Genomic DNA, 131,676 nt, shown 5'->3' with positions numbered 1-131,676 from the left:
GGGGCCACTATGGGACATAATACTGTGTGCAGGGGGTCACTATGGGGCATAATACTGTGTGCAGGAGTCACTACGGGGGATAATACTGTGTGCAGGGGCCACTATGGGACATAATACTGTGTGCAGGGGCCACTATGGGACATAATACTGTGTGCAGGGGCCACTATGGGACATAATACTGTGTGCAGGGGCCACTATGGGACATAATACTGTGTGCAGGAGTCACTATGGGGGATAATACTGTGTGCAGGGGTCACTATGGGACATAATACTGTGTGCAGGGACCACTATGGGACATAATACTGTGTGCAGGAGTCACTATGGGGGATAATACTGTGTGCAGGGGCCACTATGGGACATAATACTGTGTGCAGGGGCCACTATGGGACATAATACTGTGTGCAGGAGTCACTATGGGACATAATACTGTGTGCAGGGACCACTATGGGACATAATACTGTGTGCAGGGACCACTATGGGACATAATACGGTGTGCAGGGGCCACTAGGGGACATAATACGGTGTGCAGGGGCCACTAGGGGACATAATACTGTGTGCAGGGGCCACTATGGGACATAATACTGTGTGCAGGGGCCACTATGGGACATAATACTGTGTGCAGGGGCCACTATGGGGACATAATACTGTGTGCAGGGGCCACTATGGGACAAAATACTGTGTGCAGGGGCCACTATGGGACATAATACTGTGTGCAGGGGCCACTATGGGACATAATACTGTGTGCAGGGGCCACTATGGGACATAATACTGTGTGCAGGGGCCACTATGGGACATAATACTGTGTGCAGGGGCCACTATGGGACATAATACTGTGTGCAGGGGCCACTAGGGGACATAATACGGTGTGCAGGGGCCACTATGGGACATAATACTGTGTGCAGGGACCACTATGGGGGATAATACTGTGTGCAGGGGCCACTATGGGACATAATACTGTGTGCAGGGACCACTATGGGACATAATACTGTGTGCAGGGGCCACTATGGGACATAATACTGTGTGCAGGGGGTCACTATGGGGCATAATACTGTGTGCAGGAGTCACTACGGGGGATAATACTGTGTGCAGGGGCCACTATGGGACATAATACTGTGTGCAGGGGCCACTATGGGACATAATACTGTGTGCAGGGGCCACTATGGGACATAATACTGTGTGCAGGAGTCACTATGGGGGATAATACTGTGTGCAGGGGCCACTATGGGACATAATACTGTGTGCAGGGGCCACTATGGGACATAATACTGTGTGCAGGGGGTCACTATGGGGCATAATACTGTGTGCAGGAGTCACTACGGGGGATAATACTGTGTGCAGGGGCCACTATGGGACATAATACTGTGTGCAGGGGCCACTATGGGACATAATACTGTGTGCAGGGGCCACTATGGGACATAATACTGTGTGCAGGGGGTCACTATGGGGCATAATACTGTGTGCAGGAGTCACTACGGGGGATAATACTGTGTGCAGGGGCCACTATGGGACATAATACGGTGTGCAGGGGCCACTATGGGACATAATACTGTGTGCAGGGGCCACTATGGGACATAATACTGTGTGCAGGGGTCACTATGGGACATAATACTGTGTGCAGGAGTCACTATGGGACATAATACTGTGTGCAGGGGCCACTATGGGACATAATACTGTGTGCAGGGACCACTATGGGACATAAGACTGTGTGCAGGGGCCACTATGGGACATAATACTGTGTGCAGGGGCCACTATGGGACATAATACGGTGTGCAGGGGCCACTAGGGGACATAATACGGTGTGCAGGGGCCACTAGGGGACATAATACTGTGTGCAGGGGCCACTATGGGACATAATACTGTGTGCAGGGGCCACTATGGGACATAATACTGTGTGCAGGGGCCACTATGGGGACATAATACTGTGTGCAGGGGCCACTATGGGACAAAATACTGTGTGCAGGGGCCACTATGGGACATAATACTGTGTGCAGGGGCCACTATGGGACATAATACTGTGTGCAGGGGCCACTATGGGACATAATACTGTGTGCAGGGGCCACTAGGGGACATAATACGGTGTGCAGGGGCCACTATGGGACATAATACTGTGTGCAGGGACCACTATGGGGGATAATACTGTGTGCAGGGACCACTATGGGACATAATACTGTGTGCAGGGGCCACTATGGGACATAATACTGTGTGCAGGGGGTCACTATGGGGCATAATACTGTGTGCAGGAGTCACTACGGGGGATAATACTGTGTGCAGGGGCCACTATGGGACATAATACTGTGTGCAGAGGCCACTATGGGACATAATACTGTGTGCAGAGGCCACTATGGGACATAATACTGTGTGCAGGGGCCACTATGGGACATAATACTGTGTGCAGGAGTCACTATGGGGGATAATACTGTGTGCAGGGGTCACTATGGGACATAATACTGTGTGCAGGGGCCACTATGGGACATAATACTGTGTGCAGGGGTCACTATGGGGCATAATACTGTGTGCAGGGGTCACTATGGGACATAATACTGTGTGCAGGGGCCACTATGGGACATAATACTGTGTGCAGGGGTCACTATGGGACATAATACTGTGTGCAGGGGCCACTATGGGACATAATACTGTGTGCAGGGGCCACTATGGGACATAATACTGTGTGCAGGGGTCACTATGGGACATAATACTGTGTGCAGGGGTCACTATGGGGGATAATACTGTGTGCAGGGGCCACTATGGGACATAACACTGTGTGCAGGGGCCACTATGGGACATAATACTGTGTGCAGGGGCCACTATGGGGACATAATACTGTGTGCAGGGGCCACTATGGGGGATAATACTGTGTGCAGGGGCCACTATGGGGACATAATACTGTGTGCAGGGGCCACTATGGGACATAATACTGTGTGCAGGGGTCACTATGGGGGATAATACTGTGTGCAGGGGCCACTATGGGACATAACACTGTGTGCAGGGGCCACTATGGGACATAATACTGTGTGCAGGGGCCACTATGGGGACATAATACTGTGTGCAGGGGCCACTATGGGGGATAATACTGTGTGCAGGGGCCACTATGGGACATAATACTGTGTGCAGGGGCCACTATGGGGCATAATACTGTGTGCAGGAGCCACTATGGGGTATAATACTGTGTGCAGGGGCCACTATGGGGCATAATACTGTGTGCAGGGGCCACTATGGGACATAATACTGTGTGCAGGGGCCACTATGGGACATAATACTGTGTGCAGGGGCCACTATGGGGGATAATACTGTGTGCAGGGGTCACTCTGGGGGACAATACTGTGTGCAGGGGCCACTATGGGACATAATACTGTGTGCAGGGGCCACTATGGGACATAATACTGTGTGCAGGGGCCACTATGGTACATAATACTGTGTGCAGGGGCCACTATGGGACATAATACTGTGTGCAGGGGCCACTATGGGGTATAATACTGTGTGCAGGGGCCACTATGGGACATAATACTGTGTGCAGGGGCCACTATGGGACATAATACTGTGTGCAGGGGCCACTATGGGACATAATACTGTGTGCAGGGGCCACTATGGGACATAATACTGTGTGCAGGGGCCACTATGGGACATAATACTGTGTGCAGGGGCCACTATGGGACATAATACTGTGTGCAGGGGCCACTATGGTACATAATACTGTGTGCAGGGGCCACTATGGGACATAATACTGTGTGCAGGAGCCACTATGGGGTATAATACTGTGTGCAGGGGCCACTATGGGACATAATACTGTGTGCAGGGGCCACTATGGGACATAATACTGTGTGCAGGGGCCACTATGGGTAATAATACTGTGTGCAGGGGCCACTATGGGGGATAATACTGTGTGCAGGGGCCACTATGGGACATAATACTGTGTGCAGGGGCCACTATGGGACATAATACTGTGTGCAGGGGCCACTATGGGACATAATACTGTGTGCAGGGGCCACTATGGGACATAATACTGTGTGCAGGGGCCACTATGGGGCATAATACTGTGTGCAGGAGCCACTATGGGGTATAATACTGTGTGCAGGGGCCACTATGGGGTATAATACTGTGTGCAGGGGCCACTATGGGGACATAATACTGTGTGCAGGGGCCACTATGGGACATAATACTGTGTGCAGGGGCCACTATGGGACATAATACTGTGTACAGGGGCCACTATGGGACATAATACTGTGTGCAGGGGCCACTATGGGACATAATACTGTGTGCAGGGGCCACTATGGGGACATAATACTGTGTACAGGGGCCACTATGGGACATAATACTGTGTGCAGGGGCCACTATGGGGGATAATACTGTGTGCAGGGGCCACTATGGGACATAATACTGTGTACAGGGGCCACTATGGGACATAATACTGTGTGCAGGGGCCACTATGGGACATAATACTGTGTGCAGGGGCCACTATGGGACATAATACTGTGTACAGGGACCACTATGGGACATAATACTGTGTACAGGGGCCACTATGGGACATAATACTGTGTACAGGGGCCACTATGGGGCATAATACTGTGTGCAGGGGCCACTATGGGACATAATACTGTGTGCAGGGGCCACTAGGGGACATAATACTGTGTACAGGGGCCACTATAGGGCATAATACTGTGTACAGGGGCCACTATGGGGCATAATACTGTGTGCAGGGGCCACTATGGGACATAATACTGTGTGCAGGGGCCACTAGGGGACATAATACTGTGTGCAGGGGCCACTATGGGGTATAATACTGTGTACAGGGGCCACTATGGGGCATAATACTGTGTACAGGGGCCACTATGGGGCATAATACTGTGTACAGGGGCCACTTTGGGGTATAATACTGTGTGCAGGGGCCACTATGGGGGATAATACTGTGTACAGGTGCCACTATGGGGCATAATACTGTGTGCAGGGGCCACTATGGGGCATAATACTGTGTGCAGGGGCCACTATGGGACATAATACTTTGTACAGGGGCCACTATGGGACATAATACTGTGTGCAGGGACCACTAGGGGTCATAATACTGTGTGCAGGGGTCACTATGGGACATAATACTGTGTGCAGGGGCCACTATGGGGTATAATACTGTGTGCAGGGGCCACTATGGGGGATAATACTGTGTGCAGGGGCCACTATGGGACATAATACTGTGTGCAGGGGCCACTATGGGATATAATACTTTGTGCAGGGGCCACTATGGGACATAATACTGTGTGCAGGGGCCACTATGGGACATAGTACTGTGTGCAGGGGCCACTATGGGGCATATTACTGTGTACAGGGGCCACTATGGGGTATAATACTGTGTGCAGGGGCCACTATGGGGCATATTACTGTGTACAGGGGCCACTATGGGGACATAATACTGTGTGCAGGGGCCACTATGGGACATAATACTGTGTGCAGGGGCCACTATGGGACATAATACTGTGTACAGGGGCCACTATGGGACATAATACTGTGTGCAGGGGCCACTATGGGACATAATACTGTGTGCAGGGGCCACTATGGGGACATAATACTGTGTGCAGGGGCCACTATGGGACATAATACTGTGTGCAGGGGCCACTATGGGACATAATATTGTGTGCAGGAGCCACTATGGGGGATAATACTGTGTGCAGGGGCCACTATGGGACATAATACTGTGTGCAGGAGCCACTATGGGGGATAATACTGTGTACAGGGGCCACTATGGGACATAATACTGTGTGCAGGAGCCACTATGGGACATAATACTGTGTGCAGGGACCACTATGGGACATAATACTGTGTGCAGGGGCCACTATGGGACATAATACTGTGTGCAGGGGCCACTATGGGGGATAATACTGTGTGCAGGAGCCACTATGGGACATAATACTGTGTGCAGGGGCCACTATGGGGGATAATACTGTGTGCAGGAGCCACTATGGGACATAATACTGTGTGCAGGGGCCACTATGGGACATAATACTGTGTGCAGGGGCCACTATGGGGGATAATACTGTGTGCAGGAGCCACTATGGGACATAATACTGTGTGCAGGAGCCACTATGGGACATAATACTGTGTGCAGGGGCCACTATGGGGATAATACTGTGTGCAGGAGCCACTATGGGACATAATACTGTGTGCAGGGGCCACTATGGGACATAATACTGTGTGCAGGGGCCACTATGGGGGATAATACTGTGTGCAGGGGCCACTATGGGACATAATACTGTGTGCAGGGGCCACTATGGGACATAATACTGTGTGCAGGAGCCACTATGGGACATAATACTGTGTGCAGGGGCCACTATGGGACATAATACTGTGTGCAGGGGCCACTATGGGGGATAATACTGTGTGCAGGGGCCACTATGGGACATAATACTGTGTACAGGGGCCACTATGGGACATAATACTGTGTGCAGGAGCCACTATTGGACATAATACTGTGTGCAGGGGCCACTATGGGGGGATACTACTGTGTGCAGGGGCCACTATGGGACATAATACTGTGTGTAAATAGGGTATTACACCTTGTCGGAGCCAGGAAAGATGACTCTATACTTTGTAGACGGGCCCAAGTCAAAAGTTTGCTATGGGGTCATCTTTGCTAGTTACGTCTCTGATGTGATCAGTATAAGACCTGTGGGGGGCGACACTCAGACCCTGCACAGATCAGCTGATTGTGACCTTTGCCTTCCGTCACTTAGGACATTTGTAGAGAATTATAAATCTTTCACTTGTTTATTATCATCCGTCTTTATCTTCCTATCTCTGACTGGATGTGTCTGCACCACTGCTTCTACCGAGCTACCTTCCCCACGTATGGTGGAAGATGCGGGCAAACCCAACGGTCTTAAAGAGATATACACCCTTTTTCTCCTCTCCTATGTCCTGGGTGAAAGCTGCAGGAGAGATTAAAAAGGAGACCGCCATGGAGGACTTTGTAACACAGTTTGGGCAGGTCGTCCTACAGCAGCAGCAAGCTCAGGCACAGCAGCAAGAAGCCCAGATGAAAGCCAAGAGGCAACAGCAGTATGGAGACGCTGACGCAGCTCAGCAAGGCTCTGGTCGACCAGAGGATGGCAGTATAGAGTACTGGGGTAAGAGAGACCCAGAGGGTACAGGCCTCTACCCGAGCTGCAGTTCAGAGCACCCTGCAAAAGATGACGTCCACAGATGACACGGAGACATATCTTTGGGGCTTTGAATGAGTTGCCAAGCGAGAGAAGCTGCTGAGAGATTATTCGCTGTTCTGTTCCAAGTGTAAAATTACAGCCATTTTCCGCTGTAAAAATTTCCTGTATTCACTACCAGCATGTCAGACAGAGAGGCAGCAGGCCCTGCACGGGGGAGGAGGGTCACAGGCCTAAATGTTTCTGGCGCAGGCACGGGTCGCAGCAGAGTAACGGAATGCCTTGGCAGCAGCGGTCATTCATAGAAGTCTGAGCTCCTAGTGCAAGTAGCAGTCGTGTCTTAACAAGCAATAAAAGGTTGGAGACTGGTTGACTCATCCACTTCATCCCAAGTCACATCAGACACCTCCAGCCAGGAGTCAGTGAGTTCGTCAGACACAACCCTTAGTTGGTATGGCCCAGGAGCAGACCCGGTACCCTCACGTGTCCTCAACCTGCCTCTGTCGTTTTTTGTTCCCTCAGCTAGGGAATTAGTTTATGCTGTGACTCGGAGCAACTATACAGTGAGGAAGAGCTACTACAGGACAGTCCGCAGCTAGTGCCCAGCCAAGATGTGGAGGAGACATTCGCCGCTTTCTCCAGTAGCGATGAGGAGAGTGGGGAGGCAGCTGGTGTTGCCTCAGAGACCAATATGGAGGACATCAGTGACCTGCAGACATTAGAGGATGACGATGTAGCCGATCGCAATTGGGAGTCAGATAGTGAAGCATCTTCATCATCATCGGGAGAAGAGGGTGGCAGCATAAACATAAGGCAGCAGTGGGAGGTCGGGAGCCAAATGGGCCTGGGGTAGACCACTCACTTTGCAGCAGCCTACCTGCCCTGAAAGCAGTGGTGCAGGGGTTCGCGGAGGCAGTAGCGTGTTGAGGCTAAAATCACCTACTCGTTACACCCCGACTACTCGGCAGTGTGACAGGTTTTTGTTAAGCCACTGGGGAAGGTGAATATGGTCAATCTGTGGGCAGAAGGTGTAGCGTGGCCAGGGTGTCAATGTTGGCACCACAGTCCTGCGAGAACATATGCAGAGGTACCATAAAGTGGCCTGGGAGAGCCGTGGCTCCAATGCAGTGGTCCAGACTGCCTCAGGAACCGTTGCATCACTCAGTAGCACGCACCCTATTTCAGGCAGTCAAGGCTCCACCACCTCATGTTAAGGAAGTTGTGTGTCCTTACCCTCATCTGCTGGTCGTGATGGTCCTGCTCCTCCTAGTCAGTCATTGTATCAGCAATCGATCAGAGAATCTATATCTAAGAGACATCCGTATGTGTGCACTCATCCAATGGTGCAGAAGCTAAGCGTGCTCCTGTCCATGTTGCTGGTGCTGCAGTCCCTCCCTTTCCAATTGGGGGACTCTGCACCTTTCAGAGAACTGATGGCTTGTGCTGAGATGGAAAGTCCCAAGCCGTCATTTCTTTGCCAAGGAGGCAGTACCAGGTCTGCACAAATATGCAGAACAGAAGGTGGGCCAGTCCTTGAGCCTGTCGGTGTCTGCCAAAGTGCCCGGCAGCGCCGATGTGTGGAGCTGTGACTACAGTTAAGGACAATATATGTTATTTATGGCCCAGTGGGTAATATGACACACCAGCAACTTGGACAGGTGACGCAGCTTCCGCTCCACGTTCTCACACCATTGGTCCTGCAATGTCTGCCTCATCCTCCACCATGTCCTCAGCCACCAGTGCAGGGACAACTCCCAGTGCTCCTCCAGCATATCACATGTGCAGGGCACAGCGGTGTCATGTTATTAGTCACACAGGGGAGGAACTCCTCCATTGTCTCAATCAAGGAATCAAATACTGGCTTTCTCCAAGAGAACTTAAAGACGACCTTTCATGTCCTCAGGCACATGTGGTTTTATTTAATGATTACAATCCAGGAGGTCCCCCAGTCCTCCACAGGTTTTTCCCCATTTCAGTTGGTGTATGGTAGACACCCACGTGGTCTCCTAGACATGGCCAAGGAAACCTGGGAACAAGAGCAAACTCCTTACAGGGGTGTAATAGAACATATTACCCTGATGCAGGGCAGAATCGCAGCAGTATTGCCTATTGTGAAGGAACATATGGAGCAGCCCAAATGGCCCAGAGCCGGGACTATAACAGAACAGCGAAACTTAGGACCTTTAGTTCAGGTGATCAGGATGTCGGTAAAGTCAATTTCTGGCCAAATGACAAGGCCCATATGAGATTATTGAAAGAGTGCGGGAAGTAAACTATAAGGTACCAGCCGGGCAGGAGGAAGCCCGAACAAATATACCATATACGAAATATACATATTTTTGGCTGTTACAGCTGGAAGATTTGCCAATACTGACACAAGATTGTGAATATGAGCGCTGTTGCAGTAGTGCCGCTGACTACCTTGTTCTTTGCAATATATGAAATATACCATATAAATTTACTGAAGGACAGGGAAGTGTTGGCGTCAGTAGGTGCCCCAATAAGTAGGGGTAGGGCGTCACCTGAGGGGCACATAGCAGAGACCCCTGTCTAAGGTCCAGAAACAGGAGGTAAAAGAGTTGGTACAGAAAAATATCCCCTGGACGCACCCGTGTGATAGAACATGACATTGTCACCGAGCCCCAGGTACGGGTTAATTTAAAACCGCAAAGGATACCTGAAGCTCACAGACAAGCCATATCTGAGGAGGTAAAAATATGTTGGCTTTTAGGGTAATTGAGAAATCTAAGAGTGACTGGTCCAATCCCATTGTTCTGATTTCTAAGTCAAATGGTTCCATAAGGTTCTGTAATGATTTCTGTAAACTAAATGAAGTGTCAGGTTTGAAGCCTACCTGATGCAAAGAGTCGATGATTCAATATGTTGTTCCAATATGTGACTATACCACTTGGGTTACATGGAGCTCCAGCAACGTTCCAGAGGATGATGGACAGAATCCTTAACCCTGCTGTTCTGATAGGAGGTTCCTAGGAGTCCTAAGAGTATTCTACACTATGTATTATAGATAGGTTCCTAGGAGTCCTAAGAGTATTCTACACTATGTATTATAGATAGGTTCCTAGGAGTCCTAAGAGTATTCTACACTATGTATTATAGATAGGTTCCTAGGAGTCCTAAGAGTATTCTACACTATGTATTATAGATAGGTTCCTAGGAGTCCTAAGAGTATTCTACACTATGTATTATAGATAGGTTCCTAGGAGTCCTAAGAGTATTCTACACTATGTATTATAGATAGGTTCCTAGGAGTCCTAACAGTATTCTACACTATGTATTATAGATAGGTTCCTAGGAGTCCTAAGAGTGTTCTACACTATGTATTATAGATAGGTTCCTAGGAGTCCTAAGATAATTCTACACTATGTTTTATAGATAGGTTCCTAGGAGTCCTAAGAGTATTCTATACTATATATTATAGATAGGTTCCAAGGAGCCCTAAGAGTATTCTACACTATGTATTATAGATAGGTTCCTAGGAGTCCTAAGAGTGTTCTACACTATGTATTATAGATAGGTTCCTAGGAGTCCTAAGAGTATTCTACACTATGTATTATAGATAGGTTCCTAGGAGTCCTAAGAGTGTTCTACACTATGTATTATAGATAGGTTCCTAGGAGTCCTAAGATAATTCTACACTATGTTTTATAGATAGGTTCCTAGGAGTCCTAAGAGTATTCTACACTATGTTTTATAGATAGGTTCCTAGGAGTCCTAAGAGTATTCTACACTATGTATTATAGATAGGTTCCTAGGAGTCCTAAGAGTATTCTACACTATGTTTTATAGATAGGTTCCTAGGAGCCCTAAGAGTATTCTACACTATGTATTATAGATAGGTTCCTAGGAGTCCTAAGAGTATTCTACACTATGTATTATAGATAGGTTCCTAGGAGTCCTAAGAGTATTCTACACTATGTTTTATAGATAGGTTCCTAGGAGCCCTAAGAGTATTCTACACTATGTATTATAGATAGGTTCCTAGGAGCCCTAAGAGTATTCTACACTATGTATTATAGATAGGTTCCTAGGAGCCCTAAGAGTATTCTACACTATGTTTTATAGATAGGTTCCTAGGAGTCCTAAGAGTATTCTACACTATGTTTTATAGATAGGTTCCTAGAAGCCCTAAGAGTATTCTACACTATGTTTTATAGATAGGTTCCTAGGAGCCCTAAGAGTGTTCTACACTATGTATTATAGATAGGTTCCTAGGAGTCCTAAGAGTATTCTACACTATGTATTATAGATAGGTTCTTAGGAGCCCTAAGAGTATTCTACACTATGTATTATAGATAGGTTCCTAGGAGTCCTAAGAGTATTCTACACTATGTATTATAGATAGGTTCCTAGGAGTCCTAAGAGTATTCTACACTATGTATTATAGATAGGTTCCTAGGAGTCCTAAGAGTATTCTACACTATGTATTATAGATAGGTTCCTAGGAGTCCTAAGAGTGTTCTACACTATGTATTATAGATAGGTTCTTAGGAGCCCTAAGAGTATTCTACACTATGTTTTATAGATAGGTTCCTAGGAGCCCTAAGACTGTTCTACACTATGTATTATAGATAGGTTCTTAGGAGCCCTAAGAGTATTCTACACTATGTTTTATAGATAGGTTCCTAGGAGCCCTAAGACTGTTCTACACTATGTATTATAGATAGGTTCTTAGGAGTCCTAAGAGTATTCTACACTATGTTTTATAGATAGGTTCCAAGGAGCCCTTAGAGTATTCTACACTATGTTTTATAGATAGGTTCCTAGGAGCTCTAAGAGTGTTCTACACTATGTATTATAGATAGGTTCCTAGGAGCCCTAATAGTATTCTACACTATGTTTTATAGATAGGTTCCTAGGGGCCCTAAGAGTATTCTACACTATGTATTATAGATAGGTTCCTAGGGGCCCTAAGAGTATTCTACACTATGTATTATAGATAGGTTCCTAGGAGCCCTGAGAGTATTCTACACTATGTATTATAGATAGGTTCTTAGGAGCCCTAAGAGTATTCTACACTATGTTTTACAGATAGGTTCCTAGAACTTCTATACACTAGTTCTGTTTCAGGTCAATATGACCCGACCAATTAAAATGTTGATTTTAGCTACTGTGTTTTTTTGAATACCCATCTCATTATTAAACTGTACGTGAACATGGTTGATCATAAACAAATGAAAAATTAAATTAAAACTTAAAAAGTTCCAAGGGCTGTTTGCGATTCTCTTCGCTTTCTAGCATTCTGCACACAAATAACTAACAGGCATTAGGTTTCTATTACTATAACATGCAATCTCAGTAAACACAACTTTATTTTATAAAACAAATGAACAATAATGAAAACGTCAGCGTTTCTTTTCTCTCTCTATAAAGGTTTCTGCATTTGTACATTGGACGCAATAATAAAACTCGTGTCCTTTCCAGAGATATTTTGCACCCCCAGCACATGTCAGATGTGTTTTATTGTCACAAGATGGACAGAAGCTCCATGTCTTCCTTGTTTGGCCGCTCGCTGTGTGGAGGAGGCCGCGGCTCTGGACACTCCTCACAATGGCGGCCGCTCCTTCACGTCTGGGGTTTACATCTCTGGCATCGATATTCGGCCTAACTAGGGATTTTCTTAATTCTTCAATAAGCATTCTTATTTCCGTTCCAATTGGGGTCGATTTCTCTCCGTAACACAAATGCGTTGTATGCCGAAACATCCAGAATGTTGTAACATATTATCAGTGGCCAAGGACTAGTTTTGCGTTTGCAGGTGTATGTTGATATTGCTTGATGGAGTGGCATTATAATTAGAGATGAGCGAACACTAAAATGTTCGAGGTTTGAAATTCGATTCGAACAGCCGCTCAATGTTCGTGTGTTCGAATGGGTTTCGAACCCCATTATAGTCTATGGGGAACATAAACTCGTTAAGGGGGAAACCCAAATTCGTGTCTGGAGGGTCACCAAGTCCACTATGACACCCCAGGAAATGATACCAACACCCTGGAATGACACTGGGACAGCAGGGGAAGCATGTCTGGGGGCATAAAAGTCACTTTATTTCATGGAAATCCCTGTCAGTTTGCGATTTTCGCAAGCTAACTTTTCCCCATAGAAATGCATTGGCTAGTGCTGATTGGCCAGAGTACGGAACTCGACCAATCAGCGCTGGCTCTGCTGGAGGAGGCGGAGTCTAAGATCGCTCCACACCAGTCTCCATTCAGGTCCGACCTTAGACTCCGCCTCCTCCGGCAGAGCCAGCGCTGATTGGCCGAAGGCTGGCCAATGCATTCCTATGCGAATGCAGAGACTTAGCAGTGCTGAGTCAGTTTTGCTCAACTACACATCTGATGCACACTCGGCACTGCTACATCAGATGTAGCAATCTGATGTAGCAGAGCCGAGGGTGCACTAGAACCCCTGTGAAAACTCAGTTCACGCTAATAGAATGCATTGGCCAGCGCTGATTGGCCAATGCATTCTATTAGCCCGATGAAGTAGAGCTGAATGTGTGTGCTAAGCACACACATTCAGCACTGCTTCATCACGCCAATACAATGCATTAGCCAGTGCTGATTGGCCAGAGTACGGAATTCGGCCAATCAGCGCTGGCTCTGCTGGAGGAGGCGGAGTCTAAGGTCGGACCTGAATGGAGACTGGTGTGGAGCGATCTTAGACTCCGCCTCCTCCAGCAGAGCCAGCGCTGATTGGTCGAGTTCCGTACTCTGGCCAATCAGCGCTGGCCAATGCATCCCTATGGGAAAAAGTTTATCTCACAAAAATCACAATTACACACCCGATAGAGCCCCAAAAAGTTATTTTTAATAACATTCCCCCCTAAATAAAGGTTATCCCTAGCTATCCCTGCCTGTACAGCTATCCCTGTCTCATAGTCACAAAGTTCACATTCTCATATGACCCGGATTTGAAATCCACTATTCGTCTAAAATGGAGGTCACCTGATTTCGGCAGCCAATGACTTTTTCCAATTTTTTTCAATGCCCCCGGTGTCGTAGTTCCTGTCCCACCTCCCCTGCGCTGTTATTGGTGCAAAAAAGGCGCCAGGGAAGGTGGAAGGGGAATCGAATTTTGGCGCACTTTACCACGCGGTGTTCAATTCGATTCGAACATGGCGAACACCCTGATATCCGATTGAACATGTGTTGGATAGAACACTGTTCGCTCATCTCTAATTATAATGTAATATCACATCCGGCCTTCTGTCTTCTCCGTTGCTTATTGTCACGGTGCGTTGTGCTCATTACAATTACCGTATTTTTCGGACTATAAGACGCACCTTAGGTTTTAGAGGAGGAAAATAGGGAAAAAAAATTTTGAAGCAAAAACTGGTAAAATATTTAATATATGGGAGTTGTAGTTTTGCAACAGCTGCAAGGCCACATTGACAGGTGACCCTGCAGCTGTACGGGGATGTATAGGGCGTTTTTTTTGCGGGGCCAGCTGTACTTTTTAGTTATACCATTTTGGGGGATATCTATTGCTTAGATCACCTTGTATTGAAAAAAAAACAGGAGGTGATTTAGAACTTTTATTTATTATATATTTTTAAAGCTTTTTTTTTTTTTTACTATTTTATTCCCCCCCCCCGGGGCTTGAGCCTGCGGTCACTTGATTGCAAGTCCCATAGACAGCAATACAACTGTATTGCCGTCTATGGGACATTCTGTCTATTAGTATTACGGCTGGTCATAGACCCAGCCGCAATACTAATACAGCAGTGACAGGCCGGGGAGCCTCATTAGGCTCCCGGCTGTCACCCGAACAGGTCGGCTCCTGCGATATCGCCGCGCAGGAGCCGGCCTGCAACCTCACAGGTACGGGGCCGGTGGGGACCGGCCCCGGGGGAGAAGGGGCCACGGATACTGACCCGGCATCCGCTGTACTAGAGAGGCGGATGCCGGGGAGGGATAGACGCCGGGGCCTGAGAAATCGCTGCCCTGCCCTGCCTGAAGCCAGCGGCGGGGGGACGGAGGAGCGGAATAGCAGCATCATTCCTCCCGCTGCTGGCTTCATGCAGGGCAGAGGAGTGCAGCGATGTCTCAGGCCCCGGCACCTGTAATGGCGTCTATCACTTGCCGGCTTCCGCCTCTCTATTACAGCGTGTGCCAGGCGCCACCTTCAGACTATAAGACGCACCCTTATTTTCCCCAAAAATTTTATAGTCTTATAGTCCGAAAAATACGGTACATGGATATTTTGGGGGGGGAACGTAAGACACGACTGTTGTATCTCCAATAAAGTAACGAGTAGAACTCTACACATCTCTTACTGAGGATACCTTGTGGCAGTTCTGGCTTGTTTCTCCTTATAGTACCCAGCATGGTAAGTTGACAACCTCTGGCCCAGTTGGTAGGATGTGAAATAGTTGTCACAGGTGACATTTTGTCCTTTCAGTCCATGAGTCTAATTGAGAACAACTCGCATACCCGGATTTTTTCCAGCTCTTTCTCCGGGGTTTCTTCCTGTATACACTTCAGCATTTACAACATATGACCTTTCGCTGTCACAGTGTCCATACCTTGATGGCGTACTTTGCTGGCATACTCGGTATGTATTGTCTGAACGGGCACCTACCTCGGAATGCCACCAGTTGTTTATCATTAGTTACAGCTTCACCAATATTGTATTAATTTGGTAGAATCTCCACCCATTTATGCCAAACACTTCTAATAGGGGCTCGTTTAGCTTTAGCTCTTCTCTCTTTATTATCAAACCTCAGGGCTCTAGAAATCTCATGAAACCTTTCAAGAGACATTGTAGCTCAAAGTGGGGAGGTAGGTGAGAAAGTGACAGGCAGAGTGCTGGAGTCTCGCTATATCAGCCCCAGATTCCTGACCTATGTGTGGTCCAGGGCAGGTCTTGAGTAGGTCTCAGCCCCAGGTTTGGGTCCTTGGCTCATTACTGGGCGAGAAAAGGCTGCAGATCCTGCACTCCCGGGAGTGAGAGGAGGCATCGGGGTCTGTGCTGTAACCCTAAGTTCGGTGAGACTGTATCGTGCTTGTTGGTTTGTTCATGTGGCTGCTAGTAAGCCACCCCAATAGTTAGTTTATTACTACTGTTTAGCTAGTTACTCAGACGAGCAGGATTTTGCTTCTTATTGTTTTGGCTGTATTTTATTTTGCTCATTTTGTCCCTGAAGTGAAAGTTTATTTATTTTCCTGTTTTTTCTAAATAAACCTATTTCCTGCATATTTTGTGTCCCTGTCTCTGACTGGAGGGTCCGCACCACTGCTGCTACCATGCTACTGTGAAGGGCTAAAATATTGTTTGAAAATTATATATGATAAATTATGTATAGAGGTAGGGGCCGAGATTGCTCTATCTGTCTATCTCTTTCTTGGCCTCAAGAGATGAGCAGTCTGGAGCCTGTTAGTCTGGTCATGGGCTGTGTACTATTGTGACAGTACACAAAAGAACAAAGAAGAGAAACCCTTTTTTTAGGTTATAGGGAAATGGAATGATAACGAATCCTTATCTATCTGATCGACTTCAGGGCTGCACCTTTGTGTCAATGTAGACTGTGTAAACACAGAATTTCTATAGTCCATTGAATGTTAGCTCCAAGACTGGCACCAAACCTTTTGATCTCTAATTATCTTCCAAACCATGAGATATACATCTACAGTGACTGTGGGGTGTTAGTTTCTTGTTGGAATGTAATAATTAGATGTAGATTACATTAGGCCTTAGCCAATAAGCAGGTGCCAGGTTATGTTATCAATCTACAACCAATCCTGTCAGGCCAGCTATGTCATGATATTAGAATAACCCAACCTGCTCTCGTCTGTATAAAAACTACCTCTCTGTAACAATAAATAAGAACTCATTTTGATACACCACCAGCTGTGTCTTTGTGATTTCTCCAGGCCTCAAGGATGGGTGTAGCTTATCCAGGCCTGTTATTTAATTTGGAACTACAGACAACATAGCTCTGGGAGTCTTGTGCCCCCAACACTACCTTTCCCACAGTATGTACATTGTTTGTTTGTCACTAGGATTGAGGGATGCGGTTGTCCTTTCAGGACCCTCCAGAGGTCTAGGTGGAGGAGATGTATGGTCATTAGGTTCCCTCCACCCCGTTACCGAGCCCACCTATGCTTTTGTCGGTACACCTGGTATTACACTGGGGTGAGAGCCCACGTGGAGGTCAGGAGCAAGAAGGGCCTTCCTTGCTTTGGCATGGAGAGACCATTTTTCCCTGACCCTTTTGGCTCAGAGGGATGGGGTGGCCCTTCTCTTTTTAGAGTTAGATTGCTTCCTTGTCCATACTTTTAGTGTGGCACAGCTCACTGTTTCGGCACATCGGTAAGAAACAGCACAATCTCGGATAGAGCTGACCAGCGGGGCTACAGGGCAGTCTGTGGGAATACTCCCTGCATTAGTGGGCCTAGTGTACAGCGCTCATAAGTGGCCCCTCAACCTCGTAACATTCAGGGGACACAAAAATGGACAACTCTGTGGCTGTGTACAGGAAGCCATTAATATGGCCCATTCTCACCCTGTCCCTTTGTGCCCCGACACAGTGGTGAAGCCTCCTCTTTGACCTCACACAGTATAATGACTCCTTAGTGGATCCCACACAAGATAATGCCCCCTCATTGACCCCCACATTGTATAACGTCCCCTTAATGACCCCACACAGTATAATTTTCCCTTAGTGGCACCTGTAAGGATAAGAGACTCCCAGCTATGTATTTTACAATTATGTATTTGGCCTTGGCAATTACCTGGCCAGACTTTTCATACACAGGGTGGCGTTGGTGCTAATTGCAGGAAGGTAGTTTGTTGGTTCTGTAATCACAGCCTTTTGTTGTTTCCTGCCCAGCACCATTAGCATACCTGTGCTAACCTCATTATCCCAACAGGGGGCATCCTGGAGTTGTATTCTGAAGTACCTCTGAATACACATGACCCACACAGGTCCTCTTCAAGGCCAACCTCGAAGGGAATATGGTTTTCTGATAATATTTGCCTAGGAGGACATGCCACAGTTTCACCGTTAAATTCCTCGGGAGTGCCAGGCCGACTCGAATGCTCAAAGTCTAAGCTCGCTAGTGTTGAAAGCAGGGGAAAGGTCCAGACACTGAACTCATTATCCAAAGGGGATTAGGGTGTCATCCTTGGTGTATGCACGATGGAGACCTCACCATGAACCCCAACATACCCCTTGCTTGACACTATGATCATCTGGCAAGGGATTATGACTATTCTTAGTTATTTGGTTTCAAGGATGTTGGGCTGGACTTCTATCCCTAATGACATCATTCTGGGAGGAGACTGGGGAGAGTTATATTATCTCACATCTGGAGACAGGGTAGTTCTATTTCTGGAAGGCATGCGAGCAGTTTGAAGCTCCTTACTGACCAAAGCATGTGCCCTGAGTACTGGATGCAAGGCCCCAGAGAACCAACTACACTCTTGTTGGTATTGCTTCTTTTTTTAACTTTTATTCCCATTTTATGTATTGTATTATGCTTTTTAAGTGTATTTGCTTGTCATCCACTGATATGTATTTCTGTATAAGTTATGTGGCTAGTACCGACCCACTCGGGTTAATAAATAAATATATAATTTATAAAGCCTGTTTCATATTATCCTATAAGACAAATCACAGGGTGCGAGTGGAAAGTAAGGAAGAAAAGGTGATCGCCAGGTGTGTCAAGGCGGCTTTGGTAGGGCAGTATCCTTCACATCGGTGGCAGTGTGGTTGGATATAGGACAACAGCGTTTTGGGTTCGGTATCACTCAAAAGCTGAGGGTTGCGGCAACCCTATGAATCAAGCTCAGGACTAGATCAAGCTTTAAAATACAGTGAATGTTTGATATGGTGCGGTCCCCTTCCGGTTTCATTTTTTTCTATTTTATCTTTTATTTGGCAACCACCTCCAGTGGATGGCTGGTGGTCTGAGAAGCAGAACCAGAGAACTGCACCAACTTGCTTCTAGAGACACTGATCAGATGGCTGATGTGGAAGACGCAACAGCTGCTGGGGAACACAGGAACCCCTGCTTCCCCCATGAATCCTTCAAATGGCAGTACATCAAGGCTATGAAGGAGGGAGACCAGGATCCAGGTGCAGTCTTCCTCCAATTGTGGCGGGAGTAACGAGAGCAGGAGGCCGGTGCCCATGAATGGCAAGCAGAATGGGAGGTTCGTGCCTCTGAACGGCAAGCAGAATGGGAGTCCCGCGAACGGCAGGTGGAGCGGCAGCATCAGCTTGAGCTAAAAAAGCTGGGTGACAGCAGGCGCAATCTCGCAGCCCAAAAACCAAAGCTCCGATGCGAGGACTTTCCAGTCTTAGCCTCAAACGCTGACTCGGACTCGTTCTTGTGGGGATTTGAAAAGATGTGCAAACAGCACCACCTGCCAAAGACAAACTGGGTCCATTACCTCTCTCTCCGGATACATGTGCAAATTTGCCAGCTGACTAGGACCAGGACTATGAGTCCATCAAAGCGGTGCTGATCCGGAGATGCCAGCTCACGCGTGAGGACTATCACCTGAAGTTCCAGGACCTGCAGAAAAACCTATGGAAGCCATGAGGTTTTGGTGGCCCAGCTGTGCACGTTGTTCCAACAGTGGACGGAAGGAAAGTCTGTCACCACCAAAGAAGACCTCGCATACCTTGTTCTTCAGGAACAATTCTTGAATATCTGTGCAGAGGAGGTGCAGCGGTACATGCTGGATCAGGTTTCCAAGAAAGTTTATGCTGGTGCATAGACAGTGGATCATTACGTGGCCAACGGATGTTGGGGAAGCCTCCCAAAAATGACTGCAGAATGGGTAACACCAACTCTGTCCCGGAGGGTCCCTTCTACTTCCCCTGTCCCAAGAACTCTGTGCGCCCCAGCAAACTCATCCCAGCCCCAAGGAGAGGTCCGGCAGTGTCACGCCTGTTACCAGCCAGGACAAGGCGAAGTACCCTAAACGCCATAAGACCCTTCTACTTCCCAAGCCCCAGCAGCGGTTTCATCTGTGTATTGGGTTGCGAGGTTGAGAGCTTCATTCAAGGCCAACCGGTCACTGTGGGGGATAAAGTGGTCACAGAATTTCGGGACACTGGGGAGGGTGTTATTCAGGTGCAACCTGATTTGGTCCTTACGGACGTGATTATCCCTGGGAAAACTCTGACCAAGAGATGTATTGGACAAGAACACGTGACATGGCTTGTGTTCATCTAGACTGGGGTGTGGGAAGAGGAATGCTCCTAGCCCCCAGACAATAGACGATCCTCTTAGTGACTCCCCCACTATAATGTTCCCTTATTGGCCCACAAACAATATACTGCCCTCTTAGTGACCCCCACACAGTATAATGTCCACTTACTGGCCCCACACAATATACTGCCCTTTTAGTGACTCCCAAACACATACATGGAGGGAGGACAGTGGGCCGCTACATTTCAGACTGTTCTTATACCATTTTGCACAGTGGTACCCCCTTCTGTATTAAGACCCCCTTCAGTTTGCCAACTGTCCGGGCATTGGGGTAGATGCCGCCATCATCCACCTTCTTCATAGAGCTCTCTCTCACCTGGAGAATCCCGGGAACACTGTGAGAATAATGTTCTGTGACTTCTCCACCATCAGCCAGGACTACTGAGGGAGAAGCTGGACCTTGGTGGAGGGACCATCATCTGTCCTACTGGATCCTAGACTACCTGACACCCCGCCCCCAGTATGTGAGAGCCCGGGACTGTGTGTCTGACACTGTGATCTGTAGTACGGGGCCACCACAAGCTCCAGCTCTTGCCCCTGCTCACACTGTACACTGCTGACTTTAGGCACAACTCCTCCAGCTGTTACTTACAGAAGTCCTCCGATGTCTCTGCTATAGTCGGCCTTATCACTGATGGGGGCGACAGCGAGTACAGAGACTTATACTGGGACTTTGTGGACTGGGGTCAGCGGAACCAGCTCAGGATTAATGCTGGGAAGACCAAGGAGATGGTGGTGGACTTTAGTAAGCGGAGAAGTGCTCCGACTCCGGTGAAGAAATAGACTTGACAGGCTGATCAGGAGGGCCAGCTCTGTCCTGGGGGGCCCCCTGGACCCAGTACAGGTGGTGGGTGACAGAAGGATACTGTCTGTGGTGACCTCCATGCAGGAGAACAAATCCCACCCCATGTATGAGACGTGATAGCACCGGGCAGTCCTGTCAGTGACCGTCTGCTTCACCCCAAGTGTGAGAAGGAGCTATCGGAGACCCCCCCGCGGTCAGGCTGTATAATCTACATCAGGCCGAGGGGAGACACTCCGCACAGAGAACTAAGTGACCCTGACGTCTTCCTTCTTCTCCTCCTTAGCTGCTATGGCCTCCTCGTATCTTCTCTCCTCAGTCCTGTAATATATTCCTGTGTATTATCCTGCATCTGTATTACTAGGCTGCTGTAACATACTGAATATCCGCACTAGGCCACTATTACAGGATTATCTTATCTTATCTTCATTTACCGATCAGGCGTCTCAGAAGTTACGTGACGGCCGCTCGGCCGCTATAGGAGGTGGCCCTGAGAGACGCGTGTATAACGCCTGCCCTAATGACGTATTCACACACGGCAGCGGCGGGGGGTTATAGCTGAAGAATAACACGTACCCAGTGATGCGGTAATCAGATAAATTCTAATACCTGCGTGTGTGAATACGCCCTGACCTGACTCCGACCCACAAGAACACCAATGATAGCGTCATCTCTCACCACAGAAGAATAAGGCAGCCCTGCCCCCCAATACCCTGACCTGTCCTATGGGGGCGCCATTACAAGTCCCGGCATACACCTAGCTCCCGGTATACAGGTGGCAGCAATGACGTGGCAGAGACCCCAGCCTCGGACCCCTGCCCTGACCCCTCACAACACGGAGCTCTCTCAGTCCCTCCCGCTGATTGGACGCCCTCTAGGCCCGCTAGGCCGGGATTGGCTGACGGTGACAAGCGCAGCATCCTGATTGGACAGATAATGACCAGGCAGCCTCCGCTGTCTGAGGAAACTTAAGGAATTCCCCGAGGGCTGTGATTGGCTGCCGGAGCAGGTCCTGACTTCCTATTGGCTAGAGTTACTTAGAGTGGGCGGGCCCTGGCGCTCCGGTCTGTCCCGGAGGTAGAGGCCGTCTTCTTGTAGAGTGTTCCGGTTAGAGTAGGATGGAGGGTCCGGGGCTCGGAGGACTGCTGGTCCTGCTGCTGTGCGGAGCTGTGGCGGGGGAGAGCCGGAGCAGAGATGCCGTGAGACCCGGTGAGTGGGCCCGCAGAAGAGGGGGCACATACTTTACTGGGGGACTGGACCTGTACAAGGGGGCAAGAGGTGGGGAACCAGGGGGTAATAAGGGGGAGAGGTTTGGAACCAAGGGGTAATAAGGGGGAGAGGTGAGGAACCAGGGGGTAATAAGGGGGAGAGGTGAGGAACCAAGGGGTAATGAGGAGGAGAGGTGAGGAACCAGGGGGTAATGAGGAGGAGAGGTGAGGAACCAGGGGGTAATAAGGGGGAGAGGTGAGGAACCAGGGGGTAATGAGGGGGAGAGGTGAGGAACCGGGGGGTAATGAGGGGGAGAGGTGAGGAACCAAGGGGTAATAAGGGGGAGAGGTGAGGAACCAAGGGGTAATAAGGGGGAGAGGTGAGGAACCAAGGGGTAATAAGGGGGAGAGGTGAGGAACCAAGGGGTAATGAGGAGGAGAGGTGAGGAACCAGGGGGTAATAAGGGGGAGAGGTGAGGAACCAAGGGGTAATGAGGAGGAGAGGTGAGGAACCAGGGGGTAATGAGGAGGAGAGGTGAGGAACCAGGGGGTAATAAGGGGGAGAGGTGAGGAACCAAGGGGTAATGAGGGGGAGAGGTGAGGAACCAGGGGGTAATGAGGGGGAGAGGTGAGGAACCAAGGGGTAATGAGGGGGAGAGGTGAGGAACCAGGGGGTAATGAGGGGGAGAGGTGAGGAACCAGGGGGTAATGAGGGGGAGAGGTGAGGAACCAGGGGGTAATGAGGGGGAGAGGTGAGGAACCAAGGGGTAATGAGGGGGAGAGGTGAGGAACCAGGGGGTAATGAGGGGGAGAGGTGAGGAACCAAGGGGTAATGAGGGGGAGAGGTGAGGAACCAGGGGGTAATGAGGGGGAGAGGTGAGGAACCAGGGGGTAATGAGGGGGAGAGGTGAGGAACCAGGGGGTAATGAGGGGGAGAGGTGAGGAACCAGGGGGTAATGAGGGGGAGAGGTGAGGAACCAGGGGGTAATGAGGGGGAGAGGTGAGGAACCAGGGGGTAATGAGGAGGAGAGGTGAGGAACCAAGGGGTAATGAGGAGGAGAGGTGAGGAACCAGGGGGTAATGAGGGGGAGAGGTGAGGAACCAGGGGGTAATGAGGGGGAGAGGTGAGGAACCAAGGGGTAATGAGGAGGAGAGGTGAGGAACCAGGGGGTAATGAGGGGGAGAGGTGAGGAACCAGGGGGTAATGAGGGGGAGAGGTGAGGAACCAGGGGGTAATGAGGGGGAGAGGTGAGGAACCAGGGGGTAATGAGGGGGAGAGGTGAGGAACCAGGGGGTAATGAGGGGGAGAGGTGAGGAACCAGGGGGTAATGAGGGGGAGAGGTGAGGAACCAGGGGGTAATGAGGGGGAGAGGTGAGGAACCAGGGGGTAATGAGGGGGAGAGGTGAGGAACCAGGGGGTAATGAGGGGGAGAGGTGAGGAACCAGGGGGTAATGAGGGGGAGAGGTGAGGAACCAAGGGGTAATGAGGAGGAGAGGTGAGGAACCAAGGGGTAATAAGGGGGAGAGGTGAGGAACCAGGGGGTAATGAGGGGGAGAGGTGAGGAACCAGGGGGTAATGAGGGGGAGAGGTGAGGAACCAGGGGGTAATGAGGGGGAGAGGTGAGGAACCAAGGGGTAATGAGGAGGAGAGGTGAGGAACCAGGGGGTAATGAGGAGGAGAGGTGAGGAACCAGGGGGTAATGAGGGGGAGAGGTGAGGAACCAGGGGGTAATGAGGGGGAGAGGTGAGGAACCAGGGGGTAATAAGGAGGAGAGGTGAGGAACCAGGGGGTAATGAGGGGGAGAGGTGAGGAACCGGGGGGTAATGAGGGGGAGAGGTGAGGAACCGGGGGGTAATAAGGAGGAGAGGTGAGGAACCGGGGGGTAATGAGGAGGAGAGGTGAGGAACCGGGGGGTAATGAGGGGGAGAGGTGAGGAACCGGGGGGTAATGAGGGGGAGAGGTGAGGAACCGGGGGGTAATGAGGGGGAGAGGTGAGGAACCGGGGGGTAATGAGGGGGAGAGGTGAGGAACTGGGGGGTAATGAGGGGGAGAGGTGAGGAACCAGGGGGTAATGAGGGGGAGAGGTGAGGAACCAGGGGGTAATGAGGGGGAGAGGTGAGGAACCAGGGGGTAATGAGGAGGAGAGGTGAGGAACCAGGGGGTAATGAGGAGGAGAGGTGAGGAACCAGGGGGTAATAAGGGGGAGAGGTGAGGAACCAAGGGGTAATGAGGAGGAGAGGTGAGGAACCAGGGGGTAATGAGGGGGAGAGGTGAGGAACCAAGGGGTAATAAGGGGGAGAGGTAAGGAACCAGGGGGTAATAAGGGGGAGAGGTGAGGAACCAGGGGGGGTAATAAGGAGGAGAGGTGAGGAACCAGGGGGTAATAAGGAGGAGAGGTGAGGAACCAGGGGGTAATAAGGAGGAGAGGTGAGGAACCAGGGGGGGTAATAAGGGGGAGAGGTGAGGAACCGGGGGGGTAATAAGGGGGAGAGGTGAGGAACCAGGGGGTAATAAGGGGGAGAGGTGAGGAACCGGGGGGGTAATAAGGGGGAGAGGTGAGGAACCAGGGGGTAATGAGGGGGAGAGGTGAGGAACCAGGGGGTAATAAGGGGGAGAGGTGAGGAACCGGGGGGGGTAATAAGGGGGAGAGGTGAGGAACCAGGGGGTAATGAGGGGGAGAGGTGAGGAACCAGGGGGGGTAATAAGGGGGAGAGGTGAGGAACCGGGGGGGTAATAAGGGGGAGAGGTGAGGAACCAGGGGGTAATGAGGGGGAGAGGTGAGGAACCAGGGGGTAATGAGGGGGAGAGGTGGGGAACCAGGGGGTAATAAGGGGGAGAGGTGAGGAACCAGGGGGTAATGAGGGGGAGAGGTGAGGAACCAGGGGGTAATAAGGGGGAGAGGTGAGGAACCGGGGGGGTAATAAGGGGGAGAGGTGAGGAACCAGGGGGTAATGAGGGGGAGAGGTGAGGAACCAGGGGGGGTAATAAGGGGGAGAGGTGAGGAACCAGGGGGTAATGAGGGGGAGAGGTGAGGAACCAGGGGGTAATGAGGGGGAGAGGTGAGGAACCAGGGGGGGTAATAAGGGGGAGAGGTGAGGAACCAGGGGGGTAATAAGGGGGAGAGGTGAGGAACCAGGGGGTAATGAGGGGGAGAGGTGAGGAACCAGGGGGTAATAAGGGGGAGAGGTGAGGAACCGGGGGGGTAATAAGGAGGAGAGGTGAGGAACCAGGGGGTAATAAGGGGGAGAGGTGAGGAACCAGGGGGTAATAAGGAGGAGAGGTGAGGAACCAGGGGGTAATAAGGGGGAGAGGTGAGGAACCAGGGGGTTATGAGGAGGAGAGGTGAGGAACCAGGGGGTAATAAGGAGGAGAGGTGAGGAACCAGGGGGTAATAAGGGGGAGAGGTGAGGAACCAGGGGGTTATGAGGAGGAGAGGTGAGGAACCAGGGGGTAATAAGGAGGAGAGGTGAGGAACCAGGGGGTAATAAGGGGGAGAGGTGAGGAACCAGGGGGTTATGAGGAGGAGAGGTGAGGAACCACAGCAGAATAAGGGGATAGAGAGGGAGGAGGGGGTGACGTGGGGAGAGAGAACAGAGAGGGGCGAGAGTCAGACGAGGGGAGTGAACGGAGAGGGGCGAGGGTCAGACGAGGGGAGAGAACGGAGAGGGGGGAGGGGCAGACGAGGGGAGAGAACGGAGAGGGGCGAGGGGCAGACGAGGGGAGAGAACGGAGAGGGGCGAGGGGCAGACGTGAGGAGAGAACGGAGAGGGGCGAGGGTCAGACGTGAGGAGAGAACGGAGAGGGACGAGGGTCAGACGTGGGGAGAGAACGGAGAGGGACGAGGGTCAGACGTGGGGAGAGAACGGAGAGGGACGAGGGTCAGACGTGGGGAGAGAACGGAGAGGGACGAGGGTCAGACGTGGGGAGAGAACGGAGAGGGACGAGGGTCAGACGTGGGGAGAGAACGGAGAGGGGCGAGGGGCAGACGAGGGGAGAGAACGGAGAGGGGGGAGGGGCAGACGAGGGGAGAGAACGGAGAGGGGCGAGGGGCAGACGAGGGGAGAGAACGGAGAGGGGCGAGGGGCAGACGAGGGGAGAGAACGGAGAGGGGCGAGGGGCAGACGTGAGGAGAGAACGGAGAGGGACGAGGGTCAGACGTGGGGAGAGAACGGAGAGGGGCGAGGGTCAGACGTGGGGAGAGAACGGAGAGGGACGAGGGTCAGACGTGGGGAGAGAACGGAGAGGGACGAGGGTCAGACGTGGGGAGAGAACGGAGAGGGACGAGGGTCAGACGTGGGGAGAGAACGGAGAGGGACGAGGGTCAGACGTGAGGAGAGAACGGAGAGGGTCAGACGTGAGGAGAGAACGGAGAGGGACGAGGGTCAGACGTGAGGAGAGAGAACGGAGAGGGGCGAGGGTCAGACGTGAGGAGAGAGAACGGAGAGGGGCGAGGGTCAGACGTGAGGAGAGAACGGAGAGGGGCGAGGGTCAGACATGGGGAGAGAACGGAGAGGGGCGAGGGTCAGACGTGGGGAGAGAACGGAGAGGGACGAGGGTCAGACGTGGGGAGAGAACGGAGAGGGACGAGGGTCAGACGTGAGGAGAGAACGGAGAGGGGAGAGGGTCAGACGTGAGGAGAGAACGGAGAGGGACGAGGGTCAGACGTGAGGAGAGAACGGAGAGGGGCGAGGGTCAGACGTGGGGAGAGAACGGAGAGGGGCGAGGGTCAGACGTGGGGAGAGAACGGAGAGGGGAGAGAACGGAGAGGGGCGAGGGTCAGACGTGGGGAGAGAACGGAGAGGGACGAGGGTCAGACGTGGGGAGAGAACGGAGAGAGGCGAGGGTCAGACGTGGGGAGAGAACGGAGAGGGGCGAGGGTCAGACGTGAGGAGAGAACGGAGAGGGGCGAGGGGAGAGAACGGAGAGGGGCGAGGGTCAGACGTGGGGAGAGAACGGAGAGGGTCGAGGGTCAGACGGTGGAGAACGGAGAGGGACGAGGGGAGAGAACGGAGAGGGGTGAGGGTCAGACGTGGGGAGAGAACGGAGAGGGGCGAGGGGAGAGAACGGAGAGGGGCGAGGGGAGAGAACGGAGAGGGGCGAGGGGAGAGAACGGAGAGGGGCGAGGGTCAGACGTGAGGAGAGAGAACGGAGAGGGGCGACGGGAGAGAATGGAGAGGGGCGAGAACGGAGAGGGGCGAGGGGAGAGAATGGAGAGGGGCGAGGGGAGAGAATGGAGAGGGGCGAGGGTCAGACGTGGGGAGAGAACGGAGAGGGGCGAGGGGAGAGAACGGAGAGGGGCGAGGGGAGAGAACGGAGAGGGGCGAGGGTCAGACGTGAGGAGGAGAGATTTTGATGGCGGCCATGTTAGTTGTCACCCAGCTTTCCCGGTAGCAGATATGATTGGGATGTATAGACTGTCAGCTCTTGGGCCCAGTCTGCGGCCTGTGTGAGACCTCAGAGCTGCGCTCCACGTGTATGGAGGTGTGTAAGGTGTTCCAGCACTTTCCGCGCCTGGAGGGTTAGAATATTTGTGACATAGCAGGCGCTCCTCCTCCCCGCTCCTCCCCGCCGCCGCCTGGGGCGCTACATGCCGAAACTCATAAAATCACCGGCAAGACAGTGAGAGGATGGCAGCCTGCCTGCAGAGCATCGCTCCTCTGTGCCTGTAGTCAGAGGGGAGGGGGCGGCTCAGCGGTGACATCATCTGCAGGGCCCCCCCATAGGAAACAGAAGCGACCAATCACACGGCAGATTTCATTGTATAACCTGCCAACCAGAAGTTTTGCTATGAGCTGTCAGGGTGTGTATCATGTGACCTCTCAGAGCTCTGCTGATTGGCCCAGGTTTGTTCAGCTAATTGGTTTAGATTTCTGGGAGGGGAGGGGCCTATTATTGGCGGAAAAGTCTGGAAAATAAAGAAAGTTCTGTCTGTGTGGGGGGGCGGGGGTCCAGCTGTGTCCTGGGGAGGGGGTGATGCGGGGGTGGAGGGGAGTCCTAGTAATGACACTGGTAGGTATGAGCGCAGCAGCCGCGCACCCCCCCTCCCCCTCCTCCTCATCTTCTCCATTTCTCCTGGAATGTTTTTATTTCCCCAGAAAGTTCCTTGGAGGAATTCCAGCGGTCTGAAGTATCCGGCAGCTGCTCGAGCCCCCTCCTCCTAATATTACAGGCCCCCTCCTCGATTATAGGCTTATTACCCCCTCCCCCAATATCACAGGCTATGTCCTACTCCCGGCCCCCACTTCTGTTATATGACTACTAGTTACCCCCGGCCCCCTCCTCCTAATATTACAGGTCCCCTCCTGTATTATATGCTTATTACCCCCTTCCCCAAATATTGCAGGCTCTTACACCCCCCCGGCCCCCTCCTCTATTATATGACTATTACCTACCCCCCCGGCCCCCTCCTCGATTATACAGCCCCCCCCCTTCCCCCAATATTACAGACCCCCTCCTCTATTATACAGCTATTACCCCCCCGGCCCCCTCCTCGATTATACAGCCCCCCCTTCCCCCAATATCACAGGCTCTTACACCCCCCCGGCCCCCACTTCTGTTATATGACTACTAGTGACCCCCCGGCCCCCCAATCACATAGACTGAGGCCTCTTTGTCCCGCTGCCACGTGTGTCAGTCTTGATGCCCAGGAGGATTGTGGGCCGTGCAGAGTTAATGAGGATTATTCGGAGACCCCCTCCACCTCGCGCCCCCTCCCCCTCCTCATGTATCTTGTATGCAGTGGGCCATGGTGACCTCTAATATGGCGGGGCGGGGGCCGGAGCTCGCACCTTCATAGGTTGCTGTTTCTTGTGTCTTCCAGAGAAGCTTGTGGTGATCACGGTGGCCACGGACACCACAGAGGGCTACCAGCGCTTTCTCCGCACCGCCCGCCACTTCAACTACACGGTGAAGGTGAGGCCTTCATCCTAGACACGTCCGCCATATTTGAAGGCGGTCCCTCTCTATAACCCCTTCCTCCTCTTATTCTCACAGACCCTGGGCCTGGGACAGGAATGGAAAGGTGGTGATGTGGCCCGTACAGTGGGTGGTGGCCAGAAGGTGCGCTGGCTGAAGGAGGCGCTGGAGGACTACCGGGAGCAGGAGGACATGATCATCATGTTTGTGGACAGGTGGGTAAGGCCGGATCGGTGGGGGAGGGGCCGGGACCTCACATTATCTTCTGACCCTCCCCTGGCCGCCATCTTTTTTGCAGTTATGATGTCATCCTGGCTGGGAGCCCCATCGAGCTGCTCTGGAAGTTCCATCAGTTTGACCAGAAGGTGGTCTTCTCAGCGGAGGGCTTCTGCTGGCCCGACTGGTCCCTGGCCGAGAAGTATCCGCCTGTAGGCAATGGCAAACGGTTCCTGAACTCAGGAGGTAAGAGCGCGGCAGCCTCCACCATGTCTAGTGTTGTCAGCAGTGTCATGTGACTGTAGTGACCCTACCGCCCTCTCTCGCCCCTACAGGTTTCATCGGTTACGCCCCTCAGCTCTATCGCATCGTCCAGCTCTGGAAGTTCAAGGACGACGATGACGACCAATTATTCTACACCAAAGTCTACCTGGACGAGGAGTTGAGGGTGAGAGGGCACAAACTTAGCGCGTGTCCCGCCCCCTGCTGAGCGCGTGTCCCGCCCCCTGCTGAGCGCGTGTCCCGCCCCCTGCTGAGCGCGTGTCCCGCCCCCTGCTGAGCGCGTGTCCCGCCCCCTGCTGAGCGCGTGTCCCGCCCCCTGCTGAGCGCGTGTCCCGCCCCCTGCTGAGCGCGTGTCCCGCCCCCTGCTGAGCGCGTGTCCCGCCTTCTGCTTAACGCGTGTCCTGCCCCCTGCTTAGTGTGTCCCGCCCCCTGCTTAGTGTGTCCCGCCCCCTGCTTAGCACGTGTCCCGCCCCCTACTTAGCGCGTGTCCCGCCCCTGCTGAGCACATGTCCCGCCCCTACCTATCACGCACCCAGGAGCCTGCTCTCTATATCTGACTTGTCTATTCTCATTGTACAGGAGAAGTTCAACATCGGCCTCGACCACAAGTCCAAGATTTTTCAGAACCTGAATGGCGCCATTGGTAAGTAGAGCGGCGCGGTTGTGGGCGGGGTTATGGCGGCATTCAGTGTCGCTAACAAGGCGTCTCTTCTGACAGATGAGGTTGTCATGAAGTTTGACAAGAACAAGGTCCGGGCACGAAACGTCGCCTTTGATACCATCCCAGTCGTCATCCACGGCAATGGACCCACCAAGGTAATGCCCGTTGCTGCCCCCGCTGCTGCCCCCCGCTGTCACCCAGCAGCCTCCTGACCTCTGCATCTGCTTTATCTCTAGCTGCAGCTGAACTATCTGGGGAACTACGTGCCGAACGCCTGGACCCATGAAGGCGGCTGCGAAGTCTGCGACGACGACCTGCTAGACATCTCGGAGGTGGAGGTGAATGTGGCGCCCCCTACTGGCAGGGCAGAGATGTACTTGCGCACAGTTGTTTTCTTCTCTGCTGTTCTCTTGTATCTGAAGATTACAGCGGAAATACACACATGAGAAGCTAGAGCCATATCCTGTACTCCAGTCACACCCAGAGCTGCAGCAACTATTCTGCTGTTAGGTGTAGTCTTATACTCCAGTCACACCCAGAGCTGCAGCAACTATTCTGCTGTTAGGTGTAGTCTTATACTCCGGTCACACCCAGAGCTGCAGCCACTATTCTGCTGTTAGGTGTAGTCTTATACTCCGGTCACCTCCAGAGCTGCAGCCACTATTCTGCTGTTAGGTGTAGTCTTATACTCCGGTCACCTCCAGAGCTGCAGCCACTATTCTGCTGTTAGGTGTAGTCTTATACTCCGGTCACCTCCAGAGCTGCAGCCACTATTCTGCTGTTAGGTGTAGTCTTATACTCCAGTCACACCCAGAGCTGCAGCCACTATTCTGCTGTTAGGTGTAGTCTTATACTCCAGTCACACCCAGAGCTGCAGCCACTATTCTGCTGTTAGGTGTAGTCTTATACTCCAGTCACACCCAGAGCTGCAGTCACTATTCTGCTGTTAGGTGTAGTCTTATACTCCAGTCACACCCAGAGCTGCAGCCACTATTCTGCTGTTATATCAGGTCTTATACTCCAGTCACACCCAGAGCTGCAGCCACTATTCTGCTGTTAGGTGTAGTCTTATACTCCGGTCACACCCAGAGCTGCAGCCACTATTCTGCTGTTATATCAGGTCTTATACTCCAGTCACACCCAGAGCTGCAGCCACTATTCTGCTGTTATATCAGGTCTTATACTCCAGTCACACCCAGAGCTGCAGTCACTATTCTGCTGTTAGGTGTAGTCTTATACTCCGGTCACACCCAGAGCTGCAGCCACTATTCTGCTGTTAGGTGTAGTCTTATACTCCGGTCACACCCAGAGCTGCAGCCACTATTCTGCTGTTATATCAGGTCTTATACTCCGGTCACACCCAGAGCTGCAGCCACTATTCTGCTGTTAGGTGTAGTCTTATACTCCAGTCACACCCAGAGCTGCAGCCACTATTCTGCTGGTAGGTGTAGTCTTATACTCCAGTCACACCCAGAGCTGCAGCCACTATTCTGCTGTTAGGTGTAGTCTTATACTCCGGTCACACCCAGAGCTGCAGCCACTATTCTGCTGTTATATCAGGTCTTATACTCCGGTCACTTCCAGAGCTGCAGCCACTATTCTGCTGTTAGGTGTAGTCTTATACTCCAGTCACACCCAGAGCTGCAGCCACTATTCTGCTGTTAGGTGTAGTCTTATACTCCAGTCACACCCAGAGCTGCAGTCACTATTCTGCCCGGACTCAGCAGCGCCCCCGTCTTGTCTCGCGCAGGATGACGATCTGCCGCGGCTCTTGCTGGGCGTGTTCATCGAGCAGCCGACGCCGTTCCTGCCGCAGTTCCTGGAGAGACTGGTGGGGCTGAGCTACCCGCGGAGCCGCCTGTCCCTGTACATCCACAACAGTGTAAGAGCCCAGCCCCCTATTATACTCCGCCCCCATGACCAGACTGGTGCTGACTCCGCCCCATTGACTATCCCCAGGAGGTCTACCATGAGCGGCACATGCAGGACTTCTATAACAAGCACAAGGAGGAGTTCCCCAGCCTGAAGATAGTGGGGCCGGAGGAGGCGCTGAGCCAGGGCGAGGCCAGGGACATGGGCATGTAAGTAGAGGGGCGGGGCCTGTCTGCTGTATGGGCGGGGCCTGTCTGCTGTATGGGCGGGGCCTTCTGATATATGGGCGGGGCCTGTCTGATATATGGGCGAGGCCAGGGACATGGGCATGTAAGTAGAGGGGCGGGCCTGTCTGCTATATGGGCGGGGCCTGTCTGCTATATGGGCGAGGCCAGGGACATGGGCATGTAAGTAGAGGGGCGGGGCCTGTCTGCTATATGGGCGGGGCCTGTCTGCTATATGGGCGGGGCCTGTCTGCTATATGGGCGAGGCCAGGGACATGGGCATGTAAGTAGAGGGGCGGGGCCTGTCTGCTATATGGGCGGGGCCTGTCTGCTATATGGGCGGGGCCTGTCTGCTATATGGGCGGGGCCTGCCATCAGTCCGCACTGACGCACTGTGTGTACAGGGACCTGTGCCGGCAGGACGACTCCTGTGACTATTACTTCAGCCTGGACGCCGACGTGGTGCTCACCAACCCCGACACCCTGTACATCCTGATCCAGGAGAATCGGTGAGTCCGGGCGGTGTCCTCTCTGGGGGAGGGGCTCTCTGTGACACCCATATCTGACACCCTAAATCCCCTCCCTGCAGGAAAATCATCGCCCCCATGGTGTCCCGCAGTGGCAAACTCTGGTCCAACTTCTGGGGGGCGCTCAGCCCTGAGGGGTACTACGCCCGATCCGAGGACTACGTGGACATTGTGCAGGGGAAGAGGATGTGAGTCACACCCGGGAGTGGGCGGGGCCAGCCTGTAGCTCCCCCTAGAGGGCGCCCAGCATTTCATACCTGGTGTCTGTGTCTTGTAGTGGGGTGTGGAACGTCCCGTACATCGCCCACACCTACCTGGTCAAGGGGGAGACTCTGCGGCAGGAGCTGTCACACAGGAACGTCTTCACCTTGTCAGGAGTGGACCCCGACATGTCCTTCTGCAAGAGTGCCAGGGACAAGGTAGGTGGCCGCATGATGGGGGGTGTCCCCTCCCCCAGTAGTGGTGATATCGGGGTGCAGTGTGGTCCTGGGCGGTAGTGGTGGTGATATTGGGGTGCAGTGTGGTCCTGGGCGGTAGTGGTGGTGATATTGGGGTGCAGTGTGGTCCTGGGCGGTAGTGGTGGTGATATTGGGGTGCAGTGTGGTCCTGGGCGGTAGTGGTGGTGATATCGGGGTGCAGTGTGGTCCTGGGCGGTAGTGGTGGTGATATTGGGGTGCAGTGCGGTCCTGGTCAGTAGTGCTGGTGATATTGGGGTGCAGTGTGGTCCTGGGCGGTAGTGGTGGTGATATCGGGGTGCAGTGTGGTCCTGGGCGGTAGTGGTGGTGATATCGGGGTGCAGTGTGGTCCTGGGCGGTAGTGGTGGTGATATTGGGGTGCAGTGTGGTCCTGGGCGGTAGTGGTGGTGATATTGGGGTGCAGTGTGGTCCTGGGCGGTAGTGGTGGTGATATTGGGGTGCAGTGTGGTCCTGGGCGGTAGTGGTGGTGATATTGGGGTGCAGTGTGGTCCTGGGCGGTAGTGGTGGTGATATCGGGGTGCAGTGTGGTCCTGGGCGGTAGTGGTGGTGATATTGGGGTGCAGTGCGGTCCTGGTCAGTAGTGCTGGTGATATTGGGGTGCAGTGTGGTCCTGGGCGGTAGTGGTGGTGATATCGGGGTGCAGTGTGGTCCTGGGCGGTAGTGGTGGTGATATCGGGGTGCAGTGTGGTCCTGGGCGGTAGTGGTGGTGATATTGGGGTGCAGTGCGGTCCTGGGCGGTACTGGTGGTGATATTGGGGTGCAGTGCAGTCCTGGGCGGTAGTGGTGGTGATATTGGGGTGCAGTGTGGTCCTGGGCAGTAGTGGTGGTGATATTGGGGTGCAGTGTGGTCCTGGGCGGTAGTGGTGGTGATATTGGGGTGCAGTGTGGTCCTGGGCGGTAGTGGTGGTGATATCGGGGTGCAGTGTGGTCCTGGGCGGTAGTGGTGGTGATATTGGGGTGCAGTGCGGTCCTGGTCAGTAGTGCTGGTGATATTGGGGTGCAGTGTGGTCCTGGGCGGTAGTGGTGGTGATATCGGGGTGCAGTGTGGTCCTGGGCGGTAGTGGTGGTGATATCGGGGTGCAGTGTGGTCCTGGGCGGTAGTGGTGGTGATATTGGGGTGCAGTGCGGTCCTGGGCGGTACTGGTGGTGATATTGGGGTGCAGTGCAGTCCTGGGCGGTAGTGGTGGTGATATTAGGGAGCAGTGTGGTCCTGGGCAGTAGTGGTGGTATTGGGGTGCAGTGCGGTCCTGGGCGGTAGTGGTGGTGATATCGGGGTGCAGTGTGGTCCTGGGCGGTAGTGGTGGTGATATCGGGGTGCAGTGTGGTCCTGGGCAGTAGTGGTGGTGATATTGGGGTGCAGTGTGGTCCTGGGCGGTAGTGGTGGTGATATTGGGGAGCAGTGTGGTCCTGGGCAGTAGTGGTGGTATTGGGGTGCAGTGCGGTCCTGGGCAGTAGTGCTGGTGATATTGGGGTGCAGTGTGGTCCTGGGCAGTAGTGGTGATGATATTGGGGTGCAGTGTGGTCCTGGGCAGTAGTGGTGGTGATATTGGGGTGCAGTGTGGTCCTGGGCAGTAGTGGTGGTATTGGGGTGCAGTGCGGTCCTGGGCAGTAGTGGTGGTGATATTGGGGTGCAGTGAGGTCCTGGGCAGTAGTGGTGGTATTGGGGTGCAGTGAGGTCCTGGGCAGTAGTGGTGGTATTGGGGTGCAGTGCGGTCCTGGTCAGTAGTGCTGGTGATATCGGGGTGCAGTGTGGTCCTGGGCAGTAGTGCTGGTGATATTGGGGTGCAGTGCGGTCCTGGGCGGTAGTGGTGGTGATATTGGGGTGCAGTGCGGTCCTGGGCGGTAGTGGTGGTGATATTGGGGTGCAATGCGGTCCTGGGCGGTAGTGGTGGTGATATTGGGGTGCAGTGTGGTCCTGGGCAGTAGTGGTGGTATTGGGGTGCAGTGTGGTCCTGGGCAGTAGTGGTGGTGATATCGGGGTGCAGTGTGGTCCTGGGCAGTAGTGGTGGTGATATCGGGGTGCAGTGTGGTCCTGGGCAGTAGTGGTGGTGATATTGGGGTGCAGTGTGGTCCTGGGCAGTAGTGGTGGTGATATTGGGGTGCAGTGCGGTCCTGGGCAGTAGTGCTGGTGATATTGGGGTGCAGTGTGGTCCTGGGCAGTAGTGGTGGTGATATCGGGGTGCAGTGTGGTCCTGGGCAGTAGTGGTGGTGATATCGGGGTGCAGTGTGGTCCTGGGCAGTAGTGGTGGTATTGGGGTGCAGTGTGGTCCTGGGCAGTAGTGGTGGTGATATTGGGGTGCAGTGCGGTCCTGGTCAGTAGTGCTGGTGATATTGGGGTGCAGTGTGGTCCTGGGCAGTAGTGGTGGTGATATTGGGGTGCAGTGTGGTCCTGGGCGGTAGTGGTGGTGATATTGGGGTGCAGTGCGGTCCTGGGCAGTAGTGCTGGTGATATTGGGGTGCAGTGTGGTCCTGGGCAGTAGTGGTGGTATTGGGGTGCAGTGTGGTCCTGGGCGGTAGTGGTGGTGATATTGGGGTGCAGTGTGGTCCTGGGCGGTAGTGGTGGTGATATTGGGGTGCAGTGTGGTCCTGGGCGGTAGTGCTGGTGATATTGGGGTGCAGTGTGGTCCTGGGCGGTAGTGGTGATGATATTGGGGTGCAGTGTGGTCCTGGGCAGTAGTGGTGGTGATATTGGGGTGCAGTGTGGTCCTGGGCGGTAGTGCTGGTGATATTGGGGTGCAGTGTGGTCCTGGGCGGTAGTGGTGATGATATTGGGGTGCAGTGTGATCCTGGGCAGTAGTGGTGGTGATATTGGGGTGCAGTGAGGTCCTGGGCAGTAGTGGTGGTGGTATTGGGGTGCAGTGTGGTCCTGGGCAGTAGTGGTGGTGATATTGGGGTGCAGTGTGGTCCTGGTCAGTAGTGCTGGTGATATTGGGGTGCAGTGTGGTCCTGGGCAGTAGTGGTGGTATTGGGGTGCAGTGTGGTCCTGGGCGGTAGTGGTGGTGATATCGGGGTGCAGTGCGGTCCTGGGCGGTAGTGGTGGTGATATTGGGGTGCAGTGCGGTCCTGGTCAGTAGTGCTGGTGATATTGGGGTGCAGTGTGGTCCTGGGCAGTAGTGGTGGTGATATTGGGGTGCAGTGCGGTCCTGGGCGGTAGTGGTGGTGATATTAGGGAGCAGTGTGGTCCTGGGCAGTAGTGGTGGTATTGGGGTGCAGTGCGGTCCTGGGCGGTAGTGGTGGTGATATTGGGGTGCAGTGTGGTCCTGGGCGGTAGTGGTGGTGATATTGGGGTGCAGTGTGGTCCTGGGCAGTAGTGGTGATGATATTGGGGTGCAGTGTGGTCCTGGGCAGTAGTGGTGGTGATATTGGGGTGCAGTGTGGTCCTGGGCAGTAGTGGTGGTATTGGGGTGCAGTGCGGTCCTGGGCAGTAGTGGTGGTGATATTGGGGTGCAGTGTGGTCCTGGGCAGTAGTGGTGGTGATATTGGGGTGCAGTGTGGTCCTGGGCGGTAGTGCTGGTGATATTGGGGTGCAGTGTGGTCCTGGGCGGTAGTGGTGATGATATTGGGGTGCAGTGTGGTCCTGGGCGGTAGTGGTGGTGATATTGGGGTGCAGTGTGGTCCTGGGCAGTAGTGGTGGTGATATTGGGGTGCAGTGTGGTCCTGGGCGGTAGTGGTGGTGATATTGGGGTGCAGTGTGGTCCTGGGCGGTAGTGCTGGTGATATTGGGGTGCAGTGTGGTCCTGGGCGGTAGTGGTGATGATATTGGGGTGCAGTGTGGTCCTGGGCAGTAGTGCTGGTGATATTGGGGAGCAGTGTGATCCTGGGCAGTAGTGGTGGTGATATTGGGGTGCAGTGAGGTCCTGGGCAGTAGTGGTGGTGGTATTGGGGTGCAGTGCGGTCCTGGGCAGTAGTGCTGGTGATATTGGGGAGCAGTGTGATCCTGGGCAGTAGTGGTGGTGGTATTGGGGTGCAGTGCGGTCCTGGGCAGTAGTGGTGGTGATATTGGGGTGCAGTGCGGTCCTGGGCAGTAGTGGTGGTGATATTGGGGTGCAGTGTGGTGGACGTCCTTACTTGTATATACTGTGAGTGTTTGCTGCACATGTGTGATGATCTGCCCCCCTCTGTATTTGTTGCCCCCCTCTGAAGTATCACAAGACATGGGGGGGTTGTAAATCCGCCAGACACAGGAACTTCTTCTCCTGGTAAGGGATAAACATGTCTGCCATTAAGGGAGGGGAGGGGGGCGCCCTGACAGAGGCCGCTCACATAGATGGGACATAGTTGGGGGGCTGAACATGGGCCGGGGCTGATAATTGCAAATACACTCAATACCAAGATAACTTAGTGACATCTCTGTGGAGAAGCCATGCGGGGTCTGTGGGAGCCGAGTGTGCAGGGCTCTGAGCCTCCACTCAGACTGGGGAGGGTATTGGTGAGCCTGGAGGGAGAAGTTCAGGTACCGGGGGGGGGGGGGAGAGGGGGAGACCAGACCCGCGTCACTGCAGGTTTCCTGAGGGGCCATAACCGGAGCATCATTGGTCTCGGCTCTTCAGGGGAGTGGTCTATTAGGGAGGCGTCAGTTACCCCCCGCACCTCTCAGGAGGGTCAGGCCCAGGGACTAGAGGTGACCACACACAGGAGGGTCCACCACCACCAGAGGGGGCTGCACCATTGTACCAGGTCACAGTAGTCCTACCCATCTGTGCAGCTATGTAAGGGTTAACCATTGTCCTCCTTATCTGCTCCTCATTGAAGTAACACAAAAGAGACACCGGGAACAATCCTCTCCCCCCCTGATGGGCCGGGGTGCCCTGACCCTGCCGCCGCCGCTGCACTAGATGAATAGATGGGGCGTGGTCTGACCAGGAGGTGGATCCTGTACCTGCTGCAGCGCCCCCCTCAGCTCTGACCCTCTGGGTGGTCCCCGAATGCTCCGCCCATACTGCGCCCTGTAAGGTGTCTGATAGGCCCAGTTCACATCTCTGTTCAGGAAGTCCGCTTGGGGTGAACGCAGGTGTGAACCAGGCCTTAGAGAGACGTGTGAGTGGCGGCAGCAGCAGCGAAAATCTGGGGTGTGAGAGAGAAGGGCGAAGGCAACATAGAGTGCAGTGATTTAACCCCTGATGACGATGATGTCGGGGTGCAGTGTGATGACTCCTCCCCCAGTAGTGACGATATCGGGGTGCAGTGTGATGACTCCTCCCCCAGTAGTGACGATGTCGGGGTGCAGTGTGATGACTCCTCCCCCACTAGTGACGATGTCGGGGTGCAGTGTGATGACTCCTCCCCCACTAGTGACGATGTCGGGGTGCAGTGTGATGACTCCTCCCCCAGTAGTGACGATGTCGGGGTGCAGTGTGATGACTCCTCCCCCAGTAGTGACGATGTCGGGGTGCAGTGTGATGACTCCTCCCCCAGTAGTGACGATGTCGGGGTGCAGTGTGATGACTCCTCCCCCAGTAGTGACGATGTCGGGGTGCAGTGTGATGACTCCTCCCCCAGTAGTGACGATGTCGGGGTGCAGTGTGATGACTCCTCCCCCAGTAGTGATGATATCGGGGTGCAGTGTGATGACTCCTCCCCCAGTAGTGATGATGTCGGGGTGCAGTGTGATGACTCCTCCCCCAGTAGTGATGATGTCGGGGTGCAGTGTGCTGACTCCGCCCTCTTTCTTCCCTCAGGGCGTCTTCCTGCACATCAGTAATCGGGATGAGTTTGGCCGTTTAATCTCCACCTCCAACTATAACACCTCCCGGCTACACAGCGACCTGTGGCAGATCTTCGAGAACCCTGTGGTAAGAAGCCCCTCCCCCTTATATAGCCCCTCCCTCAGACTCTGCCCCTCCCCTTATATAGCTCCTCCCTCAGACTCTGCCCCTCCCTCAGACTATGCCCCTCCCCCTTATATAGCCCCTCCCTCAGACTCTGCCCCTCCCCCTTATATAGCTCCTCCCTCAGACTCTGCCCCTCCCCCTTATATAGCCCCTCCCTCAGACTCTGCCCCTCCCCCTTATATAGCCCCTCACTCAGACTATGCCCCTCCCCCTTATATAGCCCCTCCCTCACTCTGTCCCTCCCCCTTACATAGCCCCTCCCTCAGACTCTGCCCCTCCCCCTTATATAGCCCCTCCCCCAGTATATGACCTTGTCTTCTGTCTGCAGGACTGGAGGGAGAAATACATCCATGAGAATTACTCGCGGATCTTCGAGGAGGATTACTATGAGCAGGTAACCTGATGGCGCCCCCTAGGGGAGGAGGATTGGGGTAATGTGTGACCCCTGGGTGACCCCTCTAACCTCAGGCCTCGCTCTCCTCAGCCTTGTCCAGACGTCTTCTGGTTCCCCATCTTCACGGAAGTCATGTGCGACGAGTTTGTGGAGGAGATGGAGAACTTTGGGCAGTGGTCTGGGGGCCGGAACGAAGTAAGTAGTGACCCGTGTAGAACAGTGCGCCCCCCGCTGGATATTGGGGGTCCTCACCCACACCCTCGACCAGATCTAAAGCCAGGACTAGACCCCAGACCCCAAAAGTCATCCGGACCAAACCCCTAAACTAATCCAGACTCGTATATGAACTTAGTCTCACCCCACCCAGAGCCCTTCAGACCACACCCCTCTATTCCTGACTCCTCCCACCGCTGCCCGTTTTGGTCTTTTCCTCCAGGATAAGCGGCTGGCGGGCGGCTACGAGAACGTTCCCACCGTGGACATCCACATGACGCAGGTGGGCTACCAGGAGGAGTGGCTGAAGTTCCTGAGGGACTACGTCGCCCCCCGTCACTGAGAAGCTGTTCCCTGGATATTACACCAAGGTAACGCCCGCTGCCCCCACCCCCTACTGTCCCCACCCCCTACTGTCCCCACCCCCTACTGCCTCCACCCTCTACTGTCCCCACCCCCTACTGCCTCCACCCTCTACTGCCTCCACCCTCTACTGCCTCCACCCTCTACTGTCTCCACCCCCCACTGCCTCCACCCCCTTCTCCCCCCACCCCCTTCTCCCCCCACCCCCTTCTCCCCCACCCCCTTCTCCCCCACCCTTCTCCCCCACCCCCTTTCTCCCCCACCCCCTTTCTCCCCCACCCCCTTCTCCCCCCACCCCTTCTTCCCCCCCCACCCCTTCTTCCCCCCCCACCCCTTCTTCCCCCCCCCCTTCTCCCCCCCCCTTCTCCCCCCCTTCTTCCCCCCCCACCCCCTTCTTCCCCCCCACCCCCTTCTCCCCCCCCCACCCCTTTCTCCCCCCCCCTTCCCCCCCCTTCCGCCCCCACCTCCCCCCCCCTTCCGCCCCCACCCCCTTCCTCCCCCACCCCCTTCCTCCCCCACCCCCTTCCTCCCCCACCCCCTTCCGTCCCCACCCCCTTCCGTCCCTCGTCCCCTTCCGTCCCCCACCCCCTTCCGTCCCTCTGCCCCGCACTGACCGCCATCTTCTCTTCAGGCCAAGGCGTTGCTGAACTTCATTGTGCGTTACCGCCCCGATGAGCAGCCGTCCCTGCGCCCGCACCACGACTCCTCCACCTTCACCATCAACATCGCCCTCAACAACAAGGACATTGACTATGAGGTGAGTGGCGCCATCTGTGGTTAGTCCTGTAACCACGCCCTCCCCCCATCGCTAACTCTGACTCCTCCCCTCAGGGCGGCGGCTGCCGATTCATCCGCTATAACTGCCGCGTGGAGTCACCACGTAAAGGCTGGTCCTTCATCCACCCGGGCCGCCTGACCCATTACCACGAGGGGCTGCCCACCACCAGGGGGACGCGCTACATCATGGTGTCGTTTGTGGACCCTTGATCCAAGGAATACCCCTCCCCCGATTCTAGGAGGACACTGAAGGGGGCGCCGTCTGACAAGTAACATGGCGTCTCCGGCCGCACTGTCTAATGATTCGCCAGCACTCACCGCTATCACACCGGGTGGCGCCCAGCACTACGGCAACGGCGCTGATCTTCACCTCAGGCTACCAAAACCACCGGAAGGAGGCGGAGCCACTGCCTACCCATCAGCGGAGGTCACAGGTCAGGGCGCCGAGACGGAAAACGGTTTAGGAAGAGCAAATCGCCGCTTCTGTACAAAACGCTTTAAATTATTTTCTGCCAAATTGTTCTTTTTTATAGGAATATTTTTTAATGAGAATGAAAGTGAAATTGTAATAAATAAACCAATAGCCGAAACGTCTGCAGCAGCGAGCAGAATTATCCTCCAGTCACAGCCAGAGCTGCAGTCACAAGACTACTTCATCATGTTCTGTACTCCGCTCACACCCAGAGCTGCAGTAATAAGGCCAAAGGCGAGTCAGAAGGAAAATCACTACAGAATAGTGAGCGCAGCTCTGGAGTATAATACAGGAGAAGTAATGTAATGTATGTACACAGCGACTGTACCGGCGGAATAGTGAGCGCAGCTCTGGAGTATAATACAGGATAAGTAATGTAATGTATGTACACAGTGACTGTACCGGCAGAATAGTGAGCGCAGCTCTGGGGTATAATACAGGATAAGTAATGTAATGTATGTACACAGTGACTGCACCAGCAGAATAGTGAGCGCAGCTCTGGAGTATAATACAGGATAAGTAATGTAATGTATGTACACAGTGACTGCACCAGCAGAATAGTGAGCGCAGCTCTGGAGTATAATACAGGATAAGTAATGTAATGTATGTACACAGTGACTGTACCGGCAGAATAGTGAGCGCAGCTCTGGGGTATAATACAGGATAAGTAATGTAATGTATGTACACAGTGACTGCACCGGCGGAATAGTGAGCGCAGCTCTGGAGTATAATACAGGACAAGTAATGTAATGTATGTACACAGCGACTGCACCGGCGGAATAGTGAGCGCAGCTCTGGAGTATAATACAGGAGAAGTAATGTAATGTATGTACACAGCGACTGCACCGGCGGAATAGTGAGCGCAGCTCTGGAGTATAATACAGGATAAGTAATGTAATGTATGTACACAGCGACTGTACCGGCATGTACACAGTGACTGTACCAGCAGAATAGTGAGCGCAGCTCTGGAGTATAATACAGGATAAGTAATGTAATGTATGTACACAGTGACTTCACCGGCAGAATAGTGAGCGCAGCTCTGGAGTATAATACAGGATAAGTAATGTATGTACACAGCGACTGTACCGGCAGAATAGTGAGCGCAGCTCTGGAGTATAATACAGGATAAGTAATGTAATGTATGTACACAGCGACTGTACCGGCGGAATAGTGAGTGCAGCTCTGGAGTATAATACAGGATAAGTAATGTAATGTATGTACACAGTGACTGTACCGGCAGAACAGTGAGCGCAGCTCTGGAGTATAATACAGGATAAGTAATGTAATGTATGTACACAGTGACTGCACCGGCAGAGTAGTGAGCGCAGCTCTGGAGTATAATACAGGATAAGTAATGTAATGTATGTACACAGTGACTGCACCAGCAGAATAGTGAGCGCAGCTCTGGAGAATAATACAGGAGAAGTAATGTATGTACACAGCGACTGCACCGGCAGAATAGTGAGCGCAGCTCTGGAGTATAATACAGGATAAGTAATGTAATGTATGTACACAGCGACTGTACCGGCAGAATAGTGAGCGCAGCTCTGGAGTATAATACAGGATAAGTAATGTAATGTATGTACACAGCGACTGTACCGGCGGAATAGTGAGCGCAGCTCTGGAGTATAATACAGGATAAGTAATGTAATGTATGTACACAGTGACTGTACCAGCAGAATAGTGAGCGCAGCTCTGGAGTATAATACAGGATAAGTAATGTAATGTATGTACACAGCGACTGCACCGGCAGAATAGTGAGCGCAGCTCTGGAGTATAATACAGGATAAGTAATGTAATGTATGTACACAGCGACTGTACCGGCGGAATAGTGAGCGCAGCTCTGGAGTATAATACAGGATAAGTAATGTAATGTATGTACACAGTGACTGTACCAGCAGAATAGTGAGCGCAGCTCTGGAGTATAATACAGGATAAGTAATGTAATGTATATACACAGTGACTGCACCAGCAGAATAGTGAGCGCAGCTCTGGAGTATAATACAGGATAAGTAATGTAATGTATGTAAACAGTGACTTCACCAGCAGAATAGTGAGCGCAGCTCTGGAGTATAATACAGGATAAGTAATGTATGTACACAGTGACTGCATCAGCAGAGTAGTGAGCGCAGCTCTGGAGTATAATACAGGATAAGTAATGTATGTACACAGCGACTGCACCGGCAGAATAGTGAGCGCAGCTCTGGAGTATAATACGGGAGAAGTAATGTAATGTATGTACACAGCGACTGCACCGGCGGAATAGTGAGCGCAGCTCTGGAGTATAATACGGGATAAGTAATGTAATGTATGTACACAGTGACTTCACCAGCAGAATAGTGAGCGCAGCTCTGGAGTATAATACAGGATAAGTAATGTATGTACACAGCGACTGCACCGGCAGAATAGTGAGCGCAGCTCTGGAGTATAATACGGGAGAAGTAATGTAATGTATGTACACAGCGACTGCACCGGCGGAATAGTGAGCGCAGCTCTGGAGTATAATACGGGATAAGTAATGTAATGTATGTACACAGCGACTGCACCAGCAGAATAGTGAGCGCAGCTCTGGAGTATAATACAGGAGAAGTAATGTAATGTATGTACACAGTGACTGCACCAGCGGAATAGTGAGCGCAGCTCTGGAGTATAATACAGGATAAGTAATGTAATGTATGTACACAGTGACTGTACCAACAGAATAGTGAGCGCAGCTCTGGAGTATAATACAGGATAAGTAATGTAATGTATGTACACAGCGACTGTACCGGCGGAATAGTGAGCGCAGCTCTGGAGTATAATACAGGATAAGTAATGTAATGTATGTACACAGCGACTGTACCGGCATGTACACAGTGACTGTACCAGCAGAATAGTGAGCGCAGCTCTGGGGTATAATACAGGATAAGTAATGTAATGTATGTACACAGTGACTGCATCGGCAGAATAGTGAGCGCAGCTCTGGAGTATAATACGGGATAAGTAATGTAATGTATGTACACAGCGACTGTACCGGCGGAATAGTGAGCGCAGCTCTGGAGTATAATACGGGATAAGTAATGTAATGTATGTACACAGTGACTGTACCAGCAGAATAGTGAGCGCAGCTCTGGAGTATAATACAGGATAAGTAATGTAATGTATGTACACAGTGACTTCACCGGCAGAATAGTGAGCGCAGCTCTGGAATATAATACAGGATAAGTAATGTATGTACACAGCGACTGTACCGGCAGAATAGTGAGCGCAGCTCTGGAGTATAATACAGGATAAGTAATGTAATGTATGTACACAGCGACTGCACCGGCAGAATAGTGAGCGCAGCTCTGGAGTATAATACAGGATAAGTAATGTAATGTATGTACACAGTGACTGTACCGGCAGAATAGTGAGCGCAGCTCTGGAGTATAATACAGGATAAGTAATGTAATGTATGTACACAGCGACTGTACCGGCGGAATAGTGAGCGCAGCTCTGGAGTATAATACAGGATAAGTAATGTAATGTATGTACACAGTGACTGTACCAGCAGAATAGTGAGCGCAGCTCTGGAGTATAATACAGGATAAGTAATGTAATGTATGTACACAGTGACTGCACCCGCAGAATAGTGAGCGCAGCTCTGGAGTATAATACAGGATAAGTAATGTAATGTATGTACACAGCGACTGTACCGGCGGAATAGTGAGCGCAGCTCTGGAGTATAATACAGGATAAGTAATGTAATGTATGTACACAGTGACTTCACCAGCAGAATAGTGAGCGCAGCTCTGGAGTATAATACAGGATAAGTAATGTATGTACACAGTGACTGCACCAGCAGAGTAGTGAGCGCAGCTCTGGAGTATAATACAGGATAAGTAATGTAATGTATGTACACAGTGACTGCACCGGCAGAATAGTGAGCGCAGCTCTGGAGTATAATACGGGAGAAGTAATGTAATGTATGTACACAGTGACTGTACCGGCGGAATAGTGAGCGCAGCTCTGGAGTATAATACGGGATAAGTAATGTAATGTATGTACACAGCGACTGCACCGGCAGAATAGGGAGCGCAGCTCTGGAGTATAATACGGGAGAAGTAATGTAATGTATGTACACAGCGACTGTACCGGCAGAATAGTGAGCGCAGCTCTGGAGTATAATACGGGAGAAGTAATGTATGTACACAGCGACTGTACCAGCAGAATAGTGAGTGCAGCTCTGGAGTATAATACAGGATAAGTAATGTAATGTATGTACACAGCGACTGCACCGGCAGAATAGTGAGCGCAGCTCTGGAGTATAATACAGGATAAGTAATGTAATGTATGTACACAGCGACTGCACCGGCAGAATAGTGAGCGCAGCTCTGGAGTATAATACAGGATAAGTAATGTAATGTATGTACACAGCGACTGCACCGGCAGAATAGTGAGCGCAGCTCTGGAGTATAATACAGGATAAGTAATGTAATGTATGTACACAGTGACTGTACCAGCAGAATAGTGAGCGCAGCTCTGGAGTATAATACAGGATAAGTAATGTAATGTATGTGCACAGTGACTGCACCAGCAGAATAGTGAGAGCAGCTCTGGAGTATAATACAGGATAAGTAATGTAATGTATGTACACAGTGACTGTACCAGCAGAATAGTGAGCGCAGCTCTGGAGTATAATACAGGATAAGTAATGTAATGTATGTACACAGTGACTGCACCAGCAGAATAGTGAGCGCAGCTCTGGAGTATAATACAGGATAAGTAATGTAATGTATGTACACAGTGACTGCACCAGCAAAATAGTGAGCGCAGCTCTGGAGTATAATACAGGATAAGTAATGTAATGTATGTACACAGTGACTGTACCAGCAGAATAGTGAGCGCAGCTCTGGAGTATAATACAGGATAAGTAATGTATGTACACAGTGACTGTACCAGCAGAATAGTGAGCGCAGCTCTGGAGTATAATACAGGATAAGTAATGTAATGTATGTACACAGCGACTGTACCGGCATGTACACAGTGACTGTACCAGCAGAATAGTGAGTGCAGCTCTGGGGTATAATACAGGATAAGTAATGTAATGTATGTACACAGTGACTGCACCGGCGGAATAGTGAGCGCAGCTCTGGAGTATAATACGGGATAAGTAATGTAATGTATGTACACAGTGACTGTACCAGCAGAATAGTGAGCGCAGCTCTGGAGTATAATACAGGATAAGTAATGTAATGTATGTACACAGTGACTTCACCGGCAGAATAGTGAGCGCAGCTCTGGAGTATAATACAGGATAAGTAATGTATGTACACAGCGACTGTACCGGCAGAATAGTGAGCGCAGCTCTGGAGTATAATACAGGATAAGTAATGTAATGTATGTACACAGCGACTGTACCGGCGGAATAGTGAGTGCAGCTCTGGAGTATAATACAGGATAAGTAATGTAATGTATGTACACAGTGACTGTACCGGCAGAACAGTGAGCGCAGCTCTGGAGTATAATACAGGATAAGTAATGTAATGTATGTACACAGTGACTGCACCGGCAGAGTAGTGAGCGCAGCTCTGGAGTATAATACAGGATAAGTAATGTAATGTATGTACACAGTGACTGCACCAGCAGAATAGTGAGCGCAGCTCTGGAGAATAATACAGGATAAGTAATGTAATGTATGTACACAGTGACTGCACCAGCAGAATAGTGAGCGCAGCTCTGGAGTATAATACAGGAGAAGTAATGTAATGTATGTACACAGCGACTGCACCGGCAGAATAGTGAGCGCAGCTCTGGAGTATAATACAGGAGAAGTAATGTAATGTATGTACACAGCGACTGCACCGGCAGAATAGTGAGCGCAGCTCTGGAGTATAATACAGGATAAGTAATGTAATGTATGTACACAGCGACTGTACCGGCGGAATAGTGAGCGCAGCTCTGGAGTATAATACAGGATAAGTAATGTAATGTATGTACACAGCGACTGTACCGGCATGTACACAGTGACTGTACCAGCAGAATAGTGAGCGCAGCTCTGGGGTATAATACAGGATAAGTAATGTAATGTATGTACACAGTGACTGCACCGGCGGAATAGTGAGCGCAGCTCTGGAGTATAATACGGGATAAGTAATGTAATGTATGTACACAGCGACTGTACCGGCAGAATAGTGAGCGCAGCTCTGGAGTATAATACAGGATAAGTAATGTAATGTATGTACACAGCGACTGTACCGGCGGAATAGTGAGCGCAGCTCTGGAGTATAATACAGGATAAGTAATGTAATGTATGTACACAGCGACTGTACCAGCAGAATAGTGAGCGCAGCTCTGGAGTATAATACAGGATAAGTAATGTAATGTATGTACACAGCGACTGCACCGGCAGAATAGTGAGCGCAGCTCTGGAGTATAATACAGGATAAGTAATGTAATGTATGTACACAGCGACTGTACCGGCGGAATAGTGAGCGCAGCTCTGGAGTATAATACAGGATAAGTAATGTAATGTATGTACACAGTGACTGCACCAGCAAAATAGTGAGCGCAGCTCTGGAGTATAATACAGGATAAGTAATGTAATGTATGTACACAGTGACTGTACCAGCAGAATAGTGAGCGCAGCTCTGGAGTATAATACAGGATAAGTAATGTATGTACACAGTGACTGTACCAGCAGAATAGTGAGCGCAGCTCTGGAGTATAATACAGGATAAGTAATGTAATGTATGTACACAGCGACTGTACCGGCATGTACACAGTGACTGTACCAGCAGAATAGTGAGCGCAGCTCTGGGGTATAATACAGGATAAGTAATGTAATGTATGTACACAGTGACTGCACCGGCGGAATAGTGAGCGCAGCTCTGGAGTATAATACGGGATAAGTAATGTAATGTATGTACACAGCGACTGCACCGGCAGAATAGTGAGCGCAGCTCTGGAGTATAATACAGGATAAGTAATGTAATGTATGTACACAGCGACTGTACCGGCGGAATAGTGAGCGCAGCTCTGGAGTATAATACAGGATAAGTAATGTAATGTATGTACACAGTGACTGTACCAGCAGAATAGTGAGCGCAGCTCTGGAGTATAATACAGGATAAGTAATGTAATGTATATACACAGTGACTGCACCAGCAGAATAGTGAGCGCAGCTCTGGAGTATAATACAGGATAAGTAATGTAATGTATGTAAACAGTGACTTCACCAGCAGAATAGTGAGCGCAGCTCTGGAGTATAATACAGGATAAGTAATGTATGTACACAGTGACTGCATCAGCAGAGTAGTGAGCGCAGCTCTGGAGTATAATACAGGATAAGTAATGTATGTACACAGCGACTGCACCGGCAGAATAGTGAGCGCAGCTCTGGAGTATAATACGGGAGAAGTAATGTAATGTATGTACACAGCGACTGCACCGGCGGAATAGTGAGCGCAGCTCTGGAGTATAATACGGGATAAGTAATGTAATGTATGTACACAGTGACTTCACCAGCAGAATAGTGAGCGCAGCTCTGGAGTATAATACAGGATAAGTAATGTATGTACACAGCGACTGCACCGGCAGAATAGTGAGCGCAGCTCTGGAGTATAATACGGGAGAAGTAATGTAATGTATGTACACAGCGACTGCACCGGCGGAATAGTGAGCGCAGCTCTGGAGTATAATACGGGATAAGTAATGTAATGTATGTACACAGCGACTGCACCAGCAGAATAGTGAGCGCAGCTCTGGAGTATAATACAGGAGAAGTAATGTAATGTATGTACACAGTGACTGCACCAGCGGAATAGTGAGCGCAGCTCTGGAGTATAATACAGGATAAGTAATGTAATGTATGTACACAGTGACTGTACCAGCAGAATAGTGAGCGCAGCTCTGGAGTATAATACAGGATAAGTAATGTAATGTATGTACACAGCGACTGTACCGGCGGAATAGTGAGCGCAGCTCTGGAGTATAATACAGGATAAGTAATGTAATGTATGTACACAGCGACTGCACCGGCAGAATAGTGAGCGCAGCTCTGGAGTATAATACAGGATAAGTAATGTAATGTATGTACACAGTGACTGTACCGGCAGAATAGTGAGCGCAGCTCTGGAGTATAATACAGGATAAGTAATGTAATGTATGTACACAGCGACTGTACCGGCGGAATAGTGAGCGCAGCTCTGGAGTATAATACAGGATAAGTAATGTAATGTATGTACACAGTGACTGTACCAGCAGAATAGTGAGCGCAGCTCTGGAGTATAATACAGGATAAGTAATGTAATGTATGTACACAGTGACTGCACCCGCAGAATAGTGAGCGCAGCTCTGGAGTATAATACAGGATAAGTAATGTAATGTATGTACACAGCGACTGTACCGGCGGAATAGTGAGCGCAGCTCTGGAGTATAATACAGGATAAGTAATGTAATGTATGTACACAGTGACTTCACCAGCAGAATAGTGAGCGCAGCTCTGGAGTATAATACAGGATAAGTAATGTATGTACACAGTGACTGCACCAGCAGAGTAGTGAGCGCAGCTCTGGAGTATAATACAGGATAAGTAATGTAATGTATGTACACAGTGACTGCACCGGCAGAATAGTGAGCGCAGCTCTGGAGTATAATACGGGAGAAGTAATGTAATGTATGTACACAGTGACTGTACCGGCGGAATAGTGAGCGCAGCTCTGGAGTATAATACGGGATAAGTAATGTAATGTATGTACACAGCGACTGCACCGGCAGAATAGGGAGCGCAGCTCTGGAGTATAATACGGGAGAAGTAATGTAATGTATGTACACAGCGACTGTACCGGCAGAATAGTGAGCGCAGCTCTGGAGTATAATACGGGAGAAGTAATGTATGTACACAGCGACTGTACCAGCAGAATAGTGAGTGCAGCTCTGGAGTATAATACAGGATAAGTAATGTAATGTATGTACACAGCGACTGCACCGGCAGAATAGTGAGCGCAGCTCTGGAGTATAATACAGGATAAGTAATGTAATGTATGTACACAGCGACTGCATCGGCAGAATAGTGAGCGCAGCTCTGGAGTATAATACAGGATAAGTAATGTAATGTATGTACACAGCGACTGCACCGGCAGAATAGTGAGCGCAGCTCTGGAGTATAATACAGGATAAGTAATGTAATGTATGTACACAGTGACTGTACCAGCAGAATAGTGAGCGCAGCTCTGGAGTATAATACAGGATAAGTAATGTAATGTATGTGCACAGTGACTGCACCAGCAGAATAGTGAGAGCAGCTCTGGAGTATAATACAGGATAAGTAATGTAATGTATGTACACAGTGACTGTACCAGCAGAATAGTGAGCGCAGCTCTGGAGTATAATACAGGATAAGTAATGTAATGTATGTACACAGTGACTGCACCAGCAGAATAGTGAGCGCAGCTCTGGAGTATAATACAGGATAAGTAATGTAATGTATGTACACAGTGACTGCACCAGCAAAATAGTGAGCGCAGCTCTGGAGTATAATACAGGATAAGTAATGTAATGTATGTACACAGTGACTGTACCAGCAGAATAGTGAGCGCAGCTCTGGAGTATAATACAGGATAAGTAATGTATGTACACAGTGACTGTACCAGCAGAATAGTGAGCGCAGCTCTGGAGTATAATACAGGATAAGTAATGTAATGTATGTACACAGCGACTGTACCGGCATGTACACAGTGACTGTACCAGCAGAATAGTGAGTGCAGCTCTGGGGTATAATACAGGATAAGTAATGTAATGTATGTACACAGTGACTGCACCGGCGGAATAGTGAGCGCAGCTCTGGAGTATAATACGGGATAAGTAATGTAATGTATGTACACAGTGACTGTACCAGCAGAATAGTGAGCGCAGCTCTGGAGTATAATACAGGATAAGTAATGTAATGTATGTACACAGTGACTTCACCGGCAGAATAGTGAGCGCAGCTCTGGAGTATAATACAGGATAAGTAATGTATGTACACAGCGACTGTACCGGCAGAATAGTGAGCGCAGCTCTGGAGTATAATACAGGATAAGTAATGTAATGTATGTACACAGCGACTGTACCGGCGGAATAGTGAGTGCAGCTCTGGAGTATAATACAGGATAAGTAATGTAATGTATGTACACAGTGACTGTACCGGCAGAACAGTGAGCGCAGCTCTGGAGTATAATACAGGATAAGTAATGTAATGTATGTACACAGTGACTGCACCGGCAGAGTAGTGAGCGCAGCTCTGGAGTATAATACAGGATAAGTAATGTAATGTATGTACACAGTGACTGCACCAGCAGAATAGTGAGCGCAGCTCTGGAGAATAATACAGGATAAGTAATGTAATGTATGTACACAGTGACTGCACCGGCAGAATAGTGAGCGCAGCTCTGGAGTATAATACAGGAGAAGTAATGTAATGTATGTACACAGCGACTGCACCGGCAGAATAGTGAGCGCAGCTCTGGAGTATAATACAGGAGAAGTAATGTAATGTATGTACACAGCGACTGCACCGGCAGAATAGTGAGCGCAGCTCTGGAGTATAATACAGGATAAGTAATGTAATGTATGTACACAGCGACTGTACCGGCGGAATAGTGAGCGCAGCTCTGGAGTATAATACAGGATAAGTAATGTAATGTATGTACACAGCGACTGTACCGGCATGTACACAGTGACTGTACCAGCAGAATAGTGAGCGCAGCTCTGGGGTATAATACAGGATAAGTAATGTAATGTATGTACACAGTGACTGCACCGGCGGAATAGTGAGCGCAGCTCTGGAGTATAATACGGGATAAGTAATGTAATGTATGTACACAGTGACTGTACCAGCAGAATAGTGAGCGCAGCTCTGGAGTATAATACAGGATAAGTAATGTAATGTATGTACACAGCGACTGTACCGGCGGAATAGTGAGCGCAGCTCTGGAGTATAATACAGGATAAGTAATGTAATGTATGTACACAGTGACTGTACCAGCAGAATAGTGAGCGCAGCTCTGGAGTATAATACAGGATAAGTAATGTAATGTATGTACACAGCGACTGCACCGGCAGAATAGTGAGCGCAGCTCTGGAGTATAATACAGGATAAGTAATGTAATGTATGTACACAGCGACTGTACCGGCGGAATAGTGAGCGCAGCTCTGGAGTATAATACAGGATAAGTAATGTAATGTATGTACACAGTGACTGTACCAGCAGAATAGTGAGCGCAGCTCTGGAGTATAATACAGGATAAGTAATGTAATGTATATACACAGTGACTGCACCAGCAGAATAGTGAGCGCAGCTCTGGAGTATAATACAGGATAAGTAATGTAATGTATGTAAACAGTGACTTCACCAGCAGAATAGTGAGCGCAGCTCTGGAGTATAATACAGGATAAGTAATGTATGTACACAGTGACTGCATCAGCAGAGTAGTGAGCGCAGCTCTGGAGTATAATACAGGATAAGTAATGTATGTACACAGCGACTGCACCGGCAGAATAGTGAGCGCAGCTCTGGAGTATAATACGGGAGAAGTAATGTAATGTATGTACACAGCGACTGCACCGGCGGAATAGTGAGCGCAGCTCTGGAGTATAATACGGGATAAGTAATGTAATGTATGTACACAGTGACTTCACCAGCAGAATAGTGAGCGCAGCTCTGGAGTATAATACAGGATAAGTAATGTATGTACACAGCGACTGCACCGGCAGAATAGTGAGCGCAGCTCTGGAGTATAATACGGGAGAAGTAATGTAATGTATGTACACAGCGACTGCACCGGCGGAATAGTGAGCGCAGCTCTGGAGTATAATACGGGATAAGTAATGTAATGTATGTACACAGCGACTGCACCAGCAGAATAGTGAGCGCAGCTCTGGAGTATAATACAGGAGAAGTAATGTAATGTATGTACACAGTGACTGCACCAGCGGAATAGTGAGCGCAGCTCTGGAGTATAATACAGGATAAGTAATGTAATGTATGTACACAGTGACTGTACCAGCAGAATAGTGAGCGCAGCTCTGGAGTATAATACAGGATAAGTAATGTAATGTATGTACACAGCGACTGTACCGGCGGAATAGTGAGCGCAGCTCTGGAGTATAATACAGGATAAGTAATGTAATGTATGTACACAGCGACTGTACCGGCATGTACACAGTGACTGTACCAGCAGAATAGTGAGCGCAGCTCTGGGGTATAATACAGGATAAGTAATGTAATGTATGTACACAGTGACTGCATCGGCAGAATAGTGAGCGCAGCTCTGGAGTATAATACGGGATAAGTAATGTAATGTATGTACACAGCGACTGTACCGGCGGAATAGTGAGCGCAGCTCTGGAGTATAATACGGGATAAGTAATGTAATGTATGTACACAGTGACTGTACCAGCAGAATAGTGAGCGCAGCTCTGGAGTATAATACAGGATAAGTAATGTAATGTATGTACACAGTGACTTCACCGGCAGAATAGTGAGCGCAGCTCTGGAATATAATACAGGATAAGTAATGTATGTACACAGCGACTGTACCGGCAGAATAGTGAGCGCAGCTCTGGAGTATAATACAGGATAAGTAATGTAATGTATGTACACAGCGACTGCACCGGCAGAATAGTGAGCGCAGCTCTGGAGTATAATACAGGATAAGTAATGTAATGTATGTACACAGTGACTGTACCGGCAGAATAGTGAGCGCAGCTCTGGAGTATAATACAGGATAAGTAATGTAATGTATGTACACAGCGACTGTACCGGCGGAATAGTGAGCGCAGCTCTGGAGTATAATACAGGATAAGTAATGTAATGTATGTACACAGTGACTGTACCAGCAGAATAGTGAGCGCAGCTCTGGAGTATAATACAGGATAAGTAATGTAATGTATGTACACAGTGACTGCACCCGCAGAATAGTGAGCGCAGCTCTGGAGTATAATACAGGATAAGTAATGTAATGTATGTACACAGCGACTGTACCGGCGGAATAGTGAGCGCAGCTCTGGAGTATAATACAGGATAAGTAATGTAATGTATGTACACAGTGACTTCACCAGCAGAATAGTGAGCGCAGCTCTGGAGTATAATACAGGATAAGTAATGTATGTACACAGTGACTGCACCAGCAGAGTAGTGAGCGCAGCTCTGGAGTATAATACAGGATAAGTAATGTAATGTATGTACACAGTGACTGCACCGGCAGAATAGTGAGCGCAGCTCTGGAGTATAATACGGGAGAAGTAATGTAATGTATGTACACAGTGACTGTACCGGCGGAATAGTGAGCGCAGCTCTGGAGTATAATACGGGATAAGTAATGTAATGTATGTACACAGCGACTGCACCGGCAGAATAGGGAGCGCAGCTCTGGAGTATAATACGGGAGAAGTAATGTAATGTATGTACACAGCGACTGTACCGGCAGAATAGTGAGCGCAGCTCTGGAGTATAATACGGGAGAAGTAATGTAATGTATGTACACAGTGACTGCACCAGCAGAATAGTGAGCGCAGCTCTGGAGTATAATACAGGATAAGTAATGTAATGTATGTACACAGTGACTGCACCGGCAGAATAGTGAGCGCAGCTCTGGAGTATAATACAGGATAAGTAATGTAATGTATGTACACAGCGACTGCACCGGCAGAATAGTGAGCGCAGCTCTGGAGTATAATACAGGATAAGTAATGTAATGTATGTACACAGCGACTGCACCGGCAGAATAGTGAGCGCAGCTCTGGAGTATAATACAGGATAAGTAATGTAATGTATGTACACAGCGACTGCACCGGCAGAATAGTGAGCGCAGCTCTGGAGTATAATACAGGATAAGTAATGTAATGTATGTACACAGCGACTGCACCGGCAGAATAGTGAGCGCAGCTCTGGAGTATAATACAGGATAAGTAATGTAATGTATGTACACAGCGACTGTACCAGCAGAATAGTGAGCGCAGCTCTGGAGTATAATACAGGATAAGTAATGTAATGTATGTACACAGCGACTGTACCAGCAGAATAGTGAGCGCAGCTCTGGAGTATAATACAGGATAAGTAATGTAATGTATGTACACAGTGACTGTACCAGCAGAATAGTGAGCGCAGCTCTGGAGTATAATACAGGATAAGTAATGTAATGTATGTACGCAGTGACTGCACCAGCAGAATAGTGAGCGCAGCTCTGGGGTATAAGTGAGTTGTTTGTCTTCTATGAATTCATAGGGCAGTGTCTGCTGCTCAGTGTTGTTGGATAAGTAATTTGACCTCCTGTAATGCCCTCCCTGACCACTAGGTGGTGCTGATGGCTTAGACTTGTGCATTAGATTTTGCAGGCTCCCTGTGACACGTTTGTATCTCTATGTTGTAGTCGTCGCCTTCCTCTTCCACCAGTTTGGCGCGTTTTACGTCTCCTCGCAGTCCCGCCTCTTTTAAAGTGAAGTCTGATCCCATAATTCTTCGTCACTTGGCCGTACATTTGCGTTATGGTCTCTTCAGACACTGAGGCCACGCCCATTGCTAGCAAATGTTTTTGCAATAGTGTGATGTTGGATACGGCGAGTTCTTCATACGGTTGAATTTTATGTGACCAATGTAACGTAAATGTGAGCCAATGTATCACTGATGGCGCCATCCGGGGCCCAGAGTCCGCCCTACATGGGGAATCGTTCACCATGCTTTACACTACAGCCATTCTGTGGTGTACACTGCCACCTGCTGGTCACTAGCTGTGATAGGGATCAGGGAGGTGCACCCAGTAATATCCAGCATACTCTGCAGTAGCTTACCCTCTGTGGTGGAGGATGCGGGCACAGGGCCATGTGTAGCTATAACACAATTATGTGGGGCCCTGCTGGAGATAAGGGGGCCCGCAGCAGTAGGATGGGGGAGGGGCAAATTAAAATAATGTGAGTCCAATGTGTGGAACATGAAAAGGGGTGTTATAGTGTGTGGGCGCCAATAATGGCCAATTGTGGGGGCAGTTCTGGTAAAGGGGGGCGGGCCCATGGGACCCATCAGAAGCCTCCCATTAGTCATACATGCATGTCCAGAAAACAATGGGGGAGGGGTCTCGTGACAAATGACTCGGCGCGATGACATCGACCAGAGAAATGTTTTACTTCACATGACTTGAAATGACAAACGAGACAAAAGATCATCAAAATATACAAAACATAAAGAACCCCCCCGATACATAAAATAACCGCAACGGGATCCTTCATCCTCCCCCACAAGATGGCGCCATCCAGTCTACAAGGTGCGGTCAGCAGAAATCGCTCACATCCGCCATGACACGTCTCACTGACCCCGACAAAGATGTGAGAACAGGGTGAGGCCTCCGACCCTTAGAAATGTGCAGGGTCCGGGCCCCCTCCCCCACCCCATGTGCAGTGCGGTCACTGGATCCAGTGCTGAAGACGAATATGACAGAGGACACTGCAAGTGATAACTGAAGGTTATAACAGAGAACCCCGGCAGTGGCGGATCACCGACACGTCAGTATCTACGGGGGAACCCCGGCAGTGGCGGATCACCGACACGTCAGTATCTACGGGGGAACCCCGGCAGTGGCGGATCACCGACACGTCAGTATCTACGGGGGAACCCCGGCAGTGACGGATCACCGACACGTCAGTATCTACGGGGGAACCCCGGCAGTGGCGGATCACCGACACGTCAGTATCTACGGGGGAACCCCGGCAGTGGCGGATCACCGACACGTCAGTATCTACGGGGGAACCCCGGCAGTGGCGGATCACCGACACGTCAGTATCTACGGGGGAACCCCGGCAGTGGCGGATCACCGACACGTCAGTATCTACGGGGGAACCCCGGCAGTGGCGGATCACCGACACGTCAGTATCTACGGGGAACCCCGGCAGTGGCGGATCAGACACGTCAGTATCTACTGGGAACCCCGGCAGTGGCGGATCAGACACGTCAGTATCTACGGGGGAACCCCGGCAGTGGCGGATCACCGACACGTCAGTATCTACGGGGAACCCCGGCAGTGGCGGATCACAGACACGTCAGTAAATACCAGGAACCCCGGCAGTGGCGGATCAGACACGTCAGTATCTACGGGGAACCCCGGCAGTGGCGGATCACAGACACGTCAGTATCTACGGGGAACCCCGGCAGTGGCGGATCACAGACACGTCAGTATCTACGGGGGAACCCCGGCAGTGGCGGATCACCGACACGTCAGTATCTACGGGGGAACCCCGGCAGTGGCGGATCACCGACACGTCAGTATCTACGGGGAACCCCGGCAGTGGCGGATCAGACACGTCAGTATCTACTGGGAACCCCGGCAGTGGCGGATCAGACACGTCAGTATCTACGGGGGAACCCCGGCAGTGGCGGATCACCGACACGTCAGTATCTACGGGGAACCCCGGCAGTGGCGGATCACAGACACGTCAGTAAATACCAGGAACCCCGGCAGTGGCGGATCAGACACGTCAGTATCTACGGGGAACCCCGGCAGTGGCGGATCACAGACACGTCAGTATCTACTGGGATGAATATTGGGGGGAGGGGTTGTGCTTTGCTGTAGACTCGGAGCGATCCAGTTCATGTAGACGTTTCGATCAATGAGTTGCGGTCACGCATGTACACAGGAAACCTTCATAAGTGGGGAGTGATGACCTGGACGAGGCGTCGCCCCATAAATACACCCGCGAGGTTTTACAAAGTTTGTGTCCTCGCTGGGACGTTTCCTTCAAGACAGCAGAGATGATAGAAGAAGAAACCAGCGGCCTATGGGAGGACTCTGCCCTCAGCCATGTACAAGGAGGCTCAGCGAGGCCAGAATCGGTCAGTGTGAGCCACCCATGAGGTCTGTCCAATACATAGTCGGTGCGATCCCCGTGACGTCCCGACCTCAGATTTGGTCCCTTCCTTCTCAGCTTTCTTGTCCAGTTCTTCTAGATATAGCAGCAAAGATGGCCGGAGGGAACCCAAATCTGCAAACCCTGATCCTGCCCCATGTGCCGGCCTCCGCACCCCTCACCGGCCTCCGCACCCCTCACCGGCCTCCGAATCTTCAGTCACAAGCTCCACTTTCTGTTTCCGAAAACTCAGGCTGGAGTCGGCTCCTCCTCAGGTGTCTCCGGGCCGGGTCACGAGCTGCCGCGCCGCCTGCAGGACCCGGTAACGTTCTCGAAGATTCCTCCTCCTGACGTGTTCATTGGTGATCTCCTGGACGTACCGGGAAGGAAACCAGCCCTTCCTGCCGTCCGACAACCGAATACCTTCATACCAGCCTGACAACAGAGAAGACAGGAGAAGTGGTCACCTAGGGGGTCAGCCCTACACAGCACAGGGGGGGGGGGGGGGGTGTCAGCCCTACACAGCACGGGGGGGGGGGGGGGGGGGGGTCAGCCCTACACAGCACGGGGGGGGGGTCGGGCCTACACAGCACAGGGGGGGAGGTCGGGCCTACACAGCACGGGGGGGGGGGGGGGGGGGGGGGGGTCGGCCCTACACAGCACGGGGGGGGGGTCGGGCCTACACAGCACGGGGGGAGGGGGGGGTCGGGCCCACACAGCACGGGGGGTCAGCCCTACACACCCACCCCATACAGTACAGGGGTCAGCCCTACACACCCACCCCATACAGTACAGGGGTCAGTCCTACACACCCACCCCATACAGTACAGGGGTCAGCCCTACACACCCACCCCATACAGCACAGGGGGGTCAGCCCTACACCCCCACCCCAGACAGTACAGGGGTCAGTCCTACACACCCACCCCATACAGTACAGGGGTCAGTCCTACACACCCACCCCATACAGTACAGGGGTCAGCCCTACACACCCACCTCATACAGCACAGGGGGGTCAGCCCTACACCCCCACCCCATACAGCACAGGGGTCAGTCCTACACACCCACCCCATACAGCACAGGGGTCAGTCCTACACACCCACCTCATACAGCACAGGGGGGTCAGGGCCTACACACCCACCTCATACAGTACAGGGGTCAGCCCTACACCCCCACCCCATACAGCACAGGGGTCAGCCCTACACACCCACCCCATACAGTACAGGGGTCAGCCCTACACACCCACCTCATACAGTACAGGGGTCAGCCCTACACCCCCACCCCATACAGTACAGGGGTCAGCCCTACACACCCACCCCATACAGTACAGGGGTCAGCCCTACACACCCACCCCATACAGTACAGGGGTCAGCCCTACACACCCACCCCATACAGTACAGGGGTCAGCCCTACACACCCACCCCATACAGTACAGGGGTCAGCCCTACACACCCACCCCATACAGTACAGGGGTCAGTCCTACACACCCACCCCATACAGTACAGGGGTCAGTCCTACACCCCCACCCCATACAGTACAGGGGTCAGCCCTACACACCCACCCCATACAGCACAGGGGGTCAGGGCCTACACACCCACCTCATACAGTACAGGGGGTCAGTCCTACACACCCACCCCATACAGTACAGGGGTCAGCCCTACACCCCCACCCCATACAGTACAGGGGGGTCAGCCCTACACCCCCACCCCATACAGTACAGAGGTCAGCCCTACACACATTCACACTCCTCGCACCTTCTGACGTCTTGCGCAGAACGTTGATGATGTCGGCAGGCTCCAGGGTGAGCTCGTCCGCCTGCGTTGCGGTGTACTGCTCTACACAGTGGACTTGGGGGCAGTCTGAGGACAGAGACAGAGGTATGATATCATCAGACAGAAGGGAGATGACATCACCAGACCGGGGCAGATTAACCAGACACTCACCCCAGTCCTCGTAGATGGTGTCACTGCCGGAGGAGGCCTCATCATTCTTAGCGGGGAACACTGCCACCCAGCGATGTAAGTCCGACCTGTGCAAATACAGGGGGCGCTGGTGAGAATGCACTACGGGTACAGAGGGCGGGGCAGGCTTATATCTCCTCCTGTCTGTATCACCCTGCAGGGGGCGGGGCAGCTCATAGCTCCTCCTCTGTATCACCCTGTAGGGGAAGGGGCAGGCTCCTAGCTCCTCCTCTGTATCACCCTGCAGGGGGCAGAGCAGGCTCATAGTTCCTTCTGTCTGTATCACCCTGCAGGGGGCGGGGCTGGCTCGTAGCTCCTCCTTACTCACTGAGTGGGCGCCTTGAACAGGCGGTCGCAGGTTTTCCTCTGGTGATTCTCCAGGAGGGTGAGGAAGAAGCTGTTCTCCATGGTGGGGCAGGACTGGAGCTGGACCAGGGAGCGGTGAGCATAGTCCAGGACAACATGTCTGTCACTGCTGGGCGGAGAGGAGAGAAAGGAGAGGGAAATGTGGTAACCCGAATATGAGAGGGGCGGAGCAACGGTATACAGAAGGGGAGGGGCGGAGTAATGGTATGAGGGGGAGGGGCAGAGCGATGGTATACAGAAGGGGAGGGGCGGAGCAATGCTATATAGAAGGGGAGAGGCGGGGGCAATGGTATATAGAAGGGGAGGGGCGGAGCAATGGTATATAGAAGGGGAGGGGCGGGGCAATGGTATATAGAAGGAGAGGGGCGGAGTAATGGTATATAGAAGGGGAGGGGCGGAGTAATGGTATGAGGGGGAGGGGCAGAGCGATGGTATACAGAAGGGGAGGGGCGGAGCAATGCTATATAGAAGGGGAGAGGCGGGGCAATGGTATATAGAAGGGGAGGGGCGGAGCAATGTTATACAGAAGGGGAGGGGCGGGGCAATGGTATATAGAAGGGGAGGGTCAGAGCAATGGTATACAGAAGGGGAGGGGCGGAGCAATGGTATATAGAAGGGGAGGGGCGGAGCAATGGTATATAGAAGGGGAGGGGCGGAGCAATGGTATATAGAAGGGGAGGGGCGGAGCAATGGTATATAGAAGGGGAGGGGCGGAGCAATGGTATATAGAAGGGGAGGGGCGGAGCAATGGTATATAGAAGGGGAGGGGCGGAGCAATGGTATATAGAAGGGGAGGGGCGGAGCAATGGTATATAGAAGGGGAGGGGCGGAGCAATGGTATATAGAAGGGGAGGGGCGGAGCAATGGTATATAGAAGGGGAGGGGCGGAGCAATGGTATAAGGAAGGGGAGGGGCGGAGCAATGGTATATAGAAGGGGAGGGGCGGAGCAATGGTATATGGAAGGGGAGGGGCGGAGCAATGGTATAAGGAAGGGGAGGGGCGGAGCAATGGTATATAGAAGGGGAGGGGCGGAGCAATGGTATATAGAAGGGGAGGGGCGGAGCGATGGTATATAGACGGGGAGGGGCGGAGCGATGGTATATAGACGGGGAGGGGCGGAGCAATGGTATATAGAAGGGGAGGGGCGGAGCAATGGTATATAGAAGGGGAGGGGCGGAGCAATGGTATATAGAAGGGGAGGGGCGGAGCAATGGTATATAGAAGGGGAGGGGCGGAGCAATGGTATAAGGAAGGGGAGGGTCAGAGCAATGGTATATAGACGGGGAGGGGCGGAGCAATGGTATATAGACGGGGAGGGGCGGAGCAATGGTATATAGAAGGGGAGGGGCGGAGCAATGGTATATAGAAGGGGAGGAGCGGAGCAATGGTATAAGGAAGGGGAGGGTCAGAGCAATGGTATATAGAAGGGGAGGGGCGGAGCAATGGTATAAGGAAGGGGAGGGGCGGAGTAATGGTATATAGAAGGGGAGGGGCGGAGTGAAGGTATATAGAAGGGGAGGGGCGGAGCAATGGTATATAGAAGGGGAGGGGCGGAGCAATGGTATAAGGAAGGGGAGGGGCGGAGTAATGGTATATAGAAGGGGAGGGGCGGAGCAATGGTATATAGAAGGGGAGGGGCGGGGCAATGGTATATAGAAGGGGAGGGGCGGAGCTATGGTATATAGAAGGGGAGGGGCGGAGCTATGGTATATAGAAGGGGAGGGGCGGAGCAATGATACGGGGGAGGAGCAATGATATATGGGGAGGAGCAATGATATTTGGGGTGACGTCACCTTTTCTTCTGGGTAATGAGCAGGAAGTCATTGAACAGGAAGAAGTAGACGGGGGTCAGTTTTGTGGGTTTGATCCCGAAGAGACTTCCCTTCTGCTGCACCTCGCTCAGCTCCCCCTGCTTCTCCAGGAAACGGTTGTGGGATATGATAGGCACGGCCTGAAACAAGACACACCCATGAGGAGATGACATCACCGCACTGCAAAGCCACACCCCTAAGGTGATGACATCACCAGACTGTTAGGCCACACCCCTCACCTTGATCTTATCAAACTCAATCTTGGAGGAGATGTGGATGAGCTCCTCCGTCTGCTTCATGCGGCCGACCTCGCGGTTACACTCCTGGATGATCTGCGGGGTCAGGACACACGTGACGGGTTAGTCAGCTGACAGTAAGGTCACGTGTCGTGTATGTGGACGTGGCATTTACCTTTGAGACGGCGTCCAAGGCTTTGCTGGCGTTTTCTTCGCTCTCGGACCCCTCCTCCGTCCTTTTCAAAATATTCTGTGGAATCCTCCGTCCTTTTCAAAATATTCTGTGGAAGGAAAGAAACCAAGAGGTCATGTGACCACACTGGGCGGGGCATAGTGCTGGGGGTGGAGCCAGGCCCCTCATTACCTCTATCAGCATCTTGATCCGGGTGATTCTCTGGAAGGGCAGAAGGAGGAAGGACATGAAGGGCAAACGCTGGCACTGGGGCAGCTCCTGTAGGCGGCAGAGCACGGCGTGGAACTGGGGGCTCCTCTCCCTGCGATGGGGGAGAGACAGAGGGATCATGTGCGCCCCCTAATATACACGTACAGGCAGTGTGCCCCCTAATATGCACGTGCAGGCAGTGTGCGCCCCCTAATATACACGTACAGGCAGTGTGCGCCCCCTAATATACACGTACAGGCAGTGTGCCCCCTAATATACACGTACAGGCAGTGTGACCCCTAATATACACGTACAGGCAGTGTGCGCCCCCTAATATACACGTGCAGGCAGTGTGCGCCCCCTAATATACACGTACAGGCAGTGTGTCCCCTAATATACACGTGCAGGCAGTGTGCGCCCCCTAATATACACGTACAGGCAGTGTGCCCCCTAATATACACGTACAGGCAGTGTGCCCCCTAATATACACGTACAGGCAGTGTGACCCCTAATATACACGTACAGGCAGTGTGCGCCCCCTAATATACACGTGCAGGCAGTGTGCGCCCCCTAATATACACGTGCAGGCAGTGTGTCCCCTAATATACACGTACAGGCAGTGTGTGCCCCCTAATATACACGTACAGGCAGTGTGCCCCCTAATATACACGTGCAGGCAGTGTGCGCCCCCTAATATACACGTGCAGGCAGTGTGCGCCCCCTAATATACACGTACAGGCAGTGTGTGCCCCCTAATATACACGTACAGGCAGTGTGCGCCCCCTAATATACACGTGCAGGCAGTGTGCGCCCCCTAATATACACGTACAGGCAGTGTGCGCCCCCTAATATACACGTGCAGGCAGTGTGTGCCCCCTAATATACACGTACAGGCAGTGTGTGCCCCCTAATATACACGTACAGGCAGTGTGCGCCCCCTAATATACACGTACAGGCAGTGTGCGCCCCCTAATATACACGTGCAGGCAGTGTGCCCCCTAATATACACGTACAGGCAGTGTGTGCCCCCTAATATACACGTACAGGCAGTGTGCCCCCTAATATACACGTGCAGGCAGTGTGCGCCCCCTAATATACACGTGCAGGCAGTGTGCGCCCCCTAATATACACGTACAGGCAGTGTGTGCCCCCTAATATACACGTACAGGCAGTGTGCGCCCCCTAATATACACGTGCAGGCAGTGTGCGCCCCCTAATATACACGTACAGGCAGTGTGCGCCCCCTAATATACACGTGCAGGCAGTGTGTCCCCTAATATACACGTACAGGCAGTGTGCCCCCTAATATACACGTGCAGGCAGTGTGCGCCCCCTAATATACACGTGCAGGCAGTGTGTGCCCCCTAATATACACGTACAGGCAGTGTGCCCCCTAATATACACGTACAGGCAGTGTGCGCCCCCTAATATACACGTACAGGCAGTGTGCGCCCCCTAATATACACGTACAGGCAGTGTGCGCCCCCTAATATACACGTGCAGGCAGTGTGTGCCCCCTAATATACACGTGCAGGCAGTGTGTCCCCTAATATACACGTACAGGCAGTGTGCGCCCCCTAATATACACGTACAGGCAGTGTGACCCCTAATATACACGTACAGGCAGTGTGCGCCCCCTAATATACACGTGCAGGCAGTGTGTCCCCTAATATACACGTACAGGCAGTGTGTGCCCCCTAATATACACGTACAGGCAGTGTGTGCCCCCTAATATACACGTACAGGCAGTGTGCCCCCTAATATACACGTGCAGGCAGTGTGCGCCCCCTAATATACACGTGCAGGCAGTGTGCGCCCCCTAATATACACGTACAGGCAGTGTGTGCCCCCTAATATACACGTACAGGCAGTGTGCGCCCCCTAATATACACGTGCAGGCAGTGTGCGCCCCCTAATATACACGTACAGGCAGTGTGCGCCCCCTAATATACACGTGCAGGCAGTGTGTCCCCTAATATACACGTACAGGCAGTGTGCGCCCCCTAATATACACGTGCAGGCAGTGTGTCCCCTAATATACACGTACAGGCAGTGTGTGCCCCCTAATATACACGTACAGGCAGTGTGCGCCCCCTAATATACACGTGCAGGCAGTGTGCGCCCCCTAATATACACGTACAGGCAGTGTGCGCCCCCTAATATACACGTGCAGGCAGTGTGTCCCCTAATATACACGTACAGGCAGTGTGCGCCCCCTAATATACACGTGCAGGCAGTGTGTCCCCTAATATACACGTACAGGCAGTGTGCGCCCCCTAATATACACGTGCAGGCAGTGTGTCCCCTAATATACACGTACAGGCAGTGTGTGCCCCCTAATATACACGTGCAGGCAGTGTGTCCCCTAATATACACGTGCAGGCAGTGTGTGCCCCCTAATATACACGTGCAGGCAGTGTGCGCCCCCTAATATACACGTGCAGGCAGTGTGTCCCCTAATATACACGTACAGGCAGTGTGTGCCCCCTAATATACACGTACAGGCAGTGTGACCCCTAATATACACGTACAGGCAGTGTGCGCCCCCTAATATACACGTGCAGGCAGTGTGTCCCCTAATATACACGTACAGGCAGTGTGTGCCCCCTAATATACACGTACAGGCAGTGTGTGCCCCCTAATATACACGTACAGGCAGTGTGCCCCCTAATATACACGTACAGGCAGTGTGCCCCCTAATATACACGTGCAGGCAGTGTGCGCCCCCTAATATACACGTGCAGGCAGTGTGCGCCCCCTAATATACACGTACAGGCAGTGTGTGCCCCCTAATATACACGTACAGGCAGTGTGCGCCCCCTAATATACACGTGCAGGCAGTGTGCGCCCCCTAATATACACGTACAGGCAGTGTGCGCCCCCTAATATACACGTGCAGGCAGTGTGTCCCCTAATATACACGTACAGGCAGTGTGCGCCCCCTAATATACACGTGCAGGCAGTGTGTCCCCTAATATACACGTACAGGCAGTGTGCCCCCTAATATACACGTGCAGGCAGTGTGCGCCCCCTAATATACACGTGCAGGCAGTGTGTCCCCTAATATACACGTACAGGCAGTGTGTGCCCCCTAATATACACGTACAGGCAGTGTGCCCCCTAATATACACGTGCAGGCAGTGTGCGCCCCCTAATATACACGTGCAGGCAGTGTGTGCCCCCTAATATACACGTGCAGGCAGTGTGCGCCCCCTAATATACACGTACAGGCAGTGTGCGCCCCCTAATATACACGTACAGGCAGTGTGTGCCCCCTAATATACACGTACAGGCAGTGTGCCCCCTAATATACACGTACAGGCAGTGTGCCCCCTAATATACACGTACAGGCAGTGTGACCCCTAATATACACGTACAGGCAGTGTGCGCCCCCTAATATACACGTGCAGGCAGTGTGTCCCCTAATATACACGTACAGGCAGTGTGTGCCCCCTAATATACACGTACAGGCAGTGTGTGCCCCCTAATATACACGTACAGGCAGTGTGCCCCCTAATATACACGTGCAGGCAGTGTGCGCCCCCTAATATACACGTGCAGGCAGTGTGCGCCCCCTAATATACACGTACAGGCAGTGTGTGCCCCCTAATATACACGTACAGGCAGTGTGCGCCCCCTAATATACACGTGCAGGCAGTGTGCGCCCCCTAATATACACGTACAGGCAGTGTGCGCCCCCTAATATACACGTGCAGGCAGTGTGTCCCCTAATATACACGTACAGGCAGTGTGCGCCCCCTAATATACACGTGCAGGCAGTGTGTCCCCTAATATACACGTACAGGCAGTGTGCCCCCTAATATACACGTGCAGGCAGTGTGCGCCCCCTAATATACACGTGCAGGCAGTGTGTCCCCTAATATACACGTACAGGCAGTGTGTGCCCCCTAATATACACGTACAGGCAGTGTGTGCCCCCTAATATACACGTACAGGCAGTGTGTGCCCCCTAATATACACGTACAGGCAGTGTGCGCCCCCTAATATACACGTACAGGCAGTGTGCCCCCTAATATACACGTGCAGGCAGTGTGCGCCCCCTAATATACACGTACAGGCAGTGTGCGCCCCCTAATATACACGTACAGGCAGTGTGCGCCCCCTAATATACACGTACAGGCAGTGTGCGCCCCCTAATATACACGTGCAGGCAGTGTGCGCCCCCTAATATACACGTGCAGGCAGTGTGCGTCCCCTAATATACACGTGCAGGCAGTGTGCGCCCCCTAATATGCACGTGCAGGCAGTGTGCGCCCCCTAATATACACGTACAGGCAGTGTGTGCCCCCTAATATACACGTGCAGGCAGTGTGTCCCCTAATATACACGTACAGGCAGTGTGCGCCCCCTAATATACACGTACAGGCAGTGTGCCCCCTAATATACACGTACAGGCAGTGCGCCCCCTAATATACATGTGCAGGCAGTGTGTCCCCTAATATACACGTACAGGCAGTGTGTGCCCCCTAATATACACGTACAGGCAGTGTGCGCCCCCTAATATACACGTACAGGCAGTGTGCCCCCTAATATACACGTGCAGGCAGTGTGCGCCCCCTAATATACACGTACAGGCAGTGTGCGCCCCCTAATATACACGTACAGGCAGTGTGCGCCCCCTAATATACACGTACAGGCAGTGTGCCCCCTAATATACACGTACAGGCAGTGTGCCCCCTAATATACACGTGCAGGCAGTGTGCGCCCCCTAATATACACGTACAGGCAGTGTGCGCCCCCTAATATACACGTACAGGCAGTGTGCGCCCCCTAATATACACGTACAGGCAGTGTGCGCCCCCTAATATACACGTACAGGCAGTGTGCGCCCCCTAATATACACGTACAGGCAGTGTGCGCCCCCTAATATACACGTGCAGGCAGTGTGCGCCCCCTATTATACACGTACAGGCAGTGTGTGCCCCCTAATATACACGTGCAGGCAGTGTGCGCCCCCTAATATACACGTACAGGCAGTGTGCGCCCCCTAATATACACGTACAGGCAGTGCGCCCCCTAATATACATGTGCAGTCAGTGTGCGCCCCCTAATATACACGTACAGGCAGTGCGCCCCCTAATATACATGTGCAGTCAGTGTGTGCGCCCCCTGCTGGCTCAGCACCCTCACATGAGCTCGCTGTACGTCTTCTCCTGATAGACCTGGTTCCGGACATAATCGATATACACAGAGAAGTGATGGACGGCGTGATGATGGATGATGTCACACACGTCTGATATAATCACGTCTTCATCCACCCGCGACTCCAAGTCCATCAGGAACCTGCAAAGACACCAAAAACAATGTTGTGCGGGATCATAACATGACGGCAACGCAACGCGGCCCCGGTCAGCCTCACGCCACACACTGCGGTCACTCACCTCTCACTGACTTCTTTCACCTTCAGGATATTGGAGAACAGAATCTTCTTCTCCCGGATCACCAGAGATTCCTGAAGATCCCGCGAGCCCAGGAAGTGCTCAGTCAGCACATTGAGAGAGCGGAGGTACGAGGCCTCCGAGGTCAGCACCTCAAACATGCTCTGAGGACAGACAACATGGCCGACCGTCAGTGCAAAGAGAATACTGGCGAATACGAGTATAACCCCTCCCCTCTACACACACAACCCCTCCCACAACCCCTCCCCTCTACACACACAACCCCTCCCCTCTACACACACAACCCCTCCCCTCTACACACACAACCCCTCCCCTCTACACACACAACCCCTCCCCTCTACACACACAACCCCTCCCCTCTACACACACAACCCCTCCCCTCTACACACACAACCCCTCCCCTCTACACACACAACCCCTCCCCTCTACACACACAACCCCTCCCCTCTACACACATAACCCCTCCCCTCTACACACATAACCCCTCCCAACTCTAGATATAAACCCTGCCTACTGCAGGTATAACCCCTTCCCCTCCTAGACATAACTCCTCCCACTCCAAGTATAACCACTCCCTTCATAGATATAACCCCTCCCCTCTCCCACCTCTTGTATTTTCTTCTCGTCATTGCTCATACTCTCCAGGACGCCGCTCTCGATCACAGACGGTAACTCCTGCCACAGAGTGTTGTGAGGCGCTGCTGACCTACGACCTTGTTTCGGAGAACCCCCAGCAGAAAGCGGACTTTCCTGCGAGGAGTCGTAGCTGGTGAAACTGCTGTTGCGGGCAACTGTCTGCCTCCGGATCTCCTTGTTGATCACAGTCTGACGGTAGGTTTGGTACAGCGGCTCTACAAATGACACACATGCAGATAGGATCACGTGTCTATGTACACGCCACAGACACAGCGCACACATCACAGCTTCTTACCATCCCGCAGGTGAGACTCCCAGTCTATGGATTTTGGGCTCTTCACAGAAGGCGTCCTGGAAGAAAACAACAAGAACCTGAGATCAGGAGAACAATATGGCGGCTACAGCAGGAAAGACCAAGAGATCTCACCATATATAACCGCAAGATAATACACAACATGTATAATACACACATGTACACGGCATTTAAAATATACACAAACCTCAACATCGAACTCTCTGCAGGCAAATCCGAGTCTGAAAAGCACAAAAAATAAAATAATGATCACAAAATGTAATATATAACTACTATAATACTACTCCTATGTACAAGAATATAACTACTATAATACTACCTCCTATGTACAAGAATATAACTACTATAATACTACTCCTATGTACAAGAATATAACTACTATAATACTACTCCTATGTACAAGAATATAACTACTATAATACTACTCCTATGTACAAGAATATAACTACTATAATACTACCTCCTATGTACAAGAATATAACTACTATAATACTACTCCTATGTACAAGAATATAACTACTATAATACTACCTCCTATGTACAAGAATATAACTACTATAATACTACCTCCTATGTACAAGAATATAACTACTATAATACTACCTCCTATGTACAAGAATATAACTACTATAATACTACTCCTATGTACAAGAATATAACTACTATAATACTGCTCCTATGTACAAGAATATAACTACTATAATACTGCTCCTATGTACAAGAATATAACTACTATAATACTACCTCCTATGTACAAGAATATAACTACTATAATACTACCTCCTATGTACAAGAATATAACTACTATAATACTACCTCCTATGTACAAGAATATAACTACTATAATACTACTCCTATGTACAAGAATATAACTACTATAATACTACCTCCTATGTACAAGAATATAACTACTATAATACTACTCCTATGTACAAGAATATAACTACTATAATACTACCTCCTATGTACAAGAATATAACTACTATAATACTGCTCCTATGTACAAGAATATAACTACTATAATACTACTCCTATGTACAAGAATATAACTACTATAATACTACTCCTATGTACTAGAATATAACTACTATAATACTACTCCTATGTACAAGAATATAACTACTATAGTACTACCCCTATGTACTAGAATATAACTACTATAATACTGCTCCTATGTACAAGAATATAACTACTATAATACTGCTCCTATGTACAAGAATATAACTACTATAATACTACTCCTATGTACAAGAATATAACTACTATAATACTACTCCTATGTACAAGAATATAACTACTATAATACTACCTCCTATGTACAAGAATATAACTACTATAATACTACTCCTATGTACAAGAATATAACTACTATAATACTACTCCTATGTACTAGAATATAACTACTATAATACTACTCCTATGTACTAGAATATAACTACTATAATACTACTCCTATGTACAAGAATATAACTACTATAATACTACTCCTATGTACAAGAATATAACTACTATAATACTACTCCTATGTACAAGAATATAACTACTATAATACTGCTCCTATGTACAAGAATATAACTACTATAATACTGCTCCTATGTACAAGAATATAACTACTATAATACTGCCCCCTATATACAAGAATATAACTACTATAATACTACTCCTATGTACAAGAATATAACTACTATAATACTGCTCCTATGTACAAGAATATAACTACTATAATACTACTCCTATGTACAAGAATATAACTACTATAATACTACCTCCTATGTACAAGAATATAACTACTATAATACTACTCCTATGTACTAGAATATAACTACTATAATACTACTCCTATGTACTAGAATATAACTACTATAATACTACTCCTATGTACAAGAATATAACTACTATAATACTACTCCTATGTACAAGAATATAACTACTATAATACTACTCCTATGTACAAGAATATAACTACTATAATACTGCTCCTATGTACAAGAATATAACTACTATAATACTGCTCCTATGTACAAGAATATAACTACTATAATACTGCCCCCTATATACAAGAATATAACTACTATAATACTACTCCTATGTACAAGAATATAACTACTATAATACTGCTCCTATGTACAAGAATATAACTACTATAATACTACTCCTATGTACAAGAATATAACTACTATAATACTACTCCTATGTACTAGAATATAACTACTATAATACTACTCCTATGTACTAGAATATAACTACTATAATACTGCTCCTATGTACAAGAATATAACTACTATAATACTACTCCTATGTACAAGAATATAACTACTATAATACTACCTCCTATGTACAAGAATATAACTACTATAATACTACTCCTATGTACAAGAATATAACTACTATAATACTACTCCTATGTAGAATAATATAACTACTATAATACTACCTCCTATATACAAGAATATAACTACTATAATACTACTCCTATGTAGAATAATATAACTACTATAATACTACCTCCTATATACAAGAATATAACTACTATAATACTACTCCTATGTACAAGAATATAACTACTATAATACTGCGCCTATGTACAAGAATATAACTACTATAATACTACTCCTATGTACAAGAATATAACTACTATAATACTGCGCCTATGTACAAGAATATAACTACTATAATACTACTCCTATGTACAAGAATATAACTACTATAATACTACTCCTATGTACAAGAATATAACTACTATAATACTACTCCTATGTACAAGAATATAACTACTATAATACTACTCCTATGTAGAATAATATAACTACTATAATACTACCTCCTATATACAAGAATATAACTACTATAATACTACTCCTATGTACAAGAATATAACTACTATAATACTGCGCCTATGTACAAGAATATAACTACTATAATACTACACCTATGTACAAGAATATAACTACTATAATACTACTCCTATGTACTAGAATATAACTACTATAATACTGCTCCTATGTACAAGAATATAACTACTATAATACTACTCCTATGTACAAGAATATAACTACTATAATACTACCTCCTATGTACAAGAATATAACTACTATAATACTACTCCTATGTACAAGAATATAACTACTATAATACTACCTCCTATGTACAAGAATATAACTACTATAATACTACTCCTATGTACAAGAATATAACTACTATAATACTACTCCTATGTACAAGAATATAACTACTATAATACTACCGCCTATGTACAAGAATATAACTACTATAATACTACTCCTATGTACAAGAATATAACTACTATACTACTACCTCCTATGTACAAGAATATAACTACTATAATACTACTCCTATGTACAAGAATATAAATAGTATAATACTACCTCCTATGTACAAGAATATAACTACTATAATACTACCTCCTATGTACAAGAATATAACTACTATAATACTACTCCTATGTACAAGAATATAACTACTATAATACTGCCTCCTATGTACAAGAATATAACTACTATAATACTACCTCCTATGTACAAGAATATAACTACTATAATACTACTCCTATGTACAAGAATATAACTACTATAATACTACCTCCTATATACAAGAATATAACTACTATAATACTACTCCTATGTACAAGAATATAACTACTATAATACTACTCCTATGTACAAGAATATAACTACTATAATACTGCTCCTATGTACAAGAATATAACTACTATAATACTACTCCTATGTACAAGAATATAACTTCTATAATACTACTCCTATGTACAAGAATATAACTACTATAATACTACTCCTATGTACAAGAATATAACTACTATAATACTGCTCCTATGTACAAGAATATAACTACTATAATACTACTCCTATGTACAAGAATATAACTACTATAATACTACCTCCTATGTACAAGAATATAACTACTATAATACTACTCCTATGTACAAGAATATATCTACTATAATACTACTCCTATGTACAAGAGTATAACTACTATAATACTACTCCTATGTACAAGAATATAACTACTATAATACTGCCCCCTATGTACAAGAATATAACTACTATAATACTACTCCTATGTACAAGAATATAACTACTATAATACTACTCCTATGTACAAGAATATAACTACTATAATACTGCCCCCTATGTACAAGAATATAACTACTATAATACTGCCACCTATGTACAAGAATATAACTACTATAATACTACTCCTATGTACAAGAATATAACTACTATAATACTGCCCCCTATGTACAAAAATATAACTACTATAATACTACCTCCTATATACAAGAATATTACTACTATAATACTACCTCCTATATACAAGAATATAACTACTATAATACTACTCCTATGTACAAGAATATAACTACTATAATACTACTCCTATGTACAAGAATATAACTACTATAATACTGCTCCTATGTACAAGAATATAACTACTATAATACTACTCCTATGTACAAGAATATAACTACTATAATACTGCTCCTATGTACAAGAATATAACTACTATAATACTACTCCTATGTACAAGAATATAACTACTATAATACTGCCTCCTATGTACAAGAATATAACTACTATAATACTACCTCCTATGTACAAGAATATAACTACTATAATACTACTCCTATGTACAAGAATATATCTACTATAATACTACTCCTATGTACAAGAGTATAACTACTATAATACTACTCCTATGTACAAGAATATAACTACTATAATACTGCCCCTATGTACAAGAATATAACTACTATAATACTACTCCTATGTACAAGAATATAACTACTATAATACTGCCCCCTATGTACAAGAATATAACTACTATAATACTACCTCCTATATACAAGAATATTACTACTATAATACTACCTCCTACATACAAGAATATAACTACTATAATACTACTCCTACGTACAAGAATATAACTACTATAATACTACTCCTATGTACAAGAATATAACTACTATAATACTGCTCCTATGTACAAGAATATAACTACTATAATACTACCTCCTATGTACTAGAATATAACTACTATAATACTGCCCCTATGTACAAGAATATAACTACTATAATACTACTCCTATGTACAAGAATATAAATAGTATAATACTGCGCCTATGTACAAGAATATAACTACTATAATACTACTCCTATGTACAAGAATATAACTACTATAATACTACCTCCTATGTACAAGAATATAACTACTATAATACTACTCCTATGTACAAGAATATATCTACTATAATACTACTCCTATGTACAAGAGTATAACTACTATAATACTACTCCTATGTACAAGAATATAACTACTATAATACTGCCCCCTATGTACAAGAATATAACTACTATAATACTACTCCTATGTACAAGAGTATAACTACTATAATACTACTCCTATGTACAAGAATATAACTACTATAATACTGCCCCCTATGTACAAGAATATAACTACTATAATACTACCTCCTATATACAAGAATATTACTACTATAATACTACCTCCTACATACAAGAATATAACTACTATAATACTACCTCCTATATACAAGAATATAACTACTATAATACTACCTCCTATATACAAGAATATTACTACTATAATACTACCTCCTATATACAAGAATATAACTACTATAATACTACTCCTATGTACAAGAATATAACTACTATAATACTACTCCTATGTACAAGAATATAACTATTATAATACCACTCCTATGTAATACTGCCCCTATAGTACTGCCCCTATGTAATACTGCCCCCTATAGTACTGCCCTGCCTCCCCGTCACTTACCATTTACATCCTCCAGTGATGCCGCCAGGTCCTTCCCCTTATATACCGCCTCCACTGGCAGGCTATTTGAGGTCACTTTCTTGTCTTTGTCGGTCATCTCCTCGGTGTTACCCAGTGAATACCTCTTTAAGGACCCCTTTCTGAGAAATGGGGGCGGGGCAGGAGGAGGTGGCGGGGCGGCTCCTCTCGGAGGCTTGCTGGGCACTTTAGGAGGTAGCGCAGGCGGTGGGGGTTCGGGAGCCTCGGACAGGGGCAGGGGCGGCACTTTGCTCCTGCGGGCAGGCTTCCTGATCTTAGAGCGTGGCTCTACCGCCCCTCTTAGTGTTATGGGGTCAGGACCCTCAGCGGAATGTGAGCAGTTTGGCGAGGAGTCTCTGGAGTCCGTACAGTCACTGACCACCGGCTCCGTCACGGACACGACATCATCGGAGAACGTGATGGTCTTCGATCTGGAATTTTTTGTCTGTGGGGCTTGGGGTTGAGGGTTGAGGGCAGGACATGTGAGTGGAGTCTCGGACTGGTCCACGTCTACACTGGTATCCACGTTTCCCGTGGCTTTGTTCTTCCTATGAGTTGGTGGGCCGTGTTTGGGGATTTCTGGGGCGTTGCTCGCTCTCTTGGATGTTTGGCCATTGGTTTCCTCGCTGGTGGATCTTGGCAGGTCACCATTGAAGCTGTCCTCGGCGGTGGACCTGTACGACATCAGCACCACACTGTTCCTGGCTTTTTCATTGCCAACACCATCGGCCGAGTCTTGCCGGGACCGTTCCGCGTACTTCAGCGACCGTCGTCTCACCGGGTAACAGGTCCCGACGTTCATCTTGTCTTTCAGATGCCACGAGCCCCACTTGCCACCGTCCTCATCCTCGTCATCATTGATGGACAGGACTCTCTGAAAGACTCCGCTGTCATCTGAAGAGTCTGAAGCTTCATTGACGTGAAGGCCAGCAGACACCACCGAGGATTCTGGGAGCCAAACCAACACCATCCCGGGCCGCTGCTGATGGCAGGCACAGGCGCACCTGGAAGGGCAGGCGGGGCGCGGCGCACAGGTGGCCATTTTGGATAATCGCTCATCTGGGTCTTGGAAGAGCTTTGGAGGTAGAGCTGGAAGAATGGAGAAGAGAAGACAAGTTATGGACAGAAGAAGAAGAAGGAGGAGAAAGAAGGAGGAGAATGTTCCTCGGCCATGGGGAGTGGTCTCCTGTCTACCCCACGCGGACTACAAGTCCCAGGAGCTCAGGGCTATTACATAGGACTGCTCATGGAGTAGACGTCTACACCAGGATCCTCGAGACGTTCTCAGGACATGAAGGCCTCCAGGTGGAAGCTTCTCTATTGGACCATCAACCTCCACCACATGACCTGCAGACCACGCCCCCAACCTGACGGTATCGGACACTTCTCCGAGACACCCTGTGACTGCAGGCGAGAGGTCACATGACCTTACAGTGCACAATAAGGGTCAGTCAGGACTATCCGGAGGGTCATGTACAAAACTGCAACCACTCCCTCTACTGAGTAACTGGAAAAACCAATATACCCCAGTATAGGCTGAATGGATTTTGTTGCAATCTCACACACACCGACATATTGCCCAGGAAGGAAGGATAGGCTACTCTAATTGTGGGTCACTCACCCCAAATCGCCACCGCGACCCTCCAAAGTTCTCTCCTGCTCTGCTGTAGGAGCTGGCATTACGCCAGCCCAGGTCTTTCCGCGCACCTCCTATTGGTGCATGGCAGGGTGTGGGCGGGCTATGGAGCCAGCGCTGCAGCACCATACGTTGGCGGCAAAGTGTGGGCGGGCCGATTGACCGGGAAGAACGTAGTCAACATGGCGGCAGCCCACATGCTCCAGCCGCCGCTGCCACCCCAGCCCGCCTACACACTGCCAGCATGCCGGCCGGCTACACAGGACCGGCAGATGTTGCGGACTACACACCATACACAAGGAGAGTCCAGCGGGGTGGGGGTGGCCGGTGTCTGCAACGATCGTCTCCATTAACCCTAACGCCGCCTCAGTCACAGCTGACCTGTCCTGATGTGCTCTGCCGGTGCGTGGGCGCTGCTCCTTCTCCGCGTCAGCACCCTGACCAAGCTGCGGGGCCGGCGTCATGTTCCTATGCCAGCCGGGAGCCTTGCGCAGGGTCCCCGTCCTGTTGGTCTTTTGCTCCTACTACAGCCTGTGCTACGCAACCTGCAATAGAAGCGCTGGTATAGCTTAGAATAAAACCGCCGCTTCTACTGCAGGCTACGTGCCATAGGCTGCAGTAGGAGCGAAAGACCGACAGCCCGGGGACCCTGCGCACGCCTCCCGGCTGCCATAGCAATGTGATGCCGGCCCCACAGCTTGCTCCGGGTCCCGGCACTGAACACGAACATAGCAGCGCCGGCAGAGGAAATGCCATCTTAGTCAGCTGAGCTGCGGGAGGAGAGAGGTGGAGGGGCATGGGTGATCGGTAGGGGCCGGGGGGGGGGGATTCGCTGGTTTTGGGGAAGTCGGGATTCACACCAGAGGGCAGACGGCAAGTGGGGGGGGGGGGGGGTGAACATATGGAAAGAAGGGGGGAGGGTAACCAAGGTCACGGGTGGGTGGTGCTGGGGAGAAGAGGTAGATGTAGGAGGTGACTGTAACTCTAAAGGGGGAGCGGGTGGGGGGTAAGGGGAGAGCCGGGGGTGCGGGTGGAGGGAAAGGGGAGAGCCGGGGGTGCGGGTGGGGGGAAAGGGGAGAGCCGGGGGTGCGGGTGGAGGGAAAGGGGAGAGCCGGGGGTGCGGGTGGGGGGAAAGGGGAGAGCCGGGGGTGCGGGTGGGGGGAAAGGGGAGAGCCGGGGGTGCGGGTGGGGGGAAAGGGGAGAGCCGGGGGTGCGGGTGGGGGGAAAGGGGAGAGCCGGGGGTGCGGGTGGAGGGAAAGGGGAGAGCCGGGGGTGCGGGTGGAGGGAAAGGGGAGAGCCGGGGGTGCAAGTGGAGGGAAAGGGGAGAGCCGGGGGTGCGGGTGGAGGGAAAGGGGAGAGCCGGGGGTGCGGGTGGAGGGAAAGGGGAGAGCCGGGGGTGCGGGTGGAGGGAAAGGGGAGAGCCGGGGGTGCGGGTGGAGGGAAAGGGGAGAGCCGGGGGTGCGGGTGGAGGGAAAGGGGAGAGCCGGGGGTGCGGGTGGAGGGAAAGGGGAGAGCCGGGGGTGCGGGTGGAGGGAAAGGGGAGAGCCGGGGGTGCGGGTGGAGGGAAAGGGGAGAGCCGGGGGTGCGGGTGGGGGGAAAGGGGAGAGCCGGGGGTGCGGGTGGGGGGAAAGGGGAGAGCCGGGGGTACAGGTGGGGGAAAAGGGGAGGGTCAGAGGTGCAGCAGCGGGTCCGTGGGGTCCTGGACCACGACGCTGTGGGAGGTGACTGCGCTGGCCGCAAGGAAAGAGCCATGAGGGGCCACGGGCCGCGCTGCAGGTGGATCGCGCAAGGGGGATGGGACAGCGGACGAAGTCGCGGGTTATAGCTAGTACACTATAATGCTCCCAGTATACACAGTAACACTCCCAGTATACACCACAGAGCTCCAGTATACACCATAACCCTCCCAGTATACACAGTAACGCTCCCAGTATACACAGCAGACCTCCAGTATACACCATCACCCTCCCAGTATACACCGTAACCCTCCCAGTATACACAGTAACACTCCCAGTATACACCGCAGAGCTCCAGTATACACAGTAACACTCCCAGTATACACCGCAGAGCCCCAGTATACACAGTAACACTCCCAGTATACACCGCAGAGCTCCAGTATACACAGTAACATTCCCAGTATACACCGCAGAGCCCCCGTATACACAGTAACACTCCCAGTATACACCGCAGAGCTCCAGTATACACAGTAACACTCCCAGTATACACCGCAGAGCCCCCGTATACACAGTAACACTCCCAGTATACACCGCAGAGCTCCAGTATACACAGTAACACTCCCAGTATACACCGCAGAGCCCCAGTATACACAGTAACACTCCCAGTATACACCGCAGAGCTCCAGTATACACAGTAACATTCCCAGTATACACCGCAGAGCCCCCGTATACACAGTAACACTCCCAGTATACACCGCAGAGCTCCAGTATACACAGTAACACTCCCAGTATACACCGCAGAGCCCCAGTATACACAGTAACACTCCCAGTATACACCGCAGAGCTCCAGTATACACAGTAACATTCCCAGTATACACCGCAGAGCCCCCGTATACACAGTAACACTCCCAGTATACACCATCACCCTCCCAGTATACACCGTAACCCTCCCAGTATACACAGTAACACTCCCAGTATACACCATCACCCTCCCAGTATACACCGTAACCCTCCCAGTATACACAGTAACACTCCCAGTATACACCGCAGAGCTCCAGTATACACAGTAACACTCCCAGTATACACCGCAGAGCCCCAGTATACACAGTAACACTCCCAGTATACACCGCAGAGCTCCAGTATACACAGTAACATTCCCAGTATACACCGCAGAGCCCCCGTATACACAGTAACACTCCCAGTATACACCGCAGAGCTCCAGTATACACAGTAACACTCCCAGTATACACCGCAGAGCCCCCGTATACACAGTAACACTCCCAGTATACACCGCAGAGCCCCAGTATACACAGTAACACTCCCAGTATACACCGCAGAGCTCCAGTATACACAGTAACATTCCCAGTATACACCGCAGAGCCCCCGTATACACAGTAACACTCCCAGTATACACCGCAGAGCCCCAGTATACACAGTAACACTCCCAGTATACACCACAGAGCTCCAGTATACACCATAACCCTCCCAGTATACACAGTAACGCTCCCAGTATACACAGCAGACCTCCAGTATACACCATCACCCTCCCAGTATACACCGTAACCCTCCCAGTATACACAGTAACACTCCCAGTATACACCGCAGAGCTCCAGTATACACAGTAACACTCCCAGTATACACCGCAGAGCCCCAGTATACACAGTAACACTCCCAGTATACACCGCAGAGCTCCAGTATACACAGTAACATTCCCAGTATACACCGCAGAGCCCCCGTATACACAGTAACACTCCCAGTATACACCGCAGAGCTCCAGTATACACAGTAACACTCCCAGTATACACCGCAGAGCCCCCGTATACACAGTAACACTCCCAGTATACACCGCAGAGCTCCAGTATACACAGTAACACTCCCAGTATACACCGCAGAGCCCCAGTATACACAGTAACACTCCCAGTATACACCGCAGAGCTCCAGTATACACAGTAACATTCCCAGTATACACCGCAGAGCCCCCGTATACACAGTAACACTCCCAGTATACACCGCAGAGCTCCAGTATACACAGTAACACTCCCAGTATACACCGCAGAGCCCCAGTATACACAGTAACACTCCCAGTATACACCGCAGAGCTCCAGTATACACAGTAACATTCCCAGTATACACCGCAGAGCCCCCGTATACACAGTAACACTCCCAGTATACACCGCAGAGCTCCAGTATACACAGTAACACTCCCAGTATACACCGCAGAGCCCCCGTATACACAGTAACACTCCCAGTATACACCATCACCCTCCCAGTATACACCGTAACCCTCCCAGTATACACAGTAACACTCCCAGTATACACCGCAGAGCTCCAGTATACACAGTAACACTCCCAGTATACACCGCAGAGCCCCAGTATACACAGTAACACTCCCAGTATACACCGCAGAGCTCCAGTATACACAGTAACATTCCCAGTATACACCGCAGAGCCCCCGTATACACAGTAACACTCCCAGTATACACCGCAGAGCTCCAGTATACACAGTAACACTCCCAGTATACACCGCAGAGCCCCCGTATACACAGTAACACTCCCAGTATACACCGCAGAGCCCCAGTATACACAGTAACACTCCCAGTATACACCGCAGAGCTCCAGTATACACAGTAACATTCCCAGTATACACCGCAGAGCCCCCGTATACACAGTAACACTCCCAGTATACACCGCAGAGCTCCAGTATACACAGTAACACTCCCAGTATACACCGCAGAGCCCCAGTATACACAGTAACACTCCCAGTATACACCGCAGAGCTCCAGTATACACAGTAACATTCCCAGTATACACCGCAGAGCCCCCGTATACACAGTAACACTCCCAGTATACACCGCAGAGCTCCAGTATACACAGTAACACTCCCAGTATACACCGCAGAGCCCCCGTATACACAGTAACACTCCCAGTATACACCGCAGAGCCCCCGTATACACAGTAACACTCCCAGTATACACCATCACCCTCCCAGTATACACCGTAACCCTCCCAGTATACACCATAACCCTCCCAGTATACACAGTAACGCTCCCAGTATACACCGCAGAGCTCCAGTATACACCATAACCCTCCCAGTATACACCGTAACCCTCCCAGTATACACCATCACCCTCCCAGTATACACCGTAACCCTCCCAGTATACACCATAACCCTCCCAGTATACACCACAGAGCTCCAGTATACACAGTAACCCTCCCAGTATACACCACAGAGCTCCAGTATACACAGTAACCCTCCCAGTATACACCGCAGAGCTCCAATATACACCGCAGAGCTCCAGTATACACAGTAACGCTCCCAGTATACACAGCAGACCTCCAGTATACACCATCACCCTCCCAGTATACACAGTAACACTCCCAGTATACACCGCAGAGCCCCCGTATACACAGTAACACTCCCAGTATACACCGCAGAGCTCCAGTATACACAGTAACACTCCCAGTATACACCATCACCCTCCCAGTATACACCGTAACCCTCCCAGTATACACCGCAGAGCCCCAGTATACACAGTAACACTCCCAGTATACACCGCAGAGCCCCAGTATACACAGTAACCCTCCCAGTATACACCGCAGAGCCCCAGTATACACAGTAACACTCCCAGTATACACCGCAGAGCCCCAGTATACACAGTAACACTCCCAGTATACACCGCAGAGCTCCAGTATACACAGTAACATTCCCAGTATACACCGCAGAGCTCCAGTATACACAGTAACACTCCCAGTATACACCGCAGAGCCCCAGTATACACAGTAACACTCCCAGTATACACCGCAGAGCTCCAGTATACACAGTAACACTCCCAGTATACACCGCAGAGCTCCAGTATACACAGTAACACTCCCAGTATACACCACAGAGCTCCAGTATACACAGTAACACTCCCAGTATACACCGCAGAGCTCCAGTATACACAGTAACACTCCCAGTATACACCGCAGAGCCCCCGTATACACAGTAACACTCCCAGTATACACCATCACCCTCCCAGTATACACCGTAACCCTCCCAGTATACACAGTAACGCTCCCAGTATACACCGCAGAGCTCCAGTATACACAGTAACATTCCCAGTATACACCGCAGAGCTCCAGTATACACAGTAACATTCCCAGTATACACCGCAGAGCCCCAGTATACACAGTAACACTCCTAGTATACACCACAGAGCCCCAGTATACACAGTAACACTCCCAGTATACACCACAGAGCCCCAGTATACACAGTAACACTCCCAGTATACACCGCAGAGCCCCCGTATACACAGTAACACTCCCAGTATACACCGCAGAGCCCCAGTATACACAGTAACACTCCCAGTATACACCGCAGAGCTCCAGTATACACAGTAACACTCCCAGTATACACCGCAGAGCCCCCGTATACACAGTAACACTCCCAGTATACACCTCAGAGCCCCAGTATACACAGTAACACTCCCAGTATACACCACAGAGCCCCAGTATACACAGTAACACTCCCAGTATACACCGCAGAGCCCCAGTATACACAGTAACACTCCCAGTATACACCGCAGAGCCCCAGTATACACAGTAACACTCCCAGTATACACCACAGAGCCCCCGTATACACAGTAACACTCCCAGTATACACCGCAGAGCCCCAGTATACACAGTAACACTCCCAGTATACACCACAGAGCCCCCGTATACACAGTAACACTCCCAGTATACACCGCAGAGCCCCAGTATACACAGTAACACTCCCAGTATACACCACAGAGCCCCCGTATACACAGTAACACTCCCAGTATACACCGCAGAGCCCCCGTATACACCGTAACCCTCCCAGTATACACCGCAGAGCTCCAGTATACACAGTAACACTCCCAGTATACACCTCAGAGCCCCAGTATACACAGTAACACTCCCAGTATACACCGCAGAGCCCCAGTATACACAGTAACACTCCCAGTATACACCGCAGAGCCCCCGTATACACCGTAACACTCCCAGTATACACCGCAGAGCCCCAGTATACACAGTAACACTCCCAGTATACACCGCAGAGCTCCAGTATACACAGTAACACTCCCAGTATACACCGCAGAGCCCCAGTATACACAGTAACACTCCCAGTATACACCGCAGAGCCCCCGTATACACAGTAACACTCCCAGTATACACCGCAGAGCCCCCGTATACACAGTAACACTCCCAGTATACACCGCAGAGCTCCAGTATACACAGTAACACTCCCAGTATACACCGCAGAGCCCCCGTATACACAGTAACACTCCCAGTATACACCGCAGAGCCCCCGTATACACAGTAACACTCCCAGTATACACCGCAGAGCTCCAGTATACACAGTAACACTCCCAGTATACACCGCAGAGCCCCCGTATACACAGTAACACTCCCAGTATACACCGCAGAGCCCCAGTATACACAGTAACACTCCCAGTATACACCGCAGAGCCCCAGTATACACAGTAACACTCCCAGTATACACCGCAGAGCTCCAGTATACACAGTAACACTCCCAGTATACACCGCAGAGCCCCAGTATACACAGTAACACTCCCAGTATACACCGCAGAGCCCCCGTATACACAGTAACGCCGATCCCCTTTGGAATGTGATCTATTAATCCGCTCTGAGCTTAGGCCGCGTTCACATGGGCCCAGGAGAAGGGAACAATCAGGACACGTCCTAATGATAGTGACAACCAGCAAGTCTCCCATATACGCAGTACACCCTGCCACCACCAGGGGGAGCCACCTCATTGTCAGATAGACGAAGCTTTGGGTTTTTAATAAATCCCCGACCTCCAAAACAAGCAATCGAAGTCAGCAGCACAGAGGATTTCAGGAATATCACTCTATGACCACCGCCCTGACAGTACCGCCACCCCGCTCTCCTGTCCCTCTTGTACCTCGCCACGGTCTGCGGCCTGCTCGGAGGATCGGCGCCGTCACTGGGCGTAGTGGTGAAATATCAGACAGGAGAGGGCAGCGGGACCAGGGGTGGGGTGAGGGGATAAGGTTTCAGCTCCCAAATAAAACGAGAGGGGGGGTTAACTCTTCAGAGCCCGACTCTGCTGACAGTATACAGACAGATCTGTATAAAGGTCTATAGATAGACAGGGAGGGTCAGGGACAGCTGGGGGGGGGGGCAGTCCTCAAATATTCACCACCGCCCTCCTCCATATATGAGGGGGAGACCGCACAAATCTGGCTTCAGTAGTAGAAATGTCCTCAGCACCGTCCCTTTAAGAGCGCAGGGGAGCGTGTAACATGGAGGCCGCCATCTTACCCTACACCCGCACATGTGAAGAGCCTGCAGGCCTGAGGGGGGCGCCACTGGCACATTTACAGAATATTTATGTCCTGGCATCACCTGATGTTTACCCGCAGCACAAGACGCGGTGCGACCACCTGCAGAACCGGACAGGAACCCACCGCGCCACATTCCGTGCACCTGCTGTGTACAGTAACAACAGTCACATGGGCGGGGCCTCATTACTGTATGATGGCTGATAACAGAGGACAACAGCTCCAAACAGCCTGTGCAGCCAGAGAAGGGTTAATCCCCCTCCTGTCACTGCGACAACTGCGAGATGCCTCACTGCCGGTCTACATCACTGTGTGTGTGATAAGACTGCTGACCTCTGTACTGACCTGGCACCATATAGATAAGACTGCTGACCCCTGTACTGACCTGGCACCATATAGATAAGACTGCTGACCCCTGTACTGACCTGGCACCATATAGATAAGACTGCTGACCCCTGTACTGACCTGGCACCATATAGATAAGACTGCTGACCCCTGTACTGACCTGGCACCATATAGATAAGACTGCTGACCCCTGTACTGACCTGACACCATATAGATAAGACTGCTGACCTCTGTACTGACCTGGCACCATATAGATAAGACTGCTGACCTCTGTACTGACCTGGCACCATATAGATAAGACTGCTGACCTCTGTACTGACCTGGCACCATATAGATAAGACTGCTGACCTCTGTACTGACCTGGCACCATATAGATAAGACTGCTGACCCCTGTACTGACCTGACACCATATAGATAAGACTGCTGACCCCTGTACTGACCTGACACCATATAGATAAGACTGCTGACCCCTGTACTGACCTGGCACCATATAGATAAGACTGCTGACCCCTGTACTGACCTGGCACCATATAGATAAGACTGCTGACCTCTGTACTGACCTGGCACCATATAGATAAGACTGCTGACCCCTGTACTGACCTGGCACCATATAGATAAGACTGCTGACCCCTGTACTGACCTGGCACCATATAGATAAGACTGCTGACCTCTGTACTGACCTGGCACCATATAGATAAGACTGCTGACCCCTGTACTGACCTGGCACCATATAGATAAGACTGCTGACCCCTGTACTGACCTGACACCATATAGATAAGACTGCTGACCCCTGTACTGACCTGGCACCATATAGATAAGACTGCTGACCCCTGTACTGACCTGGCACCATATAGATAAGACTGCTGACCCCTGTACTGACCTGGCACCATATAGATAAGACTGCTGACCCCTGTACTGACCTGACACCATATAGATAAGACTGCTGACCCCTGTACTGACCTGACACCATATAGATAAGACTGCTGACCTCTGTACTGACCTGACACCATATAGATAAGACTGCTGACCCCTGTACTGACCTGGCACCATATAGATAAGACTGCTGACCCCTGTACTGACCTGGCACCATATAGATAAGACTGCTGACCCCTGTACTGACCTGACACCATATAGATAAGACTGCTGACCCCTGTACTGACCTGACACCATATAGATAAGACTGCTGACCCCTGTACTGACCTGACACCATATAGATAAGACTGCTGACCTCTGTACTGACCTGGCACCATATAGATAAGACTGCTGACCCCTGTACTGACCTGGCACCATATAGATAAGACTGCTGACCTCTGTACTGACCTGACACCATATAGATAAGACTGCTGACCCCTGTACTGACCTGACACCATATAGATAAGACTGCTGACCCCTGTACTGACCTGACACCATATAGATAAGACTGCTGACCCCTGTACTGACCTGACACCATATAGATAAGACTGCTGACCCCTGTACTGACCTGGCACCATATAGATAAGACTGCTGACCCCTGTACTGACCTGACACAATATAGATAAGACTGCTGACCCCTGTACTGACCTGGCACCATATAGATAAGACTGCTGACCTCTGTACTGACCTGGCACCATATAGATAAGACTGCTGACCCCTGTACTGACCTGGCACCATATAGATAAGACTGCTGACCTCTGTACTGACCTGACACCATATAGATAAGACTGCTGACCCCTGTACTGACCTGGCACCATATAGATAAGACTGCTGACCCCTGTACTGACCTGACACCATATAGATAAGACTGCTGACCCCTGTACTGACCTGACACCATATAGATAAGACTGCTGACCTCTGTACTGACCTGACACCATATAGATAAGACTGCTGACCTCTGTACTGACCTGACACCATATAGATAAGACTGCTGACCCCTGTACTGACCTGGCCCCATATAGATAAGACTGCTGACCCCTGTACTGACCTGACACCATATAGATAAGACTGCTGACCTCTGTACTGACCTGGCACCATATAGATAAGACTGCTGACCCCTGTACTGACCTGGCACCATATAGATAAGACTGCTGACCCCTGTACTGACCTGACACCATATAGATAAGACTGCTGACCTCTGTACTGACCTGGCACCATATAGATAAGACTGCTGACCTCTGTACTGTACTGGCCCCATATAGATAAGACTGCTGACCCCTGTACTGACCTGACACCATATAGATAAGACTGCTGACCTCTGTACTGACCTGACACCATATAGATAAGACTGCTGACCTCTGTACTGACCTGGCACCATATAGATAAGACTGCTGACCCCTGTACTGACCTGACACCATATAGATAAGACTGCTGACCCCTGTACTGACCTGACACCATATAGATAAGACTGCTGACCTCTGTACTGACCTGACACCATATAGATAAGACTGCTGACCCCTGTACTGACCTGGCCCCATATAGATAAGACTGCTGACCCCTGTACTGACCTGACACCATATGAGGAGGGCCCCACAGATACACCGGTGACCTTATTACCAGGAGGGTGCACAGATATAAGGGGCAGGGGTTTGGTGACCTCAGTGCTGACATGGTGGGTGTGGAGTGCTGCTGCCATACACTAACATGACGTCACACTGATGACTAGCCCCGCACTACGGCGGCCGCGCGGTTTTATCTATCTTTGGGTATTGGCTGCACGTTCCACCATGTAAGTATAACATGTTTACACTGCAGCACATCACACCCTCAGGTGCCGCCCTGGGGCGATACAATGACACAGGACACGCCCAGTGGACGGTCACAGTCTGTAAATAGGTCAGTGGGCGGAGCCTCAGGTCACACCTGCAAATGGCGGAAAGGAATTTCTGACACTTCAGGTTAAACCCTCTAAAAAAAAATGACAGGAATGGAGGACGTGTCGCCTGATGTCCGCAGACTGCGCCCCCGTGTTACGTCCTGAGCAGCAGATACTCACGTGGCGGGCACTTTGGCTCCTCCTCCACTTCTGACTTGTTCTCAGTGCTCGCCGGCGCCTTCTCCTCCTTTGGTTTTGGAGGTAACCGAGGCTGAAGATCCTCGCTGCCGCCCCCTCCTGGATCCTTCTGGAAGAGGCCAGCGATCTTCTTCACGCACACCCCGGACGTTGCAGACTCGCCACTGGGTTCCGGGTAGGGCTCCGGAGCATTCTGGGGGCACGGCGGAGGCTTCTGAGGAGGCTTTGGGGGCAGGTGAGGCGGAGGCCGGTTTGGAGGTCTGGCTTTTATAATACGCACAGGCTTCTGGGAGAGAGGGATGGGAGGTGGCAGCGTATCGGTGGCTGACATGGCGGCGGTGTGGTCAGAGTGCAGCAGATGACATCATCGAGGAATCTGCAAGAAAGGAGGAGCCAATGAGAAACAACTAAGACAAGATGACATCATCAAAGACAGAGGGAGGGCGGAGTCACAATATAACAATCCTTATTACAGCAAGGAGGGCGGAGTCACAATATAGAAACCATCTGGACAGAGCCCCTCCCCCAAAACAGCCAGGAGCGGCCGAGGAGTTATCAGGACAGAGCAGGATGTGGAAGTGCCTGACGTGTGGGAAGTGCCGAGCTTCCTCCAGATAATAAGGGCGTGTAATATACAGAGGGACCAGAGCCGGGGTGGAATATACAGAGAGAGGAGAGCCCGGGGTGTAATATACAGAGAGAGGAGAGCCAGGGTGTAATATACAGAGAGAGAGGAGAGCCCGGGGTGTAATATACAGAGAGAGGAGAACCCGGGTGTAATACACAGAGGGACAAGAGCCGGGGTGGAATATACAGAGAGAGAGGAGAGCCCGGGGTGTAATATACAGAGGGACCAGAGCCGGGGTGTAATATACAAAGAGAGGAGAGCCCGGGGTGTAATATACAGAGAGAGAGGAGAGCCCGGGGTGTAATATACAGAGGGACCAGAGCCGGGGTGTAATATACAGAGGGACCAGAGCCGGGGTGTAATATACAGAGAGAGGAGAGCCCGGGGTGTAATATACAGAGAGAGGAGAGCCCAGAGTGTAATATACAGAGCGAGGAGAACCCGGGGTGTAATATACAGAGAAAGGAGAGCCTGGGGTGTAATACACAGAGGGACAAGAGCCCGGGGTGAAATATACAGAGAGAGGAGAGCCCGGGGTGTAATATACAGAGGGACCAGAGCCGGGGTGTAATATACAGAGAGAGGAGAGCCCGGGGTGTAATATACAGAGGGACCAGAGCCGGGGTGTAATATACAGAGAGAGGAGAGCCCGGGGTGTAATATACAGAGGGACCAGAGTCGGGGTGTAATATACAGAGAGAGGAGAGCCCCAGGTGTAATATACAGAGAGAGGAGAGCTCAGGGTGTAATATACAGAGAGAGGAGAGCCCGGGGTGTAATATACAGAGAGACGAGAGCCCGGGGTGTTATATACAGAGAGAGGAGAGCCCGGAGTGTAATATACAGAGAGAGGAGAACCCGGGGTGTAATATACAGAGAAAGGAGAGCCTGGGGTGTAATACACAGAGGGACAAGAGCCCGGGGTGAAATATACAGACAGAGGAGAGCCCGGGATGTAATATATAGAGAGAGGAGAGCCCGGAGTGTAATATACAGAGAGAGGAGAACCCGGGGTGTAATATACAGAGAGAGGAGAGCTCGGGGTGTAATATACAGAGAGAGGAGAGCCCGGGGTGTAATATACAGAGAGACGAGAGCCCGGGGTGTAATATACAGAGAGACGAGAGCCCAGGGTGTAATATACAGAGAGAGGAGAGCCCGGAGTGTAAAATACAGAGAGAGGAGAACCCGGGGTGTAATATACAGAGAAAGGAGAGCCTGGGGTGTAATATACAGAGAGACGAGAGCCCGGGGTGTAATATACAGAGAGAGGAGAGCCCGGGGTGTAATATACAGAGAGAGGAGAACCCGGGGTGTAATATACAGAGAGAGGAGAGCCCGGGGTGTAATATACAGAGAGAGGAGAGCCTGGGAAGTAATATACAGAGAGAGGAGAACCCGGGGTGTAATATACAGAGAGAGGAGAGCCCGGGGTATCATATACAGAGAGAGGAGAGCCCGGGGTGTAATATACAGAGAGAGGAGAGCCCGGAGTGTAATATACAGAGAGAGGAGAGCCCGGAGTGTAATATACAGAGAAAGGAGAGCCTGGGGTGTAATACACAGAGGGACAAGAGCCCGGGGTGAAATATACAGAGAGAGGAGAGCTCAGGGTGTAATATACTGAGAGAGGAGAGCCTGGGGTGTAATATACAGAGGGACCAGAGCCGGGGTGGAATATACAGAGAGAGGAGAGCCCGGGGTGTAATATACAGAGGGACCAGAGCCGGGGTGTAATATACAGAGAGAGGAGAACCCGGGGTGTAATATACAGAGAAAGGAGAGCCTGGGGTGTAATATACAGAGAGACGAGAGCCCGGGGTGTAATATACAGAGAGAGGAGAACCCGGGGTGTAATATACAGAGAGAGGAGAGCCCGGGGTGTAATATACAGAGAGAGGAGAGCCCGGGGTGTAATATACAGAGAGACGAGAGCCCGGGGTGTAATATACAGAGAGACGAGAGCCCAGGGTGTAATATACAGAGAGAGGAGAGCCCGGAGTGTAAAATACAGAGAGAGGAGAACCCGGGGTGTAATATACAGAGAAAGGAGAGCCTGGGGTGTAATATACAGAGAGAGGAGAGCCTGGGAAGTAATATACAGAGAGAGGAGAACCCGGGGTGTAATATACAGAGAGAGGAGAGCCCGGGGTATCATATACAGAGAGAGGAGAGCCCGGGGTATCATATACAGAGAGAGGAGAGCCCGGGGTGTAATATACAGAGAGAGGAGAGCCCGGAGTGTAATATACAGAGAGAGGAGAGCCCGGAGTGTAATATACAGAGAAAGGAGAGCCTGGGGTGTAATACACAGAGGGACAAGAGCCCGGGGTGAAATATACAGAGAGAGGAGAGCTCAGGGTGTAATATACTGAGAGAGGAGAGCCTGGGGTGTAATATACAGAGGGACCAGAGCCGGGGTGGAATATACAGAGAGAGGAGAGCCCGGGGTGTAATATACAGAGGGACCAGAGCCGGGGTGTAATATACAGAGAGAGGAGAACCCGGGGTGTAATATACAGAGAAAGGAGAGCCTGGGGTGTAATATACAGAGAGACGAGAGCCCGGGGTGTAATATACAGAGAGAGGAGAACCCGGGGTGTAATATACAGAGAGAGGAGAGCCCGGGGTGTAATATACAGAGAGAGGAGAGCCTGGGATGTAATATACAGAGGGACCAGAGCCGGGGTGTAATATACAGAGAGAGGAGAGCCCGGGGTGTAATATACAGAGGGACCAGAGCCGGGGTGTAATATACAGAGAGAGGAGAACCCGGGGTGTAATATACAGAGAAAGGAGAGCCTGGGGTGTAATATACAGAGAGACGAGAGCCCGGGGTGTAATATACAGAGAGAGGAGAACCCGGGGTGTAATATACAGAGAGAGGAGAGCCCGGGGTGTAATATACAGAGAGAGGAGAGCCTGGGAAGTAATATACAGAGGGACCAGAGCCCGGGGTATCATATACAGAGAGAGGAGAGCCCGGGGTGTAATATACAGAGAGAGGAGAGCCCGGAGTGTAATATACAGAGAGAGGAGAACCCGGGGTGTAATATACAGAGAGAGGAGAGCCCGGGGTATCATATACAGAAAGAGGAGAGCCCGGTGTGTCATATACAGAGAGAGGAGAGCCCGGGGTGTCACATACAGAGAGAGTAGAGCCCAGGGTGTAATATACAGAGAGAGGAGAGTCTAGGGAGAATATACAGACATAGGAGACAGAGAACAGAGAGGGGAGATCAGGGTGTAATACACAGAGAAAGGAGACAGTAATAAAGATTTATATGTTTTATGTTGTTATACACAGTGTTATCACCTAATATATACAGTGTTATCAACGGGTATTATACCTCATTCTATATTACATACAGTGATATCACCGGGTATTATACCTCATTATATATTATATACAGTGATATCACCGGGTATTATACCTCATTATATATTACATACAGTGATATCACCGGGTATTATACCTCATTATATATTATATATACAGTGATATCACCGGGTATTATACCTCATTATATATTATATATACAGTGATATCACCGGGTATTATACCTCATTATATATTATATACAGTGATATCACCAGGTATTATACCTCATTATATATACAGTGATATCACCAGGTATTATACCTCATTATATATTATATATACAGTGATATCACCGGGTATTATACCTCATTATATATTATATACAGTGATATCACCAGGTATTATACCTCATTATATATTATATACAGTGATATCACCGGGTATTATACCTCATTATATATTATATACAGTGAAATCACCGGGTGTTATACCTCATTATATACAGTGATATCACCGGGTATTATACCTCATTATATATTATATACAGTGATATCACCAGGTATTATACCTCATTATATATTATATACAGTGATATCACCGGGTATTATACCTCATTATATATTACATACAGTGATATCACCGGGTATTATACCTCATTATATATTATATATACAGTGATATCACCGGGTATTATACCTCATTATATATTATATATACAGTGATATCACCGGGTATTATACCTCATTATATATTATATACAGTGATATCACCAGGTATTATACCTCATTATATATACAGTGATATCACCAGGTATTATACCTCATTATATATTATATATACAGTGATATCACCGGGTATTATACCTCATTATATATTATATACAGTGATATCACCAGGTATTATACCTTATTATATATTATATACAGTGATATCACCGGGTATTATACCTCATTATATATTATATACAGTGAAATCACCGGGTGTTATACCTCATTATATACAGTGATATCACCGGGTATTATACCTCATTATATATTATATACAGTGATATCACCAGGTATTATACCTCATTATATATTATATACAGTGATATCACCGGGTATTATACCTCATTATATATCACATACAGTGACGTCACCGGGTATTATACCTCATTATATATTATATACAGTGATATCACCGGGTATTATAACTCATTATATATTATATACAGTGATATCACCAGGTATTATACCTCATTATATATTATACACAGTGATATCACCAGGTATTATACCTCATTATATATTATATACAGTGGTATCACCGGGTATTATACCTCATTATATATTATATATACAGTGATATCACCGGGTATTATACCTCATTATATATTATATACAGTGATATCACCGGGTATTATACCTCATTATATATTATATACAGTGATATCACCGGGTATTATACCTCATTATATATTATATACAGTGATATCACCGGGTATTATACCTCATTATATATCATATACAGTGATATCACCGGGTATTCTACCTCATTATATATTATATACAGTAATCACCAGGTATTATACCTCATTATATATTATATACAGTGATATCACCGGGTATTATACCTCATTATATATTATATATACAGTGATATCACCGGGTATTATACCTCATTATATATTATATACAGTGATATCACCGGGTATTATACCTCATTATATATTATATACAGTAATCACCAGGTATTATACCTCATTATATATTACATACAGTGATATCACCGGGTATTATACCTCATTATATATTATATATACAGTGATATCACCGGGTATTATACCTCATTATATATTATATACAATGATATCACCGGGTATTATACCTCATTATATACAGTGATATCACCGGGTATTATACCTCATTATATATTATATACAATGATATCACCGGGTATTATACCTCATTATATATTATATACAGTGATATCACCGGGTATTATACCTCATTATATATTATATATACAGTGATATCACCGGGTATTATACCTCATTATATATTATATACAGTAATCACCAGGTATTATACCTCATTATATATTATATACAGTGATATCACCGGGTATTATACCTCATTATATATTATATACAGTGATATCACCGGGTATTATACCTCATTATATATTATATACAGTGATATCACCGGGTATTATACCTCATTATATATTATATACAGTGATATCACCGGGTATTATACCTCATTATATATTATATACAGTGATATCACCGGGTATTATACCTCATTATATATTATATACAGTGATATCACCGGGTATTATACCTCATTATATATTATATACAGTGATATCACCGGGTATTATACCTCATTATATATTATATACAGTAATCACCAGGTATTATACCTCATTATATATTATATACAGTGATATCACCGGGTATTATACCTCATTATATATTATATACAGTGATATCACCGGGTATTATACCTCATTATATATTATATACAGTGATATCACCGGGTATTATACCTCATTATATATTATATACAGTGATATCACCGGGTATTATACCTCATTATATATTATATACAGTGATATCACCGGGTATTATACCTCATTATATATTATATACAGTAATCACCAGGTATTATACCTCATTATATATTATATACAATGATATCACCGGGTATTATACCTCGTTATATATTATATATACAGTGATATCACCGGGTATTATACCTCATTATATATTATATACAGTAATCACCAGGTATTATACCTCATTATATATTATATACAATGATATCACCGGGTATTATACCTCATTATATATTATATATACAGTGATATCACCAGGTATTATACCTCATTATATATTATATACAGTAATCACCAGGTATTATACCTCATTATATATTATATACAGTGATATCACCAGGTATTATACCTCATTATATATTATATACAGTGATATCACCAGGTATTATACCTCATTATATATTATATACAGAGATATCACCGGGTATTATACCTCATTATATATTATATACAGTGATATCACCGGGTATTATACCTCATTATATATTATATACAGTAATCACCAGGTATTATACCTCATTATATATTATATACAGTGATATCACCGGGTATTATACCTCATTATATATTATATATACAATGATATCACCGGGTATTATACCTCATTATATATTATATATACAGTGATATCACCGGGTATTATACCTCATTATATATTATATATACAGTGATATCACCGGGTATTATACCTCATTATATATTATATACAGTGATATCACCAGGTATTATACCTCATTATATATACAGTGATATCACCAGGTATTATACCTCATTATATATTATATATACAGTGATATCACCGGGTATTATACCTCATTATATATTATATACAGTGATATCACCAGGTATTATACCTCATTATATATTATATACAGTGATATCACCGGGTATTATACCTCATTATATATTATATACAGTGAAATCACCGGGTGTTATACCTCATTATATACAGTGATATCACCGGGTATTATACCTCATTATATATTATATACAGTGATATCACCAGGTATTATACCTCATTATATATTATATACAGTGATATCACCGGGTATTATACCTCATTATATATTACATACAGTGATATCACCGGGTATTATACCTCATTATATATTATATATACAGTGATATCACCGGGTATTATACCTCATTATATATTATATATACAGTGATATCACCGGGTATTATACCTCATTATATATTATATACAGTGATATCACCAGGTATTATACCTCATTATATATACAGTGATATCACCAGGTATTATACCTCATTATATATTATATATACAGTGATATCACCGGGTATTATACCTCATTATATATTATATACAGTGATATCACCAGGTATTATACCTTATTATATATTATATACAGTGATATCACCGGGTATTATACCTCATTATATATTATATACAGTGAAATCACCGGGTGTTATACCTCATTATATACAGTGATATCACCGGGTATTATACCTCATTATATATTATATACAGTGATATCACCAGGTATTATACCTCATTATATATTATATACAGTGATATCACCGGGTATTATACCTCATTATATATCACATACAGTGACGTCACCGGGTATTATACCTCATTATATATTATATACAGTGATATCACCGGGTATTATAACTCATTATATATTATATACAGTGATATCACCAGGTATTATACCTCATTATATATTATACACAGTGATATCACCAGGTATTATACCTCATTATATATTATATACAGTGGTATCACCGGGTATTATACCTCATTATATATTATATATACAGTGATATCACCGGGTATTATACCTCATTATATATTATATACAGTGATATCACCGGGTATTATACCTCATTATATATTATATACAGTGATATCACCGGGTATTATACCTCATTATATATTATATACAGTGATATCACCGGGTATTATACCTCATTATATATCATATACAGTGATATCACCGGGTATTCTACCTCATTATATATTATATACAGTAATCACCAGGTATTATACCTCATTATATATTATATACAGTGATATCACCGGGTATTATACCTCATTATATATTATATATACAGTGATATCACCGGGTATTATACCTCATTATATATTATATACAGTGATATCACCGGGTATTATACCTCATTATATATTATATACAGTAATCACCAGGTATTATACCTCATTATATATTACATACAGTGATATCACCGGGTATTATACCTCATTATATATTATATATACAGTGATATCACCGGGTATTATACCTCATTATATATTATATACAATGATATCACCGGGTATTATACCTCATTATATACAGTGATATCACCGGGTATTATACCTCATTATATATTATATACAATGATATCACCGGGTATTATACCTCATTATATATTATATACAGTGATATCACCGGGTATTATACCTCATTATATATTATATATACAGTGATATCACCGGGTATTATACCTCATTATATATTATATACAGTAATCACCAGGTATTATACCTCATTATATATTATATACAGTGATATCACCGGGTATTATACCTCATTATATATTATATACAGTGATATCACCGGGTATTATACCTCATTATATATTATATACAGTGATATCACCGGGTATTATACCTCATTATATATTATATACAGTGATATCACCGGGTATTATACCTCATTATATATTATATACAGTGATATCACCGGGTATTATACCTCATTATATATTATATACAGTGATATCACCGGGTATTATACCTCATTATATATTATATACAGTGATATCACCGGGTATTATACCTCATTATATATTATATACAGTAATCACCAGGTATTATACCTCATTATATATTATATACAGTGATATCACCGGGTATTATACCTCATTATATATTATATACAGTGATATCACCGGGTATTATACCTCATTATATATTATATACAGTGATATCACCGGGTATTATACCTCATTATATATTATATACAGTGATATCACCGGGTATTATACCTCATTATATATTATATACAGTGATATCACCGGGTATTATACCTCATTATATATTATATACAGTAATCACCAGGTATTATACCTCATTATATATTATATACAATGATATCACCGGGTATTATACCTCGTTATATATTATATATACAGTGATATCACCGGGTATTATACCTCATTATATATTATATACAGTAATCACCAGGTATTATACCTCATTATATATTATATACAATGATATCACCGGGTATTATACCTCATTATATATTATATATACAGTGATATCACCAGGTATTATACCTCATTATATATTATATACAGTAATCACCAGGTATTATACCTCATTATATATTATATACAGTGATATCACCAGGTATTATACCTCATTATATATTATATACAGTGATATCACCAGGTATTATACCTCATTATATATTATATACAGAGATATCACCGGGTATTATACCTCATTATATATTATATACAGTGATATCACCGGGTATTATACCTCATTATATATTATATACAGTAATCACCAGGTATTATACCTCATTATATATTATATACAGTGATATCACCGGGTATTATACCTCATTATATATTATATATACAATGATATCACCGGGTATTATACCTCATTATATATTATATATACAGTGATATCACCGGGTATTATACCTCATTATATATCACATACAGTGACGTCACGGGGTATTATACCTCGTTATATATTATATACAATGATATCACCAGGTATTATACCTCATTATATATTATATACAGTGATATCACCGGGTATTATACCTCATTATATATTATATATACAGTGATATCACCGGGTATTATACCTCATTATATATTATATATACAGTGATATCACCAGGTATTATACCTCATTATATATTATATACAGTGATATCACCGGGTATTATACCTCATTATATATTATATACAGTGGTATCACCGGGTATTATACCTCATTATATATTATATATACAGTGATATCACCACGTATTATACCTTATTATATATTATATACAGTGATATCACCTGGTATTATACCTCATTATATATTATATATACAATGATATCACCGGGTATTATACCTCATTATATATTATATACAGTGATATCACCGGGTATTATACCTCATTATATATTATATACAGTGATATCACCTGGAATTATACCTCATTATATATTATATATACAGTGATATCACCGGGTATTATACCTCATTATATATTATATACAATGATATCACCGGGTATTATTCCTCATTATATATTATATACAGTGATATCACCGGGTATTATACCTCTTTATATATTATATACAGTGATATCACCTGGTATTATACCTCGTTATATATTATATACAGTGATATCACCTGGTATTATACCTCATTATATATTATATATACAATGATATCACCGGGTATTATACCTCATTATATATTATATACAGTGATATCACCAGGTATTATACCTCATTATATATTATATACAGTGATATCACCTGGTATTATACCTCATTATATATTATATATACAATGATATCACCGGGTATTATACCTCATTATATATTATATACAGTGATATCACCAGGTATTATACCTCATTATATATTATATACAGTGATATCACCGGGTATTATACCTCATTATATATTATATACAGTGATATCACCTGGTATTATACCTCGTTATATATTATATACAGTGATATCACCGGGTATTATACCTCATTATATATTATATATACAGTGATATCACCGGGTATTATACCTCATTATATATTATATACAGTGATATCACCTGGTATTATACCTCGTTATATATTATATACAGTGATATCACCGGGTATTATACCTCATTATATATTATATACAGTGATATCACCGGGTATTATACCTCATTATATATTATATACAATGATATCACCAGGTATTATACTTCATTATATATTATATACAATATCACCAGGTATTATACCTCATTATATATTATATACAGTGATATCACCAGGTATTATACCTCATTATATATTATATATACAGTGATATCACCAGGTATTATACCTCATTATATATTATATACAGTGATATCACCAGGTATTATACTTCATTATATATTATATACAGTGATATCACCAGGTATTATACCTCATTATATATTATATACAGTGATATCACCAGGTATTATACTTCATTATATATTATATACAGTGATATCACCAGGTATTATACCTCATTATATATTATATATACAGTGATATCACCAGGTATTATACCTCATTATATATTATATACAGTGATATCACCAGGTATTATACTTCATTATATATTATATACAGTGATATCACCGGGTATTATACCTCATTATATATTATATACAGTGATATCACCAGGTATTATACCTCATTATATATTATATATACAGTGATATCACCGGGTATTATACCTCATTATATATTATATACAGTGATATCATCAGGTATTATACCTCATTATATATTATATACAGTGATATCACCAGGTATTATACCTCATTATATATTATATACAGTGATATCACCAGGTATTATACTTCATTATATATTATATACAGTGATATCACCAGGTATTATACCTCATTATATATCACATACAGTGACGTCACGGGGTATTATACCTCATTATATATTATATACAGTGATATCACCAGGTATTATACCTCATTATATATCACATACAGTGACGTCACGGGGTATTATACCTCATTATATATCACATACAGTGACGTCACGGGGTATTACAGGTCATTATACGGCTGTGATGTCAGCAGGTCAGTCTCTATCCTCCCGGTGATGACGTCAGTGACGGTGCAGGAATTCCCGGTTACTCACACACTGATCCGCTCCCTCCGCCGCTCCGTCTCCCCTCAGCACATCCCCGGTCTCCGCCGCACACAGGAAGCCGCACACCCGGAGCAGCGCCGTCTGTACGAGCCAGCAGCGGGGGCGGGGAGGGGGCGGAGCCTGACAGGGAGGAGGTGGAGAGGGCGGGGCCCCCGCTATTGTTCTCCCTCTCTCAAATCCTGTGAATAGCCGGGCAGGCGGGGCTGATAATCCGGTACCGGGGGAGCGGGCGGTACTGCCGCAGTGTACACGCCATGTAACCGCTCTGTATACACAGCACCCGCCTCCACTGCGTCACCTGTGCCGCACTATCTGCCTACTTTAGTGAGAACGTTACCAATGACAACCAATCACAGCTCAGCTTTCACTTCTGTATTGCAGGTGTTCCCCATAGCAACCAATCGGAGCCCAGCTTTAATATCTGCAGCGTAAGTTAGAAGATGTAAGCCACAATCTGATTGGTTACAGTGAGAAACACCTGGGCTATAGTAATATAAGCAATGACCTGATTGGCTACAGTAATTGGCTCCACCTGCAGCCCCTCTAGTTACAGCCCAAAATATTGGTGAGCAATAGGAGGCAGAGCAGGTGACTGTACACAACACTATGGGACACACGTACCGCACACTACACCTGTACACAACACTATGGGACACACGTACCGCACACTACACCTGTACACAACACTATGGGACACACGTACCGCACACTACACCTGTACACAACACTATGGGACACACGTACCGCACACTACACCTGTACACAACACTATGGGACACACGTACCGCACACTACACCTGTACACAACACTATGGGACACACGTACCGCACACTACACCTGTACCTCACACTATGGGACACACGTACCGCACACTACACCTGTACACAACACTATGGGACACACGTACCGCACACTACACCTGTACCTCACACTATGGGACACACGTATCACACACTACACCTGTACCTCACACTATACCGCACACGTATCACACACTACACCTGTACACAACACTATGGGACACACGTACCACACACTACACCTGTACCTCACACTATACCGCACACGTATCACACACTACACCTGTACACAACACTATGGGACACACGTACCGCACACTACACCTGTACACAACACTATGGGACACACGTACCGCACACTACACCTGTACACAACACTATGGGACACACGTACCGCACACTACACCTGTACCTCACACTATACCGCACACGTATCACACACTACACCTGTACCTCACACTATGGGACACACGTACCGCACACTACACCTGTACACAACACTATGGGACACACGTACCACACACTACACCTGTACCTCACACTATACCGCACACGTATCACACACTACACCTGTACCTCACACTATGGGACACACGTACCGCACACTACACCTGTACCTCACACTATGGAGCACACATACCACACACTACACCTGTACCTCACACTATGGGACACACGTACCGCACACTACACCTGTACCTCACACTATGGAGCACACATACCACACACTACACCTGTACCTCACACTATGGGACACACGTACCGCACACTACACCTGTACCTCACACTATGGGACACACGTACCGCACACTACACCTGTACCTCACACTATGGAGCACACATACCACACACTACACCTGTACCTCACACTATGGGACACACGTACCGCACACTACACCTGTACCTCACACTATACCGCACACATACCACACACTACACCTGTACCTCACACTATGGAGCACACATACCACACACTACACCTGTACCTCACACTATGGGACACACGTACCACACACCACACCTGTACCTCACACTATACCGCACACGTACCACACACTACACCTGTACCTCACACTATGGGACACACGTACCGCACACTACACCTGTACACAACACTATGGGACACACGTACCGCACACTACACCTGTACCTCACACTATACCGCACACGTATCACACACTACACCTGTACCTCACACTATGGGACACACGTACCACACACTACACCTGTACCTCACACTATACCGCACACATACCACACACTACACCTGTACCTCACACTATGGAGCACACATACCACACACTACACCTGTACCTCACACTATACCGCACACATACCACACACTACACCTGTACCTCACACTATACCGCACACGTACCACACACTACACCTGTACCTCACACTATGGGACACACGTACCACACACTACACCTGTACCTCACACTATACCGCACACATACCACACACCACACCTGTACCTCACACTATACCGCACACATACCACACACCACACCTGTACCTCACACTATGGAGCACACGTACCACACACTACACCTGTACCTCACACTATACCGCACACGTACCGCACACTACACCTGTACCTCACACTATACCGCACACGTACCACACACTACACCTGTACCTCACACTATACCGCACACGTACCGCACACTACACCTGTACCTCACACTATGGAGCACACGTACCACACACTACACCTGTACCTCACACTATACCGCACACGTACCGCACACTACACCTGTACCTCACACTATGGGACACACGTACCGCACACTACACCTGTACCTCACACTATGGGACACACGTACCACACACCACACCTGTACCTCACACTATACCGCACACATACCACACACTATACCTGTACCTCACACTATGGAGCACACGTACCACACACTACACCTGTACCTCACACTATGGAGCACACGTACCACACACTACACCTGTACCTCACACTATGGAGCACACATACCACACACTATACCTGTACCTCACACTATACCGCACACGTACCACACACTACACCTGTACCTCACACTATGGGACACACGTACCACACACTACACCTGTACCTCACACTATACCGCACACGTACCTCACACTACACCTGTACCTCACACTATGGAGCACACGTACCACACACTACACCTGTACCTCACACTATACCGCACACGTACCGCACACTACACCTGTACCTCACACTATACCGCACACGTACCACACACTACACCTGTACCTCACACTATGGGACACACGTACCACACACCACACCTGTACCTCACACTATGGAGCACACGTACCACACACTACACCTGTACCTCACACTATACCGCACACGTACCGCACACTACACCTGTACCTCACACTATGGGACACACGTACCGCACACTACACCTGTACCTCACACTATACCGCACACGTACCACACACTACACCTGTACCTCACACTATGGGACACACGTACCGCACACTACACCTGTACCTCACACTATACCGCACACGTACCACACACTACACCTGTACCTCACACTATGGGACACACGTACCACACACCACACCTGTACCTCACACTATGGGACACACGTACCACACACCACACCTGTACCTCACACTATGGGACACACGTACCACACACTACACCTGTACCTCACACTATACCGCACACATACCACACACTACACCTGTACCTCACACTATGGGACACACGTACCGCACACTACACCTGTACCTCACACTATGGAGCACACGTACCACACACTACACCTGTACCTCACACTATACCGCACACGTACCACACACTACACCTGTACCTCACACTATACCGCACACGTACCACACACTACACCTGTACCTCACACTATACCGCACACGTACCACACACTACACCTGTACCTCACACTATACCGCACACGTACCGCACACTACACCTGTACCTCACACTATACCGCACACGTACCACACACTACACCTGTACCTCACACTATACCGCACACATACCACACACTACACCTGTACCTCACACTATACCGCACACATACCACACACCACACCTGTACCTCACACTATACCGCACACATACCACACACCACACCTGTACCTCACACTATACCGCAAACATACCACACACCACACCTGTACCTCACACTATGGAGCACACGTACCACACACCACACCTGTACCTCACACTATACCGCACACGTACCACACACTACACCTGTACCTCACACTATACCGCACACATACCACACACCACACCTGTACCTCACACTATACCGCACACGTACCACACACCACACCTGTACCTCACACTATACCGCACACATACCACACACCACACCTGTACCTCACACTATACCGCACACGTACCACACACTACACCTGTACCTCACACTATACCGCACACATACCACACACCACACCTGTACCTCACACTATACCGCACACGTACCACACACCACACCTGTACCTCACACTATACCGCACACGTACCACACACTACACCTGTACCTCACACTATGGAGCACACGTACCACACACTACACCTGTACCTCACACTATACCGCACACGTACCACACACTACACCTGTACCTCACACTATGGAGCACACGTACCGCACACTACACCTGTACCTCACACTATACCGCACACATACCACACACCACACCTGTACCTCACACTATACCGCACACATACCACACACCACACCTGTACCTCACACTATACCGCACACATACCACACACCACACCTGTACCTCACACTATGGAGCACACGTACCGCACACTACACCTGTACCTCACACTATGGAGCACACGTACCACACACCACACCTGTACCTCACACTATACCGCACACGTACCACACACCACACCTGTACCTCACACTATACCGCACACATACCACACACTACACCTGTACCTCACACTATACCGCACACATACCACACACTACACCTGTACCTCACACTATGGGACACACGTACCACACACTACACCTGTACCTCACACTATACCGCACACGTACCACACACTACACCTGTACCTCACACTATACCGCACACATACCACACACCACACCTGTACCTCACACTATGGAGCACACATACCACACACTACACCTGTACCTCACACTATGGGACACACGTACCGCACACCACACCTGTACCTCACACTATACCGCACACGTACCACACACTACACCTGTACCTCACACTATGGAGCACACATACCACACACTACACCTGTACCTCACACTATGGAGCACACATACCACACACTACACCTGTACCTCACACTATGGAGCACACGTACCGCACACCACACCTGTACCTCACACTATACCGCACACGTACCACACACTACACCTGTACCTCACACTATGGAGCACACGTACCACACACCACACCTGTACCTCACACTATACCGCACACGTACCACACACTACACCTGTACCTCACACTATACCGCACACGTACCACACACTACACCTGTACCTCACACTATGGAGCACACATACCACACACTACACCTGTACCTCACACTATGGAGCACACGTACCGCACACCACACCTGTACCTCACACTATACCGCACACGTACCACACACTACACCTGTACCTCACACTATGGAGCACACGTACCGCACACCACACCTGTACCTCACACTATACCGCACACGTACCGCACACTACACCTGTACCTCACACTATACCGCACACGTACCACACACTACACCTGTACCTCACACTATGGAGCACACGTACCGCACACTACACCTGTACCTCACACTATACCGCACACGTACCACACACTACACCTGTACCTCACACTATACCGCACACATACCACACACTACACCTGTACCTCACACTATGGAGCACACGTACCACACACTACACCTGTACCTCACACTATACCGCACACATACCACACACCACACCTGTACCTCACACTATATCGCACACATACCACACACTACACCTGTACCTCACACTATGGAGCACACGTACCTCACACTACACCTGTACCTCACACTATGGAGCACACGTACCACACACTACACCTGTACCTCACACTATGGAGCACACGTACCACACACTACACCTGTACCTCACACTATACCGCACACGTACCACACACTACACCTGTACCTCACACTATACCGCACACGTACCGCACACTACACCTGTACCTCACACTATGGAGCACACGTACCACACACTACACCTGTACCTCACACTATGGAGCACACGTACCACACACTACACCTGTACCTCACACTATGGAGCACACGTACCACACACTACACCTGTACCTCACACTATACCGCACACGTACCGCACACTACACCTGTACCTCACACTATATCGCACACATACCACACACTACACCTGTACCTCACACTATGGAGCACACGTACCTCACACTACACCTGTACCTCACACTATGGAGCACACGTACCACACACCACACCTGTACCTCACACTATACCGCACACGTACCGCACACTACACCTGTACCTCACACTATGGAGCACACGTACCACACACCACACCTGTACCTCACACTATACCGCACACATACCACACACTACACCTGTACCTCACACTCTACCGCACACGTACCACACACTACACCTGTACCTCACACTATGGGACACACGTACCACACACCACACCTGTACCTCACACTATGGAGCACACGTACCGCACACTACACCTGTACCTCACACTATGGAGCACACGTACCACACACCACACCTGTACCTCACACTATGGAGCACACGTACCACACACTACACCTGTACCTCACACTATACCGCACACGTACCACACACTACACCTGTACCTCACACTATGGAGCACACGTACCACACACTACACCTGTACCTCACACTATGGAGCACACGTACCACACACCACACCTGTACCTCACACTATGGGACACACGTACCACACACTACACCTGTACCTCACACTATGGAGCACACGTACCGCACACTACACCTGTACCTCACACTATACCGCACACGTACCACACACTACACCTGTACCTCACACTATACCGCACACGTACCGCACACTACACCTGTACCTCACACTATGGGACACACGTACCGCACACTACACCTGTACCTCACACTATGGAGCACACGTACCACACACTACACCTGTACCTCACACTATGGAGCACACGTACCACACACTACACCTGTACCTCACACTATACCGCACACGTACCACACACTACACCTGTACCTCACACTATGGAGCACACGTACCACACACTACACCTGTACCTCACACTATGGAGCACACGTACCACACACTACACCTGTACCTCACACTATACCGCACACGTACCACACACTACACCTGTACCTCACACTATGGAGCACACGTACCACACACTACACCTGTACCTCACACTATGGAGCACACGTACCACACACTACACCTGTACCTCACACTATGGAGCACACGTACCACACACTACACCTGTACCTCACACTATACCGCACACGTACCACACACTACACCTGTACCTCACACTATGGAGCACACGTACCACACACTACACCTGTACCTCACACTATACCGCACACGTACCACACACTACACCTGTACCTCACACTATGGAGCACACGTACCACACACTACACCTGTACCTCACACTATGGAGCACACGTACCACACACCACACCTGTACCTCACACTATGGGACACACGTACCACACACTACACCTGTACCTCACACTATGGAGCACACGTACCGCACACTACACCTGTACCTCACACTATACCGCACACGTACCACACACTACACCTGTACCTCACACTATACCGCACACGTACCGCACACTACACCTGTACCTCACACTATGGGACACACGTACCGCACACTACACCTGTACCTCACACTATGGAGCACACGTACCACACACTACACCTGTACCTCACACTATGGAGCACACGTACCACACACTACACCTGTACCTCACACTATACCGCACACGTACCACACACTACACCTGTACCTCACACTATGGAGCACACGTACCACACACTACACCTGTACCTCACACTATGGAGCACACGTACCACACACTACACCTGTACCTCACACTATACCGCACACGTACCACACACTACACCTGTACCTCACACTATGGAGCACACGTACCACACACTACACCTGTACCTCACACTATGGAGCACACGTACCACACACTACACCTGTACCTCACACTATGGAGCACACGTACCACACACTACACCTGTACCTCACACTATACCGCACACGTACCACACACTACACCTGTACCTCACACTATGGAGCACACGTACCACACACTACACCTGTACCTCACACTATACCGCACACGTACCACACACTACACCTGTACCTCACACTATGGAGCACACGTACCACACACTACACCTGTACCTCACACTATGGAGCACACGTACCACACACCACACCTGTACCTCACACTATGGGACACACGTACCACACACTACACCTGTACCTCACACTATGGAGCACACGTACCACACACCACACCTGTACCTCACACTATGGGACACACGTACCACACACTACACCTGTACCTCACACTATGGAGCACACGTACCGCACACTACACCTGTACCTCACACTATGGAGCACACGTACCACACACTACACCTGTACCTCACACTATACCGCACACGTACCACACACTACACCTGTACCTCACACTATGGAGCACACGTACCACACACTACACCTGTACCTCACACTATGGAGCACACGTACCTCACACTACACCTGTACCTCACACTATGGAGCACACGTACCACACACTACACCTGTACCTCACACTATGGAGCACACGTACCTCACACTACACCTGTACCTCACACTATGGAGCACACGTACCACACACTACACCTGTACCTCACACTATGGAGCACACGTACCACACACTACACCTGTACCTCACACTATACCGCACACGTACCACACACTACACCTGTACCTCACACTATGGGACACACGTACCACACACTACACCTGTACCTCACACTATACCACACACATACCACACACCACACCTGTACCTCACACTATGGAGCACACGTACCACACACCACACCTGTACCTCACACTATGGAGCACACGTACCACACACTACACCTGTACCTCACACTATGGGACACACGTACCACACACTACACCTGTACCTCACACTATACCGCACACGTACCACACACTACACCTGTACCTCACACTATGGAGCACACGTACCACACACCACACCTGTACCTCACACTATGGGACACACGTACCGCACACTACACCTGTACCTCACACTATGGAGCACACGTACCACACACCACACCTGTACCTCACACTATGGGACACACGTACCACACACCACACCTGTACCTCACACTATGGAGCACACGTACCACACACTACACCTGTACCTCACACTATACCACACACATACCACACACCACACCTGTACCTCACACTATGGAGCACACGTACCACACACCACACCTGTACCTCACACTATGGGACACACGTACCACACACTACACCTGTACCTCACACTATGGAACACACGTACCACACACTACACCTGTACCTCACACTATGGAGCACACGTACCACACACCACACCTGTACCTCACACTATACCACACACATACCACACACTACACCTGTACCTCACACTATACCGCACACATACCACACACTACACCTGTACCTCACACTATACCACACACATACCACACACTACACCTGTACCTCACACTATGGGACACACGTACCGCACACTACACCTGTACCTCACACTATGGGACACACGTACCGCACACTACACCTGTACCTCACACTATGGAGCACACGTACCACACACTACACCTGTACCTTACACTATGGAGCACACGTACCACACACTACACCTGTACCTCACACTATACCACACACATACCACACACTACACCTGTACCTCACACTATGGAGCACACGTACCACACACTACACCTGTACCTCACACTATACCGCACACATACCACACACTACACCTGTACCTCACACTATGGAGCACACGTACCACACACCACACCTGTACCTCACACTATACCGCACACGTACCGCACACTACACCTGTACCTCACACTATGGAGCACACGTACCACACACTACACCTGTACCTCACACTATACCACACACATACCACACACTACACCTGTACCTCACACTATGGAGCACACGTACCACACACTACACCTGTACCTCACACTATGGAGCACACGTACCACACACCACACCTGTACCTCACACTATGGAGCACACGTACCACACACTACACCTGTACCTCACACTATGGAGCACACGTACCGCACACTACACCTGTACCTCACACTATGGAGCACACGTACCACACACCACACCTGTACATCACACTATGGAGCACACGTACCGCACACCACACCTGTACCTCACACTATACCGCACACATACCACACACTACACCTGTACCTCACACTATACCGCACACGTACCACACACTACACCTGTACCTCACACTATGGAGCACACATACCACACACTACACCTGTACCTCACACTATGGGACACACGTACCGCACACTACACCTGTACCTCACACTATACCGCACACATACCACACACTACACCTGTACCTCACACTATGGAGCACACGTACCACACACTACACCTGTACCTCACACTATGGAGCACACGTACCACACACTACACCTGTACCTCACACTATACCGCACACATACCACACACCACACCTGTACCTCACACTATACCGCACACATACCACACACCACACCTGTACCTCACACTATACCGCACACATACCACACACCACACCTGTACCTCACACTATACCGCACACATACCACACACCACACCTGTACCTCACACTATGGAGCACACGTACCACACACCACACCTGTACCTCACACTATACCGCACACGTACCACACACCACACCTGTACCTCACACTATGGAGCACACACACACTACACCTGTACCTCACACTATGGAGCACACGTACCACACACTACACCTGTACCTCACACTATACCGCACACATACAACACACTACACCTGTACCACACACTATGGAGCACACGTACCACACACTACACCTGTACCTCACACTATACCGCACACATACCGCACACTACACCTGTACCTCACACTATGGAGCACACGTACCACACACTACACCTGTACCTCACACTATACCGCAAACATACCACACACTACACCTGTACCTCACACTATGGAGCACACGTACCACACACCACACCTGTACCTCACACTATGGGACACACGTACCGCACACTACACCTGTACCTCACACTATACCGCACACATACCACACACCACACCTGTACCTCACACTATACCGTACACATACCACACACTACACCTGTACCTCACACTATGGAGCACACGTACCACACACCACACCTGTACCTCACACTATGGAGCACACGTACCACACACCACACCTGTACCTCACACTATGGAGCACACGTACCACACACCACACCTGTACCTCACACTATGGCGCACACGTACCACACACTACACCTGTACCTCACACTATACCGCACACGTACCGCACACTACACCTGTACCTCACACTATACCGCACACGTACCGCACACTACACCTGTACCTCACACTATACCGCACACGTACCGCACACTACACCTTTACCTCACACTATGGCGCACACGTACCACACACTACACCTGTACCTCACACTATACCGCACACGTACCGCACACTACACCTGTACCTCACACTATGGGGCACACGTACCACACACTACACCTGTACCTCACACTATACCGCACACGTACCACACACTACACCTGTACCTCACACTATGGAGCACACGTACCACACACTACACCTGTACCTCACACTATGGAGCACACGTACCACACACCACACCTGTACCTCACACTATGGAGCACACGTACCACACACTACACCTGTACCTCACACTATGGAGCACACGTACCGCACACCACACCTGTACCTCACACTATACCGCACACGTACCGCACACTACACCTGTACCTCACACTATGGAGCACACGTACCACACACTACACCTGTACCTCTGTATCACACACACGTACCGCACACTACACCTGTACCTCACACTATGGAGCACACGTACCACACACTACACCTGTACCTCTGTATCACACACACGTACCGCACATGCCTTTACCTCACACTCAGCTCGCTTCCTTTTTCACATTTTGCATTTTTACCAGCATCATGAAAAAATAAATAGTAGAGAAGATATGAGTGTAGATATGGGAGTGTATGATATGAGTGTAGATATGGGAGTGTATGATATGAGTGTAGATATGGGAGTGTATGATATGAGTGTAGATATGGGAGTGTATGATATGAGTGTAGATATGGGAGCACTGTATGGCACGGCTGGGCGTGCTGGGGCCCGAGCAGCCGCCGTGTTGTGACAGCTGGGAGCGGGCGTGTGCTCATACTTGGCACATGTTCTGCCCTTCCTCAGAGTTATAAATATCCACACCCTGCAGCTCACGTCACACATCAGACGTGGTACGCAGCAGATGTGGAGAGAGCCCAGATCAGTCTGATCAAAGAGGACACCATCAGGGGGCGTGAATAATCAAACAACCGCCATTAGTCAGCCAGTCAGAGCCATGAGCCTACTGATCCCTACAGAGATGTGGGGACGAGAGGGGAAGTCTATAGACATAGGACACGTTGTCAGTAAGGTCGCACCACAAGTATCAGACCTTCTGTGTCGGATATAGGGAGAGTGCTTATATGAATGTCTGATCTCACGTGTCCAATGTGACCCCTGGAGCAGCTGCCGGCCACCGAAACGTATGTATATGGAGAATGGAGAGACTGTCCTGATGGGACACTAGCCTGGAGAACCCCTGTATTCACCAGCACGAACCTGGAGAAGTGACCCCTGTATTCACCAGCACGGACCTCAAGAAGTGACCCCTGTATTTCACCAGCACGGACCTCAAGAAGTGACCCTTGTATTCACCAGCAAGGACCTCAAGAAGTGACCCCTGTATTCACCAACACGGACCTCAAGAAGTGACCCCTGTATTTCACCAGCACGGACCTCAAGAAGTGACCCCTGTATTCACCAGCATGGACCTCAAGAAGTGACCCCTGTATTCACCAGCAAGGACCTGGAGAAGTGACCCCTGTATTCACCAGCACGGACCTGGAGAAGTGACCCCTGTATTCACCAGCACGAATCTGGAGAAGTGACCCCTGTATTTCACCAGCACGAACCTTGAGAAGTGACCCCTGTATTCACCAGCATGGACCTCAAGAAGTGACCCCTGTATTTCACCAGCACGGATCTCAAGAAGTGACCCCTGTATTCACCAGCATGGACCTCAAGAAGTGACCCCTGTATTTCACCAGCACGGATCTCAAGAAGTGACCCCTGTATTCACCAGCATGGACCTCAAGAAGTGACCCCTGTATTCACCAGCACGGACCTCAAGAAGTGACCCCTGTATTCAACAGCACAGAGCTCAAGAAGTGGCCCCTGTATTCACCAGCACGGACCTCAAGAAGTGACCCTTGTATTCACCAGCAAGGACCTCAAGAAGTGACCCCTGTATTCACCAACACGGACCTCAAGAAGTGACCCCTGTATTTCACCAGCACGGACCTGGAGAAGTGACCCCTGTATACAACAGCATGGACCTCAAGAAGTGACCCCTGTATTCATCAGGACAGATCTGGAGCAGTGACCCCTGTATTCACCAGCACGGACCTCAAGAAGTGACCCCTGTATTCACCAGCACGAACCTGGAGAAGAGACCCCTGTATTTCACCAGCACGGACCTCAAGAAGTGACCCCTGTATTCACCAGCATGGACCTCAAGAAGTGACCCCTGTATTCACCAGCAAGGACCTGGAGAAGTGACCCCTGTATTCACCAGCACGGACCTGGAGAAGTGACCCCTGTATTCACCAGCACGGACCTGGAGAAGTGACCCCTGTATTCAACAGCACAGAGCTCAAGAAGTGGCCCCTGTATTCACCAGCACGGACCTCAAGAAGTGACCCCTGTATTTCACCAGCACGGACCTCAAGAAGTGACCCTTGTATTCACCAGCAAGGACCTCAAGAAGTGACCCCTGTATTCACCAACACGGACCTCAAGAAGTGACCCCTGTATTTCACCAGCACGGACCTGGAGAAGTGACCCCTGTATACAACAGCATGGACCTCAAGAAGTGACCCCTGTATTCAGCAGGACAGATCTGGAGCAGTGACCCTTCTATGTTTTGCTTTGTTATTGGCAGCACAAGCCTCCCATTATACAATGCGCCGGGGAACTTCAGGACAGGCAGAAATGTGTAAAATAACCGGACAAAGGAAAACTCCCCGAAACAACGTAATAACACAGAGAATATTATACACTGCCCCCCCCCCCCCACATAAAGAGCAGATAAGGGATATGTCATACTATTACTGTTACTAGACACCAGGAATACAGTATATATAATAACCCCCTATACACCAGGGATACAGTATATATAATAACCTACTATACACCAGGGATACAGTATATATAATAACCTGCTATACACCAGGGATACAGTATATATAATAACCTACTATACACCAGGGATACAGTATATATAATAACCGACTATACACCAGGGATACAGTATATATAATAACCTACTATACACCAGGGATACAGTATATATAATAACCTACTATACACCAGGGACACAGTATATATAATAACCTACTATACACCAGGGACACAGTATATATAATAACCTACTATACACCAGGTATACAGTATATATAATAACCTACTATACACCAGGGATACAGTATATATAATAACCTACTATACACCAGGGACACAGTATATATAATAACCTACTATACACCAGGGATACAGTATATATAATAACCTACTATACACCAGGGATACAGTATATATAATAACCCCATATACACCAGGGATACAGTATATATAATAACCTACTATACACCAGGGATACAGTATATATAATAACCTACTATACACCAGGGATACAGTATATATAATAACCTACTATACACCAGGGATACAGTATATATAATAACCTACTATACACCAGGGATACAGTATATATAATAACCTACTATACACCAGGGATACAGTATATATAATAACCCCATATACACCAGGGATACAGTATATATAATAACCTACTATACACCAGGGATACAGTATATATAATAACCTACTATACACCAGGGATACAGTATATATAATAACCTACTATACACCAGGGATACAGTATATATAATAACCTACTATACACCAGGGATACAGTATATATAATAACCTACTATACACCAGGGACACAGTATATATAATAACCTACTATACACCAGGGATACAGTATATATATAATAACCTACTATACACCAGGGATACAGTATATATAATAACCTACTATACACCAGGGATACAGTATATATAATAACCTACTATACACCAGGGACACAGTATATATAATAACCTACTATACACCAGGGACACAGTATACACTCACTGGCCACTTTATTAGGTACACCTGTCCAACTGCTCGTTAACACTTAATTTCTAATCAGCCAATCACATGGCGGCAACTCAGTGCATTTAGGCATGTAGACATGGTCAAGACAATCTCCTGCAGTTCAAACCGAGCATCAGTATGGGGGGGAAGAAAGGTGATTTGAGTGCCTTTGAACGTGGCATGGTTGTTGGTGCCAGAAGGGCTGGTCTGAGTATTTCAGAAACTGCTGATCTACTGGGATTTTCACGCACAACCATCTCTAGGGTTTACAGAGAATGGTCCGAAAAAGAAAAAACATCCAGTGAGCGGCAGTTCTGTGGGGGGCGGAAATGCGTTGTTGATGCCAGAGGTCAGAGGAGAATGGCCAGACTGGTTCCAGCTGATAGAAAGGCAACAGTGACTCAAATAGCCACCCGTTACAACCAAGGTAGCCAGAAGAGCATCTCTGAACGCCGCACAGTACGTCCAACTTTGAGGCTACAGATGGGCTACAGCAGCAGAAGACCACACCGGGTGCCACTCCTTTCAGCTAAGAACAGGAAACTGAGGCTACAATTTGCACAAGCTCATCGAAATTGGACAATTGAAGATTGGAAAAACGTTGCCTGGTCTGATGGGTCTCGATTTCTGCTGTGACATTCGGATGGTAGGGTCAGAATTTGGCGTCAACAACATGAAAGCATGGATCCTGCCTTGTATCGGTAACGGTTCAGGCTGGTGGTGGTGGTGTCATGGTGTGGGGAATATTTTCTTGGCACTCTTTGGGCCCCTTGGTACCAATTGAGCATCGTTGCAACGCCAAAGCCTACCTGAGTATTGTTGCTGACCATGTCCATCCCTTTATGACCACAATGTACCCAACATCTGATGGCTACTTTCAGCAGGATAATGCAATGCCATGTCATAAAGCTGGAATCATCTCAGACTGGTTTCTTGAACATGACAATGAGTTCACTGTACTCCAATGGCCTCCACAGTCACCAGATCTCAATCCAATAGAGGAGCATCTTTGGGATGTGGTGGAACGGGAGATTCGCATCATGGATGTGCAGCCGACAAATCTGCGACTGCAACTGTGTGATGCCATCATGTCAATATGGACCAAAATCTCTGAGGAATGCTTCCAGCACCTTGTTGTATCTATGCCACGAAGAATTGAGGCAGTTCTGAAGGCAAAAGGGGTCCAACCCGTTACTAGCATGGTATACCTAATAAAGTGGCCGGTGAGTGTATATAATAACCTAATATACACCAGGTATACAGTATACATAATAACCTAATATAAACCAGGGATACAGTATATATAATAACCTACTATACACCAGGGATACAGTATATATAATAACCTAATATACACCAGAGATACAGTATATATAATAACCTACTATACACCAGGGATAAAGTATATATAATAACCCCCTATACACCAGGGATACAGTATATATAATAACCTACTATACACCAGGGATACAGTATATATAATAACCTACTATACACCAGGGATACAGTATATATAATAACCTACTATACACCAGGGATACAGTATATATAATAACCCCCTATACACCAGGGATACAGTATACATAATAACCTAATATACACCAGAGATACAGTATATATAATAACCTAATATACACCAGAGATACAGTATATATAATAACCTACTATACACCAGGGATACAGTATATATAATAACCCCCTATACACCAGGGATACAGTATATATAATAACCTACTATACACCAGGGATAAAGTATATATAATAACCCCCTATACACCAGGGATACAGTATATATAATAACCTACTATACACCAGGGATACAGTATATATAATAACCCCCTATACACCAGGGATACAGTATATATAATAACCTACTATACACCAGGGATACAGTATATATAATAACCTACTATACACCAGGGATACAGTATATATAATAACCTACTATACACCAGGGATACAGTATATATAATAACCCACTATACACCAGGTATACAGTATATATAATAACCTACTATACACCAGGGACACAGTATATATAATAACCTACTATACACCAGGGATACAGTATATATAATAACCTACTATACACCAGGGATACAGTATATATAATAACCCACTATACACCAGGGACACAGTATATATAATAACCTAATATACACCAGGGATACAGTATATATAATAACCTACTATACACCAGGGATACAGTATATATAATAACCTACTATACACCAGGGATACAGTATATATAATAACCTAATATACACCAGGGATACAGTATATATAATAACCTACTATACACCAGGGACACAGTATATATAATAACCTAATATACACCAGGGATACAGTATATATAATAACCTACTATACACCAGGGATACAGTATATATAATAACCTACTATACACCAGGGATACAGTATATATAATAACCCACTATACACCAGGGATACAGTATATATAATAACCTACTATACACCAGGGACACAGTATATATAATAACCGACTATACACCAGGGACACAGTATATATAATAACCTACTATACACCAGGGATACAGTATATATAATAACCGACTATACACCAGGGATACAGTATATATAATAACCTACTATACACCAGGGATACAGTATATATATAATAACCTACTATACACCAGGGATACAGTATATATATAATAACCTACTATACACCAGGGATACAGTATATATAATAACCCACTATACACCAGGGATACAGTATATATAATAACCTAATATACACCAGAGATACAGTATATATAATAACCTACTATACACCAGGGATACAGTATATATAATAACCTACTATACACCAGGGATACAGTATATATAATAACCTACTATACACCAGGGACACAGTATATATAATAACCTACTATACACCAGGGATACAGTATATATAATAACCTACTATACACCAGGGATACAGTATATATAATAACCTACTATACACCAGGGATACAGTATATATAATAACCTACTATACACCAGGGATACAGTATATATAATAACCTACTATACACCAGGGATACAGTATATATAATAACCTACTATACACCAGGGATACAGTATATATAATAACCTACTATACACCAGGGACACAGTATATATAATAACCTAATATACACCAGGGATACAGTATATATAATAACCTACTATACACCAGGGATACAGTATATATAATAACCGACTATACACCAGGGACACAGTATATATAATAACCTACTATACACCAGGGATACAGTATATATAATAACCCACTATACACCATGGATACAGTATATATAATAAACTACTATACACCAGGGATACAGTATATATAATAACCCGCTATACACCAGGGATACAGTATATATAATAACCTACTATACACCAGGGATACAGTATATATAATAACCCCATATACACCAGGGATACAGTATATATAATAACCTACTATACACCAGGGATACAGTATATATAATAACCTACTATACACCAGGGACACAGTATATATAATAACCCCATATACACCAGGGATACAGTATATATAATAACCCGCTATACACCAGGGATACAGTATATATAATAACCTACTATACACCAGGGATACAGTATATATATAATAACCTACTATACACCAGGGATACAGTATATATAATAACCTACTATACACCAGGGACACAGTATATATAATAACCTAATATACACCAGGGATACAGTATATATAATAACCTACTATACACCAGGGATACAGTATATATAATAACCGACTATACACCAGGGACACAGTATATATAATAACCTACTATACACCAGGGATACAGTATATATAATAACCCACTATACACCATGGATACAGTATATATAATAAACTACTATACACCAGGGATACAGTATATATAATAACCTACTATACACCAGGGGTACAGTATATATAATAACCTACTATACACCAGGGATACAGTATATATAATAACCTACTATACACCAGGGATACAGTATATATAATAACCTACTATACACCAGGGACACAGTATATATAATAACCCCATATACACCAGGGATACAGTATATATAATAACCCGCTATACACCAGGGATACAGTATATATAATAACCTACTATACACCAGGGATACAGTATATATAATAACCCCATATACACCAGGGATACAGTATATATAATAACCTACTATACACCAGGGATACAGTATATATAATAACCTACTATACACCAGGGACACAGTATATATAATAACCCCATATACACCAGGGATACAGTATATATAATAACCCGCTATACACCAGGGATACAGTATATATAATAACCTACTATACACCAGGGATACAGTATATATATAATAACCTACTATACACCAGGGATACAGTATATATAATAACCCACTATACACCAGGGACACAGTATATATAATAACCTACTATACACCAGGGATACAGTATATATAATAACCTAATATACACCAGGTATACAGTATATATAATAACCCACTATACACCAGGGACACAGTATATATAATAACCCCCTATACACCAGGGATACAGTATATATAATAACCCCATATACACCAGGGATACAGTATATATAATAACCCCATATACACCAGGGATACAGTATATATAATAACCTACTATACACCAGGGATACAGTATATATAATAACCTAATATACACCAGGTATACAGTATATATAATAACCTAATATACACTAGAGATACAGTATATATAATAACCTACTATACACCAGGGATACAGTATATATAATAACCCCCTATACACCAGGGATACAGTATATATAATAACCCCCTATACACCAGGGACACAGTATATATAATAACCCCATATACACCAGGGATACAGTATATATAATAACCCCCTATACACCAGGGATACAGTATATATAATAACCCCATATACACCAGGGATACAGTATATATAATAACCCACTATACACCAGGTATACAGTATATATAATAACCTACTATACACCAGGGATACAGTATATATAATAACCTACTATACACCAGGGATACAGTATATATAATAACCTACTATACACCAGGGATACAGTATATATAATAACCCACTATACACCAGGGATACAGTATATATAATAACCTAATATACACCAGGGATACAGTATATATAATAACCTACTATACACCAGGGATACAGTATATATAATAACCTACTATACACCAGGGATACAGTATATATAATAACCCACTATACACCATGGATACAGTGTATATAATAACCTACTATACACCAGGGATACAGTATATATAATAACCTACTATACACCAGGGATACAGTATATATAATAACCTACTATACACCAGGGACACAGTATATATAATAACCTACTATACACCAGGGATACAGTATATATAATAACCTACTATACACCAGGGATACAGTATATACAATAACCTACTATACACCAGGGATACAGTATATATAATAACCTGCTATACACCAGGGATACAGTATATATAATAACCTACTATACACCAGGGATACAGTATATATAATAACCCCATATACACCAGGGATACAGTATATATAATAACCGACTATACACCAGGGACACAGTATATATAATAACCTACTATACACCAGGGATACAGTATATATAATAACCCCATATACACCAGGGATACAGTATATATAATAACCTACTATACACCAGGGACACAGTATATATAATAACCTACTATACACCAGGGACACAGTATATATAATAACCTACTATACACCAGGGATACAGTATATATAATAACCTACTATACACCAGGGACACAGTATATATAATAACCTAATATACATCAGGGATACAGTATATATAATAACCTAATATACACCAGGAACACAGTATATATAATAACCTACTATACACCAGGGACACAGTATATATAATAACCTACTATACACCAGGGATACAGTATATATAATAACCTACTATACACCAGGGATACAGTATATATAATAACCCCATATACACCAGGGATACAGTATATATAATAACCTAATATACACCAGGGACACAGTATATATAATAACCTACTATACACCAGGGACACAGTATATATAATAACCTACTATACACCAGGGATACAGTATATATAATAACCTACTATACACCAGAGATACAGTATATATAATAACCTACTATACACCAGGGATACAGTATATATAATAACCTACTATACACCAGGGATACAGTATATATAATAACCTACTATACACCAGGGATACAGTATATATAATAACCTACTATACACCAGGGATACAGTATATATAATAACCTACTATACACCAGGGATACAGTATATATAATAACCTACTATACACCAGGGATACAGTATATATAATAACCCACTATACACCAGGGATACAGTATATATAATAACCCCCTATACACCAGGGACACAGTATATATAATAACCTACTATACACCAGAGATACAGTATATATAATAACCTACTATACACCAGGGATACAGTATATATAATAACCGACTATACACCAGGGATACAGTATATATAATAACCTACTATACACCAGGGATACAGTATATATAATAACCTACTATACACCAGGGATACAGTATATATAATAACCTACTATACACCAGGTACACAGTATATATAATAACCTAATATACACCAGGGACACAGTATATATAATAACCTACTATACACCAGGGATACAGTATATATAATAACCTACTATACACCAGGTATACAGTATATATAATAACCTACTATACACCAGGGACACAGTATATATAATAACCTACTATATCCCATTCTTGTTCCATTACTAGGGGGCTATTTTTTGGGGGTTCCTGGCCCTGTCCTGGATATACTGCCCGGCGGTCACTGCTGTCCTGATAGTCCAATTAGTATCCTGCCTCTCCTGCCATCTTGTGGTGCTCTACAGGTACTACTTGTACTGTCCGAGGAGTCCGGCTATACTGCCCACACCGAGGAGGACATGGGGGTTAGCAGGGTGGGTGGAGGAACAAGCACATGGCTCTGCAGCTGGCGGGGCGGGGGTCTGTGGGGTCCTGTGGGAAGTATCGCCATGGTGCTCTTACCACTAACTTATTTTAGGGTTCTCCTGCCCTGTCTCCCCTGGGGCGGGATCTGAGGAATCAGGAAGACGTCTCCTCCATTATAAGAAGACGATTGTGACATTTCCTGACTGACGTCTGCAAGAAAGCAGAAGTGATGTGAGGACGATGGCGAACACTGCGCTCACCCTCATCCTCATCCTGGGGCCCTGGCTGACACACGGTAACGTACACACAGCTGCATCACAGCACCATTGCTCAGGCCCAAGGGACAAATGGGACCAGGGCCAGGGGCAAAGCAAGAACCAAAGTAAGAGGCACTAAGACTAGAGCTGGGGGCCAACATAAACCTGAACCAGGGGCCACAAAACATCAAAGTAAGTGTTACCGAGACTGGAACCAGAGGCCGAACAAGGACCAGAGCCAGGGTCAGAAGAGACTAGAGCTAGGGGCCCACTGAGACCAGAGCCAGGGGCAGAAGAGACCAGAGCTAGGGGCCCACTGAGACCAGAGTCAGGGGCAGAAGAGACTAGAGCTAGGGGCCCACTGAGACCAGAGCCAGGGCCAGAAGAGACCAGAGCTAGGGGCCCACTGAGACCAGAGTCAGGGGCAGAAGAGACTAGAGCTAGGGGCCCACTGAGACCAGAGTCTGGGGCCAGAAGAGACCAGAGCTAGGGGCCCACTGAGACCAGAGTCAGGGGCCAGAAGAGACCAGAGCTAAGGGCCCACTGAGACCAGAGTCATTGGCAGAAGAGACTAGAGCTAGGGGCCAACTGAGACCAGAGTCAGGGCCAGAAGAGACCAGAGCTAGGGGTCCACTGAGACCAGAGCCAGGGGCAGAAGAGACCAGAGCTAAGGGCCCACTGAGACCAGAGTCATTGGCAGAAGAGACTAGAGCTAGGGGCCCACTGAGACCAGAGTCATTGGCAGAAGAGACTAGAGCTAGGGGCCCACTGAGACCAGAGTCAGGGACCCACTGAGACCAGAGTCAGGGGCAGAAGAGACTAGAGCTAGGGGCCCACTGAGACCAGAGTCAGGGGCAGAAGAGACTAGAGCTAGGGGCCCACTGAGACCAGAGTCATTGGCAGAAGAGACTAGAGCTAGGGGCCAACTGAGACCAGAGTCAGGGGCCCACTGAGACCAGAGTCAGGGGCAGAAGAGACTAGAGCTAGGGGCTTACTGAGACCAGAGTCAGGGGCCAACTGAGACCAGAGTCAGGGCCAGAAGAGACCAGAGCTAAGGGCCCACTGAGACCAGAGTCAGGGGCCAGAAGAGACTAGAGCTAGGGGCCCACTGAGACCAGAGTCATTGGCAGAAGAGACTAGAGCTAGGGGCCAACTGAGACCAGAGTCAGGGGCAGAAGAGACCAGAGCTAGGGGCCCACTGAGACCAGAGTCAGGGGCCAGAAGAGACTAGAGCTAGGGGCCCACTGAGACCAGAGTCAGGGGCCAACTGAGACCAGAGTCAGAGGCCAGAAGAGACCAGAGCTAGGGGCCCACTGAGACCAGAGTCAGGGGCCAGAAGAGACTAGAGCTAGGGGCCCACTGAGACCAGAGTCATTGGCAGAAGAGACTAGAGCTAGGGGCCCACTGAGACCAGAGTCAGGGGCCAGAAGAGACTAGAGCTAGGGGCCCACTGAGACCAGAGTCATTGGCAGAAGAGACTAGAGCTAGGGGCCCACTGAGACCAGAGTCAGGGGCCAGAAGAGACTAGAGCTAGGGGCCCACTGAGACCAGAGTCTGGGGCCAGAAGAGACTAGAGCTAGGGACCCACTGAGACCAGAGCCAGGGGCCAGAAGAGACCAGAGCTAGGGGCCCACTGAGACCAGAGCCAGGGCCAGAAGAGACCAGAGCTAAGGGCCCACTGAGACCAGAGTCATTGGCAGAAGAGACTAGAGCTAGGGGCCCACTGAGACCAGAGTCAGGGGCAGAAGAGACTAGAGCTAGGGGCCCACTGAGACCAGAGTCAGGGGCAGAAGAGACTAGAGCTAGGGGCCCACTGAGACCAGAGTCTGGGGCCAGAAGAGACCAGAGCTAGGGGCCCACTGAGACCAGAGTCAGGACCAGAAGAGACCAGAGCTAGGGGCCCACTGAGACCAGAGTCAGGACCAGAAGAGACCAGAGCTAGGGGCCCACTGAGACCAGAGTCTGGGGCCAGAAGAGACCAGAGCTAGGGGCCCTCTGAGACCAGAGTCTGGGGCAGAAGAGACTAGAGCTAGGGGCCCACTGAGACCAGAGTCAGGGGCAGAAGAGACCAGAGCTAGGGGCCCACTGAGACCAGAGTCAGGGGCAGAAGAGACTAGAGCTAGGGGCCCACTGAGACCAGAGTCAGGGGCCAGAAGAGACCAGAGCTAGGGGCCCACTGAGACCAGAGTCAGGGGCCAGAAGAGACCAGAGCTAGGGGCCCACTGACACCAGAGTCAGGGGCAGAAGAGACTAGAGCTAGGGGCCCACTGAGACCAGAGTCAGGGGCAGAAGAGACCAGAGCTAGGGGCCCACTGAGACCAGAGTCAGGGGCAGAAGAGACTAGAGCTAGGGGCCCACTGAGACCAGAGTCAGGGGCCAGAAGAGACCAGAGCTAGGGGCCCACTGAGACCAGAGTCAGGGGCCAGAAGAGACCAGAGCTAGGGGCCCACTGAGACCAGAGTCAGGGGCCAGAAGAGACCAGAGCTAGGGGCCCACTGAGACCAGAGTCAGGGGCCAGAAGAGACCAGAGCTAGGGGCCCACTGAGGCTAGAGTCAGGGGCAGAAGAGACCAGAGCTAAGGGCCCACTGAGACCAGAGTCAGAGGCCAGAAGAGACCAGAGCTAGGGGCCCACTGAGACCAGAGTCAGAGGCCAGAAGAGACCAGAGCTAGGGGCCCACTGAGACCAGAGTCTGGGGCCAGAAGAGACCAGAGCTAGGGGCCCACTGAGACCAGAGTCAGGAGCCAGAAGAGACCAGAGCTAGGGGCCCACTGAGACCAGAGTCAGGGGCAGAAGAGACCAGAGCTAGGGGCCCACTGAGACCAGAGTCAGGGGCAGAAGAGACTAGAGCTAGGGGCCCACTGAGACCAGAGTCAGGGGCCAGAAGAGACTAGAGCTAGGGGCCCACTGAGACCAGAGTCAGGGGCCAGAAGAGACTAGAGCTAGGGGCCCACTGAGACCAGAGTCAGGGGCCAGAAGAGACTAGAGCTAGGGGCCCACTGAGACCAGAGTCAGGGGCAGAAGAGACCAGAGCTAGGGGCCCACTGAGACCAGAGTCAGGGGCCAGAAGAGACTAGAGCTAGGGGCCCACTGAGACCAGAGTCAGGGACCAGAGGAGACCAGAGGTAGGGGCCCACTGAGACCAGAGTCAGGGGCCAGAAGAGACCAGAGCTAGGGGCCCACTGAGACCAGAGTCAGGGTCCAGAGGAGAACAGAGCTAGGGGCCAACTGAGACCAGACTCATGGGCAGGAGAGACTAGAGCTAGGGGCCCACTGAGACCATAGTTAGGGCCAGAAGAGACCAGAGCTAGGGGCCCACTGAGACCAGAGTCAGGGGCCAGAACAGACCAGAGCTAACGGCCAACTGAGACCAGAGTCAGGGGCAGAACAGACCAGAGCTAGGGGCCCACTGAGACCAGAGTCATGGGCCAGAAGAGACCAGAGCTAGGGGCCCACTGAGACCAGAGTCAGGGACCAGAGGAGACCAGAGCTAGGGGGCCACTGAGACCAGAGTCAGGGGCAGAGGAGACTAGAGCTAGGGGCCCCCTGAGACCAGAGTCAGGGGCCAGAAGAGACCAGAGCTAGGGGCCCACTGAGACCAGAGCCAGGGGCTAGAAGAGACTAGAGCTAGGGGCCCACTGAGACCAGAGTCAGGGGCTAGAACACACTAGAGCTAGGGGCCAAATGAGACCAGAGTCAGGGGCTAGAAGACACTAGAGCTAGGGGCCCACTGAGACCAGAGTCAGCGGCAGAAGAGACTAGAGCTAGGGGCCCACTGAGACCAGAGTCAGGGCTAGAAGAGACATGAGCTAGGGGCCCACTGAGACCAGAGCCAGGGGCTAGAAGAAACTAGAGCAAGGGGCCCACTGAGAGCAGAGTCAGGGACCAGAGGAGACCAGAGCTAGGGGGCCACTGAGACCAGAGTCAGCGGCAGAAGAGACTAGAGCTAGGGGCCCACTGAGACAAGAGTCAGGGCCAGAAGAGACCAGAGCTAGGGGCCCACTGAGACCAGAGCCAGGGGCTAGAAGAGACTAGAGCTAGGGGCCCACTGAGACCAGAGTCAGGGCCAGAAGAGACTAGAGCTAGGGGCTCACTGAGACCAGAGTCAGGGGCCAGAAGAGACCAGAGCTAGGGGCCCACTGAGACCAGAGTCAGGGGCAGAGGAGACCAGAGCTAGGGGCACACTGAGACCAGAGTCAGGGGCCAGAAGAGACCAGAGCTAGGGGCCCACTGAGACCAGAGTCAGGGGCAGAAGAGACTAGAGCTAGGGGCCCACTGAGACCAGAGTCAGGGCCAGAGGAGACTAGAGCTAGGGGCCCACTGAGACCAGAGTCTGGGGCCAGAAGAGACTAGAGCTAGGGGCCCACTGAGACCAGAGTCAGGGGCCAGAAGAGACCAGAGCTAGGGGCCCACTGAGACCAGAGTCAGGGCCAGAAGAGACTATAGCTAAGGGCCCACTGAGACCAGAGTCAGGGGCAGAAGAGACTAGAGCTAGGGGCCCACTGGGACCAGAGTCAGGGGCAGAAGAGACTAGAGCTAGGGGCCCACTGAGACCAGAGCCAGGGGCTAGAAGAGACTAGAGCTAGGGGCCCACTGAGACCAGAGTCAGGGGCTAGAACACACTAGAGCTAGGGGCCAAATGAGACCAGAGTCAGGGGCTAGAAGACACTAGAGCTAGGGGCCCACTGAGACCAGAGCCAGGGGCTAGAAGAGACCAGAGCTAGGGTCCCACTGAGACCAGAGCCAGGGGCTAGAAGAAACTAGAGCTAGGGGCCCACTGAGAGCAGAGTCAGGGGCAGAAGAGACTAGAGCTAGGGGCTAAATGAACCAGAACCAGGCCAATGGTTATAACAAAAATGGTTCTAGGCATGGAAAAAAAAAGGTTCACATGACCTCAGAAACCAGGCAATCTTTCCCATATTGACCGGCAAACAGCCCTGATGACGAGGGACAGCTAAGCATGAGGGGCTGTAGGTTAGAGGTCACTGATAACTCCTTGACAGTATAACGAGCCCAGGCAAAAAGAGAAGGTGCTAATATGGTGGGGAGAGATTAGGGAGATGGAGTCAGAGACAGTCAGACTGAGAGACATAGAAAAAATACTCACATAATACAATGTGGGGAAATATTAGAGAAATAAGAAATATTACACCGATAATACAGTGCGGGGAGAGATTAGAGGTAGGAGTTTCTCAGAAAGATAATATAGTGCAGGGAGAGATAGGGTGTCAGACAGACTAAGAGAGATATGAAATACTACACAGATAATATAGTGCGGGGGAGGGGGGAGATTAGAGAGATAGGGTGTCAGACAGACTGAGAGAGATATGAAATAATACACAGATAATATAGTGCGGGGGGGGGGAAAGATTAGAGAGATAGAGTGTCAGACAGACTGAGAGAAATAGGAAATAATACACAGATAATATAGTGCGGGGAGAGATTAGAGAGATAGGGTGTCAGACAGACTAAGAGAGATATGAAATACTACACAGATAATATAGTGCGGGGGGAGATTAGAGAGATAGGGTGTCAGACAGACTAAGAGAGATATGAAATAATACACAGATAATATAGTGCGGGGGGGGGGAAAGATTAGAGAGATAGAGTGTCAGACAGACTAAGAGAGATATGAAATACTACACAGATAATATAGTGCGGGGGGGGAGAGATTAGAGAGATAGAGTGTCAGACAGACTAAGAGAGATATGAAATATTACACAGATAATATAGTGCGGGGGGAGATTAGAGAGATAGGGTGTCAGACAGACTAAGAGAGATATGAAATACTACACAGATAATATAGTGTGGGGGGAGATTAGAGAGATAGGGTGTCAGACAGACTAAGAGAGATATGAAATACTACACAGATAATATAGTGCGGGGGGGGAGAGATTAGAGAGATAGGGTGTCAGACAGACTAGGAGAGATATGAAATACTACACGGATAATATAGTGCGGGGGGGGGGGAGATTAGAGAGATAGAGTGTCAGACAGACTAAGAAAGATATGAAGTACTACACAGATAATATAGTGCGGGGAAGAGATTAGAGAGATAGGGTGTCAGACAGACTGAGAGAGATATGAAATAATACACAGATAATATAGTGCGGGGGGGGGGGAAGATTAGAGAGATAGGGTGTCAGACAGACTGAGAGAGATATGAAATATTACACAGATAATATAGTGCGGGGAGAGATTAGACAGATAGGGTGTCAGACAGACTGAGAGAGATATGAAATATTACACAGATAATATAGTGCGGGGAGAGATTAGAGAGATAGGGTGTCAGACAGACTAAGAGAGATATGAAATATTACACAGATAATATAGTGTGGGGAGAGATTAGAGAGATAGGGTGTCAGACAGACTAAGAAAGATATGAAATACTACACAGATAATATAATGCGGGAGGGGAGAGATTAGAGAGATAGGGTGTCAGACAGACTGAGAGAGATATGAAATAATACACAGATAATATAGTGCGGGGAGAGATTAGAGAGATTAGAGAGATAGGGTCTCAAACAGACTGAGAGAGATATGAAATATTACACAGATAATATAGTGCGGGGGGGGGGAGATTAGAGAGATAGGGTGTCAGACAGACTGAGAGAGATATGAAATACTACACAGATAATATAGTGCAGGGGGAGAGAGATTAGAGAGATAGGGTGTCAGACAGACTGAGAGAGATATGAAATGATACACAGATAATATAGTGCGGGGAGAGATTAGAGAGATAGGGTGTCAGACGGGGTACTGGGGAATAGCGAATTTAGGGTTGGGATAGAGGAATAAGGCTAAATAATATAATCAATAGAGAGAGATAGGAGACAGGGCAGAGCGTTGTAGGCACAGACACTGGCCCCGATGTATTAACAGTCAGATAGTGCAGTCTGATACTACACCAGATTTATCACAGTGACTGATGCTGATGCCATATCTTTACATTGTCTACCCTATATTTATATCAATATGTCAGTCCGCATCTCCTTCATGGCGTCTAGGGTTTGTTCTTGGGCGTCTTCCAGCCACTTGGGTAACACTGAGACCTGTGATTGGTCTTTAGCAATGACATGGGGCACATAGACATCATGACGTTAGGGCAGATACACCTGAGGATAGTTGTGGTGACCCTTCTCGCCCGTGTCTCTTTCAGCCTGTACAATACTCTCTGTTACCCAGAAACCTCTGGTTCTTGCTACGTTGACTGGGTCGGACGTGAAGATAGTATGTGATATCATGCTCACGGGTGGGACCAAATACAAAATCACCTCTGTCCTGGTCAGCGCCACAAATGAACAAGGCAGACAGGTCACTACAGCCAAGAACACGACGGTGACCCATAATCTGAGGGCCCCAAAGAAGGCGTCCATATACTACTGTAATGTGACCTGTAATACGAGTAACATGCGTGGAAGTGGGACCTACATATATGTAAGAGGTAAGAGAGGCATCATCTGGGGCCGGGCAGGGTCATAGCTCCTCCTCTGTATCACCCTGCAGGGGGCAGGCTCATAGCTCCTCTTCTGATTAACCCTGCAGGGGGCGGAGCAGGCTCATAGCTCCTCTTCTCTATCACCCTGCAGGGGGCGGAGCAGGCTCATAGCTCCTCCTGTCTGTATCACCCTGCAGGGGGCGGAGCAGGCTCATAGCTCCTCTTCTCTATCACCCTGCAGGGGGCGGAGCAGGCTCATAGCTCCTCCTGTCTGTATCACCCTGCAGGGGGCGGAGCAGGCTCATAGCTCCTCCTGTCTGTATCACCCTGCAGGGGCGGGGCAGTCTCATAGCTCCTCCTCTGTATCACCCTACAGGAGGCGGGGCAGGCTGATATTTCTCCTCTCTCCTTATAGATTCACTGTATGTGGCGCCCTCTAGTGCTTTCTCTAAGCTTTGCTCTGGGCTGATTGCTCTATTCATCCTCCTTTTACTTCTGGCTGGATCTGGAACCTACCTTGTGTGGCCATTCTTCTGGAAAAAAGAGATGACTACAACACAGGCACAGTATAACTTCTCTTATCCTATATATATATATATATATATATATATGGACAGTGCACAGTACTACT

General features: G+C 48.5%; 3 protein-coding genes across 8 annotated transcripts in view; 2 read left to right on the top strand and 1 right to left on the bottom strand.

The window, feature by feature from the left end:
• The first annotated feature begins 22,246 nt into the window (after positions 1-22,246).
• Positions 22,247-41,698, top strand: LOC142202306 (multifunctional procollagen lysine hydroxylase and glycosyltransferase LH3-like). The gene is given in 20 exon segments (XM_075272370.1): positions 22,247-22,397; positions 29,218-29,309; positions 29,391-29,527; positions 29,611-29,774; positions 29,864-29,976; positions 30,390-30,453; positions 30,529-30,626; positions 30,708-30,809; positions 32,222-32,353; positions 32,431-32,552; positions 32,972-33,076; positions 33,157-33,282; positions 33,372-33,513; positions 39,249-39,362; positions 39,730-39,795; positions 39,886-39,990; positions 40,232-40,339; positions 40,341-40,379; positions 41,003-41,128; positions 41,203-41,698. Coding segments are annotated over 20 exon segments (2,202 nt in total). The 5' UTR covers positions 22,247-22,306; the 3' UTR covers positions 41,359-41,698.
• A 15,029-nt stretch (positions 41,699-56,727) lies between these two features.
• LOC142202305 (uncharacterized) lies at positions 56,728-100,939 on the bottom strand. Of its 5 annotated transcripts, none has more exons than XM_075272365.1 (16): positions 100,847-100,939; positions 88,384-88,777; positions 75,415-76,521; positions 69,764-69,797; positions 69,559-69,614; positions 69,234-69,478; positions 68,610-68,770; positions 68,359-68,511; positions 63,190-63,319; positions 63,001-63,075; positions 62,829-62,921; positions 62,572-62,729; positions 60,740-60,886; positions 60,394-60,479; positions 60,205-60,309; positions 56,728-58,888 (listed from the first exon to the last, which is right to left on the bottom strand). In XM_075272365.1, exons 2-16 carry the CDS (start codon positions 88,730-88,732, stop codon positions 58,725-58,727), a joined length of 3,063 nt encoding a protein of 1,020 aa, XP_075128466.1. In that variant the 5' UTR covers positions 88,733-88,777; positions 100,847-100,939; the 3' UTR covers positions 56,728-58,724. The 5 variants fall into 5 exon arrangements, with proteins under 5 accessions (XP_075128466.1, XP_075128469.1, XP_075128467.1 ...); XM_075272368.1 differs by having other exon boundaries at positions 60,740-60,883; XM_075272366.1 differs by lacking the exon at positions 100,847-100,939 and adding an exon at positions 100,717-100,827.
• Positions 100,940-123,459: 22,520 nt separating this feature from the next.
• NFAM1 (NFAT activating protein with ITAM motif 1) overlaps positions 123,460-131,676 on the top strand; it is a 22,288-nt gene continuing 14,071 nt past the window's right edge. Inside the window, exons 1-3 of one of the 2 annotated variants that reach the window (XM_075275948.1) lie at positions 123,460-123,646; positions 130,767-131,051; positions 131,461-131,606. In XM_075275948.1, coding sequence (XP_075132049.1) covers positions 123,592-123,646; positions 130,767-131,051; positions 131,461-131,606 — 486 coding nt within the window. In that variant the 5' untranslated portion in view covers positions 123,460-123,591. Of the gene's footprint in view, positions 123,647-130,766; positions 131,052-131,460; positions 131,612-131,676 lie in introns of both variants that reach the window. The other variant, XM_075275949.1, reaches the window with a different exon arrangement.

Source organism: Leptodactylus fuscus, chromosome 5 (genome assembly GCF_031893055.1).
Source record: "Leptodactylus fuscus isolate aLepFus1 chromosome 5, aLepFus1.hap2, whole genome shotgun sequence".
In the NCBI taxonomy this organism is placed as follows: domain Eukaryota; kingdom Metazoa; phylum Chordata; class Amphibia; order Anura; family Leptodactylidae; genus Leptodactylus; species Leptodactylus fuscus.
This window is presented reverse-complemented; position numbering and strand designations above follow the sequence as displayed.

What these genes read in the sequence shown, in the direction of transcription:
- LOC142202305 (XM_075272365.1), bottom strand. Translation starts at nt 88,732, where the DNA reads ATGTCAGCCACCGATACGCTGCCACCTCCCATCCCTCTCTCCCAGAAG. An exon ending in GTGAAAGAAGTCAGTGAGAG is followed by an intron (nt 68,512 to 68,609) that starts GTGAGTGACCGC and finishes GTGTCTTTGCAG; the next exon opens with GTTCCTGATGGACTTGGAGT. An exon ending in TCTGCGCAAGACGTCAGAAG is followed by an intron (nt 58,889 to 60,204) that starts GTGCGAGGAGTG and finishes CTCTGTTGTCAG; the next exon opens with GCTGGTATGAAGGTATTCGG.